Source organism: Pecten maximus, chromosome 9, assembly GCF_902652985.1.
Source record: "Pecten maximus chromosome 9, xPecMax1.1, whole genome shotgun sequence".
NCBI classification, from domain to species: domain Eukaryota; kingdom Metazoa; phylum Mollusca; class Bivalvia; order Pectinida; family Pectinidae; genus Pecten; species Pecten maximus.
In genome coordinates this window covers 10,172,527-10,316,705 of record NC_047023.1, presented here as the reverse complement: position 1 = coordinate 10,316,705, position 144,179 = coordinate 10,172,527, and the positions used below count along the sequence as shown (strand labels likewise).

The 144,179-nt window shown below is 36.3% G+C and overlaps 4 protein-coding genes across 6 annotated transcripts in view; 1 reads left to right on the top strand and 3 right to left on the bottom strand.

Moving 5' to 3' along the window:
- Positions 1-30,506: 30,506 nt before the first annotated feature.
- Positions 30,507-34,156, bottom strand: LOC117335183 (phosphopantothenoylcysteine decarboxylase-like). Its single transcript, XM_033895165.1, has 5 exons — positions 33,746-34,156; positions 33,491-33,586; positions 32,118-32,246; positions 31,661-31,829; positions 30,507-30,700 (listed from the first exon to the last, which is right to left on the bottom strand). The coding sequence occupies exons 1-5, from the start codon at positions 33,920-33,922 to the stop codon at positions 30,621-30,623; spliced, it is 651 nt and encodes a 216-aa protein (XP_033751056.1). The 5' UTR covers positions 33,923-34,156; the 3' UTR covers positions 30,507-30,620.
- Positions 34,157-41,491: 7,335 nt separating this feature from the next.
- LOC117334906 (neuroblastoma-amplified sequence-like) lies at positions 41,492-109,945 on the top strand. The gene is made up of 63 exons (XM_033894750.1): positions 41,492-41,618; positions 50,941-51,004; positions 51,776-51,818; positions 52,575-52,655; positions 53,288-53,335; positions 53,644-53,821; positions 54,326-54,414; positions 54,613-54,904; positions 55,345-55,413; positions 56,088-56,216; positions 58,237-58,300; positions 58,800-58,849; positions 59,321-59,464; positions 59,844-60,007; positions 60,922-61,090; positions 61,481-61,644; positions 64,153-64,222; positions 64,490-64,615; positions 64,997-65,148; positions 65,680-65,817; positions 66,518-66,596; positions 67,181-67,285; positions 67,657-67,721; positions 68,451-68,522; positions 69,061-69,135; positions 69,801-69,875; positions 71,004-71,133; positions 71,321-71,455; positions 71,605-71,778; positions 72,334-72,407; positions 72,557-72,625; positions 73,165-73,227; positions 74,120-74,183; positions 74,544-74,602; positions 74,817-74,919; positions 77,804-77,949; positions 78,829-78,886; positions 79,400-79,432; positions 82,449-82,791; positions 83,455-83,534; positions 84,019-84,114; positions 84,879-85,000; positions 85,559-85,646; positions 85,877-86,197; positions 86,541-86,664; positions 87,310-87,386; positions 87,786-88,086; positions 88,359-88,425; positions 89,432-89,542; positions 90,368-90,612; positions 90,967-91,085; positions 92,189-92,278; positions 92,657-92,770; positions 93,047-93,138; positions 94,003-94,165; positions 95,119-95,261; positions 95,511-95,600; positions 97,079-97,187; positions 97,327-97,413; positions 97,898-98,040; positions 106,072-106,198; positions 106,399-106,527; positions 107,617-109,945. Exons 1-63 carry the CDS (start codon positions 41,523-41,525, stop codon positions 107,896-107,898), a joined length of 7,572 nt encoding a protein of 2,523 aa, XP_033750641.1. The 5' UTR covers positions 41,492-41,522; the 3' UTR covers positions 107,899-109,945.
- Positions 109,946-113,395: 3,450 nt separating this feature from the next.
- LOC117334067 (adenosine kinase-like) lies at positions 113,396-118,068 on the bottom strand. The gene is made up of 2 exons (XM_033893506.1): positions 117,812-118,068; positions 113,396-115,861 (listed from the first exon to the last, which is right to left on the bottom strand). The coding sequence occupies exon 2, from the start codon at positions 115,859-115,861 to the stop codon at positions 114,824-114,826; it is 1,038 nt and encodes a 345-aa protein (XP_033749397.1). The 5' UTR covers positions 117,812-118,068; the 3' UTR covers positions 113,396-114,823.
- Positions 118,069-138,237: 20,169 nt separating this feature from the next.
- LOC117334718 overlaps positions 138,238-144,179 on the bottom strand; it is a 6,105-nt gene continuing 163 nt past the window's right edge. Inside the window, exons 1-2 of one of the 3 annotated variants that reach the window (XM_033894507.1) lie at positions 141,357-144,179; positions 138,238-141,150 (exon numbers count right to left, since the gene is read on the bottom strand). The exon at positions 141,357-144,179 is cut by the window's right edge and continues 163 nt beyond it. In XM_033894507.1, the coding sequence (XP_033750398.1) occupies positions 140,306-141,150; positions 141,357-141,474 (963 nt within the window). In that variant the 5' untranslated portion in view covers positions 141,475-144,179 and the 3' untranslated portion in view covers positions 138,238-140,305. Of the gene's footprint in view, positions 141,193-141,356 lie in introns of all 3 variants that reach the window. The other 2 variants (XM_033894508.1, XM_033894509.1) reach the window with 2 other exon arrangements.

Genomic DNA, 144,179 nt, shown 5'->3' with positions numbered 1-144,179 from the left:
CTAAAATCACGTTACAGAGGTGATTGTGAACAACTCCTTTTATGGTAGGAAAGCCAGATGTGTATCTGATCGTGAAAAGTTAGAGTTCCGGGAAAATTGGTGTACTTGAAAGGCGCTGTTCCCGTATTGCTGGTGTCGGGAGTGTAGACAGAATGGAAGCATCAGAGGACGACTCCATTTTTGTAACTTTGATGAACTGTGACTAATTCTAGATATGTTTTAGACAATTTTTAATAACTGGATTAGTTAAATGGACTTCCTATTGTTAAAAAAGGAATGTATTTTATTTCGTTTCAACTTTGCTTGGAGATTTTCGTAAGACCTATTTGTTCTTCACCTAGACCCCAGGTAGTAAACGCATTGGATAACGTACTGTAGCTGAAGGTAGATGCTTGGAATAACGCTTATAGCAAGTTGAACTACGTTAACTTGTAAGAGTAACATCCCTTATTTTTCAAAGTAAATCTAGTTGGTTATCAATGATTTTTAATTAGCAGGTTGGTTAATAGTGTATATAGTTTATGAGTATAAAGTTATTGGTAAGAATATATTTTACCAGTATTTGTGATTATTTTTGGTAGAATCAAATGATTAATATACACATTTTTTGTACACCCAATACGCGATTTGTATGCCTCTAAATAATGGACTAAGCATACATTCTGATAACTTGCACGATAAAGATCCCTCTGCGGTTTTTCCATGAAGAGTAGGTAAGATTACACCAGCCCAGAGGATAGGGTATATTTAGGCCAATATCTAATATTTATTAAGTGTTTAGATGAACGTCAAAACCTGGATAAACCAAATTCACAGGGTGAGGTCTTTTATCCCTTCATATTCGCTAGGGTAGGCGTAGCTGCTACTAAACAGTGCTAGGTTAGGACCCATTCGAATCTGGGGGTCGCTTTCAAAGATTAATCACACCATCAATTAGACAAGCGACTCTCTTCCATCCCACTTTCCACTTTCATTCCATACTGTTCCCATTCTTCTCAATTTCCTATCTGTTCTCGTCCGCTGAACAGCCGTAAGGCCATAATAGCGTTTTAGTAGATAAATAAATATATTCTAAATAAAGTTATTTTATATTAAAAAACCTTAACGAATATTGCGATACTTTTTTCAGGTTCAACATTATTTTATTATCATTTTCGAAGAGATAAAGATACAAGAATGTCCCCATACAGGAGGGCTAGCATTCACCATACTTCTTTCTTCCTATTGCGACAAATGTATTCATATTTGTTGTTTTTACACCGATTGGAATGGAATACTGAAGCCTTTGTAAGGTCAAATATTTTCAATTTATTTATCTATTTATCTTTTTTAATGTTCATTTTTCCTTACGTTTCGTTTTGTGTTCCTTTCGCACTTTACATGTACACATGTTACATCAATAGGATGGAGAAACCAATTATCATATCTACGGGCACTGGTGTTCGCTATCTCAGCGAACCACTGTCTTTAGGCCGAGGCAAATTTTTTCCAGCTAAAGCATGCATTACAATCTGTGAGCTAAACTTTTACATTGAAAATTCAATAAAGCTAGACAATCGTCGGTAATGATTTCAGTATGTGTTGTCATAGTGATAAATAGCTATTTTTAATCAGAGTTTTTAGTATCATATTTCCGTTTATGACACATGTCTCTTTAAACCATCTTTGTAATGGGATTATATGCTAAACCTGTGTAAAATGGGATATTGTGAATGTGTTTTCTTTCCCAAATAGTTTTAATTGAAATGTTTCATCTCCCATATCACTATAAAGTCTCTTAATGAAAACATTGCTATTTAGTTTTTAAAGTTGTAAATGATCATTCTACAATACTCCGTTCCGTCATGCTGTAGTGTGTTATTGTAGGTTTTTTTAAGTTTTTTATTACAAGTTACATCATACAAACCTTTCGTGCATGTCTGTCGACATCTTGCTGCGTACGCAATGCTTGCATATATGAGTCGATCTCGAAAGGTTCTTTGACGTCATCATCCATCTCCGCTGTCCAGTTTGAGTACCACTTACTTACGTATCTTCTCCGTTTGTCGTTAGACTGTTATAAAAAAAAAGAATAGTCTATAATATATTAAAGCGCCATACATTCTATTACATCAGAATAACTTCCCTTCGTTTTACTCTGTCAGTGTGGTATAGTGATTACTTGACAGAGGCTGGGGTTCCGAGAATGACCGGGATGCTAGCTACCAAGTTAATTAAAAACCAATGCACTCTGTGAACCCACCACCCACTCCCACTCTCAGCCAAAATGCACTGCAGACCCATTTATGAACTCTGGAGAAGGTTCCAATCTGTGCAGTATAGATTCCTACAAAGTACCGTCAGATTTGAAATAGTTTATAAGTTGAGTGATGTGGAAATGCACTCTGTAACCCCGCCAACTCCCCTCGGCCAGAAGTGTGATATATCCAGCAGGTGTGTTTTTGTTTCCAACTTTACGTTTCACTTCGTTTGAGTCGACATCTCGAATGCTTAGCCACAACATCAACGCTCTAGCTTTAAACACCTCGGGTCGGTCAGAGTCATCAAGGTCGCCGGTCAAGTAGGTTATAAGGTTAGTACAGCTATCATCAGGTGCCCATTGAAATATATTCGCGTGTTATGTAACCCAACAATGGAAAAGACTTTATCAACGTAAGGTCAATGGAGATATCATTTACCTCTGGATTTTCTCCGGTGATTTAAATTCAGTAAAAGAAACAAAGATGAGTGAATTCAGCGAACCATTCACAATTAATGGCATTTCTCCGATCAATAAATTCAATCAATCTCTTCTATTATATAATTCGGGTTTTCACAAATCCAACTATTTGTAAAAGGAGAATTTTCCCGTTTCAATCACACTGTGTGCAGTTGTAACTTCACAATCGCTGCAATTTGAACCACCTTGTATTCATATTGTCATGTTCACGATTAAATTTATGAATCAGTGTTTGATGTAATGATACTGGAAACATGACAGTTGATTAAAAATGCATTTATTGTCCACAATTACGAAACACTAATGGAAGAAAGGCATGTGTGTTTCAGTTGTATATATTCATATGTTACCTCAATAGGAAGGAAAAACCAATTATCATATCCACGAGTTCGAAAGAGCGACATGTAGCTCTCTAAGCGAACCACTGTCCTTAGGCTGAGGCAAATTTCCTCCAGCTAAAACATGCAATACAATCTGTATGCTCCAATTTTTACATTGAAAATTCAATAAAGCTGGATAATAGTCGGTAATGATTTCAGTATGTGTTGTCATAGTGATAAATGGCGATTTTAAATCAGATGTTTTAGTATCGGATTTCCTTTATGACGCATGTCTCTTTGAACCATCTTTAATTTGCAATGGGGTTATATGTTAAACCTGTGTAAAATGGGATATTGTGAATGTGTTTTCTTTCCCAAATAGTATTAATTGGAATGCTTGCATTCTCAGCAATTCATCTCCTATATCATTATAAAGTCTCTTAATGAAACCATCGCTATTGAGTTTTTAAAGTCGTAAAGCTCATTCTACAACACTCCGTTCCGTAGAGTAGTCATGCTAGGGTGTGTTTGTGTTTTAGGGTGTGTGTGTGTGTGTGTTGTTTTTTGATTTTGTTTTAGTTTTACAAGTTACAACATACACACCTGCCGAGCACACCCAACGACGTCTTGTTCCGTACGTATTTCTGGCATATCGAAATTATCGTCCATCTGTGCTGTCCAGTTTGAGAACCACTGTACATCTGTGCCCTGTTTGCCCTTAGATGGATAGCTAATTGGAGCATTTTCCGAGCGTGAGTTATAGGCATTCACTTGAAACTGTGATAAGATAATAATAGTCCATATCACCTTAAAGCGCCATACATTCTTTTACATCAGAATAACTTCCCTTCGTTTTACTCTGTCAGTGTGGTATGGTGATTAATTGACAGAGGCTGGGGTTCCGAGAATGACGGGGATGGTAGTTACCAAGTTAATCAAGATTATTTACATGGGGAAAGGTTTTGGAAATGGACTCTGTGAACCCATCACCCACTTCCACTCCCAGCCAAAATGCACCGCAGACCCATTTGTGAACTCTGAAGAAGGTGTCCAATCTGTGCAGTATAGATTGCTGCAAATTATCGTCAGAATTAAAGTAAGTTGAGTGATGTGGAAATTTACTCTGTTACCCCGCCAACTCCCCTGGGTCAGAAGTGTGATATATCCCGCAGGTGTGTTTTCACATTTCACTTCCTTTGAGTCGACATCTTGAATCCTTAGCTACACCACCAACGCTCTAGCTTTATACACCTCAGGCCAACCGGAGTTTCCGAGATTGCTCGTCAAGTAGGCTATAAGGTTAGCAAAGCTAGCATCAGGTGCCCATTGAAAGATATACGAGTGTTATGTAAACCAACATTGGAAAAAACTTTATCCACGTAAAGTCAATGGAGATATCATTTACTTCTGGATTTTCTCCGGTGGTTTCAATTCATTCAGTAAAAGAAACAAAGATGAGTGAATTCAGCGTACCACAATTAATGGCGCAACTCCTATCAATATATTTAATGAATCTCTTCGGAACGAATATGTGGTTCAGGTTATCGCATATCCATCTATTTGTGAAGGGAAAATCCCCCCTTTTCAATGAGAACGCCATGTGCAGTTTTAGCATCACAATCTTTGCAGTTCAAACCACCTGATGTAAAACTTGTATTCATACCTTCATGTATACGACTAAATTTATGAATCAGTGTTTGATATAATGACACTGGAAACATCGTAGCTGTATAAATATAATTTATCATTAACAATTACGAAACACTGATGGTAGAAAGGCATGTGTGTTTGATAACTGTTTCATTTCGTTAGGAAACGTTTTGGATGTTTTATTTAATATGCAATATTAATGATTGATAGCATCGCCTTAATATTACCGTACCATATCATTGTCGGCGTTTTCCGAAGGAAACCGAAAATCTGAGTAATTTTTGTTCATCATCCTTGCACACTGGTTCTGGTTCTGAGGGATCTATCGACAGCGCATTATACAGATGATTGTAGACATGAATGAGTAAATAAACACATAAAACAAACGTATATTAGAAAGAATCGGCCTGTTTTGGAAAGGAATTAATTTCAGTACATATTTATATATGCACGTGGATTATTGTTCAATTCCAAATTTCATTTATCTCCATATATTGACAAAATACAGATATCTAGTGAAATAAATTATTAAGAATATAAATTATGTGTTTTATTGAAGCTAATGGGCATAAACCCCAATGGATCATGAGACGATGTTAATGTATTGTAAAACTTGTCTAAGACCCATTGAAGTTTATATCTTCAAATTTTATCTTTATAAAAGAAAACAAAACTTCCTTTTGCATCCCTACGCAAATATCAAAATTCCTATGTCAAAATACATACACGCCTATTCACCAAGTATGCACAAGTAAGTGTACAATAAAGTATGTAATGTAAACAGATTTTAAACTCCGTAGATTAAGTGGGAGAGGAAAGGAAGTACACATCACTGCAGACGACCGATGCGTTTGACAGTTGCGTGTATTACTGAATAAAAGCAATTATTTGATAAGTAGTTTTTGGAATAACTTATATGTTAAAAACCATGAAATAAACATTCAAGTCTTATATTATAGGAATTTTAATAGCCGCAACACGTAAAACTTTATACAAATCAATGGTATCGATGTATTTTAGAGTGACTAGGTCCTACCAAAGTCCATTTCTATTCCTAGTAAAACAAACTCAAGCGGATTTAGACCATTTATACAAATGTAGGCATACATTGAATCACTCTGTAGTGGTACGATGGAGCTGGTCTGAATGAGTGTGAAGTTTTGAATGAATTACCTACATGCAATCTTCGCTGAAGTTGTGGAAGTAAATGAGTGTGTTTGATAATCATTAAAAAAGATTTAATGAATGGTGGTCTATGCAAAAATAAAGTGAACATTTCTTTCAAAAAATACCTGATACAAATACAGAATTTATCTATGTAATAAAAAGAATCATAGTGACTCTGTATAAAACCTTTTAGGTATTCTTAATGATATCATTATATGACCATAACATTTGTGTTTATCATTGCCATATAAGAATGCATTATTGTTATTTCCTTTTATAATCTATAACATTTTTCATATTTTTTTTATAGATAAACACAGATTTTGTCCAAAGATTGTGCTAAATCCTACTAAACTATAATGGTAACGACTTTATAATGGCAACAGTGTCTGATTTGGCTATGGTTATATGAAGATAGGTCTGATACTTGGATATTTTATTTTGAGAAAGAATCAGCCGATTTTATTTGTTACCTTTGCTTTTCTGCAACAGCTGGTGATAGAAATTTGCACGACAATGAATGTAACACAAGCCACCAGAAAGAAAATTTACAGTTTGCTCTAGCGGTGTATTTTAATTCTAATGCTTTCTCCCCATAAACATTTTTGTGATAACCATTTTTGAGGTTGAAGCCGAGAATGTAGCACAACAAATGATGAGCTTTTCATTTTGTAAAGTTGTTCTTGACTTGACTGCAAAATATAGTGAACCGTGTAATGTATGACATGTTGAATTTTAGTCAAAACATTGACACATTTGAAAATCATTGTGTTTGTTTTATTCTGCACACAGGCTACAGATTGTGAGGCATGACCCAAACCAACACAATTAATAACATCTTCATGGAGAAACAACTGGTATAGGAACTGTTCCAATCGGTACAGTAAAGACGGGAAAACCTCGCCAGAAGTCACTGTAGAGGCTACGAGTTCGTGTCAATTTCAAGTGAAAAGGTGAAAAAATTGACCTGACGTTCACGTTAAAATAAATTCATGTTGAACTCAGGTCAATTTCAAATTTCTTTAAGTAAATAGACTGTTCTTCTCAATTTTGACCTGAACATTTTCACATGAAATTGACCTGAATTGGACATTTGCATGTATATTTAAATAGCTGCATTTCTTTAACTCGATACACGCCTTCCTTTAATGAAAAACTTTGAACATAATTATTTGATGAAGAAGGGTGCCTGTTGATCTCGGACCTGGTATGAAGTAACAACAAAACAGCGACCTCGGTTAAAAGTTAACGATAACTGGTCGATGTGTTAGGTAATGGTAAGTTTGGATTTTTATGAATCAAATATGATGCCTATTTAACATTTTTGATAACATCATGTATTTTTCATTTGTTAAAAATCTAATAAATACTACCTCATCCTTTTCCGCGTTTTCCGATAGCAATAGAATATCAGAGCTCTTTGCATCTTTATCTTTTGGCTCCGGTTTTGGTTCCTGTTGGGGCTCCGGTTTTGGTTCCTGTTGGGGCTCCGGTTTCGGTTCCTGTTGGGGCTCCGGTTTCGGTTCCTGTTGGGGCTCCGGTTTTGGTTCCTGTTGGGGCTCCGGTTTCGGTTCCTGTTGGGGCTCCGGTTTTGGTTCCTGTTGGTTCTCCGGTTTCGGTTCCTGATGGGGCTCCGGTTTTGGTTCCTGTTGGGGCTCCGGTTTTGGTTCCTGTTGGGGCTCCGGTTTTGGTTCCTGTTGGGGCTCCGGTTTTGGTTCCTGTTGGTGCTCCGGTTTCGGTTCCTGTTGGGGCTCCGGTTTTGGTTCTGGTTGTGGTGCTACTGGTGGTGTTGTATTATTTCCTTTTACTTCAGAACATTTTGACGGAACGCCGCCCATCTGTATGGGTGAGGTGTGAGTATATGATAAAGAACGGTTAGAGGGAAACTAAATACATTGTAAATTAAGTCACAGTCTAAATTAAATTATTATCGACCGGTTATATTTACAATGTAAATGTAAACATTCTAATCTGAACAAATATACCAAGTGGGTGATTAGAAATCTAAGGTTCGGTGTGTTGAAGAATATATCACAAGTAGTTAGCACAAAAATCACACTGCAAAGGAGTACAGGAAACTAATTATACTAACATTGAACTCTGTATGTATTGTTACCAGCCAGAATTGCCAATTGAACTGATACTGTTTCTTACAATTAATCCCTTTGGAAAGGGTTGGATACTACTAGAAATGATACATCTAAACTTGTCACAAATTTTCATATTTGGAACGAACTACATTCACTTCCTACGCTTGTTTTCCTGAGGTCCACTCATAAAGATCGAATGCATATAAATACCATTGGGATCACAGAAATATATAAAAGTTTAAGTCGATTACCCACATGTCTTGCTTTTTTTCTTGTCAAATTTTGGTCAATATCAGGTCAAATTCAGGTAAATTTCTTGACATTAATTGCCTATTTTGCTCTTTTCGGGTTAATTTGACCTGAACATTTTCACATGGAATTGACCTGAATTTGACGTGAAGACATTTTGCCTGTTCATGTAAGTAACCGCATTTATTTTGTAACTCGATACACGCCTTCCTTTAATGACAAACTTTGAACTCGGATAATTACTTAATGAAGTAGGCGGCCTGCTGGTCTCGGACCTAGTGTCCAGTTACATCAAAACACTGATCTCAGTTAAAAGTTTAACGATAACGGATGTGTTTGGTAACCGTATGCTTGGATATTGATTAATCAAATATGATTTTTTTTTTTTTTCATTTTTGATAACATTGGGTATTATTCATTTGCTGGTAATTTGATACATACTACCTCAACCTTGTCCACGTTGTTCGATGGAAGTTTATCCTGTTTTTCTGGTTCTGGTTCCTGTTCTGGTTCCGTTTCCGCTTCTGGTTTTACAGGTGATGTCTTATTATTTCTTTTCATTTCAAGACATTTTGACAAATGGCCGCCCATCTGTGTAAGTGAGGAGTGAGTATATGATAAAGAACGGTTTATAGGGACTCCAGAAAATAAATACATTGCAAAGTCACAGCATATATTCAATTATCAAAAAGGTACTTATTATAACAGTATTGTATTAACGGTATAGATGAAGAACGAAAGCTATCACAAATATTGATATTTAGAACGAACTACATCCACTTCCTACGCTTGTTTTCCTGGGACCCACTCACAAAGATCGAAAGCATTTAAATACCATAGGGACGGTATCGACACAAATACATAAACATTATAGTCGTTTACCTTTATAACAAGAAGCCAATGGCCATGTACCTCCCTAGACAGTGTCTTACGACGACAAAGCTATAATATTTTGATAAACAAATTTTGATGGACAGTTTGATACAGACTGATAATAATATATTACCTGTCGAAGGCAGACATATAAAAGCATAAGAGGGGTTTGCTCAATTGTCAATGACGAGATACATGTACCTTAAATCATCTGAATTTTGCTGTTTCTTGCATTTCTTTGTCAATTGATTATTCATATAATGTGAATTTGATGTTGACTTAGTTAAGATAAGGAGAATCTAAGTTTTATCAGTATTTGACCCCTGTGATCTTGAAAATATGTCAAAGGTCATTGACCAGTGTGAGGGACATTAAGAATACGCTATAAAATCTATCTAATGGCAAATTATTACGCTGGTTCTTCTAGAACTTCAGAAGCTTTTTTCAAAGAACTTCTCGTTAAATAGATAGACTAATAAAAAATTTAAAAGTAACACCAAAAGTTGAAACATGTAATTACAGGCATGCTATGTGTATGGCTCCGCACTTGGTTCATTTCGTCACACAAAACTCTGCCAAAACTGGGGGAAGCTGGTAGCAATAACAATATCGATTGGCAATCAGTGTGATTAAAATTGTATATTCCAGACAAAAAAAAATAATGCTTTAACGTAAATTTAATAGATATCTAAGTAATACATAGTTATTTATATAGAAAAAAAACGTAGTTTTGACATTAACACTCAATAAAAAACGTTTTATTGTTTGGTCACGTTATTCTGGAAGACTCATCCGATATCGATTACATGTATTTGTACCCTCCAATAAGAAAACAGGTGTTGACTACGTAAAAGGGCGGTAGATTTGAAAGGGGTTACGTATATAAAATAGATGAAGAGATAAATAAATAGTTAAATGAGACAAAATTGTGGCAAATATTACTATGGCGGGATGTACTGACTAAGTACGCCTGACCTGCTCTTGCTGGCACAAGTGCTCATAGTTCAGCCAATCGGCTGCTGTCTCTCGCGAACCAAGTCCCTAAAAAGTGAGTTTCCGGAGTTTGTAGAGATTGCTCTGATCAATAAACATATGGAGTGAGTACTTCCTATATATGAGAATAATGAATAATGTTTTGAGGCCTGCCCTGCAGGTAGGGCGTAAGAATTGTACCTGCTGCCCCCATTGCATGATCGTAAGAGGCGACTAAACTTGGGATCTTATCTTTCCTCTTCTTTCTTAACAACTTTCTTTTTCCTAATGTCTCCCTTGACAATGCCTCACTTTTGGCCTTTAGTTGAGCGTTCGCCCCTTTGAGGAAGGCTTTGGGTTCTGTCCCCTGGCCGAGACATACCAGAGTCTGAAAAAATGGTAGTTGCTACTCCTGCTTAGCGCTCAGCATATTTGGAGTGGAACGACTGGTTCACCCGATGTCAGTATAATGTGACCGGGTGGGGTGTGCTGCTGGGTGTCTTCGGCAGTATGCTTCAGTGAGGTAGCACTATAAATCGGCAAAAGTTCCGGCCTATTACAAGGAGACTTAACACGAACATACCGCAGCCTCCCAAAACACACATACGCACTCACCACACGCATGCATGTCGCACGTACGGGAGGCCGTCCTTAAATGACCTTAGCTGTTAATAGGACGTTAAACAAAATAAACCAAACCAAACCAAACTTTCAAATCATTACACTCCTTCTAAAAATAGAATGGCGTATGACTACATGTGAAAAAGGCGGGACTTCTCAAGGTGTGGGTTCTCCTGTCCACTGCAAGTATCAGGGATATTGTCCTCCGAGTACCCATGTATGTGCTATTAACTTTAGAATTTAGTTCGCGTGAAATAACAGCTGGTTGGATGAACTTGTTGTGCAAGTGATATATTCTAAACCGTGTGGCAATACAAATAAATAATTACGTGACAAAAATTAAATGTGTGCATTTATAAACCATTAAACTGTTTTAGTAAAGCAAAATGTCTTAATAATTTGTTGTTATATTTTCCTCCGACGAGGATACGTATTATTGACTTTAATACGGTAGACTGAGTCTGTGTTATACTGTAAAAGTGGAAATGTTCGCGGCGTGGAAATTTTCGCTTATTTCGCGATCATTAAATCTCCGCGAAAATATCCACACGCGAATATAATAACACGTGAAAATACTGACACGTGAATATTTCCACCAAATAAACTAAATACACTAATATCCTAGACGCAAGTTCCTGGTAGTAAACCATGTCGTCCGTGATGTGTAACCGTTGTCATGGTCGGTCATTTGCCTGAGACATGACCATACAAATTTTAGTTATTAGTAAAATAATAGTATTTCATCTCATTTAATGTTGGTTGATTATTAAACTTTCTTCGTTTAATGATAATTACGATCGCTTCTACGTTACTGTTCATATCAATCCCAAAGCTGGTCCGTCATTGTGTAGCTATAGTCCCCAAAACAGCACACGTTTTATTTGTGACAAAATAGATAAACTTGCTTGTATTAGAAATGTTAATGTTGAGTCTCCGCGGGGTTATACGTTTTATTTAAATCAGACACTATCGATACTTAAATGTAATGAATGGTCCGTTTAATATATTGAAAATACGAAACAGATACTGTAGAAAAAATGTCTATATATGTTGGTAAAATTAGGTCAGAACATCAATATGTCTGCTTTTAAATGGCCAAGTCGTATTTAATTACTACCAAACTTATTTGATACCTGCAAAATTAGCTATCGCTAATTGAGACACCTGTGGTTGTTTTGACTAGACATGAATGCTTGTCACGTCACTCGGCATGACCGGACGTCCGATCCTTTCAACATGACCGCGAGTTCAAGTTCATTTATTACTTTAAGTCTTACGACTCATCAGTGTAAACATATGATATACAGGATATTTACATATATACAAAATGTTAAATTGGCCACAGGAGAATGAACAAAGCTATAATATAATATAATAGTAACATCAATCAATATTATTATTACAATATATATATACATGTATATATCATGCTTGTGATCGGCACTTATTTGCCGCTAACAGATATTTCCCAAGATTACACAAGTCTTTAATATTATTTGTATTAAGTAATTGAGTAAGCTTATATACACTTGGATTATTTCTATAATAATATTTTAAATACTTCTGTCTTAAATCAGAATACCTAGTACAAACTAAAACAAAATGAAATTCGTCTTCTATATCATTAAGATTCCATAGAGTACAAACTCTGTTACTTCTATCAATGCCAACATATCGCCCAGATTTAATATTCAACTTGTGAGCTGACAGTCTGAGCCGAGCAATTTCTTTCGTATAGCTGATATTAACTGATTTTGTTAGATACGATTGTAATAGAATTTTATCATTTAATTCCCTGTAAAGCAAACCTTTCGACATATATATAATAGCGCTATATCCATTTTGATTAAAAATGTCAAATAATCTTTCCTTAATTATTGCAAAAGTAAAATCGTTTCCATTCTGGGCGTCCCAAGAATGACGCCTCGCGTGGCCTGTCTACCTAGCTTGAGGGAGTAGGTTTACAGGTAAAAGTTTGATTGGAAATAATCAAGAGAAGTTCAGTCGCAATTAAATAATCAAAATACATGGTTAACACTGCATTCAACAGTACATGGATGATCTCTTAATTTACCATACAGTACGAATACCAATAACGCATGCTATGTGTATATTTTCGGGGCCTAAAGTTGCAATCAGGTGTCTCGTACATGGTGTATTTTTTCACCGCTAAAATATCTTATATATATTTTTTCTGACATACAGACGTAATGCAATGATCACACTTACAACCAATTGACCTAAACGTGTCTGTTGATCAAAGTTTGGTATATTTACTGGACTGATCGTCGCGAGCTTTCAATGGAGTTTGCCGAAAATGATCTTAGTTTATGTACATGGCCAATGACGTCGCAGCGTGAAAATGTATTTTCATCATGACTGACAGCGCGAAAATATCCACACCGCGAACAGTTTGGAGACTGACTCAGCGAAAATTTCAAAGCGCGAAAATATCCACTTTTACAGTATAGGGATGTATTATCAGGATCACACGTTGGTCATCCATTGTATAAATAAGTTTGCGAGTTGTTGAACAAATGGTCTGAGAAATTAATATAGGATATTATTACTTTTTCAGTGTTTTATCAGATGCTGATTGGTCGACATCCAATCACGTGTTATTCTATTAAACATCGAATTGCACATCCGTGTGTATTATGACGTTGCTTAATTCAGCCAGTCAGATTTGTCAGATGTATATCCGATTGGCATGGAATGATACCTTAAGCATAAGTATTCCGGTTTTGATACCGAAATGTAATAAAATACTTATGGCACTTTGTTTCAGACAACTCAGACAACCAATATCAAACTCGGCCTCTGGCCTCCGTTGATAATGGTCATCTTCGCTCCATAGATCATCATATCGATCTTAAACAAAGTGTCATAATTGTATAATTTCCCAATAAAAACACATATATAAAACGAATTTTTCATCAGAAATAAATCCCTTATCTAAGATACACATGAACCCCCCCCCCCCCCCCCCCCCCCCCCCCCCCCCAATTCGATTATTGTTTCGCAATGTAATAAGCAGACGTATAATGTAAAACTTTAAAACCAATATCATCAGCATACACGAATATGAAACCAGTTATTTGAAAGGCCATTTCAACAAGGATGCGCAGGTCAAAACCTGACTTTTGAGACAAGCGATAGGGACAGTTACTTTAAATTGCCGAGTTTTATCAAAAACCAGAAAAAAAAAAACAAAAAAAAAAAAAATATCATCTGGCTGAATGAGTGGCTGTGATGGAACGTAGGCAAATATTGATGCTACCCAATATAAGTTAATAACTAAAAAGAAACTTACCTTGTGTACATTTAAAGAAGTACATGTACATAAAGAACGAAAATGCTTCCCTCGCTCATGCGGCGCTGGAGTAAGAGTGTCACCCCAAAAAGATCGCGAATGACAAAAAGCGATAAATTAATTCCTAATAGAAAATTCATAAACACCGCTTCGTGTTGTAATCGATAATTGCTCAGACTAATCTACTTCTTTGACAACATGCATTATACAGACACTCCCTATACTGAATAAAATTTAGGTAAAATTACTGTAGAGTGTACGATTACACTTTGATAATTACACTCATAATTACTAAATCCTTCACCTAAGGAATAGTAATGGCATAACAACGTTATTCAATACCGTTGTATTTTGATGACTCATTTGTGAAAAAAATTACATTTAAATCAGATTATGTTGTTAGACTGAACTTAAAAAGATATCTTTACAGGACCGGGTTTTTAGTTAATGACAGACGACATAAAACCGACTTGACTCTTCAGTAAAAGTCCCTACATTTAATCAATCTTTTAAAATCACGAGATATATCACAATTATCAAGCTGCCGTGTAATCATTGTTTACCTTCATTCACTGTCATGACTACATACCCCCATTTACGTTTTCAAACTATCACATGTCACCAAGGCAGTTACATTTGTAAATGGGGTTTGAATATGAAATGTCAAGAGTACCGGACAGATATGAGACAATGAATCATTCGAACACCCAGGTATTCATAGTATGTACCAGGGCCAATAACAAATCAATTATATCAGGTCATGACATTCCAGACATATGGATACCTATGTACAACTTCACTAAAGTAACCTCGCACTGATCTTAAAATAGCTTAATGTGTATGCGTTCTGTAAAACTTTCGATCACACCTTTCTATATACAATCATCGAAAGACATTGATTGGTACGTATTTACGCTTTAAACGCATTCAAATACTTTTAAAGCGTTTGGCATGTGCGTGCGTCGTGCGTGTATATAAATCTTTGAAATAATCATGAAATAGTTCTTCATTTCTTTTATCTCAGAAACCTGTTAATCATTTATCGCCTAAATTTCCGAACCACGGTCTCACATGCTCTCCCATGATTTCAGGATTATCAATGATAACTGATCATTCAAATCAAGGATGATACAGCTACGTTATATTATAACTATGCATTGCCAGGTTGACATTTTCTAGTGTTATTTAACAGTTCAAGACATTAACTCATCCAGCAGTAATAACTACCCCAGCTAGACATCGTTAGAGGTCAAACGTCGTCGTTTCCTTTCTAACGTTTCTTCACGTTTCACAGCTTATCGGTCTCTTTCTTGTGACAAACTCCTCGATTTTCTTTCGAAATGGGATTGTTGCAGTCGTAAGACATAATCACTTCGATGAGGTTTGGGATATTTATGCGAGATTGAACCCAAATGTATTGAGTATTGTTAAATGTGGAAAGCGTGACAATTTTCAACAGCACTGTTAAGAATTGATCAATTTGTCATCGAAGTGTTCTTTGTTATATGTATTTGTTGCCTGACACAGTATTCATCAAAACCCATTGTCTTATAAATCAGTCAACACATAAGCTGAATATAGAACCTGAGAAATGTCATTGTAGTGTAACTAGCAACGATATTTTGACTCGTATCCGGTATCGCTTCGGCGACATAACAACGTCGGTACAGTAATGAATACAAGTTAATTTCTGGCTTTACGGGCATTCTAGCGATGCGTGGTAAGTTATGAATGTTAAAATATGTGCCACAGGGGGTATTGAGGCGCAGACCTACGTCACAAAAAAAATAATTGTCAGATAAAAAAAAATCGTCCCACGACTACATATCCTTGACATACGGGTCATACTCGGGTGGGGCTATTTTTTTACCTGACAATCATTATTTTTTGTGACGTAGGTCCGAGTCTACCCCCTGTGATACGTAGCACTAAGGCTTTACCGAGCCTTAACAGAGATGTTTTTCTTTTTTCCGATATTTCAGAAAATTGATTTGAATGTCAAACATGAACAGATAATACCACTTGAGCTTTGTTAGACTTCGATTTGCCGATTTGTTTGGGTTGAACTTCTACAGTGATTAAGTTTTTAAATCTTCATAAATTGCCCTTTCAGTTGATGTATAGTTTGATTATAATACGTTTTATTATGATAGAAATTTTCGCAAATTTATGTTCGATATCAAACCAGTATTGCAACGATTTTGATCTTGGTGTTGTGTACGTTTGTGATACAAACTACACTGAACCAAGTGTACGGTTTTGATCTTTTTTCAGATGTAATAATGGAAACATGAATCAGTTAATGCGTTATTATTGCAATTGTGGTATTGAAAAAATCGAAAATATCAACGGAACACCACGACGAAGTCCGTCTAGACCGGAAAATCTGGGTAGAGATCTCACAATTTCCTTGTTATGCCCAGCATCTTACACCAAAAAAAGACGACAACAACAACAACAACAACAACAACAACAAATACAACAAAAATAAAACAAAAAATGGAGGGCCTGGCAACTGTATTATCAGTATAAACGACTTCAACCATAGAGACAAATTGAATGAAACGCTATTCGAACTCCACTCGCTTAACGAGTACGGACAAATGTATCTAATGAGGAAGCTGAAGATGGAACATCTTATGATCAACGGGATAAGGGCACTACTCACAGCGGTAATATCGTCGTGTTCTTCAGTAATGACTACTGGGGAACACGACGATTTTACCGCTGAAATCATCTACTTAAAATCATGGTTGTGAAACGGATTAACATGCAGACGACGAAGCACATAACGAAGTATACAACAAAGACTACCTTGCCAAACTTATTCCGTCAGCTTTAAGAACGCTGAAGAAGCGGGATCAGGTAGAAATATGGACTAAGGTAAGGCAAGTTACCTACAAACAGCATTGCTTACCTGATCGTGCGACGGAATAGCAACAAAAGGTCCATGGGTAGGATGTACGATGACAATGTCCTAATGGAGAATAAGATTTCAAGCTATTTCATGACCGCTTCGCAAGATTCATGGGAAGTGCCCAACATAAATGACAGATACTTTTCGGAGATTAGTCAAAAGTTAATTTGTGACCTGTTGAGGCAAGGACACATTTTATCACACCCACACTGCCCAAGACATAGCTCCTGGTTTTATCCTCACAATGCTGAATATGTTTGCAAAACAGTCAAGATATGAGAAGACCTACAAAATATGTCTCGATGGAAAATAAACAAATGTCAGTAAATCAGCAATATAAGGACATGTGGACCTTTTTGGAATTGAGTCAGAATTAAGGCCGACAAAACTGCGAGACAGTGTTCCAATACCAAATTGAAAGACAGCAGGTGAGATTTTTGAAGAAATCAAACCTTTCTTATGCAATTAGTGCCATTAAAACACAAATGTATGACATTCTGGAGCATTTTCTTCGGGTTGGTAATGTAAATATGATAGAAGTTATATAACAAAATTTGAAAACCGTTTATAAAATATATTACCATAAAAAATAGCAATTTCTGTTTGTATTATATGTAATCATCTGTCAAGTATGTAACTGTAATAAAACAATGGAATTGAACTGCCAGAACCAATTGTCTCAAACGGACATGTTCAAGCATATTGAACGAAGCTAGCGATACAATCAGTGGGGTATAGCGTTGTACATTGTTATACTGTTATCTGAACTTGTGTCACACTTATATTTTCCTAAAGTTTCTGATGTTTTATCGGCCTTCTTACTGTAAAACAGTCGGCCCATATCAGATTTTCAAAAATGCCGATAAAATATCAGAAACTTTAGGAAAATATAAATGTGACACAAGTTCAGATAACAGTATAACAATGTACAACGCTATACCCCACTGATTGTATCGCTAGCTTCGTTCCATATGCTTGAACATGTCCGCATTAGGCAAAATGTAAAAATAAAAGATATTATTACTACATGTATTGGATATTTTTCAGTTTTTAATTATTTTGATTATTAGAATGTGAAGTGTATCCATACATCGTAACAACATTGTAGTAACATTATAGCGTTGTTACTGTTACTGAGTACGTATACTCCAGTAATGTTAGAGGATTACACGGCGAGAAAGTTGTGACAGGCGCCGTTGCGGTTGGCGTCAAAAAGAAAAAAAAAAATGGCTAGAGACCTTTAGATAGCTTAAGTTCGTACCCGTACATCCCACAACGTAGCTCGAGTTTCCTCTGGCCCTGACACCATGTCTTTGGTGTAAGCCTTCACCAGACATGGTGCCAGGGCCAGAGGAAACTTGGACTACCAGACATGGTGTCAGGGTCACAGGAACCTCGGGCTACCAGACATGGTGTCAGAGCCAGAAGAAACTCGGGCTACCAGACATGGTGTCGGGGCCAGAAGAAACTCGGGCTACCAGACATGGTGGCAGGGCCAGAGGAAACTCGGGCTACCAGACATGGTGTCAGGGCCAGAGGAAACTCGGGCTACCAGACATGGTGTCAGGGCCAGAGGAAACTCGGGCTACCAGACATGGTGTCAGGGCCAGAAGAAACTCGGGCTACCAGACATGGTGTCGGGGCCAGAAGAAACTCTGGCTATCAGACATGGTGTCAGGGCCAGAGGAAACTCGGGCTACCAGACATGGTGTCAGGGCCAGAGGAAACTCGGGCTATCAGACATGGTGTCAGGGCCAGATGAAACTCGGGCTACCAGACATGGTGTCAAGGCCAGATGAAACTCGGGCTACCAGACATGGTGTCAAGGCCAGAGGAAACTCGGGCTACCAGACATGGTGTCAGGGAAACTCGGGCTACATTGTACGTTGTGTGATGTACAGGGACGGGTATGCTGCAACTACAGACAAAAACTTACCTTTTCATTATCCGCTACACTGTAAGCCCCTCAATAATAAGTACCACCTCGATATAAAAACATTTTAATCTATACATGAATTTATTTGTTATTCACTTCTCGGAACTATCTGCGCGTTTGCAGTTCCTTGAAAAAAATATCTTGGCAACTACAACCCGGACGTTATGAATGACAATGGCCTTTAAAATTCTGGCTGTTTCAATTCTTTGATGATTGAGTTAACAATATAACACACACTATTTTACATTTGATACATTACTTTTGAATGGTTGGACTGATTCATGAAGGAGTTGTTGTAACTCTATACAGCTATCCAACAATTTAGTTTTACATTGTGTTGTCATTATGATGTCCGCCAAAAGTTGTCATTTTATTGTCCATAAAAAGCTGTAGTTCCATATCCCCAAAGGTTGTAATTGTGAACTCCCCTAAGGTTATAGCTGTGGTGCTCCGAAAGGTTACATAATGTATAATTATGATGTCCCACAGGTTATATTTATGATGCCGCAAAGGTTGTAATTATGATGCCCCAAAAGGTTATCACTATGACGTCCCCAAGATATGTCGCTATGATGTCCCCAAATGTTGTCACTGTGATGTCCCCGACGGTGGTAAATATGATGCCTCCAAATGTTGTCATTTTGATGACTCCGAAAGATGTAACAGTGATGTTTCCAAACGTTATCACTATGATGTCACCAAAGTATGTCACTGTGATGTCCCAAGGGTATAATTATGATGTCTCAAAAATTTGTAATTGTGATGTCCCAAAGTTGTCAATTTGATGTCTTCAAATGTTGTCACTGTGATATTCCCAAAAAGGGCAATCTAATTAAAATCAGACTTGTAATTTCCGCTCCTCTATGATACAATGCAATACAAGTATTGGCTGATGACGTCATTGACCAGTTATTTGAAGCTCAACGGTCATACTGAGATGACCTCCCACGGGGTGTTGTTAGATCTTGTATCTTGCAGTGTATCATAGTGGGGCGGAAATTACAAGTCTGATTTTAATTAGATTGCCAAAAGGTGGTAATTGTGATGCTCCCAAAGGTTGTTATTGTGATGCCCCACAAAGGTTGTTATTGTGATGTCCCAAGAAGGTTGTCACTGTGATGTCCCCAAATGTTGTCTTTGTGATGTCCCCCAAACGTGGTTATTGTGATGTCCCAAGAAGGTTGTTTTTGTGATGTCTCCCAAAGGTTGTTATTGTGATGTCCCCCAAAGGTTGTTATTGTGATGTCCCCCAAAGGTTATTGTGATGTCCCCCAAGGGTTGTTATTGTGATGTCCCCAAAGGTGGTTATTGTGATGTCTCACAAAGGTTGTTATTGTGATGTCCCCCAAAGGTTGTCACTGTGATGTCCCAAAGGTTGTCACGGTTATGTCCCCAAAGGTTGTTATAGTGATGTCCCCAAAGGTTGTCACTGTGATGTCTCCCAAAGGTTGTCATTTTGATGTCTCCCAAAGGTTGTTATTGTGATGTCCCACAAAGGTTGTCATTGTGATGTCTCCCAAAGGTTGTTATTATGATGTCCCACAAAGATTGTTATTGTGATGTCCCAAGAAGGTTGTCACTGTGATGTCCCAAAGGTTGTCTTTGTGATGTCCCCCAAAGGTGGTTATTGTGATGTCCCAAGAAGGTTGTTTTTGTGATGTCTCCCAAAGGTTGTCATTGTGATGTCCCCCAAAGGTGGTTATTGTGATGTCCCCCAAAGGTTGTTATTGTGATGTCCCCAGAAGGTTGTTATAATGATGTCCCACAAAGGTTGTTGTCCCAAGAAGGTTGTTATTGTGATGTCTCCCAAAGATTGTTATAATGATGTCCCACAATGGTTGTTATTGTGATGTCCTCCATAGGTTGTCACTGTGATGTCCCAAAGGTGGTTATTGTGATGTCCCAAGAAGGTTGTTATTGTGATGTCTCCCAAAGGTTGTTATTGTGATGTCCCCCAAAGGTGGTTATTGTGATGTCCCCCAAAGGTTGTTATTGTGATGTCCCCAGAAGGTTGTTATAATGATGTCCCACAAAGGTTGTTGTCCCAAGAAGGTTGTTATTGTGATGTCTCCCAAAGATTGTTATAATGATGTCCCACAATGGTTGTAATTGTGATGTCTCCCCAAAGGTTGTTATTGTGATGTCCTCCATAGGTTGTCACCGTGATGTCCCCAAAGGTGGTTATTGTGATGTCCCAAGAAGGTTGTTACTGTGATGTCCCACAAAGGTTGTTATTGTGATGTCCCCCAAAGGTTGTCACTGTGATGTCCCCAAAGGTTGTTATTGTGATGTCCCCAAAGGTTGTTATTGTGATGTCCCCCAAAGGTTGTCACTGTGATGTCCCCAAAGGTTGTCACTGTGATGTCCCCAAAGGTTGTCATTGTGATGTCCCCAAAGGTTGTCACTGTGATGTCCCCAAAGGTTGTTATTGTGATGTCTCCCAAAGGTTGCTATTGTGATGTCCCCAAAGGTTGCTATTGTGATGTCCCCAAAGGTGGTTATTGTGATGTCTCCAAAGGTTGTTATTTTGATGTCCCAAGAAGGTTGTTATTGTGATGTCTCCAAAGGTTGTTATTGTGATGTCCCCAAAGGTTGCTATTGTGATGTCCCCAAAGGTTGTTATTGTGATGTCCCCAAAGGTGGTTATTGTGATGTCTCCCAAAGGTTGCTATTGTGATGTCCCCAAAGGTTGTTATTGTGATGTCTCCCAAAGGTTGCTATTGTGATGTCCCCAAAGGTTGTTATTGTGATGTCTCCCAAAGGTTGTTATTGTGATGTCCCCAAAGGTGGTTATTGTGATGTCCCCAAAGGGATGTCACTGTGATGTCTCCAAAGGTTGTCATTGTGATGTCCCCAAAGGTTGTCACTGTGATGTCCCCAAAGGTTGTTATTGTGATGTCCCCAAAGGTTGCTATTGTGATGTCCCCAAAGGTGGTTATTGTGATGTCTCCCAAAGGTTGCTATTGTGATGTCTCCCAAAGGTTGCTATTGTGATGTCCTCAAAGGTTGTTATTGTGATGTCTCCCAAAGGTTGCTATTGTGATGTCCCCAAAGGTTGTTATTGTGATGTCTCCCAAAGGTTGTTATTGTGATGTCCCCAAAGGTGGTTATTGTGATGTCTCCCAAAGGTTGCTATTGTGATGTCCCCAAAGGTTGTTATTGTGATGTCTCCCAAAGGTTGTTATTGTGATGTCCCCAAAGGTTGTTATTGTGATGTCCCCAAAGGTTGTCACTGTGATGTCTCCAAAGGTTGTCACTGTGATGTCCCCAAAGGTTGTTATTGTGATGTCTCCCAAAGGTTGTTATTGTGATGTCCCCAAAGGTTGCTATTGTGATGTCCCCAAAGGTTGTTATTGTGATGTCCCCAAAGGTTGTTATTGTGATGTCCCAAAGGTTGTTATTGTGATGTCCCCAAAGGTTGTTATTGTGATGTCCCCAAAGGTTGCTATTGTGATGTCCCCAAAGGTTGTTATTGTGATGTCTCCCAAAGGTTGTTATTGTGATGTCTCCAAAGGTTGTTATTGTGATGTCCCCAAAGGTTGTCTATTGTGATGTCCCCAAAGGTTGTTATTGTGATGTCCCCAAAGGTTGTTATTGTGATGTCTCCCAAAGGTTGTTATTGTGATGTCCCCAAAGGTTGTCATTGTGATGTCCCCAAAGGTTGTCACTGTGATGTCCCCAAAGGTGGTTATTGTGATGTCTCCCAAAGGTTGTTATTGTATGTCCCCAAATGTTGTCTTCCCAAAGGTTGTTATGTGATGTCTCCAAAGGTTGTTCACTTGTGATGTCCCCAAAGGTTGTCACTTGTGATGTCCCCAAGGTTGTTATTGTGATGTCCCCAAAGGTTGCTCATTGTGATGTCCCCAAAAGGTGGTTATTGTGATGTCTCCCAAAGGTTGTTATTGTGATGTCTCCAAAGGTTGTTATTGTGATGTCCCCAAAGGTTGTTCACTGTGATGTCCCCAAAGGTTGTCTACTTGTGATGTCCCCAAAGGGTTGTTCACTTGTGATGTCCCCAAAGGTTGTTATTGTGATGTCCCCAAAGGTTGTCATTGTGATGTCCCCAAAGGTTGTCATTGTGATGTCTCACAAAGGTTGTCATTGTGATGTCCCCAAAGGTTGTCATTGTGATGTCCCCAAAGGTTGTATTGTGATGTCCCCAAAAGGTTGCATTTTCATTGTGATGTCCCCAAAGGTTGTTATTGTGATGTCCCCAAAGGTTGTTATTGTGATGTCCCCAAAGGTTGTCATTGTGATGTCCCCAAAGGTTGTCATTGTGATGTCCCCAAAGGTTGTCATTGTGATGTCCCCAAAGGTTGTATGTGATGTCCCCAAAGGTTGTCTATTGTGATGTCCCCAAAGGTTGTTATTGTGATGTCCCCAAAGGTTGTCATTGTGATGTCCCCAAAGGTTGTTATTGTGATGTCCCCAAAGGTTGTCATTGTGATGTCCCCAAAGGTTGTTATTGTGATGTCCCCAAAGGTTGTCATTGTGATGTCCCCAAAGGTTGTTATTGTGATGTCCCCAAAGGTTGTCATTGTGATGTCCCCAAAGGTTGTTATTGTGATGTCTCCCAAAGGTTGTCATTGTGATGTCCCCAAAGGTTGTCATTGTGATGTCCCCAAAGGTTGTTATTGTGATGTCCCCCAAAGGTTGCTATTGTGATGTCCCCAAAGGTTGTCATTGTGATGTCCCCAAAGGTTGTTATTGTGATGTCCCCAAAGGTTGTTATTGTGATGTCCCCAAAGGTTGCTATTGTGATGTCCCCAAAGGTTGTTATTGTGATGTCCCACAAAGGTTGTTATTGTGATGTCCCCAAAGGTTGTTATTGTGATGTCCCCAAAGGTTGTCATTGTGATGTCCCCAAAGGTTGTCATTGTGATGTCCCCAAAGGTTGTTATTGTGATGTCCCCAAAGGTTGTTATTGTGATGTCCCCAAAGGTTGCTATTGTGATGTCCCCCAAAGGTTGTTATTGTGATGTCCCACAAAGGTTGTTATTGTGATGTCCCCAAAGGTTGTTATTGTGATGTCCCCAAAGGTTGTCACTGTGATGTCCCCAAAAGGTTGTTATTGTGATGTCCCCAAAGGTTGTCACTGTGATGTCCCCCAAAGGTTGTTATTGTGATGTCTCCCAAAGGTTGTTACTGTGATGTCCCCAAAGGTTGTTATTGTGATGTCCCCAAAGGTTGTCACTGTGATGTCCCCAAAGGTTGTTATTGGGGTTTCCCCCCAAAAGGTTGTCACTGTGATGTCCCCCAAAAGGTTGTTTTTGTGTTTCCCCCAAAAGGGTGCCCCCAAACTTGTGATTCCCCCAAAGTTTGTTTTTTAAATTTGTTTCCCCAAAAGGTTGTATGTGTGTCCCCAAAGGTTGTTATTGTATGCCCCCAAAGGTTTTTATTGTGATGCCCCCCCAAGGTTGTTTTGGGATTCCCCAAAGGTTTTTTAGTATGCCCCCAAAAAGGGGTTTTATTGTGATGTCCCCAAATTTTGTTTTGGTGTCCCCAAAGGTTGTATTTGACCCCCCAAAGTTGTATTGGATGCCCCCAAAGGTTGTCATTGGATGCCCCCCAAGGTTTGTTATTGTGATGTCCCCCAAAAGGTTTTTATGTTTTCCCCCAAAGTTTTTTATTGTGGGCCCCCAAAGGTTTTGTGATGCCCCCCAAAGGTTGTTATTTGATGCCCCCAAAGGTTTTGGGAGTGATGCCCCCCCAAGGTTTGTTATTGTGATTTCCCAAGGTTTCATTGTGTCCCCAAAGGTTTTTATTGTATGCCCCAAAAAGGGTTGTTATTGATTTCCCCAAAGGTTTTGGATTCCCCAAGGTTGTCCTGGATGTCCCCCAAAGGTTTTTAGTGATGTCCCCAATTTGTAGGTTTTCCCAAAAAGGGTTGTCCTGTAAGTCCCCAAAGGTTTTTTATTGTATGTCCCCAAAAGGTTGTTATTTATGTCCCCAAGGTTTTTATTGTGTTTCCCCCAAAAGGGGTTGTCACTTGATGTCCCCAAAAGGTTTTTATTGTGTGTCTCCCAAAGGTTGTATGTGTTCCCCCCAAAGGTTTTGTTTTGTGATGTCCCAAAAGGTGGTTATTGGTGATTTCCCCAAAAGGTTTGTTTTTTGATTCCCCAAAAGGGGGGTTTATTGTGAGTTCCCAAAGGGGTTATTGTGATGTCCCCAAAAGGGTTTTTTGATGCCCCCCAAAGGTTTATTGTGAGTCCCAAATTTTGTTATTTTATGCCCCCCAAAGGTTGTTTTTGGGTGATTTCCCCAAAGGTTTTATGTATGCCCCAAAAGGTTTGTCACTGTATGTCCCCAAAAGGGGTTTTTATTGTGATTTTCCCCCCCCCAAAGGTTTTATTTGATGTCCCCAAAAGGTTTTGTTATTTTATGTCCCCCAAAAGGTTGTTATTGTGATGTCCCAAAGGTTGTATTGTGAAATTTGAATGCCCCCCAAGGTTGTTATTGAGCCCCCAAAAAGGGTGGTTTTTGTATGTCCCCAAGGTGTTATTGTGATGCCCCCCAAGGGTTTTGTTTTTTTGATGTCCCAAAAAGGGGGTTTTTTATTGTATTCCCCAAAGGTGGGGATTTTTTTTTTTTCCCCCAAAGGTTTTTTTATTTTTGATGTCCCCCAAAGGTTTTATTGTGATGTCCCAAATTTTTTTTGGGGGAATGTCCCCCAAAAGGGTTGCTATTGTGATGCCCCCCCCAAAGGTTGTTATTGGATGTCCCCAAAGGTTGTTATTGTGATGTCCCCAAAGGTTGTTATTGTGATGTCCCCAAAGGTTGTTATATTGTGATGTCCCCAAAGGTTGTTATTGTGATGTCTCCAAAGGTTGTTATTGTGATGTCCCCAAAGGTTGCTATTGTGATGTCCCCAAAGGTGGTTATTGTGATGTCTCCCAAAGGTTGTTATTGTGATGTCTCCCAAAGGTTGTTATTGTGATGTCTCCAAAGGTTGTCACTGTGATGTCCCCAAAGGTTGTCACTGTGATGTCCCCAAAGGTGGTTATTGTGATGTCTCCCAAAGGTTGTTATTGTGATGTCCCCAAATGTTGTCACTGTGATGTCCCCAAAGGTTGTTATTGTGATGTCTCCAAAGGTTGTCACTGTGATGTCCCCAAAGGTTGTCACTGTGATGTCCCCAAAGGTTGTTATTGTGATGTCTCCCAAAGGTTGCTATTGTGATGTCCCCAAAGGTGGTTATTGTGATGTCTCCCAAAGGTTGTTATTGTGATGTCCCCAAAGGTTGTCACTGTGATGTCCCCAAAGGTTGTCACTGTGATGTCCCCAAAGGTTGTCACTGTGATGTCCCCAAAGGTTGTTATTGTGATGTCCCCAAAGGTTGTCATTGTGATGTCCCCAAAGGTTGTCATTGTGATGTCTCACAAAGGTTGTCATTGTGATGTCCCCAAAGGTTGTCATTGTGATGTCCCCAAAGGTTGTCATTGTGATGTCCCCAAAGGTTGTATTGTGATGTCCCCAAAGGTTGTCATTGTGATGTCCCCAAAGGTTGTTATTGTGATGTCCCCAAAGGTTGTTATTGTGATGTCCCCCAAAGGTTGTTATTGTGATGTCCCCAAAGGTTGTTATTGTGATGTCCCCAAAGGTTGTTATTGTGATGTCCCCAAAGGTTGTCATTGTGATGTCCCCAAAGGTTGTTATTGTGATGTCCCCAAAGGTTGTCATTGTGATGTCCCCAAAGGTTGTCATTGTGATGTCCCCAAAGGTTGTCATTGTGATGTCCCCAAAGGTTGTTATTGTGATGTCTCCCAAAGGTTGTTAATGTGATGTCCCCCAAAGGTTGCTATTGTGATGTCCCCAAAGGTTGTCATTGTGATGTCCCCAAAGGTTGTTATTGTGATGTCCCACAAAGGTTGTCACTGTGATGTCCCCAAAGGTTGTTATTGTGATGTCTCCCAAAGGTTGTCACTGTGATGTCTCCCCAAAGGTTGTTATTGTGATGTCCCCAAAGGTTGTCACTGTGATGTCCCCCAAAGGTTGTTATTGTGATGTCCCCAAAGGTTGTCACTGTGATGTCCCCAAAGGTTGTTATTGTGATGTCCCCAAAGGTTGTCACTGTGATGTCCCCCAAAGGTTGTTATTGTGATGTCCCCAAAGGTTGTCACGGTTATGTCCCCAAAGGTTGTCACTGTGATGTCCCCAAAGGTTGTTATTGTGATGTCTCCCAAAGGTTGTTATTGTGATGTCCCACAATGGTTGTTATTGTGATGTCCCCAAAGGTTGTCACTGTGATGTCCCCAAAGGTTGTTATTGTGATGTCTCCCAAAGGTTGTCACTGTGATGTCTCCCCAAAGGTTGTTATTGTGATGTCTCCAAAGGTGGTTATTGTGATGTCCCCAAAGGTTGTTATTTTGATGTCTCCAAAGGTTGTTATTGTGATGTCTCCCAAAGGTGGTTATTGTGATGTCTCCCAAAGGTTGTCATTGTGATGTCCCCAAAGGTTGTCATTGTGATGTCCCCAAAGGTTGTTATTATGATGTCTCCCAAAGGTTGTTATTGTGATGTCCCCAAAGGTTGTCACTGTGATGTCTCCCAAAGGTTGTCACTGTGATGTCTCCCAAAGGTTGTTATTGTGATGTCCCCAAAGGTTGTCATTGTGATGTCCCCAAAGGTTGTCATTGTGATGTCCCCAAAGGTTGTTATTATGATGTCTCCCAAAGGTTGTTATTGTGATGTCCCCAAAGGTTGTCACTGTGATGTCTCCCAAAGGTTGTTATTGTGATGTCTCCCAAAGGTTGTTATTGTGATGTCCCACAAAGGTGGTTATTGTGATGTCTCCAAAGGTGGTTATTGTGATGTCCCCAAAGGTTGTTATTTTGATGTCTCCAAAGGTGGTTATTGTGATGTCTCCCAAAGGTGGTTATTGTGATGTCTCCAAAGGTGGTTATTGTGATGTCCCCAAAGGTTGTTATTTTGATGTCCCCCAAAGGTTGTTATTGTGATGTCCCAAGAAGGTTGTTATTGTGATGTCTCCCGAAGGTTGCTATTGTGATGTCCCCCAAAGGTTGTCACTGTGATGTCCCCCAAAGGTTGTCATTGTGATGTCCCCAAAGGTTGTTATTTTGATGTCTCCCAAAGGTTGTTATTGTGATGTCCCAAGAAGGTTGTTATTGTGATGTCTCCAAAGGTTGTTATTGTGATGTCTCCAAAGGTTGTTATTTTGATGTCTCCAAAGGTTGTTATTGTGATGTCCCAAGAAGGTTGTCATTGTGATGTCCCCAAAGGTTGTTATTGTGATGTCCCAAGAAGGTTGTCATTGTGATGTCCCCAAAGGTTGTTATTGTGATGTCCCCCAAAGGTTGTTATTGTGATGTCCCCCAAAGGTTGTTATTGTGATGTCCCAAAAGGTTGTTATTGTGATGTCCCCAAAGGTTGTTATTGTGATGTCCCCCAAAGGTTGTTATTGTGATGTCCCCAAAGGTTGTTATTGTGATGTCCCCCAAAGGTTGTTATTGTGATGTCCCCCAAAGGTTGTTATTGTGATGTCCCCAAAGGTTGTTATTTTGATGTCTCCAAAGGTTGTTATTGTGATGTCCCCCAAAGGTTGTTATTGTGATGTCTCCCAAAGGTTGTTATTGTGATGTCCCCCAAAGGTTGTTATTGTGATGTCTCCCAAAGGTTGTTATTGTGATGTCCCCAAAGGTTGTTATTGTGATGTCTCCAAAGGTTGTTATTTTGATGTCCCAAGAAGGTTGTTATTGTGATGTCTCCCAAAGGTTGTTATTGTGATGTCCCCCAAAGGTTGTTATTGTGATGTCCCAAGAAGGTTGTTATTGTGATGTCTCCCAAAGGTTGCTATTGTGATGTCCCCCAAAGGTTGTCACTGTGATGTCCCCCAAAGGTTGTTATTGTGATGTCTCCAAAGGTTGTTATTTTGATGTCTCCAAAGGTTGTTATTTTGATGTCCCCCAAAGGTTGTTATTGTGATGTCCCAAGAAGGTTGTTATTGTGATGTCTCCCAAAGGTTGCTATTGTGATGTCCCCCAAAGGTTGTCACTGTGATGTCCCCAAAGGTTGTTATTGTGATGTCCCCAAAGGTTGTTATTGTGATGTCTCCCAAAGGTTGTCACGGTTATGTCCCCCAAAGGTTGTTATTGTGATGTCCCAAGAAGGTTGTTATTGTGATGTCTCCCAAAGGTTGTCATTGTGATGTCCCCAAAGGTTGTTATTGTGATGTCTCCCAAAGGTTGTCACGGTTATGTCCCCCAAAGGTTGTTATTGTGATGTCCCAAGAAGGTTGTTATTGTGATGTCTCCCAAAGGTTGTCCTTGTGATGTCCCCAAGGGTTGTCACTGTGATGTCCCCAAAGGTTGTCACTGTGATGTCCCCAAAGGTTGTTATTGTGATGTCCCAAGAAGGTTGTTATTGTGATGTCTCCCAAAGGTTGTTATTGTGATGCCCCACAAAGGTTGTTATTGTGATGTCTCCCAAAGGTTGTTATTGTGATGTCTCCCAAAGGTTGTTATTGTGATGTCCCCCAAAGGTTGTTAATGTGAAGTCTCCCAAAGGTTGTTATTGTGATGTCCCAAGAAGGTTGTTATTGTGATGTCTCCCAAAGGTTGTTATTGTGATGTCCCAAGAAGGTTGTTATTGTGATGTCTCCCAAAGGTTGTTATTATGATGTCTCCCAAAGGCTGTTATTGTGATGGCCCAAGAAGGTTGTTATTGTGATGTCTCCCAAAGGTTGTTATTATGATGTCCCCCAAAGGTTGTTATTGTGATGTCCCCCAAAGGTTGTAATTGTGATGTCCCCCAAAGGTTGTAATTGTGATGTCCCCCAAAAGTTGTAATTGTGATGTCCCCCAAATGTTGCCACTGTGATATCCACAAAGGTAGTTGACAAGTTGACTTCACAATTGCATAACGTAATCATTTAACAATCCAGTAACATCTTACTAAGCTGGTGTTTTGGGCTTCAAAGTGTTTGATAAAATAGAGAACATCTTACCCATTTATGACGATCAGTCTCTCGGAAAGCATTGTGGCCCTAGCCTTTATAACACCCTCTCTGGGAGAGACAGAATGATTATTAAAAAGCGTAGGTTGCGAATGAAATTCAAATTAAACGTTTAGATGCCAGAATAGCAATGATGTTATCTACTCTCTCATCAAATTCAACAAACTTGGACAATACTAAATATTTTCCATAACCCTTCATGAATTTTTGCAAGAACAGGGAAATGAATACACATTTCTGAAATCTCAACTGAGATTCAATACAATCACCATAATATTTTGTTGGGTGCCAATGTGGATGAACAGGGAAAATACAGGAGTTGAAGGCAAGTCTCCAGTGTGATAATCTGCGACTCTACCAATTGAGCCAAAGAAGCATGCTTTGCCAGCTGAGTGACAGAGACTGTATAAACACACAGGTGCCTGACTCGTTTTATAAAATAATAACATATCAGAATACATATAAATGAGATTTAGGTACAGTTATATGTTATTATTTTATAAAACGTCAGTCAGGCACCTGTGATTAACACTGTGTATAAGACACACTGACCCTCTCCTTTGATTTATATATCATTACTGGCTTCATATATACATATATGTTGTCTTAATAATAGCTTGTTGAAGACATACAATTGCACAGAGCTGTGAAAATGACATTAATGTCATGTACAGTATTCTGAGATCAGCAATAATCATGGACTAGTGTTTATGTTGGCAAAATCTCCATTTTAATATAATAAAAGTTCTTATTTTCTTTTGACTTAGATGAAATATTTCTGACCAGGAATAAAACTCATCACATCACTTATATTGTGTTGATCAGGTGACTGAAGATTTGGAATTTAATGTTTCAATCACTTGTGAAACAATGGTGGACACCTCTGCCATGGCCCCATATCCTGTAAGATAACATAGATTAGTTTTAATACACTTTCCTCAGTCTAAACTTTACATAAATATATTTTCATTAACTACAGATCGATAAGTTTGAATTGAGGAAGTCCTGAGACCTGTTCGTTTACTGTAAATCACTAAGATTTCACGAATACTTTATTTCGCAAACTTAACTCTTCAGACATATTCACGGATATATGATTTCATGAACGCTGATCTAGAAATGACTTTAATTTCGCAAATGATGACCTGTTATAGTCATAGACTCTGCAAGATTCCTTCATTGGTAACCGACGGTAACCGACAGCTTGGTCGCCATCCCAAGGTGTTATTTTCATGCAAATAACCGCAAAGGATTTTAATTTGCGATTGACTCTCCTCACATGTTTACGCAAAAATAAATCCCACACGAAACAGGCCTATAAATGATTTACAGTATGTGGACAAACTGGTTCGTCAGTTTTTCAAATGTAATATATCAGACATAATCTTGATGGACCTGCAGATGTTGATACAGGCTCGTCTGAATCAATATGAAATCACCGGGTCCATCTTTATTTCATAAACAAACAACTTTGGTCCAACAGGTCAAACCATATGGACAACAAAAACAAAAATTGCCCTGAACTTTAAATTGGAAAAATTGTCAGGCTAAAACAAAAAATAATTCCAGCGATATTCATCTGTGTACAACTAGGGCTGATCCACTCTCAATTTATCTAGTAATAAGAACCTGTTCACATTTAATGGGTGTAGTGTTTCTCTACTTATTGTCACTTATTGACACTGTCAACATGTTGATCATCTTATTCATGAATCGTGCAGATGGCAAATATCACAATATTTTGAGGTAAATTTGCAACATTCTGGACAAGAAAGAAATTATTGGAAAAATGTCAGCCATAATTTTTTTCGATGAAGTTGCAAATATCAAAGTCAATAACAAAGTTGCAACATCCCTTTACCTGTGTCGCCACACGCCAGAGTCTTTTTTATACAAGATATCTCTCTATAGCCAAAGTTCCGCAGCTCTGAGGTATGCTTGCCACTAAGTGGGTGATTCCACATGTGTGTATTCATGGCTGGGGCAAACAAAAGGGGGCGCTGCAAGTCCCAGGCTCTAACAGTACATGTCTGTTAATAAAAAAATAAGACAAAAATTCAATATTTCATTTTCTTTATGTTCATTTCATTTTCTAAGGTATATAATATCTTCAGGCACATTGATTTTTTTTTCTGTAAAGTACATGTATATTTAATATACCTATATGTACATGTAGCTATATTTATGCATATGAAGCACATGAAAATCTCAATTTTTAAATATTTCCTTAAATAATTACATATGAATTTTTGAAACATGTAACTTGTAAATAGAGATTTACATTTCACTGCTTTTTCTCAAAAACTTGAAATTCTTACCAGTAAATTGTCACAAATTCCACTAGCAATTTTTGCTAGTGTGTTTGCATCTAATGGAGCAATAACCATCAGATCAGCCCAGCGCCTTAACTCTATGTGTAACACAGGGTCCTTCATTGTCTTCCAACCCTACAAAAGTAATGCTACTACTTAATATTTTATCTCCATGTGTAACACAGCTGTTCTTTGTTTGTCTTTTAGCCAGTAAACTAAATTGTTTCTTTATTTCATTTTTTTTTTTTTTGACAAATCAATAGAAAATATCTGTCAATGACAGATCTAATAGATATTTTCTATTGATTTGTCTGTGTATTATAAAAAAAAAATTAAAATTTTAAATTACAAGTTGAATATCTAGAATAACTTCTGGTACATTTAATAGGATATGTAAGACAGCCGCTGTTTCATTTTCGTATCAACACCATACATTCGTGAAGTAGGAAGTTAACTAAGCCTTTTGGATAGCAAGAAATACCAATTAGAATTTGGTCAATTATCATGCTTCAAACAAAACATATCACCACAAGTTAAAGTTGTTTAATATATTATTGACAGTAATTGAATTATTACATATTTCATGTACTACATTGTAGTCACATCAAAAGCAAGATGAATTGAATATATTTGGAATGTACATGTAGTAGAAGCTTGCTTTTAAAATTACCAATATCATATTTCATATGCAATACTAAATATCTGTTTGTTTTTGAGAAAGCTAAAACTGATAAGTGGTCGTAAGAATCTAAGCACTAAAAGATGATCAATTTTTTTAATTGATATTATACTGTATACAAAATTAAAACTGACAACATTGCAGTTTGTAGCTGTATCAAGAATTGTATCATTTATTACTAATCAATATATCTACATGTATTTGATGAGTATATTATTAAAATTTGTAATACAATTATACAAACACAATGTACAATTTCATGCATACCGATATCCACATGTACTACATGTACATCAACGTTTAATAAAACATATTCTCTTACAAATGTACATTCATTTGGGACATAGTACACCCTATGGTGATAGATTCTGTGGATGTATTCTCTGTATTCTTTGCAAATTTAATATTAGGACTGTCATGGGGACTGGGAAGGCCAAGTCTACATGTAAGTATATATTAGGCCAATTACAAGTCTAGCTAAAGAAACAATCTGCTTTTTGTCTAGTATTGAGGAAGACTTCCAAATATCTATGAGCCATTGATTAAGAATTCATTTTTGTCTTTGGCCCTGGGGCTTCTCTCCTCTCCAATCCTGCTGTAAGATTGTCTAATTATTACATCAAAAATGATATAAAAAATGTTGTCCTGCAACCATGTACACTGGAGAACCATCGACAAAAATCTGCAGTCATGTCTTTACCTGCCATTCATCAGCATCTCGGAGAACTGGGACTTGTAGACATGAGTGGTCAAAGAAATGGAGGGCATTTTCAGTGGTCACTACTTTGATTTCCAACTGAAATTGTGCAAAGTAGGAAGTATAAGTTCAATTTAAACAGTAATTGTAAATACAAAGACTGGAAACAAGGATATGAGATAATATGACACAATTCGTAAATACATCATTATTTAGATATTTAATCAACACATTAGGCAGAATGCACAATTGTTGTACCTGATCATCTATGTTCATCAACTCCTGTACAAGTATTGGCACCTTGACCGATGCCACACTTCCAGTGCACCCAATCAGAACGTTTCTTGTTTGTCTTTTCCCTACTGAATCATCCATCTCAGGAACATGCTCAGTGTAAATGTCCCTTTCCATTTCACAAATTGATGATTGGTTCATAATGTATATATAAATATTACGAAGTATAGATTCAAACCCTGTATAATATAGGCAAAATGAAAGTAAAGTTCTGTAAACCAGTTATATCATTATGTAAGTTATGTATTGAGAGACATTATTGCAGCTAAGAAATATGTATGAAACACCTATTTTAAGAAGTTCCGAAAGGAGAAGAAAAGCATGTCAAATAATAAAAGTAACACCAAAATCGAGAACGCCACAGCCAATGTAGAATCTAGTCGTTATCGCTCTATAGAAAACGAAATGGTGGTAGAGAATTTGTGTATCCCGAGCCGAGCCCGAGCTTTAGACCCGAGCCCGAGCTTTGGATATTTTCGTTTTTCTCCTTCATTACTGAATGGATTAAGGTGATTTTTTCTACAAAGATTTAATTTCAGGTTTTAAATCAATCCGTGTAAGTGGATTTTCTTAAAATGTATTTTAACGTCCTAAATCGACGATTTTCATTTTTTAGGGGGAGAATTTGTGTAGCCCGCAATCAAGCGTGACTATTCATGTTTTTTGCTAATTATTTCCGATACATGCTATTATTGAGAAATATTACTAGATACAAACAACAAGTAAATATAGCTGATTCTAAAAATATAAATTTCAACATATATCTAATGTGACTTGATGTCAAATTTTGACATGTTTGTAACCGCGCCGACGATCAATGAACTCGTCGTGTTTACCGAGCTTTCACCGAGCCCGTGCTAAGGGCAGATAACTCTATCGATCCCGAGCTTTGTAGAACTTTTAGCCATTCTTGTATAAGAATGTTTCCGGGCTCCGCGACGAGGACGCAGTTCTACAAAGAGCCCATATCATTTTATTTTAATGATTTTATATATATTTACCCATCTTTTCATTATTGTTTATCACATTAAAATATGTTTATCACCATATGTACGCCATATGGCGTGAAAAGTTAGCACCTCGCCAACCGGTGTCTTCCTTCAGTGATATAAATGTTGCATCGCATGATTAACATTTTGCCTGTGTTTCCTTTTTGGTTCACCATGTCGCTATCAGTGTTTTCCTGGAACGTCAGAGGAATAATCTCGTCTTCGCTATGTATAAATAAACTTCTATCAAACAACGCGTATGACGTAGGCCTCCTGTGCGAACTACGATTACCGACTAGATGTGCAGACTTTCCGTGTAGCATTCACGAAAGCTATAACACTTACCCTTCACCTACTGACACTAATTATAATTCCATATGTTGTGGTAGTGGTGGACTTGTATTTCTAGTTCATAAGAACCTCTGTTACTCTGTAGAGGGAATAGATATTAGTCAATCAAATCGTATAATCGGAATTAGTATACACCGTGTTGATTCCACACCGCTTTTTCTGTTTGGTGTATACATGCCAAGCGATTCTAGTTTAACAGAATTTACAGAACTCATTGACTCACTCGCAGACATCATTAAGTTCTACGCTGAAAATGGTGACGTAGTAGTAGTTGGTGATTTCAACGCTCAATATGATACATTTCCGGCGTCATACTCAGCTCGACGGAAGAAGCATCTACTCCATGAACTTATCTCTTCCAATAATCTTATCGCCATTAATAAATCAAATGTGTGCGATGGTCTCTCTCACACCTTCACCCCAACTGAAACTACCATTGACTACATTCTGACGAAAGACACTATGACCGATTGTGTTGAATCAGCAAGAGTTTTTTCCACTCCTGACACAGATATAGCATCTGACCATGCAGTATTGGAATGTTCCTTAAGATCGCCACCCATAGTACACTCCTCATGTCTCAAACCATCAGTCCATCTGAAATGGAAATCGTGTAATGTTGACCATCTGATACAATACCAGTTGGCGGTTGACAGTGTTTTGGTACAATACACCGAATTTGATATTAAGGGCCCAGCAGACATCGATCTATTCAATGAGATCGTTACGGATACTCTAATTACCTGTGCACAGTCTTGTATCCCAGTATCGCGATATAACCCTCGTTTGAAACCTTATTGGAATAATGATGTGAAGGCAGCTCATAAGACTGCTCGTGACAGGCGAAATGGGTGGATCGTTGACGGGAAACCGCGTGGGTTTCAACATTCATCTTACCGACTGTACAAAAACGCAAAACGCGCTTTCAAGAATGTCCAGCGCTCTGCGTATGACGAATATTTACGTTCCCTGCAGCAAAATTTGAATGATGCTGCGGACTGTGACAGTAAAATATTCTGGCGGGCTCTGAAGCAACTTAAAGGCCCCACTCGTTGTAATTATTCACCGTTAAAAGTGGGTAATGAAACTTTAAGGTCTCCAGTTGAGATAACGGAGGCTTTCGGTAAATATTTTCAAACAATTTACATGGCTAATTCAAAACGAGCGGTTCCGATTGAGGTTGAAATATCAGACGGTCCTACTGATGTTCTTGATACAGAAGAACTCAACAGAAAACCAGTGTTTTCTGAAATCGAACGGACAATTAGAAGTCTAAAGCTAGGAAAAGCCCCGGGTGTAGACAGTATACAGAATGAACATTTAAGGTATGGAGGCCGAACTCTAATACTGTGTATACTGAAGCTTTTCACAAAGTGCATGGAGTTAGAACACGTCCCAACTATCTGGAAAAAGGCCATTATTCTTCCAATATTTAAAGGTGGTACTAAGTCCCGTGGTGATCCGGCAAGTTATAGGCCCATTTCCCTTCTTTGTTGCATCTATAAGCTATTTGAAAAAGTCATCAGTGTTCGCATACAGGATTCATTAGTCACTTCAGATACCGTATTTCCGAACGCACAACAAAACGGCTTCAGAAAATCCCTAGGATGTTCATCTGCTACATATGCCCTGCAAGAAACTATCCATCATAATCTTGAACTGAATAGTAAAGTTTTTATAGCATTTTTGGATATCAAAAAGGCTTTTGACACTGTTTGGCACGCTGGACTTCTCCACAAAATTCACGTTCTCGGAATCACTGGTAATCTCTTTAACACCATACGAGACTCCTACACGGACATGATGAGTGCTGTGACGTGGCATGGCATGACGTCACAGTGGTTTTATGTTGGATCTGGTGTTAGGCAAGGCGGTGTATTATCTACGTTTTTATACCAGTCATTCATAGACAATCTTCTTGATCTTCTAGAAAATAGTCAAAACGGTGCGAATGTTGCGATTCTCAATACTGGTAATCCGACTCTTGCCGACGACATTACGTTGATAAGTACGTCACCTCTAGCTCTTCAAAGACTCCTGGATATATGTCAGACTTATAGTGAAAAGTGGAAATTCGAATTTAATAACTCGAAATGTAAAATTGTTGTAGTTGGTAACTTTATTCCGATCCGCCCGAACTTTGCCTGGAGGCTTGGTTCTGACAGCATAGAGACAGCTGTATCCCAGGTTCACCTTGGGACAATAATCTCATCTACGATGTCCAACATGGAAAGAGTACAAACTGCGTGTGACAAAGGAAGAAGAACACTCCACTCGATAATTGGCATTTGCCCATCTACCGCCATTAATCCTCTTATCAAGGCCAGCTTATATAAGAAAGTCGTTTTGCCGTCTATTCTTTACGGATGTGAACATTGGTTAAACCTTACCGTAAGTGATATTACCAAGCTAACACGCTTCCAGCACTACGCTGCCAAACTTATTCTCTGTGTTCATCGGCGGGCCAGATCGGATATGGTAGAACCAATGCTTGGTTTATTTAGAATATCTGCGGAAATTGACAGGAGAAAGCTGTGCTTCTTACAGAAAGTTATCTCCCTTGACTGCTCTTTTCTGGTTAAAAGGATTTTCTTAGCGCGACTATATTCGTTTCTGAGTGCGCATGCCTTCAAACCTGGATGCCCTCGCGCCAACGGGTACTTCCCAGATATAACCAATGTGCTCCAGAGATATAAACTATTTCCGTACCTTGTTACATATACTCAAACCTACGTCTTTCCTCCGAAACGGCAATGGAAACGTCTAGTAAAGGCGGCTATATCTAGTACCGAAAACAAAGCCTTACAGGATCGCATGGCATCTGATCGCGATTTTGAGTTGTTTCGTGCGTGCCACTGCTCATATGGACCTTACGTTATGTGGCAAGTCGCGGAATCTCTACCAGACACCCAGATAATTCAATCGTTATGTGCAACATTGACCTCAAGCCATGTTAGTGCAGTGTGTGTCTTGTGCAACCAGCCCTTCAGCGATGTCATCGTGCATAGCAGCTCCATCTGCCCCCACTTCAGGGAATCACGTGAACGTTTCCTACAAGATATTCTGAACGATTTTGGCCCACGTGTTTTCAACATCGTGACATGCGAGAACAACGCATCATTTGTTCAAGTCCTACTAGGCGCTAGTAAGAACATTCCATTTGATGATGATATTTGCAGGAATCGCTTCCTTATGAAGGCGGCTCGATTCGTTGTTAGCGTCACGCGCTTATTCTCGCCCTGATTCTGATGCAAGTACGCGATAGTGAGTAAGCTACATAGTAGCTACTCATGGAAAGCGCGCTAAATGAACTCTTCACTTATTTTGATATTACTTTTTTTTTCTGTCGATTTTGTTGTATTCCACTTATCTCCTTTGGGAGGAAATAAAGTTTGATGATGATGTATAAGAATGTTTCCGGGCTCCGCGACGAGGACGCAGTTCTACAAAGAGCCCATATCATTTTATTTTAATGATTTTATATATATTTACCCATCTTTTCATTATTGTTTATCACATTAAAATATGTTTATCACCATATGTACTTTTGTATTTTTTTACGTAGAAAATAAGGTTTTCATTTGTGTTATAAACCAATTCACTCGTTTACTTTTTATCTGTTACTAAAGCTATTTCTTTTAGTAAAAAAATATTTTCATCAATGCATGATTTTAATACAACTACAGTACTATTTTCCTATTGTATTCTAGTTTGAATTTTCGAACATTTAGTACAATGCCAAACGAAACTGTCTCTTGAAAAATGAAAATCTGACTGATCACAAACACATCTATTGTGAAACCACCTATCGCAACCAGCGTCACAACTTACCATATCATCAAAAACATTAGAAATATGACATCCATCTGACTCACAATCGATAAAAATATCATAAGTTAAGGCTTGAGAAACTTTCTTTTTTCTGTATTTACTAAGTTTTTTCTTTGGAAATTTAGAAACCTACAATTTGAAATACAATTTACTAGATGCTGTCTCATATAATCTATGTCGAATTCTATTTCTTCACTACCTTTAAACCCATTAAAACAAAACTCTACTAAATTAGCGATGACAAAAACCCCAGTCAACCCAATTTGTTTGCTGTTGTATGCTAAGTAAAATTATTTTTAAGATTTTCCTATTTCCCCCGTATGATGAACTTACCTGCATTTCTAAGGACGCTGACAAATGATCTTTCTGCTTAGTTATACCTATCTTGATTTCGTTACAATAGTAATTCTGGAGATAATAAAAAGACAAAACTGTACTATCTAACGGTAATTCTTTCCAATTATTTAAAGATTTAATTAAGCTATTAGTCCCCTCCACAATGTTATTTGTAATACCCATATACTTGTTACCTACACCTAGCTCCGATAGTACCCACCAACCTGAATCGTCACTATCCATCACAGGGCACTGTGTTAATAAAACGAACATCATGGCCCTATCATTAAAGGCTTTACTAATGTCATAGACATATATACAGAGAGATTGGTAGCTCTCTATTTGCCCTTGTGTTTACATAGTGGCCCCTGACCTTCCCACAATCCTTTGCGGTCACTCGGTTCAGTCTTCACTAGACGCCATATTGGAGAAAACTTGAAAACCAGACACATAATTATCGATAATTTCTATTTGAAATCATCACCAAGATCCAATTATGTGCTTTAATTTTATTAATATCAAAGTGCAGAAGTGTCATCAATATGAAATATATCACAATTTGCTGTCCAAGTGTTTGTATTTTGAGTATGAAAGTCAAGCACAACGCAGGAAAGATCGGCGGGAATCTCCAATTTTCGAAAAGTCCCTATGGGGTTTTCGAGAATACGGATAAATAACAACAATGTGCATGATAATCAAGACCACATTCCATAAGTATGATAGTTTTTGGTTAATGTGGTAACTTTTGTAGTGGCCTAGATAAAACAATGTGCTTTTTGTGTGCGTTTAAAATTGACGATGTTTTGGTCGGACGTAATGGCTGCTTAATTACAAAACTTGGACATGTCGAATAGGACCCAATGGATTTTCGAAAATACGGATAAATGACAACAATATGCATGATCAATAAGACTGTATCCCATAAGTTTGATAGTTTTTGGTTAATGTGTTAACTTTTGTAGTGGCCAAAATAAAACGATGTGCTTTCTGTGTGTATTTAAAATGACGATGTTTTGGTCTGACGTAATGGCGGATTAACCAGAACATGTCGAATAAGTTCCAATACTACGATACACACATGCGCATAGCCCGATTTACCTGCGCTCGCGTGTGTTTGATAGGAGACAGGACGCTCTCGATAAGGGATATGCGTGAGTGGTCACGAATAAAGGGAGCCACTATCTGTACGGGGAAATAGCGATGTTACTAATCTCTCTGTATATATGTCTCTGCTAATGTACAGTCACAAAGCTCGGGATCGATAGAGTTATCTGCCCTTAGCACGGGCTCGGTGAAAGCTCGGTAAACACGGCGAGTTCATTGATCGTCGGCGCGGTTACAAACATGTCAAAATTTGACATCAAGTCACATTAGATATATGTTGAAATTTATATTTTTAGAATCAGCTATATTTACTTGCTGTTTGTATCTAGTAATATTTCTCAATAATAGCATGTATCGGAAATAATTAGCAAAAAACATGAATAGTCACGCTTGATTGCGGGCTACACAAATTCTCCCCCTAAAAAATGAAAATCGTCGATTTAGGACGTTAAAATACATTTTAAGAAAATCCACTTACACGGATTGATTTAAAACCTGAAATCAAATCTTTGTAGAAAAAATCAATTTAATCCATGCAGTAATGAAGGAGAAAAACGGAAATATCCAAAGCTCGGGCTCGGGTCTTCGGCTCGGGCTCGGCTCGGGATACACAAATTCTCTACCACCAAACGAAATGCGTAAACTGTTTTTGTTATAAAGGAGAAGGCTACAATCAGGATAAAATTGCACGGATGTCTAATCTACATTTACAATAGAGGGAATTATTATCAAATTGACTGATTTTAGCAGTGTCAACAGATTAGTTTGAAGACAAATACAAAATACCTACAAACTGATATCCACGAGCAATACAAGGAAGAGCTCTGTTACTATTATTGTCTTACATTTTCCCTGGTCAATGTGTCAGTATTGCACAGAACAGTAAGCTTACACTATAAAATCAAATAATGTCATGCCAAAAATCAAAAACTAAATTACAATAAATTGGTATCTTCAAGACCGTAAAGGTTGGTAAAATAATTGTCTATGTATCATAATTACAAATTATGTTCATTCCTGGTCAATTTATCTAACAGTTACGCCTAGACAAAATTACACATTTCAGAGGTTTCCGAATTACTACTCAATGGAATAATAAATTCCGAGAGGTTCCGAGTTCGGTTAAGACGATGGAGTCGAATGATGACGACGTGGGTTCCAGCGAAGACAATATTCTGTACGATTTCACCATCCAGGCGGAATGGCAGCAGGAGCCAGAAGTGTTTGTTAGTTTCTGTTTGATATATATATATATGCATCAGATGTATCACAATCTTAACAAAAACTGACGTAACGTCTGTTCAACTTCTGTTCTGTGTCGGCCCACTTCCTTTCACTTTCAACTACATAACTTTAAGCTGATAGCATCATTCATATAATGAATGTCATCAGCTGATCCATTATTTTTGCTTGACACCTGCTTATTTGTCTCCCTCTATCAAGTAGCCAATTTCTCCCCTCTTCCATTGAGAAAAAAATAAGTTATCGAGCAAGGCTTTTTCTGATGGCTTTTTGGGGCCGATAATGGGCCAAATCCCGGCTTGACTTTTTACTCAAATACACTCAAATATACTCAAATACACTCAAATATACTCAAATACACATAAAATATACTCAAATACACAAAAATATACTCAAATACAAATGTATTTCACACATATAACCTTATTTTGTGCGTAACATGGTCGTTAATAAGCGATCAGGCTACGATCTTGCGAACTATGATACCCGGATCGGTTGGGATATTTAGGCTTTACTGAAATTGACTTGGAATTATCAAAACGTTGGGAAATGGGGCTTAAATTAGCATTATTTTCAGAGAACAGAGCCAAATATTTGTTCTGAAATGCTCAACTGTATCATATGCAAAACATTAGTGGTTTATTTGACCGAGAAGTAGTTTAAATCAATGTTTTAATCATTCGCGATTCACGGTCCGATTGTCGTCCGAGTTGAATTACAGAAATGGCCGATAATGGACCCGAAATCGATATTTTCATAAGAGAATGGACTCAATATGGTATTCTTTGGTGTCTGTAGAGGTCATATGTCAAATATCTTAAATTAATTTTCACTAGAAGTATTTTGAAATAATTGTCAAAATATCCGATTTACGACCCCATTGCCGTCAGAGTTGAATTGTCGAAATGGTCGATAACGGACCTGAAATGAATATTTTTATGATATAATGGACCCAAAATAATATTCTTTTGTATATATAGAAGTCACATGTAAAATATTTTTTATTTATTTTCTCAAGAAGTATTTTAAAATGATAATCAAAATAGGCCTACCCCATTCACGACCCAATTTTTGTTTACGCATTGGGCGCGAATAAAATAAAAAGGAGCAGGAAAACTGAAATCCGGATTATCTACTCACAAATGCAAAAATACTCATACTAGATAGCTATAATTAATATTTAATACAAGAATTTCTATACTGTATTTGATTCTCTGTATAAAATTGTTGTCAAATTTGTGGTATTATGTAAAATAATTCATTTTTATTGATTTTTTTCCCCCTCACAAATCCATATTTCAATCTTTGAGTAATTAATTCATTGAAAATTGAAGTCAAGGCAATGAATTAATATTTTCCGTAATAATTTTTCGATAAACTGTTAAAAAGTTTCCAGATGATATTTTGTGCCATGCTGTCATAAAATTTCAGTTATAACTTTAAAATTAAATTACATGTAGTATGTTAATATGATAACCAAGTTGTCAATATCCACAAAGCGAGTGTAGTCTACTGTAATCTCAATCACTGAGTGGATAGCATTACATATGAATATAATTATTACTGTAAAATACCTGTAGTATAAAGAGATATGTGACCAACTTTAGAATGAATGATATCAAATTTAGATTATATCTCAAGAGCAATAGGTGGATTATTAGAATTAACTTCCAAATGAAATCAACATATCCGTGTAACTTTAGCAGGATTTCATCATTGTTTAAGATCAGACTGATGAATAATATCCATTCTAAAAAAAATCATCAGAAATAATCATAAACCATCAGCTGTATAGCAAGAGTTTCCAGGGGATCTTGGTGTCTGCCATTGAGATTGATCTCTTTTCTACTTTTCCCTTCTTTTCCCTATTACTTATTATTCATTTGATTATATTGGAAACCTAAATTTGAAGTCTAAGATCTTAAGAAAAACTTTTGGAAATGTATCAATAACAGATTAAACTGTTGAAACTGATGGTGGGCTGGCTGGCTGGCTTAAAGCCATTTTGTTTTCCTGATCAGACTAAAAGATAAATAGGAATTGTTGATGTACTTCCATCTGATGATGGCAAAAAATCTTCATTCCATAATATAGATTTTCATTTTTTATATAAATAAATACTTAAAACATACAACAACTATTATATGTAAGAATGTTGAAAGTCATATTAGTTGTGTTGTATAACTTCAATTTATGTTATTACCTTAACTTGGTGATGAGTAATTAGATTATGAGCATTATAATATGGCCATGGTTTACTACTTAATAAGATCAAGTTTCTGTGTGATATATTGTTTGGTTTTATTTACTGGACAATATTAATTTACCATATTTTAGTTAAATTTTATAAATTACTCCACCCCCCTCATTACTTTCACAGATATGGATGTTATTTCTACAATATTTGTAGAGCAATTTTTCACACCTGGGGACATGATTGACACGCCTGTGTAACTTACACTAATTGACCAGTGTATTGAAAGAGTCCCCCTAAGGCTATAACTGAACTGTCCAGGTAATGAAAGGGTGTCACACCTGTGTTAGCAGGTGGAGAGAGATGGGTGAGGGGGAGGGGGGTCCTATAACCTCCAATTTTTACCTGTGAGATATACTGAAGATTTAATTTCCTAAGACCTAATTAAACCAGATATAAAATGAACTATCTTAAACTGGTCATTTAACAGCAGTATAAAAACTCAAGTTTAAAGATGAGTATGAATTAAAAATATTGTATCAGGGACTCAGCTTGTTACTCTTCTTTTGCACCTCGCGCAATTAATATTAAGTACATCAAATATATCATAATTACATTAAAATATAACATGAGCAATGTTAAGAACATATGCTCTCTACAATTATAGCACATTTTGCCAAAATAAGAATATATGTGATAAACTCATAATAATTTAAACCTTAATTTATATATAGTATACCACAATATCCCAAAATTTGTTAACATAAAAAAGAAACAAAAACAACATTAAACTGATAAAAGAGGCATAATACAAGCAAAATATTTCATATAGATTCTATGGAGACCCTTAAACAGTTCAAGGAGAAATAAGTTAAGACCATCAGGTGTTGATTCATATGGGCTTCAAAATTTCAAAATTTACTCTGTGATGATATGATTGAATAGTATGGTCCATAAGATGGTTTTACTTCTTATAAGTAAACTTCAAGGATTCTACTTCAAGTGCACTAAACATGTATGTTTAACGTTTTCCATAATTAGGTAAAGGCTTAACGCATATCTTTGTTTTAACTTTTAATTTCCTATCAAAAACAGAAATACACCAGGATTGTATATTAATATATATGTGTACATTTATATATTTAGATGATTTTTTTTCTGTGTGAAGTAGGCATATCATCTAAAAACAAACTAAAAGCAAAAAAAAACAAAAAATGCAATACATGAATTTTATTCAATTTTATTTGAGAGGTTGCATTTTGCCTCAATATACTTATAACATGTATACACATGTATATATATTTGCAAAAATCATCTGTTCATAAAGTTGTTAAATCATCTGTTCATAAAGTTGTTAAATCATCTTTTTATTACTTTACCAAATCCTGGTGATATTCATTAAGAGACTGAATTCAGAAATTTATTATTTCTTATGGAAAAGTTCATCAGACAAGATAAAAAGAGATGTAATTATTAAGAATTGTAGTGAAAGCGATCTGAAAATGAAACATTTACAATCTTTTATTTTAGTAACAATAAAAATAAGAGCATTTTTTATATAGATTGGTATAGAAAAGGATTTATATAAAACAAATTATAGTCAAAGAAAATAGCAATGGTAGATTTTACAGCTATACAGAATTAATGGAGAAATTCAATATTCATACTAACTTTCTCACTTATCAAAGTGTCAAAAGTGCTATAAAAAAGAATTTTTCCAAAGAAGATATCTCCACTGAATTCATAAAACTATCTTACATACCTGCCAACTTAGATTTTTTTTTCAAACAGAAAAGAGGAGCAAGTTAATTTTATAACTGTCTGTGTAAAAATAATATAGAATCTACTGGAAAAGGAAAATGGGAAGTATTGTTTGATTTTGATGAAAATACATATATAACACAAGATGCCACAACATTTTAATCAAATAAAGTTCTACAAGATTTCCACTAGTCCGTTTGGCTACCGGAATTTCAAACCACTAGCCCGGGTAGAAAATCTACTAGTCCCAGACTATCGGGCTACCTTTAAGTTCGAGCCCTGTGCCAGGAAAAGAGTCTGTCTTTATCAGCTTTGAAAAATTACATCAAAGAAACATACCACACTCCAAGATATTGCAACCAGTAAAAGGGGAAATCATCTGAACTTCTTTAATAAGGACTGGAAAATATGGGAAAGACTACTGGTCTCTACAAAAATTATAAAAATGTTTAAAGGTTTCATTCTATTTTTGGAATTTCATATTTTATATGAAACTATACATTTGAAGAACGTGTAGCCTATACTCAACTTAGGCTTTAGAAAATGCTGACCTGCTTTAGATTTGACTGGAAGGACTTTAAAGTATTCATTTTATCAGTTATAATCACAGTTTTCTGTGCTAATGGAAATATAAATACAGTATACTATAAAACACACGTTAGCTTTTTCCTTCCCACAAACAGACAGAATTATTGTCAAAGATCTACATTGTCCTTCACCTTTTGATCCAAATGACCCTGACCTCTCACCCAAAGTGACCTAGCTTTGTCTTGGTCAGGAGTTGGCCATGATCAATAAGTATGAAAGTTAAGGAACTATTGTGGATGGGCAGACAAACAAACAAACAGACAGAGTGATTACTATAGGGCACCTGTATGGACCTGATTAAGAAAAACCATGTCATTCCTACATTAAAGGAAAATCTTAAGGATTTTTTCCTATTGGGCTCAACACTAAGGGCTCCATAGGTCACAGAACACATTATATGAAGTCATAATTAATTTCCTTAAATTGGCGGCTTTACATGGCTCAAAGACAGCTCAGACCAAAGTTGGACAAAAACCTATAACTAATTTGAAATAGAAGAAGGAAATTTGCCCATCAGATCTGAAGAAAATTTCAATCTAAATAATTTACAGAGGAAAATTGTGCTACAATATGCCATGAAAATAGATGAGACTGGACAAATGTTTTCGTTCATTCTAATAAAAATCTTGTCATTAATGCAAGAGAAAATGATAAAACACATTTTGATTTAAACATATTTTATTGTATCTTAATTTATACATGGGAATTGGGCACAAGTTATCAAACTTATATTAAACACTTTCCCTATATAATTTTACATACATATAATACATTTATTTTTACAAGATGACATATATTTACATATTAGAGAGAGAGAAAGAGAGAGAGAGAGAGAGAGACGAAGTTCAAACTTTTCACTTATCAAAACACTCTGCTGTTTCTAAAGTTCATCACATCCTGTGCCATGGTTAGCTCTCTCCGTTCGCTTCTGATGCCTCCTGGAAATTTGATTATCTTTTGCCATCGGCATCGGAATAGATATGATAAGCACAAATAAATTTACACAGATATATATAGAGAGATAAGGGGAATTAAAATCTATACAATAAAACACGTGAACAATAGTGCATTGAACACAGTCATTAGTACATGTATTGTTATATTTTGAGTATAGTGACACGGACAAGGACGAACGGAAACTTTTCCTTTAATCCATGATGATTCTGTTTAATGCTGAAAGTGACTATAACCTGACAAAAAGTCTATTTACTCAACTAAAAAAAATATTTGTGCATGAGTAAATTATTCTTTGCATACATAGCATTTTATGGTTTATGTATTGAAATCTAGAGTATTTTGATTGAGTAACAATAATACATGTTATATTTTATATATTTAGTAGAAAGAGACAGGCAGACTAAGATCCTTAAAAAATAATAATAATCAAATATATTTGTAGGAAAGAGTCAGGCCTTAAAAAACATTAAAGAAAACCAGACTGATGTTTTCAATAGGTATGGTAGGTTGTATAGGAAAAGGAGTTACCTCCCTTGCAAAGTTGTTGGTTTGGTTTTGTTTTTTATCAGGCCTTATGTCGTAATATTTACAAATCAATAATCACATCACATACAAATTGATGTTATAGAAGTGAATTTTATTTGTATTTGAGTATTTTTTTGTGTATTTGAGTGTATTTGAGTATATTTGAGTGTATTTGAGTAAAAAGTCAAGCCCGCCAAATCCCAATTGAAATTATTCCCAAAATTGGCAGTTTGCTCCTGAAAAACTCTTTCCCAATTCACCATTTTCTTCCAAAAATGAGGCAAAAAGGCCCCATCCCAAAATTGGGAGAAAAAACCCTGTCTCGAGAGGACGGAAACATGAACTACAGTTGAGTGTAAGCTAACCTTTACACCCTTGTGTACTACGTTTAAACTAGTAGTGCACTACATTTAAGCTACAGGTAAACATGTAGTTACTATGTCCAGTCAGGTTTGACCACAAATCCCCCTATACAGGTAATGGACAGTGCCACTGGACACCTGTGTTAGATACCTGTAGTTGTTACATTTACAGACCTTTGTAAATTGACTGCCTTATATCTGTCATTCTGACTTTACCAGGTATATTTAAATGTTGATAAAATTTTATCTAATATAACCTCAAAATAAAATTGGCTGCGGTCCTTATATGATATATTGCAGTAGAGGAATTCAAACTCTATCAATTGGGTTTGTAGTGGGTTTTTTTATCATAATGTAACTGTTCTGTATTTTAAGATTTTTTTTTAAATATTTCATTATACTGATTATAGTGTAAAATTAAGGTTTATCTTCCTGATTTCAAAATTCACAAAGTTATTTGTATTTCATATATTTTTTTATATGTAATTAATATGTATTTTATATTAATGATTAATTCTACCTTAGGCCTTGATGACAGTTTGTAGATTTTTTTCTCAAGTACATTGTATATGTACATATATTTTAAGATTTATTATTTTATCAGACAAAAATATTTTTAAATTCAATGTATTGTAACTTCACTAATATATGTTAATTCAACTATGAAATCATTCATAGTACATGATCAAGAATCAAGAATCAGAAGTTTCGTATATTCTCATTTATGTTCTGTAAGAGATAATATCTACACAACAAGTTATGTACATGTACCTGTATGTATAATTGGTACTATCTGGACATGCCTGTTGTCATGGCCACCTGGACCCCAGGGCCCAAACCCCACCTTACCACCACCTAATGGACCTCCATAACACCCTACATGTACCTATATATATGTATCAGATGAGGATCAGTCTTTAAGGTGTGCCTGTTTTAACACCTGGCTATAGTTTTGTCAAGTCCCCCAGGGGTCCATTTATAGCCTGCTGTGCCAGGCACCTCTGCCTTACCTACATGTACCTGTAATTAGCATCTAACACTACCCATATACATATATGTATAATATCTACCTGTGGATGTTTTTCAAAAATTTATATTTTTTTTTACGATCATCAAAAAATAATTAATTTTTATATACATTTTTCTTCACAATAAAGATATTCAATAAATATAGTTTATATGCTCTTTAATTACAAGAAGAGGTAAAATCCCCATCAGTTATACATTTTAAGGTAAAGAACAATTAATCATTTTCTTAATGCAATAGGGAAACACTTCAATGCTGATCAAAATGTATCCCAAAATTTTGTTTTTAAACAATATTGCAAAAAACATGTTATTGTGAACTGTAAAAAAAACCTTTGGCTTAAGGTCCACATGATCCACATGTGTATATAATATATTTGTTAGCAGGTAACTTTATAGAAGAAAATTCTGAAATTACAAATACAAGTGTTGTATAATTCAAGTGTTGTATGACAAGTACAGCTCCAGATACATGAACATGTATGTGTGTTATATAAGCTTAAAACTGTTGCCCTCCCCCTCCCCATGTTTGCCAGTATATGTATTTCATAACAAAAAATGACATTAATTGTTAAAATTCCCTCAGGCCATTATCTCATTCTGTGTTACCTGTAACTGATACATGTACCTGGAATCAGATCCAATATGTTAGATCTTCAAAGTATTAGATACCTGCACACGGGTACATGTACAGAAATTTCAACTATTTCAGTAAAGGAAGATGAAAGGTATATTACATGTAACATATACCTTTTATAAACTTAAAATTTTGAAATATAGAACTGTTATGATCACTTATATTAATTACCAGTACATTCAAAGAATCTCTTTCTTTAAATGTTAAATCAATGTTTAATTAATTTCTTTATGTGTTCAGGTTTCTGACTTTAAGTATTGAATGTATACACATAGAATGTACAACATATATTATGGGCTGTCTAATCTATTATCTGTCTATTATATATTGATGTATTGACAGACGAGGCTAGGACCTGTGCTTGAACAATTTAACTTAGTTAAAGGATTTATAAAGTAGATCTGTCTTAAATTAGTTACAGTGTATAATAATTAACAGGAATAGAAAGGTTGAAACATATAACATCAAACTAAACTTCCAAAACCCTTTTAATAACTCTTTGAATATAACTGCTAGGTAGCCTTATATACATTACCTACATGTATATGGGGGTTTTGCTGTTCATCACCTCTTAAGTTAGGGTGTAGTGCACTAGTAGTTTACCTGTAGTTTAAATGTAGTGCACCACTAGCTAGTGTACTAGGTGTAAAGGTTAGCTTACACTCAACTGTATATTATGTAGCTGATTTCTTCACCCAAGGAAATTTTCATATTGGGAAGGAATGGACTATACAGTACTACTTCTTCAGGCGTACACCTAGAATTCTCCATTTTTGTGTGCCTGAAATTGTAACAAGATGCATATTTTTGTTTCACGAACCCATTGCTGACTTGTGACAAACGTGAATCTGCATGCTTTACATCAAAACATCATCACTTAATTCTGCTATGATGTCCTGACATTTAAAATTACATTAGTTTGCTATAATGACGAAAAAAAATTTCATTGCAACTTGTGCAGTCTCATAAGAAACAATAAGGTACATTGGAAGGTGTACAAGCCCTGTAAGTGTGTAGTCAATTAAAATAGTCTGAAACACAACTTTAGAATCATTTTTGTGAAAGTGGGGAGTATATGGTCATTGTCTATGGAGGTTCAGGTTTGAGTCCTGGTGTGGTTGTTGAATTTATGCTGTTCTATTAAACATTGATGGTAGCAGTATAAAAACAACAGGCAAAATCCAGCTAACTGGCCTTACAATCTCAATAAAAGTAATATAGATATGGTACAGAAATTGAGTTTTTCATGATTGCAGACCAAAGGCCCAAAAGACAAGAGCCAGGTATCTATGCTAGGGAGAGTTTCATCTGCAACTCAAAGTAAGTATAGTCTCAATGTCACAAACCTTTGTGTTACATTTTGAGAATTAATTTCTCCAAAAAGTCACTTTACATTGTTAATGTATCGTTAATGCCAATTTGAATTGATGATAATGATTGATATTTATGACAAGTTATGCATTAATCGTTTCCTTGTTTACAATTTTTGCTTTCTTTTATTTTAAATTTTTTAGAACAACAACACTTTATGAAAAAATTCTATATACAATATCATGTTTTGACATAAAATATTTCTCATAATTTCGTAATTATGCAATGTACCGTTAAGTAGATGTTTTTACTAGTTTTAGTGGTTTCATATTGGTTACTGTGTCCTCATTTGTGGAAGATAATCTTAATGGTTTTGACACCTGTAATAAAGTCCCTTAAAGTTTGTGCATTTTGTGAAGAAGGAGTTTCAATCCTTAGACTATATAGTATGGTGACAGTTATATATTTGTCCAGCAAGGTAATTCAAATAATATGTTGCAAATATTGATTCTGCAGATAGTATCTAGCATTTATCAAATTAAGGTACTTGACAATATTATAAAAATAGATATAAAATTTACATAGTTTACAAAAGGTTGTGCATGCATCTGTTCCGCTTTATGGAATTTTTTCTGACTCAAGACAGTCCAGGAAAAATTCCATTTTGGTCAGCTGAGGTGAAGCTGAAACAACACGTGCCAAAAAATCTGTGTATAATTTAACATAAATAAAGAATTACTTTGGCAAATCAAGTCAATAATTTTTCTTTTTTTTTCTCAGGAAGCCTATGGACATCATTGAGAATAGTGGGAGTGCCCATGCAGTAAGTTAATTCAATTATACAATTTTCTTTTGCAATTTAATTTCACATTTGACTTTCATATACATGTATATGTGAATGAGAAATTGTGGATTCAATGGTGAAACAGATAACTGTAAATTATTTTGATTCATGAATCAAATGCTGTATACTTCATTGATATGCTTACTGTGTTTGAATAATGAACTAGATCCAAATCTATCTGACGTAGATTCTGACATGTTTTCTGTGTTTGAATACTAGACTGAACTAGATCCAAATCTATCTGACGTAGATTCTGACATGTTTTCTGTGTTTGAATACTAGACTGAACTAGATCTGAATCTATCTGACGTAGATTCTGACATGTTTTCTGTGTTTGAATACTAGACTGAGCTAGATCTGAATCTATCTGACGTAGATTCTGACATGTTTTCTGTGTTTGAATACTAGACTGAACTAGATCCAAATCTATCTGACGTAGATTCTGACATGTTTTCTGTGTTTGAATACTAGACTGAACTAGATCCAAATCTATCTGACGTAGATTCTGACATGTTTTCTGTGTTTGAATACTAGACTGAACTAGATCCAAATCTATCCGACGTAGATTCTGACATGTTTTCTGTGTTTGAATACTAGACTGAACTAGATCCAAATCTATCTGACGTAGATTCTGACATGTTTTCTGTGTTTGAATATTAGACTGAATGACATCTAAATCTGACGTTTACTCTTGAATAATTTTCCTAGTTTATCACCCGGTTTATTGTGTTGTAGAAGTGCCAGTCCCTGTTCCTTACCAGCTGGACTGCTCAAACTCATCAACAGTGAAATAAACTGGCACATAGCAGTGGGCAGGTACGTGTAACTGATGTGTCATCTATATACTTTGGTTTGGTTAGTTTTTGTTTAACGTCCTATTAACAGCCAGGGTCATTTAAGAACATGTCAGGTTTGGATATGGAGGAAAGCTGGAGTACCTGGAGAAAAAACGCCGGCCTATAGTCAGTACCTGGCAACTGCCTCACATAGGTTTCGAACTCGCAACCCAGAGGTGGAGGGCTAGTGTTAACGTAACGTGTCGGGACACCTTAACCACTCGGCAATGCGGCCCCCATGCATCTACATGTATATACCCCCTGTAGTATAATTACAGTTTCACAATGTCCGTAGTGTCGCAGAAGGAAAACAGACATCTTATATTGACTTTGAATTAATAATTATGTTAATGCTCCTGTCCTAATTGTCTTGTTTCCATTTTGTTCTTAGACTAGTGGATTTATGTATCTTTCTTAATTGAATTACAATAAAAACAAAAAAGGTATTAACTTCTCCGTATGTTATACATTACACACAATAAGAAAAAATGTGAAAGAAAAATAACAAAAAAATATCAATGATTATTACTGAAGCTACCGGTATTTTCATGGTTGATGTTGGAAACATTTTGATAGTTGACTGAAAATTGTTTATTTCATGTACATTTTCAGGAATGCGGAGGTTGTGGCCATCCTTCAAGACCAGTGTGTCGAAATCAGGTACAGGAAATCAAAGTTGTATATACAAAATTATTTGGCATACTGCTACTCGGAGCAAGGTGGTTAATGTGAAATATATAAATTATAAAACACACATTATATGGTCTATTTTTTCTCTTCGTGAAAACAAAACGAAAAGCATTTGGTCTATGCTTATGTATTTCTCTTTGGAGATTTCAGAAGAATTTTAAGGATTTATGTCTGTAAATTATGCTTCGGTTCAATTAAAAATTTAAAGGTTAATTATATAATTTAGTTACACTGACAAAATAGTACATGTAGATGATATTGGTTCTTTATCTTCACAGATCAAATAATAATGCCTACGAAACGGTGGTGGGACGTGGGGCTGTGCCGCGGGATCCTTACCCACAGTGGCGCTGTCTGGCTTGGAGTGCTGACAACTCGATGGTAGCCTGTTCCCAGAGTGATGGCACCGTGGAGGTGTTTGATATATTTGGGACACGGCTGTTCACCATTCAAGGGGTTAGTTTTGAGATAATAGAATAACTGATCAAAATCTTTTTTTTTTTATTATCTCCCTTCTCAATCTGCAAGCAAGTGTCCCATACTAACACGTGAGCAGAGAGTGTACGTTACACATGTTTTGTTTCCTTAACTTTATCACAAGTTTTAAAAGTTACGGGTATTATGCGAGCTTTGAATAAAGCGTTTAAAAGACATAAGCTGTTTATACATTTTTCGGCCCACATGTCCAAAAACATTATACAGAACGAATAAAAAAAAATCATAATTTTGAGAAATTTTTTTTTTGAGTTGGCAGGATTTGTATGGGTCGGTCGGGGAAGGGGAAACAAAAAAGTATTTTTATATAGGCCTTACTGGGTATGTGCTTTCCAATAAGGTGGTTAATTAATATTTTTTACATACCCTCATTGTGACCCTGATTAATTAGTGACAATAACAGTTTATCAAAACTTGTAGCAAACATGATTTAGATTATGTACCTTTGGTACTTTGTATTTGAAGGAAGCACCAAATGAAAATGGCCAGCCATTGGAACTGAGTTGTGCTGTAGCAGGCATGGTTTTCACTGACACCATTCCAAACCCACCGTGGTAATTATTCATTTTACTGTCAAATTTCATCGGCTTTAATAATATTACCTTTAATTAATTTTATTTTTTATACCTATACACCATGAAGTGTTATTCAGTCTAAGAGTTGTTTATTTCTGGAGTCGGAATCTTCCAGATTTCTACCATTAAAAGTAAATAATTATGTCGTTGATGATTAATAATTATTTATTGTTGTAGGTCTGCAGAACTTCTGGTAGTGAACTACCATGGCAGTCTACATAAATATTTGGTTGGACGTGACAACGGATACGAGGCTCAGCACAGCTTCCTCTTTAACCAGCAGTATCCACTTGGCATAAGCTGTGTGGAATATCATGCTGGAGCTCAGCTTCTCCTTGTGGGTGGGACGGGCTGTGATGATAACCAATCTCCGTCCCAGTCCCGACAAGAGGGACTAACGGCCTGGAGAATCCTGTCAGGATCGCCACACTACAAGCTGGTGACCGATTACCAGGAAGACCTGCACCAGGTACAGTATAAAGTACCATTAAAAAATTACAAATTTCCTGTATTGGTAAGATTTCTTAAAAGGAGGGGTGTTTAATCAAGTCATTGGACAATTATTAATGGCCAGAATTTTGTAGGAAGATATAGTCTAGATAAGTTGTATATGGAAGGATATTTTAAACCTGAGATTTTGTGTGTATGGTCCATTTTGTGGTCAGAGGGGTGAATTGAAAATTTGATTGTTGATTATTGTATTATTATTGACAATAAAACTGTTGCTACTGTTACAATAAGTTTTTTACCAAACAATGAATTCAATATTGGAGTAAAACCTATTATTGTTAATAATAATTTTTTGTTACTATTCTAAATGTAAGTAATAAACCATGAGGTTATTGAAAAAATTGTATGCCAATCTAGGCCATTCTATACACTAAGGAAATTTTATTTGATTTATTGCAGTCGAAGCAAGGAAGGTCAATTTTTGGGAAGTTTAAGGCTAGTTTACGACTGAGCAGCAGCGGTAACCAGGTGAGATCACATCATCAGTCTGGGACTTCATCAGCTATCAAATTCCAAACGTAGAAAATGAAAAAATATTAAGAAGAAAACAATTCATATTCAGAAGTTTGTTGAACATTCCAGGGACCGCAGTGGCCGAGTGGTTAAGGTGTCCCGACACTTTATCACTAGCCCTCAACCTCTTGGTTGCGAGTTTGAAACCTACGTCGGGCAGTTGCCTGGTACTGACTGTAGCGAGTTTGAAACCTACGTCGGGCAGTTGCCTGGTACTGACTGTAGGCCGGTGGTTTTTCTCCGGGTACTCCGGCTTTTCTCCACCTAAAAAATCTGGCACGTCCTTAAATGACCCTGGCTGTTAATAGGATGTTAAACAAAATATAAACCAAATTGAACAGTCAAAAATGTTTAAGAGAAAAACTCATCTACTTAAAACAATCCCATGTCTTTAAGATTTTTGTCAACTGTAATATAAAAACAGTTAACTACATGTAGTTAAGAGAAAATCACGCAATACCATCTGTTGAAACATAATATTCTTTACACTCGTGTTTGCTAAAAGATATTTCAGTCAAGCTTTTTGAAAAATAATGGATAGACATGTATCTTTTTCTGATTTCTACAAAATGTGTTTCTTTGTTCATTACTTACTTCCACCATCTTACCATTCTTGTGTTTGTCTGCAGGATGGTATTTACAAAATGTGTCTCTCACCGGACTCTAAAATGCTGGCGGCGATTCATCACTCTGGGAAGCTGACTTTGTGGCATATCCCTTCACTGAAACAATACAGAACCTGGGCCCATGATGAGCAGGTATGGAAACTAAGACACCTTCAGTCCAATATATTAAACAATTCAGTGTTTTTGTCAGGAAAAAATAAATTGACGATGAATATCTTAAATTTTTAGCTCACCTGGACCGAAGGTCCGGTGAGCTTATGTCATGGCGCAGCGTCCGTCGTCCGTCCGTCGTCCGTCAACATTTGCTTCAAATCGCTACTAGTCAAAAAGTTCTTATTGGATTTTGACCAAATTTGGCCAGAAACATCCTTGGCAGAAGGGGAACAGATTTTGCATAAATGGTGACTCTGACCCCCGAGGGACCAAAGAGGCGGGGCCCAATAGGGGAAATAGAGGTAATTCCTTTGAATCGCTACTAGTCATAAAGTTATGAATGGATTTGAACCAAATTTAGTCAGAAACATCCTTGGGGGAAGGGGAACAGATTTTGCATAAATGGTGACTCTGACCCCCCGGGGGGCCAAAGGGGCTGGGCCCAATAGGGGAAATAGAGGTAATTCCTTTAAATCGCTACTAGTCGTTAAGTTATGAATGGATTTGAACCCAATTTGGTCAGAGACATCCTTGGGGGAAGGGGAACAGATTTTGCATAAATGGTGGCTCTGACCCCAAAGGGGCCAAAGGGATGGGGCCCAATAGCGGAAATAGAGGTAATTCCTTAAAATCACTACTTGTCATAAAGTTATGAATGGATTTGAACCAAATTTGGTCAGGAACATCCTTGGGGGAAGGGGAACAGATTTTGCATAAATGGTGACTCTGACCCCAAAGGGGCCAAAGGGGCGGGGCCCAATAGGGGAAATAGAGGTAATTCCTTTAAATCGCTACTAGTCATAAAGTTATGAATGGATTTGAACCCAATTTGGTCAGAAACATCCTCGGGGGAAGGGGAACAGATTTTGCATGAATGGTGGTTCTGACCCCAAAGGGGCCAAAAGGGCGGGGCCCAATAGGGGAAATAGAGGTAATTCCTTTAAATCGCTACTAGTCATAAAGTTATGAATGGATTTGAACCCAATTTGGTCAGAAACATCCTCGGGGGAAGGGGAACAGATTTTGCATAAATGGTGGCTCTGACCCCCGAGGGGCCAAAGGGGTGGGGCCCAATAGGGGAAATAGAGGTAATTCCTTTAAATCACTACTAGTCATAAAGTTATGAATGGATTTGAACCCAATTTAGTCAGAAACATCCCTGGGTGAAGGGGAACAGATTTTGCATAAATGGTGACTCTGACCCAAAGGGGCCAAAAGGGGCGGGGCCCAATAGGGGAAATAGAGGTAATTCCTTTAAATCGCTACTAGTCATAAAGTTATGAATGGATTTGAACCCAATTTGGTCAGAAACCTCCTTGGGGGAAGGCGAACAGATTTTGCATAATTGGTGACTCTGACCCCCGAGGGGCCAAAAGGGTGGGGCCCAATAGGGGAAATAGAGGTAATTCCTTTAAATCGCTACTAGTCATAAAGTGATGAATGCATGCATGTTCTAAAAACAATTCTTGAGGTCTTTCAGATTCCGGATTCCCACACTATAACCATATATAGCATTGTTAGATATTTACAAATAAAAGAAATTGAATATGAACATTATTTTGAATATGAACATTATTTTGACATTTGGTCTAATCCAACCAGGTGAGCGATACAGGCCCCATGGGCCTCTTGTTTAGATAATATTGTGTGAATAGACTTTGGTATACGTGTATGACAACTAGACTAGTATTATAATTTTTTTTTTGCTGTTGAACTCTTTCTATACCATTGTCAACTATAGTTGACAGACAAACGTACTCCCTTTTCACTGTTGTTGACTATAGTTGACAGGCAAAGCTGACGTAACATAAGTGTTGATTAATTTGTTGAAAACATGCAGCGACCAACATACAATTAAGCCGAACAAATATCATGTCCCATGCATGTTCGGTTTATAGAGGTTCCACTGTATAACTTTTATATACAAGGCCTGACAATAGTGATCATAACATGCCCCTGTGTTGTCTAAATTTTTGATATTTAATAATTGATATTTCAGCCCTATAGTGAAGAATATAGTCCTGACTTTACAGACAACCCACAGAAAAGGAAGATATTGAAAGGTAATCGTTGTAAATGTCTGTTTGTGTTCATACTGGTGTATGAAATGTATTAAAAAAATCAAAATTGGCATTTATGTCTAAACATTAAATTGTTACAATATCTCATTGAAAAGTCATAGGAATATATTTTTATTGGTTGAATAATTCTTTATTTCATTACTCATGCTTTCTGCAATATTACCTAACTTCACTGTGAAATTTTCTCAGGGTTTAATTGTTGAAGACAGAATCAAATTTAATATGGCATATTTACCTTGAAATGAATGAAAAGAGAATTCTATTGAAATTTGTTGAAAAAAGGCTTTCAAGTGTTTTAAATTCACAGCTGCATGCTGGCTGCCATGATTTTATATGCATGTAACTAATTGTATAAACCAGTCTAATTTGTAGTTTTGTTATCATAATGACTTGATTTCATCTTTATTTTGTGAAAGTTGCTTACATCAAAGACATGATACAGAATGCATGACGTTAATTTTAAAACATAATTTTTCAACAGATTTGGTGTCTTGTAAGAATTTGATCGATGTCAACTGGTGGAATAACGAGGTAAGTCATGTGACTTTGCTGTTCAATTTGAGAAATACTTGTCATTAATGTAGAGCAATATTCTTGTTACCAGGTAAATATGATATCACAAAGTTAAAGATTCAAACTGAAGGTTCCAAACTATGTGATACTATGTAGACCTATTTATTTGATTTATAGAACAAGAACTGTGTAATGAACAATGAGTAAATCAGTAGAATCTGTGGATGTTGTGCTCCACGGTGACTGTGGGGATCTCTGGGTAATTATAACTGTCTTCACATAACCATGGTTTTACAAGGTTAAGTCAGAATGCTTGTGACAAAAACATTGCTGTCGTCACTGGCATTTATATAAATACATGTACTCTATAAACACTAAACGGTCAGAAAATCAACAGTACATTGTACAGTAGCCGTTGTACATACACAGGAAAACACCCTAAATACACAGTATATTTCAATACAATGTTGTAACCATTATGTTGTTCAGGCAGTGACTTTGTCACGAGGCACAGGAGCCGTTACAGTGTCATCTTCTTCTACGCTGAAAAACCTACTGGGAACCTCTCCAGAGTGGTTTGAGCCTTCCTCCAGGGTAACTGCAGTACATGATGGCGGATTCCTGGGACTAGAGGTAAACTATAGGAAGTCTTAAAGGAAAAAACTTGGAATGCATCAAATATGTAATGTGTATCATGGAATGGAGCATATTCGAACTGCTTGGGAATACATGATTTTACCATTAAACTTGTTTGGTTTATCTCAAGTTAGGAAAATAAGAAGCTTGGAAGTGTGGCATAATACTGTCAGTATTATTATATAAAAATTTCTCAGTTTGACTTTTTTTCATGCAAACATATATGTGTGTATTTATTTTAAAATAACAATAACTATCATAATTCTTTGTTTTCCAAAAACATTAAGTACAAGATGTAAGCGAAAATATTATGTTAAAAAAATATCCTGAAATAAGATTATGAACACATACATTATTGGTTATTGTTTGTCTATAGGTTGAGAACAAGTTCCGACAGAAGCGCCGCCTGGTGAGTGAGGAAGAAAACGATGATAGTGATGAAGAAGAGGACTCGAGATGGGTCTCTACATTTCTTACCAAAAATGTCCTGTCCTATTTCAGGGACACTGAGAGGTTCCAGCCTCCAAGGAAACGTCCCAAGTAAGGAATTATATAATGATAAATTCAATAAGTTATATAATGATAAATTCAATAAGTTATATAATGATAAATTCAATAAGTTATATAATGATAAATAAATTCAGTATTTAGCCCATCATCATCAGAGGTTCATATATCTAAATTGTTCTTTGACCATGGTCTGTGGTCAATTGATAGTCCAACCATAAACAGTCCCTGCTTTAGCCTTTTTTTTTTCAAGAAGGCCTGGAAGGGTTTTTCTCAATCTCAATATGTATAGGTTCCCCTTGGTCCCTCTAGATGTGCCCATCTGATTTTGAGCCTGATCCAGAAAGAAAAATGGCAGACAGTTGAAGTTTGATATTGCAATTTCTAATTCACAGCCAGTTTTTCTTAGATCTCTCTTAGATTTATTAGTCCCCTGCCGTTTGAAAAACGGGGGGACTTTAGGTTTACCCTCCATCTGTCTGTCCGTCCGTCCGTCCGTCCGTCTGTCTGTCATGCAACAGTTGTCCGGACAACTCCTTCTAAAGTACTACTCCGATTTTAACCAATCTTGGTATACATGATCAGTATAACATGTAGTTGTGCATCCCACTTTTTTTTTCCGAAAAAACATTTTTCAAAATGGCCGCCGGCTTCTCATTGGTTGAGGCTTGTCCGGACAACTCCTCCTAAAGTACTACTCCGATTTTAACGAAACTTGGTATACATGATCAGTATAACAGTTAAAAAAATGGGAAATGAAGAGGTGCACTCCTAGGTCAGGCAGGGGACTTTGTATTGCTGTTGCAATACTATCCATCCTTGTTATATATGAAGGTTCCTCTTGTTATCAAATCAGGGGCCGCCGTGGCCAAGTGGTTAAGGTGTCTCGACACTTTATCACTAGCCCTCTACTTCTGGGTTGCGAGTTCGAAACCTACCTGGGGCAGTTGCCAGGTACTGACCATAGTTCAGGCAGTGACTTTGTCACGAGGCACAGGAGCCGTAACTGTGTCATCTTCTTCTACGCTGAAAAACCTACTGGGCACTTCTCCAGAGTGGTTTGAGCCGTCCTCCAGGGTAACTGCAGTACATGATGGCGGATTTCTGGGACTGGAGGTAAACTATAGGAAGCCTTAAAGGAAAAAACTTAGAATACATCAAATATGTAATGTGTATCATGGAATGGAGCATATTCGAACTGCTTGGGAATACATGATTTTACCATTAAACTTGTTTGGTTTATCTCAAGTTAGGAAAATAAGAAGCTTGGAAGTGTGGCATAATACTGTCAGTATTATTATATAAAAATTTCTCAGTTTGACTTTTTTTCATGCAAACATATATGTGTATATTTATTTTAAAATAACAATAACTATCATAATTCATTGTTTTCCAAAAACATTAAGTACAAGATGTAAGCGAAAATATTATGTTAAAAAAATATCCTGAAAAAAGATTATGAACACATAGTTTTTATTTACATTATTGGTTATTGTTTGTCTATAGGTTGAGAACAAGTTCCGACAGAAGCGCCGCCTGGTGAGTGAGGAAGAAAACGATGATAGTGATGAAGAAGAGGACTCAAGATGGGTCTCTACATTTCTTACCAAAAATGTCCTGTCCTATTTCAGGGACACTGAGAGGTTCCAGCCTCCAAGGAAACGTCCCAAGTAAGGAATTATATAATGATAAATTCAATAAGTTATATAATGATAAATTCAATAAGTTACAGTGGACCGCGATAATCCGGACGCCGATAGTCCGGAAAACTCACAGTCCGGACGGAAATGCACGGGAACGGATTTCTGTAATGTTATTTGTACTCACCAGCCTGGAAATTCGGATTCGGATTCCGGAACTCTATTTTGGGAACGGAACATACTTTTCATTAGTAAATTTCCCGCAATAATCCGGACAAATTTTTCACCTCGCGGAGAGAAAAATGTCGGGGCAAGTCACCCGTGTCGACAACTGTACCAGACTGTCGCTTGACACTGTGTGTAGTCATAGCGACCGCTGCCAGGTTACAATGTAGCTCCGTTTTTATAACGGTACATTGCTTTTCTTTACGAGTCTTTTATTTTAGGTTTTTAACTTACGTAAGAATCATAAAATCATGGACTGGTGGTAAGAACGTGTCATTTTATTTCAGGTTTTAAACTAATGTAAAAAAAACGCAAAAACACGGACTGTAAGTAAGTTGTAAAAACCAGGTCTTCTAATTTACGTAAAAAACGTACATTGTAAAATAGCGGGTCTTTCATCTCAGGGTTTTAACTTACGGTAAAAAAAACCCGTAAAAATATGGACTATTAATAAGTTGTACATATCGGGTGTTTTATTTCAGGTATTTAACGTTTGTAATTTCTACTCGTTTGTGAACCTCAGGGACGTGACATGTGTGTTGTTTGTAGGTCACATATGCCCGCTATCTGAGTGCTTGTTCTGATTGACTTACTCGATTCAGGCACAAATACAAGTACACGTACAGTTAAAACGCTTCATAAGGGCAGGGACATATATATATCTTATATCTTATTATATGTCCCTGATAAGGGTCACATTATACTGCACGGTGCTGCTCAGAAACATCGGTTTGAATAAAACAACTTTCACTTAATATGTTCTTTTAAAAACATTGTTTATTTTTTAGTTTCAATAAAATAAAACAAAACAAGAATCATATCAGAAACATAGGTATATTTATTCTAAAAAAGACTGACAATTAGACGTGTTTATGAAAGTAAGTCCCACAGTGTATATAGTAAAGGGAGATAACTCTAGTCTTACACAACCATTTTTTGACCTGGTAGACGAAACTCGGCAGTCCGGAAAACCCGTAATCCGGAGGGTTTGGACTGGGAACGAAGGTGTTCGGATTATCGAGGGTCCACTGTATATAATGATAAATTCAATAAGTTATATAATGATAAATTCAGTATTTAGCCCATCGTCATCAGAGGTTAATATATTTAAATTGTTCTTTGACCATGGTCTGTGGTCAATTGATAGTCCATCCATAAACAATCCTTGCTTTAGCTTTTTTTTTTCAAGAAGCCCTGGAAGGGTTTTTCTCAATCTCGATATGTATAGGTTCCCCTTGGTCCCTCTAGATGTGCCCATCTGATTTTGAGCCTGATCCAGAAAGAAAAATGGCAGACAGTTGAAGTTTGATATTGCAATTTCTAATTCACAGCCAGTTTTTCTTAGATCTCTCTTAGATTTATTAGTCCCCTGCCGTTTGAAAAACGGAGGGACTTTAGGTTTACCCTCCATCCGTCTGGCCGTCCGTCTGTCCGTCTGTCTGTCACGCAACAGTTGTCCGGACAACTCCTTCTAAAGTACTACTCCGATTTTAACCAAACTTGGTATACATAATCAGTATAACATGTAGTTGTGCATCCCACTTTTTTTTTTCGAAAAAACATTTTTCAAAATAACCGCCGGCTTCTCATTGGTTGAGGCTTGTCCGGACAACTCCTCCTAAAGTACTACTCCGATTTTAACGAAACTTGGTATACATGATCAGTATAACAGTTAAAAAATGGGAAATGAACAGGTGCACTCCTAGGTCAGGCAGGGGACTTTGTATTGATGTTGCAATACTATCCATCCTTGTTATATATGAAGGTTTCTCTTGTTATCAAATCAGGGGCCGCGGTGGCCAAGTGGTTAAGGTGTCTCGACACTTTATCACTAGCCCTCTACCTCTGGGTTGCGAGTTCAAAACCTACGTGGGGCAGTTGCCAGGTACTGACCGTAGGTCGGTGGTTTTTCTCCGGGTACTCTGGCTTTAATTTCCTCCACCTCCAAAACCTGGCACGTCCTTAAATGACCCTGGCTGTTAATAGGACATTAAGCAAAATAAACCAAACCAAATATCAAATCATTAAAATAGAGATAAGATCTGTTTATAGACCCAATCAAAATCTTTCAATGGAGGATGCCATATCTGGGATTTCTTGCATGTGTTTAGGAGATGGAAAACTCTATTAGGGAGAGCAAGGTTTCTGTAATAAGAGGAAAGCATGGACTTTTGAGAAAAGGAATGCTTAATTATGAGGGAATACAGAGTCAAAGACTTCTACTAAGAGAATCATAATTTATATAACTATGTTAATAGGAAAGGGAATTTAATTTACTGCTAACATAGTAATGATGTTATCTTTTTATTTTAGGATGGTGAACAGGACATACAGATTGGTTTGTCTCAAATCTACCACTCCTGAGGAGCTGTATACAAGAAAGGTGAGTATGTCTCAAATCTACCACTCCTGAGGAGCTGTATACAAGAAAGGTGAGTGTATGTCTCAAATCTACCACTCCTGAGGAGCTGTATACAAGAAAGGTGAGTATGTCTCAAATCTACCACTCCTGGGGAACTTGCACATGAAATATATTCACAATGGAGAGCAAACCATAATCCTGATCCAAGTTATAATTAACTCTTCTCTTAAGTCAAACATTTGTTTCATTGCAGTAAAATAAATTAAATAAATACTATTTTATGTGCAGATTGATTTAGAGGAGTATGGAGAGGCTTTGGGTCTTGCTAAAGCATATAACCTCGACTCAGACAAGGTGTACCAGCGCCAGTGGAGAAAGTCCGAAGTTTCCAAGGCGTCCATACAAGACTACCTGGTAGGTTCATTCTAATAAGTTCTCCGTGTGGTGAGTAAATTGAGAAATATTAACTTATCATACCATTTATTATCAAGACAAAATTGTAATGCTACTCAACAAAAATTTTTGTCCATAAGTAGTGTATAAAAAATCTTTTTATCATTAAAATTGAAAGTTTCTTTTTATCATAACTGCATAAAAAATTAAACTCCTCACTCTTACGGAATAAGATGAAAATAAAAGCAAGTTGTTATTATTAGTGTATTCATAATTTTGTATGGAACAGAATTATTGTAATCTATCTAGTATTTTTCAGTGATTGTTTGCACGGTTACTATGGTTACAAAATGTATTTTGTAATGATTAAGTGATTTAGTTAAAAAGTAATTCTTATTTCAGAGTAAGATCAAGAAGAGAGGTTGGGTCCTCCACGAATGTCTGGAGAGAATGCCGGAGAATATTGACGCTATGAAAGAACTGTTGGAATTTGGCTTACGAGGGACAGATCTCCAGGCTCTCATTGCTATAGGCAAAGGCGAAGATGGGGGCCGGTGAGTAAGGAATGTAGATCTGCAGGCTCTCATTGCTATAGGCAAGGGTGAGGATGGGGGTCGGTAATTAATGTGTAATTATTAATCCCCTCCTGGTGAAACCGGGGAGACTGTTGGGTTCCTCTCTGTCTGTCTGTCCGTCCACTCAGTTTTCCACACTTTTCTCAGCCATGCTTCAAGGTATATATGTTCAATGGTGAAAATTGTATGTAACTTCAGTATAAGTAGCTACAGATCTAGTTCAGGTTCAGGGTTCTTGTGTCAAGGTCACTGTTACTATTTTTAGCATGGGCTAGTAGGTGACATGTATAACATTAGCAATTCTCTCAGAATGCTTGTTAATAAGTAGAACAGTAATTGAAATTATTTTGAAATATTGTGATGCATAAAATAAAAATCATGTTTACTTTTATTACAATAGATCAATCACAAAGCTAGTGTTGGTAGTGAAATTCGGTAATTCAATTATATCATAAATATTTTGAAATGTGTAATTAAACAAAAAAAATCCTGATTTTTAAAATTTTTCAGGTTTATTCTTTGTGACCCAGAAGAAGGATTGTATGCAGACATGTCGCTGGATGAGTTTGATCCTGACACAGAACGTGTGAAGGAAGAAATGAAAGAGCAGAGGATGAAGGAATTCATGGAACAAGTGGATTTTTCAAAGTTCGTTGAGATTATTGCATTCAGGCATAAAATAATTCCGTGTATAACACTTAAGTTGTTTATTTTAAAATCAATGGATGCTTCATCAATTTATGGAAGACAATAAGTTAAATTTGAGGCGATAATTCTAGCAATTATCTACTGAATATGTTATAGAGACATGAAAAGTCTTTTTGAATTTTCTTTTTGAATTTTATGTTTAACATAATTTTTTTCTCTATGATTGCATAGTATCGTTCTTAAAACACAAGTGTTGAGGGAAAAAAGTGTATGTAACACATATATCATGAACTTAGCATAATAAATCAGCTTCTAATTAGAGGTGCAAGGATCAAATTTTGCATGATTGAAGATTTGTTTTTGGCAAAAAAAGTTATATTATCCACATACATTTTAATCTTATGCTATTAAGCATGGGCAGACAATTTGTGTCAACAATTAGAACCTTTTGTCATCTGTATAAGGCAACAGAGAGCTGAGGCACTTTATATATATTTTATTTGGTCAGTATAAAGACTTTGACCAAGCTTGTCAGATTATGAATTAATAAATTATCATTTCCTACTGTCAGATTGTACTCACAGAAAAGATATGCAAAAAGATGTACTTACACTAGTCTATCACACGGATGTCTCTTGTAGGTTTTGATTACAGCACAAACTCTTATTACTAATTACTATTATATACCGTTTTCTTTCAGTTTAAACTTGGAACAAAAAGAGTTGTGTAGAGTTCGCTTCAAGCTCCTTCAGTACCTTGATCGGCTGAGGACGTATGAAGTAAGTTATTAATCCACACTCCCTCCTAGATAGATCATCAGTACAAACTGTCTTGTGACTTTGAGGAATTTAGAATTTCGAGATAAAATAGTCATTTATCGTCATAGAACATTGATATGTTTCAAATTTTCTTGTGATTTATTAGAAATTTTACAGCCATCTACCTATCTACCTATCCTGATCTAGGAATATATTTTACAGCATTTGTAAATTCTTTTTCTTCATTTTTTTTTTTTGAAAATGAACCTCAAAAATGCAAAAATGTACCTGGACAATATAACGAGTGCCCACCATACACAAATAATTATGGTACTTATGTCAGCGATCTATTTTCCTCATATAGACGTGTTAAGAATAACCTGTCTCATAAAATTGATAAAGGAAACATGTTTATTAGTTATTGGAGGTACTTTGATAGTGAAAATATAACATGTTGCAGATGTAATGCTTGTGAAATGGAAAAGATTAAACAACAGTTGGGTAGTTTTGGGAAATTGTGAATGAAGGTCAGAATTATTTATCCTTGTGTTATGTCATGAACAAATTCAAAGTGATTTCTGTATACCTGATTTTTATATTTCCAGCTCATACTCGGAGGAGAAGTGGCTGCAGTCTCTAGGTTCAATGACAAATTCTTTGAGAAATTCCGTTCTCAAAATATCGTTGAGGCTGCAGTGAATTATGCTCGGGTAAAGCTGTTATAAAGTCCCACACTAAGCAAAAAATAGAATCTGATATATGGTGCATGATTTGAGACATATTACTTAATATTTAATGCAGAACATTTAACTGATTTTCTTGTCTTATTGTTTTTATATATAGTATACTTATAGACAAAGATACACATATTTTCCCGTGACTTTTAGGACTTGATATAGTCTGTACAAAAAATTAAGAAGACAATTTTTGTACATGTCAATAAAAACATTATTCGAAAATTCAGATTCTGCAAATTTAATTTAAAATTGATATGTATATTTATTTAATAATTCGTATTTAGATCTTCAAATATTTTAATGCTAAATGTTAATATTTTCATATTGTGTTTCATTTTCTGTAGCAAGGTGACTGGAAAGCACTAGAAAGCTTGTTCATCTACCATGGGGAGACCCTGAAACCTCACAGGTAATAAAGGCCCAGATTCTTTTATCATTATGATATTGCAGTGCTAAAACAAAGTTGTGGCCGACTGGCTGGCTGGCTGGTGAAATGATCAATTTTGATAAACGTCAACTTTGAAACTCAGTTAAACAACCAAATACTTTTGGCACAATTGTAGTTTGAAAAATACTTTATTTGATTTAAATATAAGTGATTATGATTATTAATCTTATGGGAATGGATATTCGCTGGACAGTGATTATATTTAATTCAAATATAAGTGATCATGGTTAATAATCTTATGGGGGAATGGATATTTACATTTGACAGTGAGGGTACTTATTATATAATAATATCCAGACTATGGGAAAACAAACTAGCTTATATGGTGGGTTTTGAATTCTAATTTAGTAGATAGAGATAACAAATATAATATTTTATCACATTGTTCATCTGCTAGATAGCAACCTGTTCCCACTGGCAACCTGCACATACTCAATAAGAAGAAAGATGTGCCATGGACTTAAGGGCATACACCAGATTGCTAGGGTGAATTGGCATACACTGGGTTATAACCTATAGTTGATCCAATTGAGTAACAAATCACCTACATGTTTAGCTAGCTAGCTCGCCAGTTACTGGTTGATGACGGTTTATGACTGTAGAAGATCCCTCTAAGAGCTGTTGGAACATTTTAGCCTAAAAGATGAATAGATTTATTTACAATATTGATTGCGGTATGTTGATTTTCAGACTGGCAGTTTTATCAAACTTCCCTGAAACAACTTGTCCAACAGAATACCGAGAAATATTACCAGAGATTGTGTGAGTACATAGCTAGATACTAACATCACAAAATCCTAATACATTGCTATATGTTTATTGATTATCAATTTTAATGTAATTATGATGATTATCAATTTGAAATGACTTTCATTTATACTGAAGTGTGATACATTAATTTCATATTAATATTAAAATTCATTAATGTCTTGTGACTTGTTTAAAATGAATAAATTGTATATATATACAGGCATTAAAAAATAAGTTAAAAATCTAACATATTAATTACGTTTTAATTTTTATCATCAAAAATATTTAAAATATGTTAATTAATATTAATACTGGGTAAGACTTTGCAATACAAGTGATGACCTGAAAACCACACTAAATCAACACTGACAAGGAACAGGTCAGAGTAAATGGTCTGTACAATACTTGGGAGATACTGCCAAAGATCACTGGTATTCCTTTGTTTATTTAACAGAGTGTACGTCCACTATTACGATCTTGCTGCCAACGAGATCACTGGTATAACTGTCAGTTATAATTATGTTATCAATCTACTTTATCTATCTGACAGAGATGACAGTGGGGTACTCCCTTTGGAGGAGAACAGTTGGCGCGACACAGACTGGTGCGAAACACCGCAGTGCAGGTATATATGTCTATCATGTGGAAAACATGGGGTATTGGGTCTTAATTTACATGGTTCTGATAACTTCATTAAGTGTTGGTGATAATTTATTTATCCCGTATTAAGTCTACACCTGATTTTAAATAAACCCACACATGTCTATTGTAGTTCACTAAAAATTCTAACAATTTTAGAACTAGAGATTAAATATCATTGTCCTGTTCTAAGCTAATATACCATATTTTCACTCGAAGCTAGTTTGTTGTTCCAAGGGCTCAATGCAGTATATTCAACATTTACCAGTTATACATAATGTATATACATTTCATGTATTCGTTTAGTTATAGATATTTTTTGCAGACCGTCTTATTAGTCATTAATTTGAAATTGTATCGATCCTTAAGAAAATGAACTGTTTTTGTAAGCTTGTTAACCCTAGCTAGTTGTGCTGTATTGTCCCTCTAAGAAGTTGCACTGAGGAAGAGCGGATTAGTGAACTATTTTAATTTAGGAGGCAGGAGTTTCAATCAGAATTAACCTATAGAGTAAGACATAAGTCAATTTATAAAAGGTTTTTATCAGTATTTTACATTTTAGTTACGAATAGCATTATTGTTATAGGGCTTACTTACTGCTAAATATTAACAAAACTCTCAAATTTTATCATATTCTGAATTTTTTTACAGGTGTGTTGTTGAACCTCTGCAGATAGATTTGGGAGAATTTTTGTATGAGGACCACCCAAAGCTGTCCCAATTTCGGTCAGTATATATATCAGATTTGGTGTTATAAACAAGCGAAAATGACTTTGTTTAATAGACTTAGTGTTCTTTCAATGGAATGACAAATACACATTTTTTGACAAGTTAATATGGCAATGATATTTAGTTATAACCCGAGGCAACAAAGTTGAAGGTTTACTGGAATCAGCTTGTCTGTCTGAAGACAGGATTTTATCTGGCTAGTATGCATTTTTTTTTTATTGTTCTGTGATTTTTTTTTTTTTCAATTCTTCATTTTCATGCACTTTTTATAGGAGTTATTTATCTTTGTTAAAAATATTATGTCTGCCTATGCTTAAGAGCTACATCTCTTACTAAGAAGGGGGGCGTGACAGCTCAGTCGATTAGAGTAACCTCAGGTGAAGTTCCGAAGTGTGTGGTTCGAGGCTCCCTACCAGTGTCAGGTTGTGTTTCTCAGGAAGCTTAGAAACTGGCCAGTCTGTGCTGTTGTGGTTGTGTCCTTAGGAATACCCATTTACCCCAATTGCTCTGGATGTCATGCGATGAGCCTCCTGTACGTTATTCAGTGAGATAGTCACCAACTACTACAAGGAGACCCCTCCTCAAAATTACATTGGCTATTCAACCCAGAAAACAAACAAACAAACTCTAAGAGGAATTATTATGACTGATTGAAAAAAAAATGTTCACTATTTTCAAACAATTCCAAAAGTGACATTATTTATTCTTGCTGATTACCCCCTCCAAATGATTGAGCCTCTAATTTCATTTAAATTACTGAATGTAATGTAAATAAATCATTAATACATCCTTAAAAAATATCATGCCCCGCCTCTATATTGTGTAATCTATGTAACCTTCTATCTAACATGTATGAGCAAACATCAGGAGAATGCTGTTCTTATTATTTTTCTCTTTTTTTTTTCATTACGCGGTATATCCAGGTGTGATGAGATACCAGCAGATATATATGTAAGGCCTATATCTAATATATTTCCAGCAGAGTTACCTGCAGAGTTACCTGCAGAGTTAAATCTAATGCCTATTTTTTTCCAGGTGTGATGAGATACCAGCAGATATATAATATATTTCCAGGTGTGATGAGATGTACCTGCAGAGTAAAAAGTAATACCAATATTTTTCCAGGTGTGACGAGATGCCTGCAGAGTTACTGACCAGGTGGTACAGGTACCGCGCTTTTGAGATAGAAGCCATGTCATTACAGGTAGAACATGCCATCAGCCTCGTCAAATTGGCAGTGGAGCGTGGCGTTCAGGTAAGAAATAACTTCTATTATTTTCCACTTTTTCATATATAAGGTATGACGCAGAAAAGAACACGAATATTTTCTGTTATAACATATTGCATCAACCGAAATTATGGCTATTTGCCAGTGATAAGAAAATTCTTAATTTGGATTTAAGTGTGATGTGGGTATATTGTATATTGTAATTTGTTGACAGGGCTTGACTGATCTCCTAGACAATTTGGTTACCATGGAAATGCTGGTATATGATTGCCACATAGAGGACACATTGACCTTTGAGGCGGTTACAAAAATGGCCGACTACGAGAAACTGGAACTGATCATGTCAAAGGTATGTAGAAGGTGTTTCTCAATAGCGTATAGAAATTACCTGTTTTGTTATGTTCTTGAATTTTGAGAATCTGATTCTGTAAATTCTGATGCATGTATACGATTTTTAAAAGAACTCTCAGACCGATACATGCCCTGTATAATCTACAGTCTACTGAGGAAATGTATGTAAAGAATTTACATCGCTGGCTGGTGCCGTTCTTGATGCAATGTGAGAGACAAAATGCTGGCTCCTACAACACTCTGCTGCGGGACTACATTGTTACTATGGCAAAGACTGACCTTAGCCTGGTTCTCAAGGTGTTTGAGTCCTCTAAAGCCAATGTAAGTGACTTTGGACAATTACTTTCCTTTTATATGCTGCTGATGATAAAAATTTGAAAAAAATCTAACAGTTTTACCAGTTTCCTGCCTGATGCAGCCATGACTGCTTCATCTTTAAAAATAAAACATCATATCAATTATGATCAAATTTGTTTTATCGAGGTCAAGTATGAAATTATAAATTAGTATTTTTAATAGTGTTTCATAAAAACAATTTGCATTGAATAAACGAACAATTAAGCCATGCAGACCCCATGAGTCTTTTATCAAAAGATAAAGACTAATTCTATATAGATGGTCAAGTGGTCATACACTTGCCTTTCATCGAGATGACCTCCAGCTACTCCAGTTTCCTCCCACAGTAAGACCCTTTGAGTAGTTCTGATCCATCTAGCTAGGCCAACAAGAGTGTTTAATATATTTTAAGTTCGTGTTACTTGTTTAATGTGTATTAAGTAATTGTTGTAAAATTAAAACTAAATCAAGTTAGTAAGACTAATTTGGTGTGATCATTGTTACTGTAGTAGTATTAATATTGTGTGCACTTATCCACAGTTACCAAATCCTGTCATCAAGTCTCAGGACGATGTCATGTCAATGGCCATGGAGGCTGTGTACAGTTGTGAGAGGTAGGTAATTCAAGATTTTAATCAAAAGCGACAGAAATATTAATCAAGTACTTCTCATTATTGATAATTAATAAATTAGTTAATAATTATAATAGCAATTTGTAAGACTGCTCGGCAACATTAAACATTCCGGTATGTTTATTTTTCAGAGAGGACCAGTTACATTTACATCTGGCCATTTTCCAATGTCTGCCCAGCAAACAAAAGACTGGTACTAGGTAAGTGTTATTATAGAACATTTTCCTGTCGGAATATTAATTTTGATTTGGTTCTAATCTTGATATCGTTTTACTGTGATGACCACAAAGAAACAGAAATGAGACTAAGATGTATAGTTTTCTGTTAGCATCAACACCAACCATATCAATTATCAATCTCATATACATATAGAGAGTGGAGCACTGCATTAGAGATTCTCTGTAATCAGTGGTTAGTATCCGTTTTAATTGCAATTATGAAGAATACCGGTATTGATTCTCATATTATTTTATCATTAGGTACATACTTTATCATTGAACATATTTTGGTAATTTTGTCATAATTTATATATTTTACGAAAAGGTAAAGAGGCTTTAAGATTGAAAAGAGTGTAAGCAGCTGCAAACTTGGATTAAAAATAACATATTCAGATGTAGGTCCAACTTGTGACACTACAGTTGCAGCTTTTAACTGTATATAAGCACTTGTCTTTATTACAAACATTGTTGGTTTCTGTGTTGGTGGAAGTAGATTGATGGACAGTCTTATTGATTTGTAGAACTCAGGGAAAGGAGGCTCAGAAACTCTACCACCAGGTGGACATGTTGAAGCAGCAGCTTAGGTAGGTTCAGGTATTCCCCAACAATAACTGTTGTTATCCTGTAAGTTCTATGTTCATGAGGAAAACAATAGCCATTATTGGATTAATTTCCAGATAAATACTACATATAGATATAGTTTTTTATTAAAAATATAGTGCAATGAGGTTATAAAAAAAAAATTCAAATATAATAATAATTCATTGAAATATAATTTTGCCCACCTGGACAAGTAGATATACCAGTGATACTATTTATTATTATACCTTATGTAAGATTCTCGCCTTATTATTGATCAATTCCTAATCACATGACCTGAAACAATATGCAGTGTCAGAAACAGCGGTCAACATTGCCGTGGGATATTGCAATGTTCCCCGCTCCGCCCGAAAACGCACAATTGTTTCTTACGGAAAATCCCGAACATTGAGAAGGGAGACAATTCTTACAAACGCAACAGTGACACAGACAACTTGTAAACATGGAGCAGACGTCCAAGAGGTTTGCCTCAATATTTGAGGAGGATATTGATAAATTGATATCTATTCGGTATAATAAAATAAATAATGCCCTTGTCTGAGGGGAATATGGAGGATTGTTTCCCCTGGAGAACATTATCTTCCCTCGCCTATCGGCTCGGGAAGATAATGTTCCCTCGGGGAAACAATCCTCCATATTCCCCTCAGACAAGGGCACTATTTATATAATGTATACTTCAAGAGATTTTTGATTTGATAAAACACTGATCGATGTTGATAATCGAAGAACCAATAGAATGACTAATTACATATTAAATTATTGTATTGGTTCTCCAACAAGAATTGTGTGTAGCTGATAATAAAGTTAGATAAATATTAAACGATGGTTTTATATGTTATGATAAATTCCATAAACTTTTATGTGTTCTTTGATCAGTGCGGCTAAGATTCTGGAAAGTCATGGTGTGACAAAGCCTCTGCATTATTTGAAGGAAACAGAGGTAAGACAACAAACCAAGTAATTATAGACTCGTTAATTTTGGTTAATTTAATTAACATAATTAATGTCGGACAAGATGAAAAAAAACCCAAAAACGGAAGAATATTTTCAATTTGGAACTGACTTTGGGCTGACTGTATGTCGCAACTTCTCTCAAAATACGCAGTTTCAATTAACTGTTATAGCGATGTTCTGTACTTTGCATCAGGTGATGACATGTTCAGCTTTGTATCTTTATTCGTCATACGTACTTTATAGAGTTTTTTCATCCGAGACTTCCATTTTATCCTAGATATGAGATGTGCAGGTGTCTGTATATGGTCAGTACTCCAGTAATATATTTTCATCCTTTCCTTTTCAGGCAGATGCTGAAGAGGCCAAGAACTTGATGGTCAGACTGACAAGAAATGCTGGAAAGAGGTAAGTAAATATTTCTCTTGGTGAATTAGGAACAGTTTGTATGTAGCTATTCTGAAAATTCTCCTTTAATTATGGAAGATGATATATGTTAGAATAAAAGTTGGAATACCAGTTGATTTGTCAGAGTCAATATATTTTTTGATAATGTTTATTTATACAAATTAAGAAAGTCAATCTTCAAACCTTATTACAAAACAATCACTTTTTTGTTCAGAGAGAAGCCCCTTGACCAGAAGGAGTGGCGAAGTCTACACGAGGATGTGTTGAATCTACAGAACGAGGTCTACAAGTGTCTTTCTCCTGGTCTGTGTCATGAGGTATGTTAATAGGAGGTCTACAAGTGTCTGTCTGTTGGTCTGTGTCATGAGGTATGTAATAGGAGGTCTACAAGTGTCTGTCTGTTGGTCTGTGTCATGAGGTATGTAATAGGTCTACAAGTGTCTGTCTGTTGGTCTGTGTCACGAGGTATGTAATAGGTCTACAAGTGTCTGTCTGTTGGTCTGTGTCATGAGGTATGTAATAGGTCTACAAGTGTCTGTCTGTTGGTTTGTGTCGTGAGGTATGTAATAGGAGGTCTACAAGTGTCTGTCTGTATATATAATTAGTCTGTGTCATGAGGTATGTAATAGGTCTACAAGTGTCTGTCTGTTGGTCTGTGTCATGAGGTATGTAATAGGAGGTCTACAAGTGTCTGTCTGTTGGTCTGTGTCATGAGGTATGTAATAGGAGGTCTACAAGTGTCTGTCTGTTGGTCTGTGTCATGAGGTATGTAATAGGAGGTCTACAAGTGTCTGTCTGTTGGTCTGTGTCATGAGGTATGTAATAGGAGGTCTACAAGTGTCTGTCTGTTGGTCTGTGTCATGAGGTATGTAATAGAGGTCTACAAGTGTCTGTCTGTTGGTCTGTGTCATGAGGTATGTAATAGGAGGTCTACAAGTGTCTGTCTGTTGGTCTGTGTCATGAGGTATGTAATAGGAGGTCTACAAGTGTCTGTCTGTTGGTCTGTGTCATGAGGTATGTAATAGGAGGTCTACAAGTGTCTGTCTGTTGGTCTGTGTCATGAGGTATGTAATAGGAGGTCTACAAGTGTCTGTCTGTTAGTCTGTGTCATGAGGTATGTAATAGGTGGTCTACAAGTGTCTGTCTGTTGGTCTGTGTCATGAGGTATGTAATAGAAGGTCTACAAGTGTCTGTCTGTTGGTCTGTGTCATGAGGTATGTAATAGGAGGTCTACAAGTGTCTGTCTGTTGGTCTGTGTCATGAGGTATGTAATAGGAGGTCTACAAGTGTCTGTCTGCTGGTCTGTGTCATGAGGTATGTAATAGGAGGTCTACAAGTGTCTGTCTGTTGGTCTGTGTCATGAGGTATGTAATAGGAGGTCTACAAGTGTCTTTCTCCTGGTCTGTGTCATGAGGTATGTAATAGGAGGTCTACAAGTGTCTGTCTGTTGGTCTGTGTCATGAGGTATGTAATAGGAGGTCTACAAGTGTCTGTCTGTTGGTCTGTGTCATGAGGTATGTAATAGGAGGTCTACAAGTGTCTGTCTGTTGGTCTGTGTCATGAGGTATGTAATAGGAGGTCTACAAGTGTCTGTCTGTTGGTCTGTGTCATGAGGTATGTAATAGGAGGTCTACAAGTGTCTGTCTGTTGGTCTGTGTCATGAGGTATGTAATAGGAGGTCTACAAGTGTCTGTCTGTTGGTCTGTGTCATGAGGTATGTAATAGGAGGTCTACAAGTGTCTGTCTGTTGGTCTGTGTCATGAGGTATGTAATAGGAGGTCTACAAGTGTCTGTCTGTTGGTCTGTGTCATGAGGTATGTAATAGGAGGTCTACAAGTGTCTGTCTGTTGGTCTGTGTCATGAGGTATGTAATAGGAGGTCTACAAGTGTCTGTCTGTTGGTCTGTGTCATGAGGTATGTAATAGGAGGTCTACAAGTGTCTGTCTGTTGGTCTGTGTCATGAGGTATGTAATAGGAGGTCTACAAGTGTCTGTCTGTTGGTCTGTGTCATGAGGTATGTAATAGGAGGTCTACAAGTGTCTGTCTGTTGGTCTGTGTCATGAGGTATGTAATAGGAGGTCTACAAGTGTCTGTCTGTTGGTCTGTGTCATGAGGTATGTAATAGGAGGTCTACAAGTGTCTGTCTGTTGGTCTGTGTCATGAGGTATGTAATAGGAGGTCTACAAGTGTCTGTCTGTTGGTCTGTGTCATGAGGTATGTAATAGGAGGTCTACAAGTGTCTGTCTGTTGGTCTGTGTCATGAGGTATGTAATAGGAGGTCTACAAGTGTCTGTCTGTTGGTCTGTGTCATGAGGTATGTAATAGGAGGTCTACAAGTGTCTGTCTGTTGGTCTGTGTCATGAGGTATGTAATAGGAGGTCTACAAGTGTCTGTCTGTTGGTCTGTGTCATGAGGTATGTAATAGGAGGTCTACAAGTGTCTGTCTGTTGGTCTGTATCATGAGGTATGTAATAGGAGGTCTACAAGTGTCTGTCTGTTGGTCTGTGTCATGAGGTATGTAATAGGAGGTCTACAAGTGTCTGTCTGTTGGTCTGTGTCATGAGGTATGTAATAGGAGGTCTACAAGTGTCTGTCTGTTGGTCTGTGTCATGAGGTATGTAATAGGAGGTCTACAAGTGTCTGTCTGTTGGTCTGTATCATGAGGTATGTAATAGGAGGTCTACAAGTGTCTGTCTGTTGGTCTGTGTCATGAGGTATGTAATAGGAGGTCTACAAGTGTCTGTCTGTTGGTCTGTGTCATGAGGTATGTAATAGGAGGTCTACAAGTGTCTGTCTGTTGGTCTGTATCATGAGGTATGTAATAGGTCTACAAGTGTCTGTCTGTTGGTCTGTGTCATGAGGTATGTAATAGGAGGTCTACAAGTGTCTGTCTGTTGGTCTGTATCATGAGGTATGTAATAGGAGGTCTACAAGTGTCTGTCTGTTGGTCTGTGTCATGAGGCCTTCACCTCCTTACCGATTTGGTCCTTTAAATCAGTTTTAAAATGTGTACTTGGTGAACACATGTAATAATACTGTTTTGATTTGTGACCAAAAAATGAAACGAAATTTTAGTCTAATGTTGTTGATGCTAGCAGTCTGCTTTGGTTGTGTTTTGTTGTTAAGAAACATGAAATTGCTGTGATTATATGCCTGGACAATATCATGTAATCTATTTATATTTTAAAACTTTTTCACCAGATTTTCACCGAGAGCGTTCTGTGCTCAAGTAGTCGGGAGAATATAACAATGGCCGGTGGACCTCTTGGAGCGGGGAGAGTTCAGAAAGTGAACAGTTGGTTCGTCCTGGAATTCATCAACATCACAAAGTCCCTTACGAGCGAGCAGTTGAGCTAGTCATTTCTGCTGCAAGGGAGTACTTCAATTCATCATCCAACCTTATGGACCCATGCATGGATCTAGCTCGTGCTTGTCTTAACCTCATCCGGGAAACACCTCTTCCTTCCTCCATCCAAGAAGAGCTCGATCTGATTGGCTCATTGGCACTCCTGGATGATTTCAATGTGTCTGTTTTACCATTACAAGGTATTGCTGTGAAATTATTACATTTCAGCAGTTTTTGATTATAAGGCTAAGTGAAGAACTGTGGTGATTGCTATTACTGGAGCAGGGCATTTTCTGAGGGCTCTTTGGGGCCATTAATGGGCTCCATTTCTAATTGGAATTATTTCATTTTAAGGCCAAATTCCCCAAATTTGCAGTTTGCTCCTGAAAAATCTTTCCCAATTCACCAATTTTCTTACTAAAATGAGACAAAAAAAGCCCCATCCCAAACCAGTGAGAAAACCGGTGGGAAAGTTTCTTCATTTCTGTCAATTAGAAGAGAGTAAAATTCATTGATTGTATGACAGTTCAAGGACTTTTCCAACGTGACTATCTTATATATTGTGTATGATCAGGGCAAATTTGAAAGATTGAAATGCTCTAGATTATTTTCAAGGTAGTAATGGAGTTCCTAAAGAGAAAGTTTGCCAAGTGAAAAGGTCCCAAGTGTTTGTTGAATTTAATGTTTAGGATATATTGGACTCAAATGGTCTGCAGTTGTTGAAGTTTTCATGAGATGAATAGGTTAATAGATTTTCCTGAATTGACGTTTGTCAAGTGCAAGTTGTATTCCAAATCTTACAATTCATCTTAGTAATGATAGTTGTATTTCTGATATTATACAGTTAGCCTCAGTGAACCTACGTTGGATCTGTTCGCAGGCTTGTAGAGGTAACCAACTCTTTCTTCAAGACGAAAGCGACAAAGGTGTGTGTATGGGTTTGTATAGTAGCAAAAATAGATACTTCTGTTTTTGTTCATGAGTATGTTGGAGTTAATGTTGTACTGTTGTTTAGAGGTCATTATAAGGTTAAAGGTCTGTTATGTGATTCGTTTATGAGGTATGTAATATGAGTCTACAATGTTGTATGTGTGTAAATGTAATGGAGGTTACAAGTGTCTGTTGTTGGTTGTATCATGAGGGATGTAATAGGGGGTCTACAAGTTTTCTGTCTGTTTGGGCTGTATCATGAGGTATGTAATAGGAGGTCACAAGTGTCTGTTGTGGTCTGTATCATGAGGTATGTAATAGGGGTCTACAAGTGTCTGTCAGTTGGTCTGTGTCATGAGGATTGTAATAGGTTCTACAAGTGTCTGTCTGTGGTTTGTGTCATGAGTGTATGTAATAGGTCTACAAGTGTCTGTCTGTTGGTCTGTGTCATGAGGTATGTAATAGGAGGTCTACAAGTGTCTGTCTGTTGGTCTGTGTCATGAGGTATGTAATAGGAGGTCTACAAGTGTCTGTCTGTTGGTTTGTGTCATGAGGTATGTAATAGGAGGTCTACAAGTGTCTGTCTGTTGGTCTGTGTCATGAGGTATGTAATAGGAGGTCTACAAGTGTCTGTCTGTTGGTTTGTGTCATGAGGTATGTAATAGGAGGTCTACAAGTGTCTGTCTGTTGGTCTGTGTCATGAGGTATGTAATAGGTCTACAAGTGTCTGTCTGTTGGTCTGTGCCATGAGGTATGTAATAGGTCTACAAGTGTCTGTCTGTTGGTCTGTGTCATGAGGTATGTAATAGGAGGTCTACAAGTGTCTGTCTGTTGGTCTGTATCATGAGGTATGTAATAGGAGGTCTACAAGTGTCTGTCTGTTGGTCTGTGTCATGAGGTATGTAATAGGAGGTCTACAAGTGTCTGTCTGTTAGTCTGTGTCATGAGGTATGTAATAGGAGGTCTACAAGTGTCTGTCTGTTGGTCTGTGTCGTGAGGTATGTAATAGGAGGTCTACAAGTGTCTGTCTGTTGGTCTGTGTCATGAGGTATGTAATAGGAGGTCTACAAGTGTCTGTCTGTTGGTCTGTGTCATGAGGTATGTAATAGGAGGTCTACAAGTGTCTGTCTGTTGGTCTGTGTCATGAGGTATGTAATAGGAGGTCTACAAGTGTCTTTCTCCTGGTCTGTGTCATGTGGTATGTAATAGGAGGTCTACAAGTGTCTGTCTGTTGGTCTGTGTCATGAGGTATGTAATAGGAGGTCTACAAGTGTCTGTCTGTTGGTTTGTGTCATGAGGTATGTAATAGGAGGTCTACAAGTGTCTGTCTGTTGGTCTGTGTGATGAGGTATGTAATAGGAGGTCTACAAGTGTCTGTCTGTTGGTCTGTATCATGAGGTATGTAATATGAGGTCTACAAGTGTCTGTCTGTTGGTTTGTGTCATGAGGTATGTAATAGGAGGTCTACAAGTGTCTGTCTGTTGATCTGTGTCATGAGGTATGTAATAGGAGGTCTACAAGTGTCTGTCTGTTGGTCTGTGTCATGAGGTATGTAATAGGAGGTCTACAAGTGTCTGTCTGTTGGTCTGTGTCATGAGGTATGTAATAGGAGGTCTACAAGTGTCTGTCTGTTGGTCTGTGTCATGAGGTATGTAATAGGAGGTCTACAAGTGTCTGTCTGTTAGTCTGTGTCATGAGGTATGTAATAGGAGGTCTACAAGTGTCTGTCTGTTGGTTTGTGTTATGAGGTATGTAATAGGAGGTCTACAAGTGTCTGTCTGTTGGTCTGTGTCATGAGGTATGTAATAGGTGGTCTACAAGTGTCTGTCTGTTAGTCTGTGTCATGAGGTATGTAATAGGAGGTCTACAAGTGTCTGTCTGTTGGTTTGTGTCATGAGGTATGTAATAGGAGGTCTACAAGTGTCCGTCTGTTGGTCTGTGTCATGAGGTATGTAATAGGAGGTCTACAAGTGTCTGTCTGTTGGTTTGTGTCATGAGGTATGTAATAGGAGGTCTACAAGTGTCTGTCTGTTGGTCTGTGTCATGAGGTATGTAATAGGTCTACAAGTGTCTGTCTGTTGGTCTGTGTCATGAGGTATGTAATAGGAGGTCTACAAGTGTCTGTCTGTTGGTCTGTGTCATGAGGTATGTAATAGGAGGTCTACAAGTGTCTGTCTGTTGGTCTGTGTCATGAGGTATGTAATAGGAGGTCTACAAGTGTCTGTCTGTTGGCCTGTGTCATGAGGTATGTAATAGGTCTACAAGTGTCTGTCTGTTGGTCTGTGTCATGAGGTATGTAATATGAGGTCTACAAGTGTCTGTCTGTTGGTCTGTGTCATGAGGTATGTAATAGGTGGTCTACAAGTGTCTGTCTGTTGGTCTGTATCATGAGGTATGTAATAGGTCTACAAGTGTCTGTCTGTTGGTCTGTATCATGAGGTATGTAATAGGAGGTCTACAAGTGTCTGTCTGTTGGTCTGTATCATGAGGTATGTAATAGGAGGTCTACAAGTGTCTGTCTGTTGGTCTGTATCATGAGGTATGTAATAGGTCTACAAGTGTCTGTCTGTTGGTCTGGGTCATGAGGTATGTAATATGAGGTCTACAAGTGTCTGTCTGTTGGCCTGTGTCATGAGGTATGTAATAGGAGGTCTACAAGTGTCTGTCTGTTGGTCTGTATCATGAGGTATGTAATAGGTCTACAAGTGTCTGTCTGTTGGTCTGTATCATGAGGTATGTAATAGGAGGTCTACAAGTGTCTGTCTGTTGGTCTGTGTCATGAGGTATGTAATAGGAGGTCTACAAGTGTCTGTCTGTTGGTCTGGGTCATGAGGTATGTAATAGGAGGTCTACAAGTGTATGTCTGTTGGTCTGGGTCATGAGGTATGTAATAGGAGGTCTACAAGTGTCTGTCTGTTGGTCTGTGTCATGAGGTATGTAATAGGAGGTCTACAAGTGTCTGTCTGTTGGTCTGTATCATGAGGTATGTAATAGGAGGTCTACAAGTGTCTGTCTGTTGGTCTGTATCATGAGGTATGTAATAGGAGGTCTACAAGTGTCTGTCTGTTGGTCTGTGTCATGAGGTATGTAATAGGTGGTCTACAAGTGTCTGTCTGTTGGTCTGTATCATGAGGTATGTAATAGGAGGTCTACAAGTGTCTGTCTGTTGGTCTGTGTCATGAGGTATGTAATCAGAGGTCTACAAGTGTCTGTCTGTTGGTCTGTATCATGAGGTGTGTAATAGGTCTACAAGTGTCTGTCTGTTGGTCTGTATCATGAGGTATGTAATAGGTGGTCTACAAGTGTCTGTCTGTTGGTCTGTGTCATGAGGCCTTCACCTCCTTACTGATTTGGTCCTTTAAATCAGTTTAAAAATGTGTACTTGGTGAACACATGTTATAATACTGTTTTGATTTGTGACCAAAAAATGAAATGAAATTTTAGTCTAATGGTGTTGATGCTAGCAGTCTGCTTTGGTTGTGTTTTGTTGTTAAGAAACATGAAATTGCTGTGATTACATGCCTGTACAATATCATGTAATTTATTTATATTTTAAAACTTTTTCACCAGATTTTCACCGAGAGCGTTCTGTGCTCAAGTAGTCGGGAGAATATAACAATGGCCGGTGACCTCTTGGAGCGGGAGAGTTCAGAAAGTGAACAGTTGGTTCGTCCTGGAATTCATCAACATCACAAAGTCCCTTACGAGCGAGCAGTTGAGCTAGTCATTTCTGCTGCAAGGGAGTACTTCAATTCATCATCCAACCTTATGGACCCATGCATGGATCTAGCTCGTGCTTGTCTTAACCTCATCCGGGAAACACCTCTTCCTTCCTCCATCCAAGAAGAGCTCGATCTGATTGGCTCATTGGCACTCCTGGATGATTTCAATGTGTCTGTTTTACCATTACAAGGTATTGCTGTGAAATTATTACATTTCAGCAGTTTTTGATTATAAGGCTAAGTGAAGAACTGTGGTGATTGCTATTACTGGGGCAAGGCTTTTTTCAAAGGGCTTTTTGGGGCCATTAATGGGCTCCATTTCTAATTGGAATTATTTCATTTTAAGGCCAAATTCCCCAAATTTGCAGTTTGCTCCTGAAAAATCTTTCCCAATTCACCAATTTTCTTACTAAAATGAGACAAAAAAGCCCCATCCCAAACCAGTGAGAAAAAGCCCTGTGGGAAAGTTTCTTCATTTTCTGTCAATTAGAAGAGAGTAAATTCATTGATGTAGTGACAGATTCAGGACTTCCAACGATGAACCTATCTTATATATTGTGTATGATCAGGGCAAATTTGAAACAGATTGAAAGCATATATTATTTTCAAAGGAGTGGAAGTTTCCTAAAGAGAAAGTTTGCCCAAGTGAAAGTGTCCCAAGTGTATTGTATGAATTAAATTGTTTAGGAATATATCTTACTCAGAAATGGTCTGCAAGATTATTTGAAGTTTTCATGAGAGAATCTTAATAGATTTTATGCCTGAATATTACAGTTTGTCAAAGTGACAACATCTGTATTCCAAATCATTACAATTCATCTTAGTAATGATATTTGTATTTCTGAATATTACAGTTCGCCTCAGTGACAACCGACTGGATCTTGTTCGGCAGGCTGTGAGGAGTAAACCAACATCCTTCAGACAGCGACAAAAGGTGTGTTATGGGTTTTATCAGTAGCAAAAATAGATAACTTCTATTTTCTGTTTTGAATTACTTACATGCATTATATTGAAGATGTTAATTTTGTATAAACAGTAACTGTTTCTAAAGGTCATTATAAATTAAAAGGTACCTGTTAATGAGTTATATACATTTCTATTTGGTTTGAGGTTATAAATATTCATAGAATGATATACCAAAATGTTTAAGAAATGTTTTGAGATGTTGGCATTAAAATGATGAGAAATGCAATAAGCATTATTCATTATATTTTCAATGAAATTTCAGACAAATTTAATAAATACAAAAATGTAGTAAGTGGGGAATAAACCTTTTATAAAGGCTTTTAGAAACCAAATTCAGGTTTAAACACATAAATCATTTAATATATCTTTTCGGTATAAAAGTTACTTAAGATATTACAATACTACAAAGTGATCTGCCTTAAACTCCGGTGTGTAATTTGTGTTGTTGACAGCTACTGAGGTTAGGTCACCTACTGCGAGTTAGTGGAGATGAACGATTACTTCGGGAAGGCCAGGTTTTACATCTCATAGCAGAGGCTGCTGTAAAGGTAAAATATTCATTTGTTAGATCACACTTCTAGATAGAATTAGTAATTCTGTAATTTTATTACACATGTACACCTACTTTGTACAGTAAATGTAGGGTTATAATTAGGAATATTTTCGTCTCTGGGTCCGTACATGATAACTTTCCCTATGCACACAATATTTCATGAACCCCTGGACAGATTTTGGTTCATATTCACACCATAGCATCACGCCATCCATGTCTACATCCAATGACATCCTGGTGGTCATCAATTAAGGTTAAAGGTCAAAGGATACGCTTGACCACTTCTAAAAATAAAATGCTTAACGTGTGCATGATAACTGCTCAACCTGTAAACATATTTAGTTCATATTTGCACTTTACATGACATCATCAAATTCTACAACTGATGCGTATTTTGTGGTCATTGTTCGAAGGTCAAACTTGACCACTTTTGAAATAAAAAAGTCTGTGTACAAGATATATCTTGACCTCCTGAAGAGATTTATTTTATTGATGAGGGGATGGGGTACATATCTAGGTGAGCCCCTGATGACTTGAAGTTAATTAATTTGAGAGCTCTTATTTCAATAAACAAGAAGAAATTATGTTCAATTTGCCTGAGTGGTGAAGATTCAAAATAAGTCTTAACTAATAATAAGATGCTTTAAAAACAAATTCAAGAAAACTTTACACCCCATATTCTATTATTTAAGCCAAAAAATAACAATTTAAATGTTACACTTGTTGTACTGTGTACATGGTTTACCTTCGTTATTACAGGGCGAAGACTTCCTGTTTGCGTTTGAGGTGTGTGAGGACTTGATGAGTCAGTGTTATGGGAATGCTTGGAACACTTGTGTCGACCTCGCATGGCAAGAGAAGTTCACTGACATGGCTGCTAAGTATGTTCGATCAAGGTCAACTTATACCTTATACTGACACAGATATCGTGTTTTTAAATTAATTCTACAGTCTTCATTTCAAAAAAACTACCAGAAATAACTAAGGCCTGCATTGTTTGAGATGCAATGCCCTGTAATCAGGTTGTCCCTCTATCTTAGTAATGTAAAATTATAGAACTTGTTGACAAATTATACCAACAGTTAGTCTAAAGAAATGATTGTATTTTAAAAATGAAAATTATGTCCATGATTCTTTTAATGAAATGTGTAATAAGCTAGCTAAATTGAAATGGCAGTATTTCTTTAATAAAAGGATAAATATCATTCAGTAACAATTTAAGACTTTGACTTCTATTGAAATTAAGGAGAAAAAAATCTTAATTTCTTGTCAAGAGGAATTTTAGAAATAATTCCTTTATACTGACATTCTCAGTCTAAATTTGATGACTTATATCTACACTCAGGGCCATGTATTCCAGTCTTTATTATTGATTAAGATATCAGAAAGTTTATAAAAGGTTGAATATAATAATTATTATTGGTTTTGATTTATTTCAGGGCTAAGTTGCTGTCCTTCTCTGTGACATACTGTACCCCGGATATGATAGAACCAATATTGCAGGCTAAAGCTTTACTTGAAACTCAGGTATTATTAATATATCATTAATTATATCTTGTGAAATTGCGAAAAAATCAGGATCAAACACGATATTTTGAATTTTTCAGTAGATTGTATTGACTGTCATTGTATCCAATATAAAGTGTCCATTTTAAAAAAATAAAAAAATATTTTAAATGGAGTGGAGGTGTGATTATAACAAAATAACTCCCTTTCATTTTTGAGCATTAATTTTATTTCTTTTCTGTCTCGTACAGATACTGCATCGTTCCTTGAATACTGATGTTCAAGGAGAAATGGATGAAGGTTCTTCGACAGTGGAGGTACCCCTGTCAGCCCGAGCTGCACTTAAACAAACGAAAAACATTCTGACTTCAACAACAAAATCAACCAAAGCATTATTGTCAACAATGGCTGATAAAAACTGGTGGCATGGAACAATGGATTACCTCACAAAGTCCTCAAAACAGTCCACCTCCATGTCCGACCGGAGCCATCAGGATGAGAACCAGAATTTTGAGAGACAAGGGTGTCATCCATTTTATTGTGATGCAGTTGAGAATGCATACCTAGATCTGGTAAGTTTTTACAGTTGATTGTCTACAAATATTAAAAAATTGAAAAGAATATTTATTTAGGTAATACAATTTGATAATTATAGTTATTATTTATCAAGTTAGAATTTGATGATGGAAGCAAAAAAAAAACCCATTAATTTTGTATTGTGGTAGTATAAGAAAAGGTGAAAGAATTGAGTTTATTAACTTTCTGATGATTAAATCGGTTGTTTAATAGAAAAATGAAAAAGATTATAAAATGTCTCTATCTAAATTACCAAAGCAGAAGTGGTAAAGTTTTTATACGAAATTCAGTGATTCTGAAGCAAAATTTTAAATGTGAAGTGTTTTTGATAAAATATAGAATGCAATTGACTACCAGAGATGTCAATCAGATGATGACCTCAGTACGGAGATGAGTCTACTGAGGGCGGTGTATTTAGAGGAAATGTTGACTGAGGGTGAAAAAACCCAATCCACTTCACAAGGTAATTATTAGTAAAATTGAGAAGTCCAGGTAGATGTTATTAGATATTTAGTTTTTGCTGAAATATTACTTTACAGTACATTAAAACATGACTATAAGGACACAGACAGCATATTTATACTTAATAGTGCAGAAATTAATTTGTTCCCTGGGTAGATGCCAATTCCGTTCATCCTGATCTGTTGTGTTAATAAAAATCTAGGATATAAAAAATATCCTTTTTATGAAAATAATTTTGATATCTGTTGTATTCTGAGGGACGAAATAACACAATGTGATGTCTTTTGAATAAAATTGGTACAAATTAACTCCATGTTTCTATTATATAATTGATCAATGTGTCAATTCAGATTATGCACAGTGTATCTCTATGTTGTATGCCTAAAGCTGTTTAATTATATCAGATTCAAATATTGAAATTTCATGTATTTTTATTATAATTACCTGTTGTTAATTTGGCCCAAGTTGAGCTATCAAAAAAATTAAACCAACTCTCAGCCTATATTTAAGCATGTACCTGATAAAGAAAAACCAAACATCTAGCTCGAAGTCTTACAACTTTAGGGAGAATATAATTTTGCAAAAAAATTGTTATATTTTTTTTCCAATGAATGTATTTCAATAAATGTTCTTTTGTCTTCCACAGTGTTACTGAAGATAGCCTATGCTAAAATGACTGCTGATAGTACATTGGGGCTAGCATTTCTTCTGGCTCTTCCTCAAGTAAGTTTCGTATTAGTACATTTTTAGTATATTCTTTGATTTGAAGAATAGTGTGGAGAAGCAATTAAATGTTCATTTAAAAGATATTTATCAACATTGTATCAGCCTGTTATAATTGGGGGCCGCGGTGGCCGAGTGGTTAAGGTGTCCCGACACTTTATCACTAGCCCTCCACCACTGGGTTTCGAGTTCGAAACCTATGTGAGGCAGTTGCCAGGTACTGACCATAGGCCGGTGTTTTTTTTCTCCGGATACTCTGGCTTTCCTCTACCTCCAAAACCTGGCACGTCCTTAAATGACCCTGGCTGTTAACTAGGACGTTAAACAAAATAAACCAAACTAAACTGTTATAATTGTACACTGTTGTTTCTCAGACACTGTCGACTTTTTCTCTGACAGGAGGTGACAGATCATGACCACTTTGCTGACTTTCCATTCACGACAATGTCCCTACAGATGGCACTCTACTACTTTGCCCTACAAATCTACTCGTCTATAAAGCCGACCTTTGACCCCGAGCTAAGTCTGCTGTACAAATATCCACCATTCAAATTGATAGAAAAAGTCAGATTCTACATCAGCAGGACCAAAGATGCTCAGCGTCCAAGGGAGATAATTCAGCTAGTCAAAAACTTCAAACAATATCAGGAATTTCTGGAAGACTCCATACAAGCTAAACAGCTGAAGAAGTTGGACAGAGGTCAGTAATGGTCAAATAATTCTGGACATTTCAGTTTCTAGATCTTAATTGAATTATTTCAAATTCATGAATATTTAAACATAAATGCTGTCAGAAGGATTCTAGCTAATTATTGATACATTTAACTCCATTGTGATGTTTATCTACACTGTATAAGGTTTGAACTGGTAAGCAGAAAATGCCTACAAGAAATCTCTCCTTACATAAGATGTTCAATTCATGCTCTCCTGTTTTGCTGTGTGAACTTTTGATTGTGATTTGTTTCCCAACAGGCATCGATACTGGACGTTTTACAAAGGACAGTCAGTACCGAGTGGAGACTATCTGTGGACTAGCCATGTAAGCATATATATATATCATGCAAATTAGAAATTTATAAAAAACAAATGTTGTGTCACCAAGTATACTGTTCAGTGTCAACTATACACTTATATTAAATGTCTATAGTACCGGGCTGTCCAGTGACATTGTGGTTATGTCCTTGGTCAAGGTACTTGATTGCATTTGTTCAGAATAGGCTCAATAGCATGCAAGGAACTGATTGTATGTTGTTTAGTGTGGTAGCCATCAGCTACTACAATGAGACTTTGCCTCAAAATGACTCTGGCTTTTACAAGTTGATTACTAAATGAAGCAAATAAACAAAAGTGTATTGATGTATGTAAAAAGACAGGGATCTGTGCTCTAACATGCGAGCCCTTTGTTACATTCATATTTATGACTTTTGGCCTATGATATATACTACCAATCCTGGTAATGAGGTAGTTATGTGTACACTGTAAAATGTCAGTACCTTAACCTTAAAAAGTAAGAGAAGAAAAGCTGGTGTTTCTGAACCAGACTGGATCTTTGTCTTCAAGAATATAGAAGATTATGTTGTAGAAGCCTGTTCCTTAACCCTAACAAATGCTTTTTATCTATTTGAAAGTAACTCTAAGGTATACCAAAAAGTTACGACTACCCTTATTCTGTTGCAGTTTTGGACACTAAAATTATAATTTGCCTATAATCTCTAGCAGATCCAGTTTGTCTATTTGCTGAAGCAAATGAATTACGAGTAAATAAAATGACCTTGGCCAATTTTGAAGGTCAGGAGTACAATAACAATTCACTAAAAATATGGGGAGGAAAAAGGTTTACTTTTCAATTATATTTTGTGCTTATCAAAGTTGATGAGACCCCCTTAATTAATGTGCAATATGTTTTAATTAATGAGTTGTGAATTTGTAAAATCTGGTTAAAAAAACATCTGAATAGTTTAGATATGATTAGTTTGCACTACTTCTCTTGACCAGCTAGTCCGAAAAAAATCAGATTTCAATGTTTTGTTTCCATATGTTGACAGGACTTTGGAGGAGAATGTGTATAACATATCTTTGTCACTGGCGACGAGGTATGCCGTTAGTCTGTGGGATGTATACATGGCCCATCTGGAGTTCCTCTTCTCCGATAGCATGTGAGTAATGTTATATTACCTACCAGCAGATAGTCTGTAAATAAATATACCAGTCTGAGTATGTTATGGTATTTGGATATTAAGAAAACGATGAATTGACTATTTTTAGATCACCTGAGCCAAAGGCCTATGTGATTAATTGATATGTGACATCATCGATTTGTAGTCTGTCGTCCATTGTCCGTAAACATTTCGAATTTGATTTGTGGAATATTTTTATTCTCTTCTGTTTTAAAGGGGGTTTAAACATCTGCTAGTTTGTAACTGATAGATATTATCACTCTACTCAGTCTTTTATTTTAATCTGATTGTCATGAAACTTTTCTTAATGTACTTGTCCATAATCATCACAGTGACCATTTCTTAAAGTTTGCATATTATCAACCCCTGGAGTAAAACATTAGGTCATTATTACTGCACAAATGAAATGTTTTATATCCTTGTTCAACCAACTTTATCCTTTATCTTATTCTCATACTGTTATAAAATTAATGTGGAATTATTGAGGAGGGGCAAATTTATGGTAAATGTGCAAAGACCATTCAATTTGACCTCAAAAATAATCCACACTCAGTCTTGTATTGTTTTGTGAGGTACATGTACATATGTGGTATTTCTAGAACATGTGCAAAAGAAATAACAGTGCATTGATCATGGAAATTATCCACAGAGGTATAGTTTACCGGTCAAAATTGTAAAATTACAGAAGTGACCACAATTACAGAAAATCGATACACCCGTTACATTTCAGTTCTTTACACAAGTGGATCAGTATCATTTTTGATGCCTTGTTTCTATTTACTTTAAATTGTTTTTGTTTTCAAGGCTAACGACGGAGGAAATAGAAGATCGTGTTGGAAGGATGGGTATCCTGGCTGTACTGAAGGAACGAGGCGGAGACTTTGTAGGGAAGATGTCCACCTACGTGTACCCATCTGTGGAGGGCACAGACCATGCCCGCCTCTTGTATTACTACACACTTATGTCTGGGATAGATACCCCCCTAGCTGGCACCCTCACGGCTGACACCCACGTCAAACTCTTAAAGAAAATCAAATTTTCCTCTGAAGGTATAGCCATTAGCTTAATATCTAATTTGATATTATTGGATATATAATCTTATCCTTGTTTTCAGACATTGATACATCCAAAAAATTGTCGTTATTCCTATTTTTAAAACATTTTTTAAAGGAATTAATGGTTGTTTAATTATCAGAAAAATATATTCCGTTTTCCAGAAATATTTTAATCTTCCAATAAGAAACTGTGTATGATTAGCAGCTTTCCTGGCAAAAAACCAAGAAAGATTCAGGCATAGTATGTCAAATGTCATGCACCAATCTAGTTTTCTGATAAAATACATGTTCAGAATGGCTTAAGAAGTATTGACTGAACGGAGGTATAAGATTCTATTTCTCGTGTAGGTTTGGACTACAAGAGACTGGTGGAAGGGAAACACAATCCTGTGGATGTCCTTGTTCCTATTCTGACTACTAGTAACATTAACGTGATAGCTAAACTGGCAAACAAGATCCCTGATGGAGTGAGTGTGATTTATATAATATCAATATGATAGTTACACTCGCAAACAAGGTCCCTGATGGAGTGAGTGGGATTTATATAATATCAATATGATGGCTAAACTTGCCAATAAGATCTGTGATGGAGTCAGTGGGGTTTATATAATATCAATATGATGGCTAAACTGGCCAATAAGATCTGTGATGGTGTCGGTGTGATTTATATAATATCAATATGATAGTTAAACTGGCCAATAAGATCGGTGATGGAGTCAGTGTGATTTATATAATATCAATATGATGGCTAACCTGGCAAACAAGGTCCCTGATGGAGTGAGTGTGATTTATATAATATCAATATGATAGTTAAACTGGCAAACAAGGTCCCTGATGGAGTGAGTGTGATTTATATAATATCAATATGATGGCTAACCTGGCCAATAAGATCTGTGATGGAGTGAGTGTGATTTATATAATATCAATATGATGGCTAAACTGGCCAATAAGATCTGTGATGGAGTGAGTGTGATTTATATAATATCAATATGATGGCTAAACTGGCCAATAAGATCTGTGATGGAGTGAGTGTGATTTATATAATATCAATATGATGGCTAAACTGGCCAATAAGATCTGTGATGGAGTGAGTGTGATTTATATAATATCAATATGATGGTTAAACTGGCCAATAAGATCTGTGATGGAGTGAGTGTGATTTATATAATATCAATATGATGGCTAACCTGGCCAATAAGATCTGTGATGGAGTGAGTGTGATTTATATAATATCAATATATATGATGGCTAAACTTGCCAATAAGATCTGTGATGGAGTGAGTGGGATTTATATAATATCAATATGATGGCTAAACTGGCCAATAAGATCTGTGATGGAGTGATATAATATCAATATGATGGCTAAATTGGCCAATGAGTGATTGTGATTTATTCTCTCTAAAAATACTGAATCAATCTTTTATCTACTGAAGGTATGATATATTCTATAGCAGAAAATTATATTAAGAAAAAATTAAATTTAAAGATAGATTTGAAAAAATGACTTACCAGTAAATCATAATCATGGCAATTAAAATATTCTTAAAGCATTTTGTATTTAAATCTACAGAAGGGAGGATTTTTGATGCCAAGTGCTGTATATTGTGCCTGGGCCATCAAGATGTTCTGGGACACGTCCAAGAAAGTGCCAGATTCGGGGGTATGTCAGATTACATATTATACAAATCCTATGATTTTGTTTTAGACTAAACAGTATTGTTATCCAACAGGTTTGATATTTTGTACATTTTTCACTCTGATGTCTGTACACCAAGGATATACAGGGTTACATTTCCTGTTGTAGGAGGGGAGGTGGTTTATTTCAACGAAATATATTGTAGGATCAAATGTTGAATAATTTTTGCTCAGGGAAAAACCTAGGCAAGACATCATAAATATCAAATTCAGCATTTATTAATTTTAACAGGAACATAATGATGTCATGAGAAGAGATGTTTTATCCATGAGAAAATTAGTGTTTTAAATTTATTCCCATTACTGTAACTGAAATAACACTGTTTATATTCTGTGTTAACAGCTGGGCTGGGTACATCGTTATGAGAGCTGTCAGGAAACTCTGCAGAAACTCCTTCCTCAGGACCTGATCCAATTCGTTGACTCTGTTGTCTTTGTTCCACAATCAAGAGAAATGGTAAAAAACCCAACAGTTTTCCAATTATATGGTGTAACTAACTTGACAGATTAGCACACTGACATTACTGACATATTTAAAAAGGTCAATCAGTGGAGCAGAGAAAATTGTCCTTTATATACAGGTGGTCTTTCTATAAAGGTTAATTTAATGTGAACTGAATAGGTTGTTCTTTATAGACAGGTATTCTCATGTGTATGACAGGTTTAACTAGATATTTTAACAGAAAATGTAAACCAATGTTTGCCAATGTTAGTAGTAACTGCTGTTATACAGGTGGGGTCTGAGAGCCGACAGCAGATTTTGAATCGTTGTCTGAAGTTTGCCCGACAGCAAGGCAGCAAGAAGAAAAAGCAGGAAGAACTTGGGTATGTATAAATAAGTCATAATAATAAACTGATTCAAGTATATGTGCCAGCTAGTCTAAAGGAAATACTCTCTGTATAAGACTTAAGATAAAACTGTACTTGCTGTATAATTAGTCTTAAGATAAAACTATACCCTCTGTATAAGTCTTAAAATAAATCTATACTCTCTGTATAAGTCTTAAGATAAATCTATACTCTCTGTATAAGTCTTAAGATAAATCTATACTCTCTGTATAAGACTTAAGATAAAACTGTACTTGCTGTATAATTAGTCTTAAGATAAATCTATACTCTCTGTATAAGTCTTAAGATAAAACTATACTCTCTGTATAAGTCTTAAGATAAAACTATACCCTCTGTATAAGTCTTAAGATAAAACTATACCCTCTGTATAAGTCTTAAGATAAATTTATACTCTCTGTATAAGTCTTAAGATAAAACTATACCCTCTGTATAAGTCTTAAGATAAAACTATACCCTCTGTATAAGTCTTAAGATAAAACTATACTCTCTGTATAAGTCTTAAGATAAAACTATACCCTCTGTATAAGTCTTAAGATAAAACTATACCCTCTGTATAAGTCTTAAGATAAATCTATACTCTCTGTATTAGTCTTTAGATGAATCTATGCTCTCCATTTAAGTCTTACTATAACTATACTCTCTGTATAAGTCTTTGAAGACATCAAGATGAGGTCGTTTGCATGTAGAATGAAAGGTCAGGTTAATCCAAGTTCAAATAAGAATTTGCTTTTAATAAAACAAGTCAGTGTGATAAAAGTAAGTTAAAGTTGACATCATTAATTAGAGAGGTTGATTTTGAGGTGTTGATTAATTAATAGATAATATTTGTTTATCATTAAGTGACCAGATGAATTGGGAGGAGGCAGCTTCCGTATTAAAGGGCTACCAGTCACATCTCACAGTGATGCAACACCCAGCATTACAGAGCCTGGTGGAGTCCGAGGCAGACAACCTCCGACAGTACTCTTTAGAACTTGACATGAGTAAGGGAAAGTCTGACAAAGTGAGTAACTATAGTCAATGGGCAGTGTGCTTTGTCTAGATAATTTGATATTAAGAATTTGTGGATCACAAATTTACAGGAACATTTTACATTATTGCATAAAACCCTGCTTTTATTAGCTCACTGGGACATTGTCCAAGGGAGCTATTGCTATACCCAGAGCCCCACTCGATTTGCAATCTTCTCCTTCTAGAATATATCTTCCGGTCACTCGATTTGTAGCTCTTCTGCTTCTGGAAGATCTTCTACCTCTTCCGTCTCGAAGCTGGAAGATTTATCTTCCAAGATGGCGGCGAACATGTTTTAAGTGTGCGAGTGACGAGTTTCACTAGAGAAGGATTTATGACACATACATGCACGTGTTTGTGTCATAGTCTTTGAGAAAACTTGAAAAATTGTTTATTTTGGGTTATATTCTCTCGGTTTACTCGATTTACATATAACGGAATGCGATCTTCTTAGAAAGCTTCTTTTCTGAGAAGAGTGCAAATCGAGTGGGGCTCTGGCATTGGCTTCGGCAGTGTCCATAGACAGCTAGGTTAATGTTTTAATAAAACAATGTTGTGTCAATACTAATGAGGATACCACTTAGGTATCTCACCTGTGTATTCCTAGTGACAGAATCTTTCCATTGGTACTACATTTGTGGACCTACTAACCTTGACCATGACCTTTGACCTACTATTAAAAAGCTTCAACCTTCGCAACAGTGTGTTAAGTGTATTAGATGGGGCTTTTATATTTGACATATGACCTTAAGACCTTTCTATTGGTACTTCATCTCTTGTTCAGCTTTCAAATACTTTTATACAATAACTTGACTCAGAGACAGAAAGTCCTGAATTATTCATACATTAGATAGATGTCATACGTACACAAAGTGAAAATTGTTAAAATGATTATGTTCTCGTGAATTATAATTTATCAACGAAGATCTCGTTCTATGATTTCAGCTGGAGGAAATATTTGTGAAGATGACTTGCGAAGGCTTAGCTATAGATATGATTGAGAAGCTGTTGTCGTCCATACCCACACTGTCATGGAAATCTATAACCGCTGTAAGACAGTCGATCACCGTCATTATCTCTCACCTGAGGTAAGTTACCTTTACGATCAAAAGATGAGATACATACTGTAGATTACTTCTTTTTAGTACTCGCCTATCTTAATTTGACAAAAAATAAGAACAGTCTCATTTTTTTGGCTGATCTCATTTTATCATATAGGCGATAAAGACAAGACAAGTCTATGCAGCCTTTCTAGGTAAGACTAAAAATCAGGAATGTGATCAACGATTTTTTGTAATGAAATGAAAATTGGATTTTTCTTTTTTTTTCATTGGTAGTGATGAGAGCTCCAGTTCTGAGTGTATGGAGGAAAATCTGGCCTCCTTCCAGAGAATAGTCAACAATGTCTTCTCACATGGACAGGAAGGGTAGGTAACTCCCATGGACAAGGGGCCACATTAGCTCAGTCGATTAAAGCACCGGCCACGTAACCTCGGGTGAAGATCTGAAGTGTGTGGTTTGACGCTCCCTACCCGTGTCAGTTTGTGTGTCTCGGAAAGCTTAGAAATGAGCCGGTCTGTGCTGTCGTAGTTGTGTCCTTGGGCAAGACACTTTATCCTAATTGCTCTGGATGGCATGTTACTGGCCTCCTATGTGTTGTTCAGTGAGGTAGTCACCAACTACTACAAGGAGACCTTCCTCAAAATGATTGGCTATTCATGGGGTGATAAGCCCAGCAAACAAAGAAACAAAGATTCCCCATGAAGATGAGGGGTTTTTTACTTTGTAACATCTTACAAGGACAAAAAGTTGATGTAGCATCTGCTCACATGGACAATAAGGATAAATGTAACATCTGTTCACATGAACTTGATGGGTAGTAATGCTTTAACATCTTGTTTGGACAGAAACGGTAGGTAACTTTGTAACATCTTAGGCCTACCACATGGACAGTAAGGGTAGGTAACTCTGTAACACAGGACAGAAAAGGTAGGTAACTCTGTAACACAGGACAGAAAGGGTAGGTAACTCTGTAACACAGGACAGAAAGGGTAGGTAACTCTGTAACACAGGACAGAAAAGGTAGGTAACTCTGTAACACTGGACAGAAAGAGTAGGTAACTCTGTAACACAGGACAGAAAGGGTAGGTAACCCTTTAACACAGGACAGAAAGGGTAGGTAACCCTTTAATACAGGACAGAAAGGGTAGGTAACTCTGTAACACAGGACAGAAAGGGTAGGTAACTCTTTAATACAGGACAGAAAGGGTAGGTAACTCTGTAACATCTTAGGCCTACCACATAGACATTAAGGGTAGGTAACTCTGTAACACAGGACAGAAAAGGTAGGTAACTCTTTAATACAGGACAGAAAGGGTAGGTAACTCTTTAATACAGGACAGAAAGGGTAGGTAACTCTGTAACACAGGACAGAAAGGGTAGGTAACTCTTTAATACAGGACAGAAAGGGTAGGTAACTCTTTAATACAGGACAGAAAGGGTAGGTAACTCTTTAATACAGGACAGAAAGGGTAGGTAACTCTTTAATACAGGACATTAAGGGTAGGTAACTCTGTAAAACAGGACAGAAAGGGTAGGTAACTCTGTAACATAGGACAGAAAGGGTAGGTAACTCTGTAAAACAGGACAGAAAGGGTAGGTAACTCTTTAATACAGGACAGAAAGGGTAGGTAACTCTGTAAAACAGGACAGAAAGGGTAGGTAACTCTTTAATACAGGACAGAAAGGGTAGGTAACTCTGTAAGTGAGTAAACAATATCACATATGTTAAAATATTTATCAAATGTTACAGTTAAAAATATTTTTGAGGAAATGTGCAATAATATATTGAAAGTAATAACCAAACCATGGTTATTTCTATACATACAACATAACTGTGTTTTAGGGGAGATCGTGTGACAGCTGAGGATGTGATGACATTGGTGCGACCATTTTGTTCTGACGATACGGTAGCAGTGAAGCCACGTCTTGACCTTCTTCATATTTTAGAAAAGGTATGCTAAATTAAAATTAAAAAAAAAATAATAATTCCGTGATACCAGATTTAAATGGTACTAGGTACTAATGCAGATACAAAAGAATCTGCTGAAACTCTCATTGAAATATTATAAAGCATAAATATATTATTTTCAGAGTTTTGACTTGTCGCCCGAGGATATGGTGTTACTAACGCTGTACAGGTCAGAGGCTGTCATCAACAAAGCCTGGCAAGCCATCACAGTACGTACAAGAATTTATCTTATAGTTGTTGGAATGTAAAATTTAAGTATAAAATTGAATGTACACATCATATATATTTCCATAATATAAAAGATATATTCAAATTATTCCTTGTAATTAATCTACTGTACACAATTCCTATGGAAATCTAATTTAACTCATTTACTCTTTTCTCTTAGAATTAATTACACTGCTGCATCAGCCAATCAAAAACAACTTTACAAACGGCGATGTCATTTTCTATATTTATTTTACTATGGGCTGATAACACAGTTGTTTAAGCCAATGAAAATGCTTATTACAAGCAGGAGTAGATTATAAATGGATACACACAAGAATAAGTGAATGTTTTCAGTTAGAGTCACATACATGTACCAACTATCACCAGATTGACATATCTCAATACATGTTGTATGTCCATTTTCAGAACTTATATAGTTGTTTAGATATCAGAATGACATTTGTAAATTTACATCTTATACAGGTACAGGAGACTGATATCAACACAGACCAAGCCAGGTTTGCCCTCTTTACACGTCTGTTGTCATTGACAACATCCTTCGAGCAGACTCAAGCTCTTTATAAACTTCTTCATCTCTGGCCACCACTGACGGCATCAAATTCCAGGTATGTACCGATCAGGAAAGCTTATGTGCTGTTAATTCCCTACCATTGAAACCAGGGCCGGGAGGCCTATCTTTCCTCTCTGTTCTTTGAGCTTGTACATATGTATGTATGTACGTACATAACACCAAAGATTGTTATCTCTCTAGTGGCTTCATTCCTCAAGGGATTTTAATTTTGAACACGATGATAAAAGACCATAACATCTCGGACAAGTTCAAGTTTTAGGGTTTTTGGATCAAGGTAAATGTCACTGTTACTATTTTAGCAGGGCTGATGATAGGGGACATATATTGGTTTAAATTTCCATTTAGTACTTTCTAGCTCCAGCTACAGGAAAACATTTTATTAGTACATTTTGTATACATTTATGGTAAAATGTCTTCAATAATGGCCTGTCATCCATCTTGTCTGTTATCTCAAGGTTGCTCCATTTGAATGGATAGCAGTACACTTACACACACAACCACCACCAAATGGTAATAAGTAATAAATAATTTGTCAGTATGTGCATGCATCAGAATCTGTGAGTGCTTTTGTTGCAAAAATTGTTCTCAAGTCATCTCATGAACCCTGGGACAGATTTAGTTCCTTGACACAATAATATTATACCAAGTTCTACATCTCACAAGTGCAACATTCAAAATGGCTGCCATTTTGAAAATTTTGTTATTTTTACTTTTTCTGAACTTAAATAATCTAGACATTCACAAATTAATTGTGTACACTGTTCAAATATGTTCATTGCAAAATAGCCACCATAGCTGCCATCCTAAAAAAATGTTATCAATACTTCTCCTAATTTCATGATGTTACCAAATCAGGAAACATTTGGTCCTTATTTTGGTCAACTGATATTCAGGCACATTTAACATTCAAAATGGCCACCATGCTGAAATTTAGACCTTCAACATCATATGTGTCAAACTATGATATGTGTTCTAAATTACAATGACTATAGGGTTGAGATTTTGCCTGATCAAAGGAATGACCTTCATCTGCTTTCAAGGTCCTATAGGCATCAGATTTGTTAAAACATTTACCAGGTAAATAAATTCTTCAAAATAAGCAAAAGACATGTCGTCCTGATATTGGGCCTGTAGAATACTTGGCTGATGAGCATTCAAGTTTGTTAAAATGGAGGAACAAGTTTAGTTTTTAATATCTTATCTACAGTCAAAGTCATTCAAGGACAGTTCCGAAACAAATGAATTGCCTGAATCTTCCTTAATTCCAAGAATCCAAAATATAGCAGAAATGTTTATTAAAATGGAGGATTAAGTTTAGTTAGATAGTAATATCTTATCAACAGCCATTCAAGGACGGTTCCGAATTACCTAAATCTTCTTAATTCCAAGAATCCAGAAATAAACAATTTCTATACATGATGGGTGCTGGTGAAAATGCAGCCAATCATAAAGTACTGTTTGAATTAATAGCTTCTATATGTGTGGTCCCTGTTTGACAAACCTGGAGACTTCCCGTTGGGTAGATATTTTACTGGAATAGCTAAAACCTCTGATATCTGGTCAGTATCAATATATACAAGAATAACGGGATATGGGAACATGAATCACCTTGGCCATAATATACTCTAAAAGCCAAATGTCAAAAGTCATTTGACAAAGTCTTCTCTTCATGAGGTATAAAGTAATGACTACTTCTCAGAAAGGTCTTACAGAAGTTGGATAGGTTATGAGTGAGGACAGGCTCATTGGGCCTTTTGTTTGTTTTCAAATTTTATTCAGTTAAAGAAGTTAATAAGGATTACAGATTTCGGAAGTAATCATTCTAACATATGATTCTGTATGATAATGTGATTTGTGTATATGTTAAAAAATTCTCCATCTGAGGAATATATCATACTGCAAAATGTCATTTTTGATGTTAATAATGACAAGAACTGTCTATGCATCATTAATCAGTATCATACTTGAGGAGTTTGAATCCCCGTTCTCCAGTATCTAGCACTAACCGTAACCACAACACATCATCCTTCTGTATACCTACTATTCCCAGTTTGCCTTTGCTTGTGTGAAGTGTTTTTATGTACTTTCCTGCTACACATACCAGGTCTATTGTTTTCCTTTTCCAGTCAGCAATAACAATATTACCCTTACTGTCATATACAAGTGTTTCTGGATCAAATTTGTCTGGTGTGACGGACTCTGATGACTGTATTCCTTCTCCATGGTAGTGGACCAGAGGTTCGAGTGTCTGGTTGTACACAATGATATGACGCTGGTAGCTTCCTAGATTATTGTGGTTTCCACCGATTAGTTGACTACTAACTACAGCTATGTCACCTGTGACGGCACACTGTGTGATGGACGGTACCAACCCTGACCCAGACTCCTCTACCGTGGCTGTATGTAACACTCGGCCGTCGCCTGTGTACATCACCACCTTGTACCCCTGTCTACCCCCTGTACCCACCACTACCTGACCCTTGCTGGTCACACACAGACTGTATGGGACACTCTCGGTAATAAACCTTAGCGCTGGTGTAGACAATACAGGTACTTCATAGATAGCCCTCTCTTCACTACAACAGAACCACAGACAATCGGTGTTAGGATCCAGGCTAATATGTTCTATGTTTTTGCTGTGTTGTATCGTCTGTAGGACTTCACCCTTGCTGTTGATAAGCTTTACTCTGGTGGTTTTGCTATAACACAGCCAGGCATGTCCATCAGGCGTAGGACAGATTGACGATATGCTATCTGGGTATGAGAACTGAGTTATGACAGGTGCTTGGTCGTGATCTGTGGACTGTTGCAGTGTCTCTTCTTCACCTTGGTTGGATTGTCCACCAATTGGTGATTCCAGGAGAATGGGAATTTTCAGGTCCCCCATGGCCTGCTTCAGGTGACTTTGTCTGTCCCCATCTGAATCAAATTCTGTAATGTCTATGCTAGGTGTCGGCGGCATGTCCAAGTCCTTACCTTTTATTTCTGTCACCGAGTCAAAGACAAGTATAGCCGTCCCTGTCTGGAGCGTCTCTTTCCACTCCAGAGTGAGTTTCATCAAAGTGTCCAGTCTGTCCTCGAGGTTAGTGATATGGGTCTGACTGAAGTCCGTGGCTGCACTCTCCATTTTGTCACATTTTTCAATATAATCCTCAGCTATTTCATCTAATTCCTGTTTGCATTGCTCTCTTTTTTCTTTAATTCTTTCACGAATATCTTCATGTTTTGGTTTAAATGTTTCGAGCTCTTCCTTTGCTGACTTAATTTCTTGATAAAGTTTCGGAATTTTTTCATTTTCTGCTCGGTTTATGATGTCCTGAAGGATGTTCTTGTGTTCTTTGTCAGCTTTAGATATTTCAATGAAACTGTTCATGTGGGTTTTATGTGTGGTGATGGAACAGATAGGACAAATCAGGACATTACAGTCCCCACACAGAAATACAACAGTGTGTTCTCTATGGCTCGGACACTTGTCATGGCCTTTAGCTCTCACAGCAATTTGTCCTTGTACACTGGAGGGCTGGTCCTTCGAGGGTGTATTGCCCATGTTTGTGTCCTTACTGGTAGTATCTGCTGAAGGATCCTATCTAGTTTATATCTGTAACAATGAAATAACCAATTAGTAAACAATAGGACAGGTGTGGCAGAGTAAAAATTTACAACAATGGTAATACAGTACAGGTGATTGTAACCACGGTGATACTGTACCAGTGATTGTAACCATGGTAATACTGTACCAGTGATTGTAACCATGGTGATACTGTACAGGTGATTGTAACCACGGTAATACAGTACAGGTGATTGTAACCATGGTGATACTGTACAGGTGATTGTAACCATGGTGGTACTGTACAGGTGATTGTAACCATGGTGATACTGTACAGGTGATTGTAACTATTGTGATACTGTACAGGTGATTGTAACCATGGTAATACTATACAGGTGATTGTAACCATGGTGATACTATACAGGTAATTGTAACCATGGTAATATTGTACCAGTGATTGTAACCATGGTGATAATGTACAGGTGATTGTAACCATGGTAATACTCTACATGTGATTGTAACCATGGTGATACTGTACCAGTGATTGTAACCATGGTGATAATGTACAGGTGATTGTAACCATGGTAATACTGTACAGGTGATTGTAACCATGGTAATACTGTACAGGTGATTGTAACCATGGTGATACTGTACAGGTGATTGTAACCATGGTAATACTGTACAGGTGATTGTAACCATGGTGATACTCTACAGGTGATTGTAACCATGGTGATACTGTACAGGTGATAGGTGATTGTAACCATGGTGATACTATACAGGTGATTGTAACCATGGTGATACTCTACAGGTGATTGTAACCATGGTGATAATGTACAGGTGATTGTTACCATGGTGATTGTGTAAAAAATTTGTTTGTACAGATGATTTTTGTTTGTTTGCTTGGTTTATCGCCCCATGACAGCCAGGGTTATTTTGAGGTGGGTTCTCCTTGTAGTAGTTGGTGACTACCTCACTGAACAACATAGGGGAGGCCAGTTGCATACTATCCAGAGCAATTAGGGTAAAATGTCTTGCCCAAGGACACAACCACAACAGCACAGATCAGCCTGTTTCCCAGCTTCCCAAGGGATGTATGACCCCCGATTTGAGGTGCTATGATTGTACTGTTTCGCGAATAAGAAACAATCTTTAAGGTGTTATTATTTTATTACATGTATTTTATACAATTAGTAATATTAATCTGACAATTTGACATCGGTAAAAGCACAAACAAAAACACCGTTTATTAACAATAATAACGCAAATATTCTCTTCCAAAATCGACCCAAGTCTGACAACCATTACGGACCAAATCCAAGATGGCGACGTGCATTTCGGCTTATTGCATAAGTCGGTTAATCGGGTAAAAAGTCCCAGCATATAGGCAACCCGATTAAGCGAAATGCACTGTACTCAATCTGGAAAGCCTGAACAGATGATACATTACAGAATGATGAGAACATACGCCTGTGTGCAGGCGATTCCCGGTAAATAAGCACTCAGGACTTATAATTCCCTTAGAAATTTATCAAATTTTCAAGCCTAAATACATGAACTTTTTTCAATATAATTACTGTAAACCATTAATTTTAAGCTGTTCTGTCATCTAGACTAATTATTTTTTTAAGACTGTGAACAATTATAAAGGAAGTTTTTTCAGATAATGTAATATAGGAAGTGTTGGCAAGTATGAGTTCAGAACATCAACACACATGTGAACCTTTCAGATTAAGCACTGAAATCTAATGTTTAGTGAGAAGTTTGATACAGGTAGATACACAGAATGCTAAAGGTATGATGCCATGCCATTTAAGCTGCATCTTATGTCATAAATATTCACCCAGCATCATGAATACCGCATCTTTGTTAATAAAACATTGGGTTGCACTCTGGCATAACTTGATGAAATGTGCCTGACAAATCTGAAATTATGTGACATCACAGATCACTCACACGAGCTTGTGATACAAAGTTTTATCACTGTTGCAGCATTGAGTGCAGTTTGTTGTTACATGGAAAAACACTTGTGTGTAGACTTATCAGCAACTGATGCAGAACTTAAAATGTAGTGATACCAGCTGTTACCTGTTTTTTCCAGTTAATGATAGATGTTCGTGCCTGGTGTTTGACTGTTTATCATACACTTCTACACAGAGCAAAGGGTATCATGTCCCTTCTGTCCGTCTGTTTGACCAGCCATCTGTCTGTCCAGGGTATTATGCCCCGTCTGTCTGTCTGTTTGACCAGTCATCTGTCTGTCTGTCTGTCTGTCCAGGGTATCATGTCCCTTCTGTCCGTCTGTTTGACCACCCATCTGTCTGTCCAGGGTATTATGCCCTGTCTGTATGTCTGTTTGACCAGCCATCTGTCTGTCTGTCTGTCTGTCTGTCTGTCCAGGGTATTATGCCCCGTCTGTCCGTCTGTTTGACCAGTCATCTGTCTGTCCAGGGTATTATGCCCCGTCTGTCTGTCTGTTTGACCAGCCATCTGTCTGTCTGTCTGTCTGTCTGTCCAGGGTATTATGTCCAGTCTGTCTGTCTATTTGACCAGCCATCTGTCTGTCTGTTTGACCAGTCATCTGTCTGTCCAGGGTATTATGCCCTGTCTGTCTGTCTGTGATGACCAGCCATCTGTCTGTCCAGGGTATTATGGCCTGTCTGTCCGTCTGTTTGACCAGTCATCTGTCTGTCCAGGATATTATGCCCCATCTGTCCAGGACCCTAAATACCGGTAAACACAAAGGGTAAAATTATGTATCCATTTCATGACAACCTCAATATATATTTTCTACACATATTTCATCAGAAAATAAAATCGCTGTACCAATAGAATTCAGGTACAATAAGCCTCATCAAAACAATTCGTTCAACAGAAAATGCAAACTTACCAATTTGTAAGTCATGCTCGGAATATGTGTGGGATAATAGTCATATATCTCGAAGCTGGCGTTTTGGTGAAACCTTTCCGGCCAAAGTCTCTTAATCAAATGTTACACTAGAGGTTTTGATACATAGTGTATCATGGTAGATTATATAATATCTGTTATCTCTTAAACTATCTGTTCACAGTGTGATAGTGTAATCTATATCTTCCTGTTTATTGCATAGATAATGGCACAATAACATAACCAAAGGTTAAAAAAGAAGTTTGGTGAAATATCAGTGTAGCCCATTAGTGATAAACAGAGTTATCTCCCTTATACAGGACAGTTAAGCCAAAGACGATTACCTCCATTACTGTTATTGCATATATATATTCTTTGATCTCCCTTTCTATGATTATTGTCTACATTCCTAAACACAGGTCTGTGATCATATGAGTTTAGCTCAACAAATTATTTCCCTTTCTCTGATTGTTTTCTACAAAAAGTACATTCCTATGGCAGGTCTGTACTTGAATGAGTGTAGCCCAACAAATGATCTCCCCTTCTCTAATCATTGTCTGCATTCCTTTAGGCAGGTCTTATATACTCGTATGAGTGTAGCCCAACAGGTTATCTCCCCTTCTCTGATTATTGACTACATGTTTGAGCTTAGCTCAACAAACTATCTCCCATTCTTGTACAAGCTCGATCAGCTTGCATAGAATTGGTCCAGGTGCTACACAGTTTCTTTAACATTTCACGAAATAGCGAAGCCAAATAACACATAATTATAATCCTTTATTAAAGTCAGTAACAACAAGAGGCCCATGGGGCCTGTATCGCCCACCTGGTTGGATTAGACCAAATGTCAAAATAATATTCATATTCAATTTGTTTTATTTGTAAATCTCAAACAATGCTATATATGGTTATAGTGTGGGAATCCGAACTGCTTTAAAGATTAATGAAGTCCAAACTATCTAAGGTCTGAAAGACCTCAAGAATTGTTTTAAGAACATGCATTCATCACTTTATGACTAGTAGCGATTTAAAGGAATTACCTCTATTTCCCCTATTGGGCCCCGCCCCTTTGGCCCCTCAGGGGTCAGAGTCACCATTTATGCAAAATCTGTTCCCCTTTTGCCAAGGATGTTTCTGGCCAAATTTGGTCAAAATCCAATAGGAACTTTTTGACTAGTAGCGATTTGAAGCAAATGTTGACGGACGGACGGACGGACGGACGGACAACGGACGACGGACGCTGCGCCATGACATAACCTTCGGTCCAGGTGAGCTAAAAATGAAACATCAGCACATGTGCAAAATGTCATACATTATACATTGGACATCAAAATGACTTTACATAAAAGACACAATACTTATCATGGTTACAATTAACATTATGAACTTATTTCAATATGTTTTTCAAAAACTTATGCATGATAAATATTTTGCATATCAACTTTGATAAAAAAAACATTTTTAGTACATAGTTTTATGTAGATGTTTTTGTACAATTTTGATAAAAAGCATCACATGAAATTTTAACTTGTGTGGAATACACCTTTATTTTCGGAATACTTTTACTTTTACTGAATCACCGCTGATGGTCTTGGTTTATGTAAAGTATACAAAAATTGTGTTGCTGTTTGCAGGGTGGCTTTGGAGAACCCCTGGGTGAATATCTTCGATATGATGGTCCAGAAGAGTAACAAGACCGATCAAACACTTGTATGTCCCTGTCTGAGGGAAGTGTTATCCGTTTGTCCACTCAGTAAGGAGGTACGGGTTAAAATTACGAACCAGGACATAATGTTATTAGTGGGAGATTTGTATAAAGTAACAATAATTACCTGGGAAGTGTTCATAGCATGGATAAGTCCAGTACAATAATACAATGAGCATGTATTTGTTATCTGAGTATAAAACCACTATTTGACAAAAAACAATAAGAAAATCTAATTTCTATGACTTCGTTTCAGTGTGTACAGCATATATATGATAGTCTGGTTGCTACGGCTAGTCACATGGAGGCTGTAAGGTGTGCTCTGATTGGTCAATATAAGGACCTAATGGATACTGCCATAGAACACCTTGCCTCACAACCTCAGGTAAATAATTGATCTTCTAAATAATAGAAGCTTTGCTCATGTCACATTTATTAATAGGCCCTACTCTTGAAACTAGGGATACTACATCTTCGCTAGCCAAGGCTTCTGTTTACGTTACACTACACGAACCCTTGGCAGATATATAGTCGTGTTCAAACCGTCGCGCCCTGGAATCCCAGGGCACCCAATCAAATCGCGTTTTACATCCAGGCTTGGTTTCACAGTAAACAAAAATTGCGGCGCCCAGTGCAGAGCTACGTCGTTGACTATGTCATGACATTTTACCTAAAAACAGAGACGTACAATCAATGAGAAACATTCGCAGTGATTGATCAATTAATAGAAGTCGTTAATCACATATCTCATCAAAATGACACAAACCTCCATGTGCGTTTGTAAACATCACTGATGAAGTAAATCGGTAACGTTCGTTTTGACTGGTCGAAAATTTCATGTGTAAAGGGTGGTAATTTCGAATCTCCGCTAGAGGGCCAGAACTGACGCCTATATCTGCCAAGGGTTCGTGGAGTGTAACGTAATCAGAAGCCTTGGCTAGCGAAGATGGGGATACTATGGGTTTCCACTTTCGTGCTCTTTCACGTTTGTATCTATATGTCAAATTTTGTCAGTGCTCTACTGTAAGTGTCTTCGTTCTTTGAGGGATTTTTATCAAACTTCACACAATGATAAAGGGCCATAATATCTCCGGCAGGTTGAGTATCAGGGATTTTTGGTCAAGGAAACTTACTACTTTAGCAGGGGCCGGTAAGGGATATGTATGTACTTGTTGCACTGGCAATACCAAGTTTGCTTGTTTTCATGATAAAATTTAGGTGCTTGTTTTCATGATGAAACTTGGGAAAGATTTGGCCAATTGATTTCTGGTTACCAAGCATCGATCATCAAAAACCCACAAGACTCTGCTCTGTAGAGAGCAGATTCTCGTGGGTTTCCGACGATGATTACCAAGAAACTTTTCAACAGCGCATTCAAATATCTATCCTGATGTAAGGCAAAATAATGATAATACAAAACACTTAATGAATTAATACACAATTATGTTTTAATACTTGTAATAATGTTTTTCAGGTTGTGGCAGATGACGAACTTCTTGACTTAATAGTGCGTAATAATCTAGTCAACAGGGTTGTGCTCACCCATATATATCCAGCAATTACAGACTATATTCTGGCCAATCAGAACACTCATGATGAATCACATGACTACCTCTCTGTGGAGGTTGTGTGTCGGAGATTACGAGAGGAAGGGTTTGAGGCGGAGGCTGGATCTCTCCTGATGAAGAGTCATACATCTCACCCACTCCTCCAGACTTTCAGTGCTTCTCTGCAGTCTCTCAAGAAGTGGTTTTAACATCGACAAAACATTCGTAAAAATTAAATTATTACATAAAAGAATGTAACTTATCTATTGGGATGGAGTTACACGTTTGTCTCTGAAACTCTTTAAAGCGGTTGTTATACTTTCATAATTGCAGACTTTGCTTGTAATTATCATATTTCAAGGTGTAAAATTTTATGGAAACGTCATAAATGGCTCTTCCTGAACCAATTAGTGCTACTGACATTTAGTGACAGAATGATTTACTTGTTATATTTTGTGTTATTGTATAGTGGAACAAGTTTTGAATTAACGTCAATCGATATAAGCAGCTTCTGTCCGACACGTGTGTAAAATAAATGTAAATCTGTAAATCTAGATGATAAATTATCATAATAGACATATGTGTAATAAAATGGTTTTGATAGTGTTAAATCTAAATCATTGATGTATTATCTTGAATGGAATGAAGTGGATTACTGTAACTGAACGAATTTGTGGACAGTATAAAATAATTGTAAATTGACATTACCTGATCATTTTGTATGAAGTGGACTTTTACGATTTCAAGCCTGTCTCCAATATTTGTCTTATTTCAATTAATCTAGACTTACTGAACTTTATGTATGAAACAAAATGAATAATTTTGAATACCAAACTTTAAAATTTTCCTTGATTAAAACACTTTTAAGCTGTGTACATGTATGATCATAAATTACAGCAGTCTTAACATTCTTGTTTGTTGCTGGGTTTATCACCCCATGAACTGCCAGGGTCATATTGAACCGGGATCCTTTGTAGTAGTTGGTGCCTACTTCAGTGAACAACATACGCATGCCATCCAGAGCAATTTGAGTAAAGTGTAGTGCCCAAGGACACAACTACAACAGCACAGACCGGCCAATTTCTCAGCTTCCCAAGAAACTCAAACCGACAATCAAAGGGTACGAAGGGAGTGTCGTACGTTGAACAACACACCTCGATTCTTCACCCGAGATTACATGGCCAGCTCTCTAAATGACTAGAGCTATCGTGTCACCCCTATCAATCGAAAAATGGTAATATAATTCCTATAAAAATAATTCCCTGGTATATTAACACAGGGATCTGTTTCTTTCCTAGTGTTTTTATTATAGTATTCTTTGTATGTGGTATTCTCTTCAGGAATTACAATAATATTATTATTAGAACATCAGATTGCTGTGCATGCTTTCAACTGTTACTCTGAAGCGATCATCTGATGCAGTAAATAAATTTGATATAACAGTTGTAACTACAGTTTTCAGAGAGATCAATTCTATAGTCATGATTGCTTGCTTATTTCCCGTTATAAACAGCTGATCGACACAAAGCAACTACAGAGGCACAAAAGTAACATATAATTACCTCAGACATGAAAAATTAAGATATTTCGTTGATTGTTGCTATAGTACCTGGGGTATATCTAGTTACAGTAATCCCTATACTTAACACTGATCTGACTAGCAGGAATCAATGATTTTAATTAATTTTTGTAACATATTTCTCAAGACTGAGGAACAATTTAGCAAACTCGAGACTTAAAACCACATATTAGATTACTAAGTTTGATGTGCAATAAGTATTTTGTAAATCTATCTATACAATGAATTTATACTACAAAACAGTATGATTTTTAGTCTCGGCATGTATAATGCTTGATTTACCTGGACATAAAGCATTGTTGATTTATGGCCGCCACACGACGTATTATACTTGGAAATGGGGGAAATACCAGTGATGCTTTGCTGTATGTACCAGGCAACGTTATAACTGATTTGATCAGTACACACTGTGTCAAGAGGTCTCGTACATGCTTCACCATACTACCTGTATGCTGAAGCCCCATCATGTCATGCCTATTTAGGGGAGAGGAGGTGGGGGGATGTCATTGTGACATTTTTTTCTTGATGCCATACACATGTTTGAGAATATTTTAATTGTTTATCACAATACTTAATATTGAATTTCGGTAATGTATTAATTAGATCTGTATTTATTACCAATAGATAATTCAATTGTGTCCTGTTATTGCTCAATTAAAATATGTATGAAAGATTTATTTCAAGTTTTGTTTGGTTTTTAGGTCACCTGAGCAAAGCTCAGTGACCTTTTCCAATCCGCCTTTGTCCTGCATCATGCATCGTCCGTAGTTAGTTAGCATTTCACATTTTCGACTTCTCCTCAAAAACTTCGGAATTATTTTTGATGAAATTTTGCAGAAACCTTCCTTGGCTAAAGGTCTACCAAAATCGTAAATGATATGGTCCCAACCCCCTAGGGGCCTAAGGGGTACGTGGGGCCTATAGTGTGGTCAAATTGACTGATATTTCAAAAATCTTCTTTTCAAGACCTAGATATGGAAGCATGGTATACTCTTCATGGATGGAAGGTTCTTAGGTGCTTTATCAAAATTGTAAATTTCATGGCCCCTGGGTGTCACATTTCCCCTGGTGAGGGGGTAAATTTGATTATACATGTACCGTTAGCATATCTAAGTTTTCTCAGTGACATGTTTTCAGAGAATGTAAAGGTCAAGGCCTTGTCATGGGGGTCAAAAGTAGGTCAAAAATAAAAATCCTAGAAAGATGGAAAGAACATGATCCACTGAAACAGAATGTGTAAGTTTTATGATCATCAGATGAAAAAATGACAGAGATATGGCACTTTGAAAAATTAAAGCAAATTTTTTCCTGCAAAAACTCAAAAATCATCCAAAATTGCAGATGTTTCTGCTCTCTTATTTATACACATGAAGGCTTAATGTTTGGCACATTGATAGCATGTATGGCTGGCTACAAATGTTATGTTATTCTCATTTTTGACCTTGACCTTCATTCATGATCACAGGGGTCAAATGATGAAAAAAAAAATCAAAATTATTTATTTGGGTCACATTTAAATGAACCTGCTCTTATGAATGTGTATGCAATGTTTCAGGTTCAGTAATCAAAATTGAGGCAGATATGGCACTTTGAAAAAAAAAACCACCAAAAATCAACCAAAATTGCACATAAAAGGTTTCTGCTCTTTTTATACATGAAGGCTGAATATTTGGCACACAGATAGCATGTGTGACTGACTACAAATATAATGCTTATCTTTGACCTTGACCTTCATTCAATGTCACTGGGAGAATTTTTTTTTTTTTAATTCTAAACTCTTTCAAAAAGATTTGTTCGGGTCACATTTCAAAGAACCTGCTCTTATGATGGTATGCGCAAGGTTTCTAGGTCAAATCATCAAAATGTGGCAGATATGGCACATTGAAGAATGTTTTCCCGCCAAAATTCAAAATTATCTATCAATTGCAATTCAAATATTTTTTTTCATTACTGTGTAACATATACACTTGATAATTAGCACAGCACAAGTTGCTGGCTGCAATAGTTATGCAAATAGTTGACCTCGACCAACAAAGTTCAAGGTCTTGATAGAGGAAATTTACCGTTAAACATTGTCACATCATAATTATCATAAATAAACGCAGTATTAATTCTGTGTTTCTGAAAATGGAAACATCAGGTCAATATCTCAAAATATTATCTTCAATAAGACCATATTTTAAATCAATGGGAATTAAAAAAAAATAATATTGTACTTTGTATAAAAAGATTTTGAACTACTTCTGCATTCTTTAATGTTCAAGAAACAGGTGTTTTTGGTACAAAATACTAAAATAATGGTATCATATTGATATTTGATAACCTACTGTGGTGAGCTAAGTATCCTTAGGCATTAATTGTGTGCTTAAAAATTTATATTGTCACAATGGAAATATCAGCTACATGTACTGGAACACTAACTGTGGAGGTGTATTCCGGAGTTAAGATGTTATCTCTCCTAGAAAAATCATCTACAGAGATACTGCAATTTTATATCTCCTTGAAAAATCATCTACAGAGATACTGCAATTTTATATCTCCTTGAAAAATCATCTACAGAGATACTGCAATTTTATATCTCCTTGAAAAATCATCTACAGAGATACTGTAGTTTTCAACTTATTCATGAAAATTAATGTTCAATGTAGAAGTGTTTAGAGGTTTTTACTGTTGTGAAGTTGTGGGTACTAACATATGCTGTATGTCCTGGTAGTGGTACATGTGTTGAGGTGCTCTAGGATGGGAAGATTTGTCAGCTTAATCCTGGGGTAAAATCCGGATGCACCTGAAGCTCCCAGTGAGCATGTGTATTCTGGATTATTATTATGGTGACCGAGATGTTATTTCTGGACACAGCTAGGTATTTAGTGTTGAACTCTAGCTTAGCTGCCAGTTATATGTCTGTAGAGACTGCAGAGTATGCATTAGTCCTACCACAGCAGTGCTGTAATCTATCAGCCATTCTATTCTGTAACACATGACATTACATCATACAGCCTTTGGTATTTGCCCTGCATTATTATCATAACGGTGCCTACCTGCAATTACATCAGTTAAACTCATACACAGTACACGTGGGTCATTTAGGACAAAATCTACATAGCCATGTAGCTGTGTCGAGCATCTGATCATGATGAATAAAATTCAATTAACAGATATATTTGTTTAAAGCACACAAATATTCATGACCTTTCAGTTTATATATATACATATGCTTGTCAGGACTAACTTCTAAGGTAATGAAGATTTATTCAAAGTGCTACAACTAACAGTCAAGTTCATTTAGGATGACTTACAGGCAAGTCCCAACAGTCAAGGTCTTTCAGGATATTACAGGTAACTCCCAACAGTCAAGGTCATTCAGGATATTACAGGTAACTCCCAACAGCCAAGGTCATTCGGGATATTACAGGTAACTCCCAACAGTCAAGGTCATTCTGGTTTTAACCTCAACACCCAAGGTCATTTAAGGCTTTAACCTCAACAGTCAAGATCATGCAGGTTTTTAACCCAAGCAACCAAGGTCATTAGGGGTTTCAACACTTAAAGCTAAGCTCATTCAGGGTTTTACCCCAAAAGCCAAGATCATTCATTGTTTTGACCTCAACAGTCAAGGTCATTCAGGGTTAAACCCCAGTAGCCAATGTGATTCAGGGTTAAACCCCAACAGTCAATGTCATTCAGGGTAAAACCTCAACAGTCAAGGTCATTTTGGGTTAAACCCCAGTAGTCAAGGTCATTCAGGGTTAAACCAAAACAGTCAAGGCCATTCTGGGTTAAACCCCAGTAGTCAATGTCATTCAGGGTTAAACCCAACAATCAAGGTCATTTTGGGTTAAACCCCAGTAGTCAAGGTCATTCAGGGTTAAACCCTAACAGTCAAGGTCATTCAGGGGTTAAACCCCAGTAACCAAGGATGCTCACAATTTAATTATGATTTTGAGTTAGAATTATACTTCATAAGGAATCTATTTTTTTCCTTAATTTTTCATAAGCTTCAAATGCCAAAATGGGTATTTTTTGCAATTTATATTTAAATTTTACACAAGATCATTACTGCGTTATGTAAATTTTAAAAGAGTTGATCAAAAATAACAAGAACCAGATAAGTTCAAAAACAAACAAAATGTCAATAAAAATTGTTTTATTCATGTAAAGAAATGTAATAAAGAAGTCAATTTATTCCGTAGCTACTACTACAATATATCACATACCCGTTATCCTTCCACCTACACGTAAATAAGAACAACATGGCATATTAAAAGACTAATTTGTTTCATGCTATATAGGGTTAACTAGCTAACCTAACGGGGCCCAGTTGTTCAAAAGGTGATTAGGCTTGTCACAGTTTAACTACAATATTAAAATCCTGATAAAATGATTTCTGGTAAAAATTATTTGAGAAAATTTTCTTAAACTATAACACCTACCAGTCTCTTCATACCTGCTTATTTTTAGGATATACACACATAGGATTTGAAGTAAAGGTGAAATGAGATTTTCACTATAAGTGATTAAGCTAATCAACTTTTGAACAACTGGGCCCTGATCTACCTATGAGTGATGACTCTGCATAGGTAGTAAGTGATAAGTGTTTTATCACAGTGGCAGTATAGAAAACTACTGTATATACAATGTACCTTAAGGAGGTATAAAAACTAGAGTATTATTAATGATGAGCAATTGAGCATCAACATTTCAAGCTTTCAAAATCATGATCATTCCAGAGCAGGTACTTTAAAAAGCTTGCATCCGCTAATCAACACAACAATAAGAAAAATAAATTGTACATGATAACAATTAAGTATCCTTTGTTAGAATAAACTATTGTACATACAGTACCCTATACAGGTACACATTCAGTAGCTCAATCTAGAGTCACTGGCTGGGTATGTACAGTACATGTATTGTTTTTTTCCCCTTTATTTATTAATGTCATTTCAATAGTAGTAATAAAATAAAAACGTTAAGAAACTTAACATCTTTACTTCATGTTCTAGTCTTTATCCAGTTTAATTTCTTTATTTTAATTTTGCACCATTTTTTTTTTTTTTTTTGAGATAATGAAATTACTTGGATACTTCTTCATTCTAATACTCGTGGCAAGAAATTGATACAGAACATTCATGAAGTAAATTATATATAAAAATATTACAGTATACATGTATATAGTCAGCAAAGAAAGCTCTGACTTTAAAGTACACGTATAGCTATTTATTTACATGCTAGAACCTGTTCTCTCTAAAACAAAAAAAAACTTTCTCAGTATGAATATGTAGCATGATTAATTGTATGGTATAACAATTTTAAAGGGTAGGAAACTGATCTTGATATTTTTTTTTTTTTTCAAAAGTGTCATCATGTTACAAATGTAATGAAATAAAAATTAATAATAGATTTGAATTTAACTTACTTTTTTTTTAGAATTTGATAGAGATATTTAAAATAAAGTTGAACCATACCAACCATGTTTTGAAGTTTACAATACAACCTAAAAGTACTTTGTAAAATATCATATTGGCGTTGAGTGTAAATGTTACAAATTATATAAGTCATCATTGGAAGTCAGGTTTTTCTGGATAGTTACAACCAAAATGTTGAATTACAACTTTAGCAGCATAAGCACCACATCGCATGCATTCCTCTAGAGATTTATTCTTCACCAATTGAGATAGAAATCCTCCCACAAAGGCATCACCACAGCCGTTGGTGTCTTTTATAAGGCTACGTTCTGCAGGTACCACCGGAAACACAGTTATCTCCCCTTTATGGCATGTAACAGTTGACGCCTTTCCTTGTGTAAATACAATTGTGCGTTGTTTGTTCTTGTTTGCTTTGGGTAGATTTGCCGTTAACTTTGCAATGTCCTTCAAGTCTGACGACTCGAATCCTTGACACTTGGCAAATTCTGCCGCTTCATCTGAATTCCCAAAAAGTACATCGACATACTGCATCAGATTAAGTTCTGGATCGGCAAAATACTTGCAAAGGAAAGTGGCGTGAAGATTCATTACGACTGTTTTTCCATTTTCAGCAGCATGTTTTGCTACAGCCAAAACAGCCTCTGAGCTGACAGGAACTATGAACCCTCCAATGTAATATATTTGAGCATTTTCAACTAAATTCCAATTTTCTTTTTCTTTGACAAAATCGGCCGTAAACAACTCAGCGGCTCCTAGATCGGTTATAAGAGATCTGTCTTCCCCAGTGATCACCGCTGCACATTTACCTGTTGCTTTCTCGGGATGAACTTCATATTGAACACTCACACCAACTTCTTCAGCTTTCTTCGCTAAGATATCTTTAAACACATCATTCCCCACTCCGCCGAAAAAGGTCGTGGCATTAGGAACTTGCAGTAGCCACTGAGCAACACGGATACTATTTTGTGTGGCACCTCCCGCTAAATAGATTGGCGTGAAATTTTTGACGAGATCATCAAATAGAGGCATGTGTTGAGGTTCAGCGATGATGGCATTGTTGGCTAGTAGTTTGTACTTGTCCAGTAAAACCTGGTCAGCCTCGACAGTGATGTCCAGCAGAGGATTCCCGATCCCCAACAAAACATCCTCAGGGCAATCATCGGATGACATCTGAAATATTGAAATACAGAGACTGAAATACATATAGTCAAAAACATTTCTCTAACCTATATACTGTATAACTGTTGTTTTCACGGGAATGATATTTTTGCCATTTTGTGGGCCATTCGTGCGCATCCGAATTTGATCTGTGTTAATAACACATTGGCAATCAATATTTCAGATGTCATTTGTCACAGAATTTGATCTGTGTTAATAACACATTGGTAAATGTTTTAGTGTAAACTTGATCTAATTAACAACAATAGTGAAACAAATTTAAGCACAGGTTAATTACAATACTCCATGAAATAAACAGTGATTAAGACCGTCGTCATATTGTATTATCAATAGCGTACCTGACTGCCTCCAATCACCCAAGGTAATTTTGACAATTATTATTGTTCAGAAAAGATTATATGCTTACCAATATAGGTATATGTTTTGACTTCAGATCAACAATCGCATCAAAATGAAACACATTGATCTGAATTTCATATCATTTTTATATACAATATTGTGTGTCAACAATGACATGTTAAGCAGTTAGGAATTCAACAGGAGCAATATTCGCGAAAATTAGATATCTTGTTTAAACCAGATCAAAGTCCTAGAACTAGAAGGACAAAGCAGCTGTATGATATGACCCTACCATCAGTGATGGGTTGTGACATCCCTGTCCATGTTAGATTATTTTTGCTGGTCATATACATAAAAACAAACAAAAAAAAAAGAGGTCTGATGGGCCTGTATCATCACCTGGATCTACAGCAACTTTGAAGTAACCAAGTTGATCTAGGTCATTTCTGCAGATACTATGCTGATTACCACTTTATTCAAATATCAGATTAGGCTAGATTTATTCATGTCAATTAATTTTCTATACTTTCATTCCAGCATACTATTGGCCTAATAACAGGTCTCTTGGCTGTCAAATATTTTGCGACACCTATTTCTGGTACCATCATTAATGTCTATGTGGATAATAAAAATCAATCTTATTAAGATAATCTCCCTGACTCTGTAAACCCCATTCTGCTACACCAAATAATGGAGTGTAGCTTACGAAACAGGAGTGCACTCAGTGCAGATCAACATATTATTTTAACCAGATTGTACAATTTGAGTATGATAGAAGTTATATAGCACAACCAATATGATATTTAAGAGTGTGATGTTTCAATGACTTTGACTAACGACCAATATGAAGCGTACTAGCACTGATGTATGATAGTGTCTGAGATTTTTTTTTCTTGACTCGATTGACTGTTTAGGATGTTTTGTCTCTAAGTCAACAAAAGAAAATCCCTGTCTAGGGTAAGAGAACGAGTTATAAATCACTACCTAGCAACCACAGTGAATTATGTGAAAATCAAAAGTTCTCTCTAGCTGAGCATGTATATTGAAGCTAGTTACTGACCTGGGATATATAAGGTCACAAATTTCAATTGAATCATTTATTTAGCCACCATTGTAACAATTAAGTGAGGAGAAATTAAACACACTGTCTGATTAATCATGCAGACTCAAATCTTGAATCTATAGGACATGTAAAGGAGCCATATGCCAATCCATAGCACAGCCAATATGTAATTTTATGAACACAAAAATTCTCAATTGTGCATAAAAATGAAATCTAATCAGAGGAACAAATATGACATTTTTTTAAGAATCATAAGGAATCGAAGTGATAAATAACCCATTCAGCCATCCCTGCAAACTCCTGACCCGACAAACACTCAAACCAACTAATCATAAACTACCTTGACGTCTCTCATTCCTATTTATATACAATCCAGTCATCCATGTCGAATTTGGTCAAAATCTCTTCAGCCATTCTCAATAAGAAGTATTTTAATGTACACAAGTATATAAAAGTGAATGTAGTGAATTACAACCACTGATGGTCTCAAAAATCACCAACAATAATATGTTTACTATGTCATTCTGGGCCTACAGTACCTTTCGCACGGCCAACTGATCACCTGCAGGCTTTCGAGATCGCCGATGGAGGATCGAACGTCCGGCCGAGTTATATTGAAGTGTAACCGCAGTGGGCCGACGGACTAGTGTGTGAAGGCTGTTGTTTATCTGCTGGTAGATTACATAAGTAAACAGAGGCAATCAAGCCAGTTCGCTTCCGACACACTGATTTCACGTTAGTCCACACCAGACGACTCGCAACAGCCATGCCTTATATGTCGGGATTGCGGGCCAAAATCTCGGGGCACACCCGTAAAGTATGCAAAACATGTAAAAGTGTAAAAAGAATTAAAACGATTGCGACAGGTTTTATTTCGTAGGCATACAGACATGTCGATTTTGAACCAAAACATCGTGTTTGTACCGAATTAACACTTTCATTTGTTTTTATCAAATATTAGAGGTTGGTATGCGACTGGTATGCGACTTGTATTTGCACGGTGCATACACAAATACTTACCTAACAAAACAAATCCGCCTTACTAATATCGGACTTTACTGGAGAAATAGAGATAACTCGGTTAAAAAGATGGATTTGAAATTTTCAATGGGTTTTTATGACACATATTTGAATGGATTTTCTGTGAATTCTATAACTAGTTGATATATATTTATTTCACCAGATATGATTTTACATATTTTCAAAAACTAATCATGGATATAAAATGACAAAAAAGATGCATTTCAAATTTTCAGTGGGGTTTTTATGACTTATTCTTTGATGGATTTAAACGCTGTCAGACAAGTACGCTTTAACTCATTTTTAAATAAAACATCATTAAAGATGATTCTTTTATAATTATTCCAGATGGAAAGAAAGTTTTGATTATTGTAATAAAATATATCACCACGATATATCAATTAAAATATTAAATGTAAACGTGGATACATGTACTTCTCTGGTAACAACATACAGTATGTTTTTCACTTTGATAGCCAAAGTAATTAATCGTAGTTTTATAGACATTTGCAATAATAATAATTAGTTACACAACTCATCCCATCCCATAAAAAAGATTTGTATATGTATTGATTATCTTGATTAATGAATAAAAATATTGTTTAAACTAACCAGAGACCTATATACATTGTAGGTATCCGTAGGGATCCGATTCTCTGAGTTTATAGTTCAGAACTGACTAGCTCATATAGGGTGCCTTTGTTAGGCACTGACATTAGGTCGTGGTTTTTGCTGGTGCTCTGGATTTTCTTCTACAATGCCTGGCAAGTTCTTAAATGACCATGGCACTTAATAAGACTTTAGAGGGACATTCCTTCTTTCGGATATCAGAACCATGCACAATTTTTACTGATGAAATCTACTTTTGAACAGGGAAATGAATCAACGCCAAAATGTACAGAAAAATGATGAATCCTACAAAAATACTGACTGGCTTTCCAGTAAAAAGTGATATTTGGGTAGGAATGAAGATTTTTTAGAACTTAGAACTTGGAGAATTAATTACCATACAAGTTAAACTGTCGTATTTGATTTATGTAAACTAAAGATTCCAAAATTTACTACTTGGGAAAAAATCATATTTTCCAATAAATTAATTTTGATGACCTAACCTTTGAATTTATACTAATGAAGGAATGACCCTTTAAATGAAGTAAACCAAACCAAATGTATTACTATGCTTATGAACACATGAACAGTGTATATGGTTTAAACCTTATACACTGGCCACTGCTGTTAATTCCCAAAGCCTGGAAGATTATAGAATTTCTATAATTATTTTGTAATTAATCATAATTACAAAAGGAGAGTAATTGTATATGGTGTTGACTCTTAGCAGGTTTAATTTAAATTTGCTACAATTCTGTTTTAGTGGAGACAAGACGAGAGAATACATGTACTTACAATCAAAATTAATTAACTCGAACTATGATAACTCAAAAACACTGATTATAAATTGAAGTATCTCACTGGTCCAAGTCTAAATATTTATTTTTACAGTAATGAAATATATATCAAATAATTCAAACGTAAGTCTATATTAATATATATATCTGGCATCTTTTTTTATTTGACAGCTAATTTTGAAATTATTTGGATTTATTTTCATTTTCCCATATTTTGTGTAAACCGTTGGATGTCAAAACTAAGTTTTGTGAGCTATTTAGAATTTGCTTCAACCTCTAATATATACATATATCTTGCAAATTTTGTATATAAAATGCATAAATTTGGCATTGATTTATGTCCTGAATGCTCTATAATGTTAGCGTAAACATTTTGCAATTTCTGACACCCACCAGGGAGCTTTGTTACATCAGGTGTACCATTTTGACTTGATTCTGATGGGTCCTGCGGGGCGAGCTGAAATTTCTTCTAAAGAAACAGGTCTTCGGATTTTTCTTTGTCCCACTTTAACCGACCGATTTATTGCGTTCCCTACCACGTAATGACTAGTTATATCAATTAGTGGGTTTATATACTATATACTATACAATGACCTGCGTAATAATCTTTTTAACTTTCTTGATAACTGTGCTGCTAACCATAATCATACTTCTATGCAAACCCTAGTAAATGGATGCTCGAGCTGTGATGGTAATACAAATAAACTGATGCTACACCAGATTCATTATTATATAGGTAAATCAAATCGTTTCAACTTTTACAAAATATAAAATTACATGATGCCATTATATCAAATATATTTGGAAATTGATTATGTTATACATATTAAATGGACAGTCTAGTAATCAAACTATTATAACCCCTGTTAGAGTCTGAATTCAGTTGAACACTGCTGTGAATGTATATGTATTTTCACTTAAATAAAATTTAACCTGCTATCACTTCATATTATTTTAATTTTCCTCTATGTACATTTCAATGTATCATTCATTCCCTATTTCTTTTATGATTACAGGTACATGTATGATTTAGTGAAATTTTTACTCTCAAAAAACACAGCTTGGTAGATATGACTTATGCAAAATCTTGCATACGGACAATTGGTCCATCTACCAAACTGTTAACTGAATAACTATGCTACTATTACATACATATAATTATGTTGATATGTGCTAATTAAATCTGTCATACCTTATAAATTCAAATGTATGTTTTGTTTGTATGTGTGTCTGTATGTGTATCTGTATGTGTATGTCCAAAATTAATTAGATATATGTATAAGAGTTATCTCCCTTTCAATATGTGTATTGCTGTATGTTAATTGTAAGTATATATAATTCCATTTCAATTATCTGAATTAAATTTTCTACTTTTTCACTATTTGTCCACCTATAATATGGAGAGAATTTATTTAGGCCCTGCCTGTTATTCAATCCAACTGACTTTGTAAATAACACCTGTACATATATGTCAATAAAATTTGTTGAAATGAAATGAAATTAGTGGGTTTGACTAGAACCATCATCTAGGGACAGCATTCATAATTTGTGTGATAAGCTCAAATAAATAACAGTGTTTTTTTCTTTCTTTGTTTTTTTGTTTGCTTGTTTGTTTGTTTTTTTGTTTGTTTTTGTTTTGTTTTGTGTGTATGTTTTGTTGTTGTTGTTGTTGTTGTTGTTGGTGTTGTTGTTGTTGTTGTTGAAAACTGATGTGTACGCAACTGCGTATTTGCGTATAGGCAGGTACGCGCCTGAATACGACTGCATTTCAATCAGGAATATAATTTTATTAATGTGTCAATCTCAACTTAGTTCCGTTTTTTACCGCATATCTGCATTTTGCATTTACCGCTACATTGACCAACCATATTCTTCATCTTGACCAGTAACGCCACCTGTCGCGTCATTTCCGGGGACAAAAGAATATTATACGTTTTTTATGCCGAATAGAACACTGAAAGTATTTCATTTACTTCATTTCGGAGAGCGTATAATCTAATCTGAACAAGAGTTATTCCCCTTCGTACATGATATTTTAACAAACTTGCCTGTCTCGACTCTCTAGAATATATAAATTGTTTATCTTTTATCAAGATATCTGTCTGATTTCAAACTAGTGGGACAGGTAATATTACCAGCTAATATTAGAGACTGCATGGTAGCTAGTCTATTCTCTTCATGTAATACACGCTTAGTAAACAAGCAAACTTACATTACCGCTACTGCATAGTGGACCGTATTTACTATCAAGCAATTATTTTTTGCGTAAAAATAGTCTTCTCCTTTTCAGACCTAATTGACATTAACCGCTACTGCATAGTGGACCGTATTTACTATCAAGCAATTATTTTTTGCGTAAAAATAGTCTTTCTCCTTTTCAGACCTAAATATCAAAATACTATATATGGTGTCCAATAGTTTGCAAGAAATATAATTCTTACAATTCATGAACACGCGTCTTAGCGCCCATTCAATCTGATGGTCTTAATTCATGACAACACGTGATTCGTATCTACATTTGTATATATAAAATGGAAACAATGCGTATGTTTGGCATGATCAAATCCTTGGGGTAAATCCTACACATGCATTCTGATCTAAACTAAATAGTTGTACTTTATATATGCATACCATAGATAGATAGAACGTCATTCGACAACAACAGATACTTACAATGCGGGTGTACATATGTAATTCATTACGAATAATGCAATGGACATCTGCCCGAATTGTACCTGTGTTAAACAGTTTGTGTATGCCTAAAGTAAATACGAAAAAAAACCGCATTTTATCTTAAAATTTTCTGGTTTACTTTTCCCCACTAGAGAACGTAAGCCCGCCTCTTAATTATGTAGGTGAAGTGTGTAATTTAAGTTATCAGCCATTAACAATTGATTTCACTGTCAGAAAAAAATGCCATTCAAAATCAAAACGGTATATTTTCATGTTAATAGATGACTATTTACTTTCAGGCGACAATAAACCACCACCTCACGATATCGATAACAGTACCGATATGTGGGTAAACACATTGGGCGACATCTTCGCTAACCAAGGATTCTGATAGCGCTGTACTCCAAGAGCGACAGTAGGGAGACACTTTCTCATACCACACACATCCTTACATCTCTCACACATCTCTACATATTACACATCCTTACATCTCTCACACATCTTTACATATCACACACACATCCTTACATCTCTCACGCATCTCTCACACATCTCTACATATTACACATCCTTACATCTCTCACATATCTTTACATATCACACACACACATCCTTACATCTCTCACGCATCTCTCACACATCTCTACATATTACACATCCTTACATCTCTCACACATCATTACATATTACACATCCTTACATATCACACATCCTTACATATCACACACAACATTACATATCACACACACATCCTTACATATCACACATCCTTACATATCACACATCCTTACATATAACACATCCTAACATATCACACATCCTTACATATAACACATCCTAACATATCACACATCATTACATATCACACATCCTTACATCTCTCACACATCTCTACATATTACACATCCGTACATATCACACATCCTTACATCTCACACACATCCTTACATATCACACATCCTTACATATCACACATCCTTACATATCACACACAACATTACATATCACACACACATCCTTACATCTCACACATCCTTACATATCACACATCCTTACATAACACACATCCTTACATATCACACACCCTTACATATCACACATCCTTACATATCACACATCTTTGACAATCACACATTTTGACAAGTCACAATTACATATCACACATCCTTACATATCACACATCATTGAAAATCACACATTTTGACAAGTCACAAAAATTCTTACATATCACACCCATCTTTACATATCACACCCATCTTTACATATCACACATCCTTACATATCACACATCCTTACATATCACACATCCTTACATATCACACATCCTTACATATCACACATCCTTACATATCACACATCCTTACATATCTCACATCCTTACATATCACACATCCTTACATATCACACATCATTACATATCACACATCCTTACATATCTCACATCCTTACATATCACACATCCTTACATATCACACATCCTTACATATCTCACACCCTTACATATCACACATCCTTACATATCACACACCCTTACATATCACACATCCTTACATATCACACATCCTTACATATCACACATCCTTACATATCACACATCATTACATATCACACATCCTTACATATCACACACATTTTGACAAGTCACACACATCCTTACATATCACACATCCTTACATATCACACACCCTTACATATCACACATCCTTACATATCACACATCATTACATATCACACATCCTTACCTATCACACACATTTTGACAAGTCACACATCCTTACATATCACACATTCTTACATATCACACACCCTTACATATCACACATCATTACATATCACACATCCTTACATATCTCACATCCTTACATATCACACATCCTTACATATCACACATCCTTACATATCACACACCCTTACATATCACACATCATTACATATCACACACCCTTACATATCACACATCCTTACATATCACACATCCTTACATATCACACACCCTTACATATCACACATCCTTACATATCACACATCCTTACATATCACACACCCTTACATATCACACATACTTACATATCACACATCCTTACATATCACACATCCTTACATATCACACATCCTTACATATCACACATCATTACATATCACACATCCTTACATATCACACACATTTTGACAAGTCACACACATCCTTACATATCACACATCCTTACATATCACACACCCTTACATATCACACATCATTACATATCACACATCATTACATATCACACATCATTACATATCACACATCCTTACATATCACACATCCTTACATATCACACACCCTTACATATCACACATACTTACATATCACACATCCTTACATATCACACATCCTTACATATCACACATCCTTACATATCACACATCATTACATATCACACATCCTTACATATCACACACATTTTGACAAGTCACACACATCCTTACATATCACACATCCTTACATATCACACACCCTTACATATCACACATCATTACATATCACACATCATTACATATCACACATCATTACATATCACACATCCTTACATATCACACATCCTTACATATCACACATCCTTACATATCACACACCCTTACATATCACACATCATTACATATCACACATCTTTGAAAATCACACATTTTGACAAGTCACAAAAATTCTTAAACATAGTTCACACCAACGGCGCTTTGATGGCGCTTTAAAGCGGCGTGTAAAGCGGCACCAAAGCGTAACAAAGCTTGATTAAAGCGTCAGGGTCGTAATAGATCGTGGGAAAGCTTGGAGTAAAGTTGGACATTCGGCTAGAGCGCCAAAAATTTTTAAACTGTTAAAAAAAATTGCGCGCTCTGTGACGAATTGATAAAAGCGCCGAGAGCGTATCAAAGCTTAACAAAGCATAACAAAGCTCAGCAAAGCTTGACTCAAAGCGTAGGAAAGCTTAACAGAGCTTGGTTCAAAGATGCAATGATTTTGTGGATCTGCAGCATCTTTATATAGGCTTTTGATGAAAAGCCGCATGAAATCGGCGATCTCGACATTTTCCAATGCGTAACAGAGCTTAACAAAGCGTAACAATGCATAACAGAGCTTGAAAACCGTATCAGAGCCTGATTTAAAGCGTCATAATCGCATAAAAGCGTAATAAAGCTTATCAAAGCGTGATTTCAAGCGTGAGGAACCGTTACAAGTCGGGAAATAATTCGTCCCCAAAGCGGCAACCAATTCGTATCGGAGCGTATCAGAGCGTAAGAGATCGTGATATTGTTTGAAAAGAAAACAAAAATGACGGCGCTTTGCTCGCTAATTTAAAGCGCTGCATTCGCCGTTGGTGTGAACTAAGCATAACATATCACACCCATCTTTACATATCACACATCCTTACATATCACACACCCTTACATATAACATATCCTTACATATCACACACCCTTACATATCTCACACATCCTTACATAACATAAACATCCTTACATATCACACATCCTTACATATCACACATCCTTACATATCACACATCCTTACATATCACACATCCTTACATATCACACACCCTTACATATCACACACCCTTACATATCACACATCATTACATATCACACACCCTTACATATCACACATCCTTACATATCACACATCCTTACATATCACACACCCTTACATATCACACATCCTTACATATCAGACATCCTTACATATCACACACCCTTACATATCACACATCATTACATATCACACATCCTTACATATCACACATCCTTACATATCACACATCCTTACATATCACACATCATTACATATAACATATCCTTACATATCACACACCCTTACATATCTCACACATCCTTACATAACATAAACATCCTTACATATCACACATCCTTACATATCACACATCCTTACATATCACACATCCTTACATATCACACATCCTTACATATCACACACCCTTACATATCACACACCCTTACATATCACACATCATTACATATCACACACCCTTACATATCACACATCCTTACATATCACACATCCTTACATATCACACACCCTTACATATCACACATCCTTACATATCAGACATCCTTACATATCACACACCCTTACATATCACACATCATTACATATCACACATCCTTACATATCACACATCCTTACATATCACACATCCTTACATATCACACATCATTACATATCACACATCATTACATATCACACACATTTTGACAAGTCACACACATCCTTACATATCACACATCCTTACATATCACACACCCTTACATATCACACATCCTTACATATCACACATCATTACATATCACACATCCTTACCTATCACACACATTTTGACAAGTCACACACATCCTTACATATCACACATTCTTACATATCACACACCCTTACATATCACACATCCTTACATATCACACATCCTTACATATCACACATCCTTACATATCACACACCCTTACATATCACACACCCTTACATATCACACATCCTTACATATCACACACCCTTACATATCACACATCCTTACATATCACACATCCTTACATATCACACATCCTTACATATCACACACCCTTACATATCACACATCCTTACATATCACACATCCTTACATATCACACACCCTTACATATCACACATCATCACACATCCTTACATATCACACATCCTTACATATCACACATCCTTACATATCACACATCATTACATATCACACATCCTTACATATCACACACATTTGACAAGTCACACACATCCTTACATATCACACATCCTTACATATCACACACCCTTACATATCACACATCCTTACATATCACACATCATTACATATCACACATCCTTACCTATCACACACATTTTGACAAGTCACACACATCCTTACATATCACACATCCTTACATATCACACACCCTTACATATCACACATCATTACATATCACACATCTTTGACAATCACACATTTTGACAAGTCACAATTACATATCACACACCCTTACATATAACATATCCTTACATATCACACACCCTTACATATCTCACACATCCTTACATAACATAAACATCCTTACATATCACACATCCTTACATAACATAAACATCCTTACTTATCACACATCGCTATATATAACATATCCTTACATATCACACTCGTCTGTCTGCGTATAGACAATATTTATAAAGGAAAAAGATTTTAGATAGAACAGTCTTTAGTTTTATTCCCCAACACGAATTTTATAACATTAGATCGTGCACACAAATTATTTAAACACTATTTTAGCGTCATATGGCATCACCTGTTGTCATAGGCCGGAATTAATGTCAAGAACATTGAATTAAATCGAACTGGCCTGACCTGGATACATGTACGTACGCAAAACGACTTGCTCGCCACTTCACCCTGAATATTTGAACGGACGAACTTATGGTTTAGCCAAAAGCTGTTTTACAAGCTGATGTGATACATCCATTTGCACTAGTATCCCCCCCCCCCCCCCCCCCCCCCCCCCCCCCCCCCCCGTGTAATTTACATTCAATTTAATGTTTTTTCTAAATCCGTGTGATTTTAATTGAATTCAATTGATCTTCAAAATGCTTGATTTTTATGTTCATTAAGAGGAAAAATGATGCAAATACTTAACAACGGTTAATGCTAATAAACGTCTATCAGACAAAATTACCTATTAATATATACCAAGGACATTTTTTTTTTCAAATAAGAGTTTTCATTAACTCTCGAATTAATTCTAGAATTAATAAAGACTTGCTGATCGCTGAGATCGCACGTACTGTATAAATTAAATAATCGATAAATATAGGTTGTTACTATCTGTACAGAAACATATCTATATATGACGGATATGTAGATTAGCTAAGTAATGATCAGTTTTGAAGATTTAATGCAAAAATATGTAAAACATTGATGTATCTAATCATCCTCATCAATACCACGTGGTGGTAGCTTTTAGATGACTGATTTATCTGTTTATTAAAATGTATCTATACACATCATTTGTATTTTAAATGTGTCCCGGAATCACAAGGACACCAGGAGGCGAACGGAACATCACCTGGTAACACACAAATGACCCTGAGATCTATTCAAGGTCTTCAAATCTGACTGTGTGAGATTGGCGATTCACTGTATCGTATGGTAGCTTGATAGGGCCAAATATAAAATCTTGCAATCTCGCCGTCGCGTTTTCGCATTATCGCGTTTTCGCTCCCTCGCCTTCGCGTTTACGCAATCTCGCGTTTTCGCACTTTCACGTTCTGGCGTTCTTGCGTTTCCCCTCCCTCGCCTTCGCGTTTACCTAATCTCGCGTTTTCGACCTAAGGTAACTTCGTGTACTCTGTAAGTAGGCGATTGGTAAAAAAGACCCGTGTTTTAATCGTTATGAAATCTTGTTATGTTATCCAGGATGTGTGATATGTAATGATGTGTGGTAAGTAATGGGGTCAAAGGGGTGACGAATGAGGGACGAAACAATTATTTTAAGAGTCAGGGGTCAAAGGTCAATGTCACTTTGGATAAAATAACAAGATTTCATAACGATTAAAACATTGGTCTTTTTTACCAATCGCCTACTTACAGAATAAGACTTCAAAGGTTCATATCGTGATTTTAAACGTTTATCATCGGATGTTTACATTTTTGTAATTTGTCGAACCACGAAGTTCTTAAGGAGGCTGTTATCGTTGTCTGTCATAACAACAAAGTCACAAGTGTCCAACTAAATGGTTATAGGAATAACGGTAACACGTGAGAAACCTTTACGTGCGAGTGTCCACCATGTTTGAACTGAATGATATTCGTCTCCGTATTATGATCATCGCTGAAAGGATGAAACTGGTCCTGGTGACATTTTGAAACTGAATAGGAAACCCCACATATGTCATTTCAATATAATTCGTCCCCAGAAAATAATATGGCATTTGATAATTACACTGCTAGTCTTTCAAAGCTAGCAAGTTCAATCATACCATCGTTACAAATTACAAACCCATTTATTTCTTGTATTTCGATCAACGAAAACATTTAGAACGCTGTGACGATTGTATTTATATGATCCGCAAATAAACCTTTCCTCATCGTCGGTACCCACGTGATCTGCCTTCGTATATCTCCGTGCGATCATACGAACTTTATTATTCCGCGGAGACATTTAAACTGTGCTATATTTGAGTGAAACGGGAAGGTCACACAAATGTATCACAACACACACGAGAGGGTTTTTTTTACAATTAGTATAATCATCTCTACCAAGCATCCGGAACTCCTCGTTTTTTTTTGTTTTTTTTTTTGTTGTTGGTTTTTTTGTTGTTGTTGTTTTTGCTGTTGTTGTTGTTAGTTATTTATTTTTTAAATAAACCGATCGGAACCACTCGTCATTTTCGCCGAAACTAGACGGAGGCGAGATGTTCCGATTGAAAAAATACACGTGTATTTTTGAGAGAAAAAACGAGGAGTTCCGGATACTCTACCCAGGTGTATTGACTGGATTACCTGCCGTAATTTTTCTACATTCGGCTAGGCTTCGATTCGAAAATGCAACGACAGGTCAGGGCTATAGATCCTGTCATTTTGATTGGCCGATATAAATAAAACCGGAAAGACATCCCCAAAGACATCCCCAAAGACATCCCCACAGCGGATGTCGTCTGCATCAATGTTGAATTTGTAAACACTTGGTAGGAACTTCGACATTTTGCAACCTTAGTTTTTAATTAAATGTTATCCCACAACAATTTTAAAGTGGGTTGGAGGTCGAGATGTTTGACATTTCATTGTTTTATTCTTTGTGTGCAGTGCTCGGTCGTTTAACCATGTGTGAACCATGTTATTACTGGTTATTGTTCCTAATATAAACATATTTGGGGAATTCCAACGTTCAACTGATTCGTCAATTGAACTGTCCAATCAGAGTTCACTTGGTCAAGATCCTGACCAAGATGGCGGCCCTGACCTGTCTTCGTATTCATGAGCGCAGCCTAGCGGAGATAAATGGTACTAAAACAGGTAATCCAGTCTACCCAGGTGTACTGCATACAACCCAGTGGTGTACATCGCATTCTCGACTTCAAAATAAATTTGTTGAAAGAAACTTATTTTTCAACCTATTTCATCGCACATCGCATCTCTAAATATAACTATAGAAAACTTCTGTCAAAGACAGCTACTTCTATTGGGTCACATTTGTCTGATCAATGATTTTAGATGATCGATACGTAAGATGGAACTTAAGAGATAAATTTAGTGCTTGTTGAAATTGACATCGCTGAAGAAACAGAACGCTAGAAGGAAAATACTTAAGCTTATCATCTTCTGTGGAATGTCAGTCTGCTATTTCACCAAGTTCGTCTGGTACGCACGCTTCTTATACTGCATTAAAAAAATTTGTAACGTATTGTTCTCATTCGTAACATGCGTATTGTGATTTATTTCAGCAGGTCAGGATACTTGCATGTTCACGTATCCCGGATGTTAGACCACAAACACTTATGTTCTGCAATGTAATGGCGTTGATATGTTGACCCGGCTTCACAGAAAGTTATAAATCATCACGATTATTCTATCGCATCGAGCTATTCTTAAATTAAGCTTTTTCGGCATTCTTTTGGTCCCGGATATGACGCGACATGTGGCGTTACTCGTCAAGATGAAGTATGTGATTGGTCAATGTAGCGGTAAATGCAATATGCAGATATGCAGTTTAAAACGAAACAAAGTTAAGATTGAATGCAAGCTGAATAAGTGGATGTTTATTTTCATATACTACATTGATAAAATTATATTCCTGATTCAAATGTAGTCTTATTATCACCAAAAATGATTCAAACTGATATAATTTTGTTGTCCGTGTTGAAACGCATTAGTTCGTTGATTTATTTACGTTATAACCACCAGCATTTAAACTATGCCGTTTATCTTTTTTAAAGATATTTCTTGTTAATGTTGCTTTCGATGTATATGGATATTGATTTAATTCATTTTCGTCTCTACTCTATCATTCGCTAAATTTGATCGAAAGTTGCTCCTAATATCGCGTGTCTATTGATCAGGCAAGCCGGAAAGGCCCGGAAAGGCCCGGACAATTAAACACAGAGAAGCCCGAAACTGTCCGATTGGTACATACATTATTCTAGATTTATCATTCTTCTCTACGAAATAACGTTATCTTAAGAAAGATACTTATAATATTGGAAACAAGCCCTTGAATATCCCGTATATGGGATGAGGGTGCGCAGAAATATTAATATTACTATTGAGAAATAGAGCAAATTTGACATTCATAAGGACTATCTCACTGTAAAACATACGGGATTCCCGTCGCATGCCATCCAGACCATTAAGTGTATTTCCCAAGGACACAACCACCATCGAAGCAGCTTCACGAGAAACCATCCGCCACGAGCATGGAGCGTCGAACCAAGCAAGTCGGGAGAGGGGGTAGGGGATAAGTGGTAGGTTGGGGTGGGGGTACTCAGTCGGTAGAGCGCCGGCCACGTTACTTCAGGTGAAGGTTCGTGGGACTTGGTTCACCGCTTCCTACTCGTTTCAGTTCGTGTTTTTCGGTTTGTGGCTGTGTCCTTTGGCAACACACTTTAGTCCTATAGCTCTGGCATGTGACGGATATCCCGTATGTTGTTCATTGAGGTAGTCACCAACTACTACAAGGATACATGACCTCAAAATGAACCTGGTTGTTCACGGGGCGATAAAACCAGCAAAGAAATTAACAAAGTCCTATCTGTTAACCATCAAACTCAAGTCCTACAATGCTTTAGGATAATCAGTGATTTTTTTGCAATCTAAAAATTTCAAAATGTGCTTTATACATTGTGTAGCTCAAGAAATGTAAAAATTGGAGTTCTCCAAACTTCAATATTAGGACCAATAGTCATAATCATGCTTCATATGAATGATTAACCTTATTTTTTTAAGAGATCATCAGTTAAATGTATGCTGACGAGAGTTAATCATGTGACCTTATGACATTCAATACACTGTCACGTCACTGCATACCTTTGAAAGGTAGTGAAGTTTTAAGTTGAAACACAGAATGCGTTATTGGTATTTCGGTGTACACAGAAAAAGAAAGTCAGTTCGAAACTACATTATGCGAGGACCTATAGCTATTGTGCATGATCCCCCCCCCCCCCCCCCCCCCCCCCAAAAAAAAGAAAGAAAAAAAGAAAGAAAAAAAAACCCCAAAAAACACGAATCTTAAAAAAAAGAAAGAAGAGATATATATATGTACACTGTATATGCCTATCAGTCCCTCCATAAAGCTGTCAAACAAGGTAAATGTACGGTAAAGTAGGCAAAGTTATTACTATTTATTACTCTTAAGGTACTTGGAGTTTTATTGACATTTGTTAATTCTGAAACAGCCATTATTGATTTTGTTTGTATGAAGTTGCCGCTGAATACATAGGTTTCAAAAACATAAAAATCATGTCGAAAGAGGTGTCCAAATGTGTACACGGCTATATCCGGTTACCATACTTCATTTTCATCATATTGATCGATTCTTAAAATCACTGACTGACTGAGAGACTTTTTAAAATTAAACATAAAAGTTTATGTTTTAGGAAATGTGTTACTGTATCAGTATAGCCTGCAAAATTCTCAACGATGCAGCTCAAGAATTACTCCAAAGTTATATATCTGCTTCTGTGAGGAAGGTTATATCCAAGATAACTCGTTATTAGATACATTGGTTTCAGATTTTTAAGCTTGGTTTTGATTTTGACATTGAGGAAAAGAAATGCAGACATGAACTTGATTTGTAACTTGGGTTGCTAGATTTAAGTTTGTTTAAATGATATACGTCTTGTGGGTTTATTCTTCTCTGACAACGTATCGTATCACACATTCCTCTCACTCTCTGTCGTAATTTCCCACGGATTCCATTGTTATCTCACATTACACGCAATCGAAGAAGTCCATATACTTACTGTAAATCACTCAGATTTCGCAAATACTTTATTTCGCGCACTAACCTCTTCAGGCATATTTACGAATAAATGATTTCGCGTATGCGATTTAGAAATGACTTTAAATTTGCGAATGATGAGATATTAAAGTCATGGAGCCGGCACGATTTCAATATCGGTAAGCGATGGCTTGATCGCCATCCCAATTCGCGATTGACTCTGGTGGCATATTAACGCGAAAATAAATCCCACGCGAAATATAATTGATTTACAGTATATGATTGGAAATAATCCTTAAAGAAACATGTTTACATTTTGGATAATATATTAAACATTGGACATTACATGTCCTGCTGGACCACAGAACAGGAGCTAGCTGAAGACGTTGCTCTGCGGTCAGCTTATTTTCCACCTACTAGTCTTCTCACGCGCATGCTTGTAATTGAGAGGATGGAATAAAATAAGAAAAGTGAGGATATTTTAATGATATTGTATGTTAACGTTCGTTTGATTATTTAGCATTTCTGTATGAGTTGCAATCACATTCATCGGTACAAAAAATTAAAAGGAAGAATTTGAGTAGAAACATTGATTGACGATTTCGAAAACAGGTTTCCTTTATCGATTGCCTTATACAATATCGAATCAATATCTACAATATATTTGGGTTAAGCCGACCGATGTTAATGAATTTAGGAATATGCCTTTATGTATTTTCCATATATAGATATCCCCATATAGGAAGGTGTCATCCTGTTTCTATAGGAACATGCTAAACATAAATGTATGATGCATGTATAGGACAAGTCTGCCCAGCAGAAATAATGGTACCAGTTGGCCTTAGAACTCTATGCATCTCACCAATTGCTGGCTTGGTTTGACAAGATTAACTCAGCTACCATGGAGCATCACAACAATTAACACCATGCAATGTCCGAAAGTCCCGTAATGTTGACTTTCTTTTTGACACAAGAAGGTTGAAATGCAACATTTTGTGAAAATTTAAAGAAAAGAAGTCGGTAGATCTATGACGCAAACATTTTGTTCAGAACAAGTTGTTTTTACCTTCAGAAGGTTGAAAGTCAGTCATATACGGGATGTTATGTTTTTTTCGGTATAGCAGCATAATTTTCTTTTGGCTCCGGATATGACGCGACAGGTGGCGTTACTGGTCATAATGAAGTATGTGATTGGTCAATGTAGCGGTAAATGCAAAATGCAGATATGCAGTTAAAGACGAAACAAAATTAAGATTGAATGTAAGCTGAATAGGTGGATGTACACTTTGTATCTATTCAAATGACACATTAATAAATTATATTCCTAATTCAAATGCAGACTTCTTATCATCAAAGATGATGCAAACTGATATGATTTTGTTATCCGTGCTGAAACGTATTTATAGATTAGTTCGTTTATTTATTTCACCAGCAGTTTTACATTATAACATCCAGCATTAAAGCTATGCCGTTTATCTTTTTTAAAGATATTTCTTGTTAATATATACACAAGGTGAAGTCAATAAGGTCTGATGAGCCAGATAAACCCTTGAAAACTCGTCGCTATGGAACGCAAGACGTGAATTTCTGCGTCAACAGTGTTATCTGAATACGGTCACATAGGAAGCCGGTTAACTAGGTCAAGGGTCGACCAAGCCTCTTAGGTCACTCGTAAATCACGTTGACCGATATTTGCAGAAATGGGACGTAGAGGTTAATATCTGTTACACAAGACGACAGGCTGATAAATCCATCTCATGAATTGACAATTGAGTCTGTTAGTAATGAAAAATAACCACACCAGCCATTGTCTTAAATGTGATAATAAGTTATTGTCTTAAATGTGATAATAAGTTGTCTTTAATATGATAAAACGTTATTGTCTTTAATGTGATAAAAAGTCATTGTCCTCAATGTGCTAAAAAGTTATTGTCCTTAATGTGATAAAAAGTCATTGTCCTTAATTTGATAAAAAGTCATTGTCCTTAATGTGATAAAAAGTCATTGTCCTTAATGTGATAAAAAGTCATTGTCCTTAATGTGATAAAAAGTTATTGTCCTTAATTTGATAAAAAGTCATTGTCCTTAATGTGATAAAAAGTCATTGTCCTTAATGTGATAAAAAGTTATTGTCCTTAATGTGATACTATTTTACAATTGTTTCGTTATCAGACAATCTCCTTTGCATTTTTACCTTTTAGTTCTTCAACTGCTTTATATCATTTACTTGGAGAACCTATCAACTACAAGTTAGAATTGGTATGATTAATATCGGGGATTATCAGTATAAATAATTCATCTTATAATTATTGGTTTGAAATATGTTTTGCCTGAAATGTCTCATAAGAGAAACACATTGATGTTTGTCTAAGTTGTGATATTTTTGTGACTGTTGTTTAGAACATTGTGTGGTAGTTCTTGGTACTCTGGCCCGCGTGCCATAAAGTGACAATACAATCAGTTCATGGATTTATTAGCACGTGTAGGTAAACAGATATGCGGTAAAAGTACTTATCTTATATATATTTATGACCACACGTAACAAAAGTGTGTTACGTTTGTATATATTCGAGTTTTTATTTCTTGACCCATTGGGGGGAGGGGGGGGGGGGGGGGGGGGGGGAGAGGGAGGGGAGCTTATTGAACCCTTCCTATCCCCCGGATAAGATTTATTTTTAGATAAATATTCCTTGGGTAACTAGGTCATTATGAAACCGTTCCCGGGTTTATGAGATAAAAAAATCTAGGGGTGGGGGATTTAATCCATAAATGACATGAATTGACAAAATTTTATATTATTTCAGGATTTTTTCTACATACTTTTTGTATATTGTTCAGCACTAAATCTAGGTATTATAAAAAGCAGAGGTTACCATTAATACATGTATACAACCTATTCAAAACGAGCGTATGATTGTTAAGACAAGTTTTATTTAGAAATATCGATGATTTTTTACCGACCGCGTATCTCATCTCTCATTCTCGGTTAATGATACCGCGTACGACTATTTCTTAAACCAATTCTATGTCGGTCAGGTTACTGCCAGTTTTGATAACTCCTTGTGCTCGATCTTTTATTTGATATTATCTGTACATGGCACTTCATCTAAATTTGAAAATAGACGTATGCTGGCCCTGTCCTCTTCTTGATAACAAATACGAGAACATGACAACTTCTGTTGCAAACAGTCCGATCTACCAGTACACTTGTATCCATAAATTAAGCTAGTGACCCGTTAGCTGGAAAGTCGCAACCTCAGCCAAGTGGTCACTATTTTGTTTGGGTCAACACTGGCTCGGCTGCTCTGCCCGAGACGGGGCGGTAGGACCACATTTTGGATATCAACTCCCCAGCAGACACTATCAACAGGACAATCATGGCCTCCATGCAGGTCATTGGCTATTTAAATGTCCGTGTCAGAAAAACTCATAGTACTTGAATATCTGCCAAACATTGGAAGGAAAAGTACAAACATATATATTCAATATACTTAACATACCTGTATAGATACCAGGTTGTTTAACAGATATGTAATAGAAAAAAAGTCATAGTTTCCAGCGAAACATGTCAAAATAAACTCAAACATCAAGTAGATTTAAGCTTTTCATTTACCACATGAATAAGTAGTGTTAAGGTCTTTATACTAATATCCAACACGTATGGAACTTTTATTGACCAGGTTCTGTTAGGATTCAAATTAGCTAAACCAGCCACACTAAAACAAACATGAAGTGAAGCACGAGCGCGTTAGAAAGACAATATGCTGGCAGATCTGTGAACGTTTAGGTCGCCCGCCATGTTTAGCGTTGCCGTGTCAATATTTGTGTTACGATTTGAATACAGTGGTTTCGTGTCTGAACGTCACGTAATGACGTGGCGCTTACGCACGAGATTTTGGACATGCCTTGTGCAATTTTTATATTGGATTGCGACCGGCATTTAGATTGCTTTCAACTCATATGAATCGGACATATGAGATTTTCATTCTTATTTAATGTACAAAAGACACACAAAACTATATATACTTTTCAATAAAAAATGATAATTAGATAAATTATAGTGCGAATGATGCATTAATTGTGTTATACAGCTGTTTCGTCATTCTTAAAGCCGTCGGTGGTGATAGGGACGTCCTGAACTAGGGCTTTTTCATGCGAAAGATAAAATAAACATTTCTTGAGCCCGGGATATGAAGCATATAAATATGGTTGTTATATTTATCGAATCGATGTGTTTAACAGTAGCCATGGGTATCTTGGTCCGTGATATTGATTATAAATATACGGGTTGTTTGCTCTTAAGATAATCACTGAGGCACCATTACCATATGTATGACATGGAGACACGAGTCATCAGGACCTTTCTCCCATGCCTTATCTTTGATATTGCTCTATCAGTCGAAAGTAATATAAAACTCTACCAGCTGACTCAATTGTTTACAATTCACTTTCAGACCGATTTAACATGCTATTACAACACTACCATATCATTTATGAGAAGGCTTCAAATAACACATTGTTTGTAATGTCTTATAATTTTATTGAACAAAGAAAATAAAGGTATGTTCATAATCTAATGATTTATAATAAAATGTTGTCACACATAATAGTATAGATTATTGGATTATATACATCTCTTCATCTATTTGTTCAACAAACTAATAAGATTGTATAAATAATATGTTTCATTTGAAGCATTCTCGTATAATTTATCATAACGTATTTAGCTATCATGTCTTATAAGAAATATAAACAAGATTATTATACTTGAACATTTTCTTAATGTTGCTCAGGTAATATGATAGAAGTTATTTAACACAACCAATATGATATTTAAGAGTTTCTCTCCTATCTATGACCAAGTGTTAAACAGAGCGGAGCCGATTCGACTACACTACATCATATCATCTATTACATTTGTTTGATTCTATTTCATTTTTACCATCTCGTCACACTATTTTCTAATTTGGTGTGAAACGGACGAAACATCCTAAACAGTCGATCGAGTCTTTTACTCGGACACTGTATATGTCAGTGTTAATACGCTTCACATTGGTCATTAGTCTGATGGAGGTGACAGTGTCGTCATCGAAACGTCACACTCCTAAATATCATATTGGTTGGGTTATAAAACTTCTACCATATAAGATTATTTTACTAATAGCCAAGTAGATATACATTTCTATCAACGATAGGTAAACATTATATACAAAAATATCTTCACATATGCATTACTATAAATGATTTAAAGATTTCTCTATATTGAATCATCTTGATTAGATAAGGGATCCCAAAATTAATTTAGTATCATACATAATATTTCACCTATCATATTTTATTCTGGTTGATGGATACTTAAGACTGTAAAATATCGTGAGTGTAAAATATATCTATCGAACATTCTCACGAGGCATAAACCAGAAATTTGAATATTCCATTGCGTAAAGTGGATAATACAAGTGCATCGTTTGATAAAAAAATATGTTGGAAATAATGACATCTGTCGTCAGTCTGCTAAAAATAGATCCCCATTTATATTCCTTTCATCGATAAATACTTTTCAAATAGTCAAAATCATTTCTAGTATTTATTTTCATCTTTTGTATTATAAGTCAATGTTCTTTGAATTGTTTACAAATCACCATGATCTGTAAATACATTTATACATAAATACTTTAAATACAATGGATTTATAGTTTACACAAACATCCCTACAAAATGTGGCGGGATCTTCCACATTTAGTACCGCCAAAATACCTGACCCACTATCAACAATATATATTAAACTGATTACAGTAATTTATTCAAAATCATGGAGTACAAAGCTTCCGTTGCACTCACACGTTTAAATCGTATTCTAGCTTTACTGTATGTAAACCTAGTTTACAATGGCCAAGTTTAGCTCACAATCAAGACTAGGAATAAATAAAATAAATAAATAAATATAAAAATAAATAGACACGCAACAAACATTTTCTATTGAAATAGTTTAGAATCTGTGATAAGCGTAGTTATACTTTAATGATTCCAGCAAAAAGGCATGCGAATAAAATTGCAAATTAAATATGTATATGTATATTGAAATACAAAAAAAAGGATTTACACAAATTAATACCTATACGTGTTCTCAAAGTAAGAATATACAATCAAAATCTTTAGATATAGTTGATACTTAGTTTTATTAACACGAGCAAAAAAATCGACCGAGGACAAAGTCCACCGTTGATATTTGTCAGGTCAATAAAACCAGGTATCGACTTTTAATTATTTATTCAATATTTTTCACATGCGTCCACTTTCTACACCATAGAATATTGCTTCAGATGACGGCATAAATCATACTTTTACTTACTTTTTACACTGTATTTATAAAACAATGATACTTTATGGTCGCTAACGTGGTGGCGTGAAAAACATTAAGTGCGTTATTTGAAATTTAATTAGGCATACTGAGTTAATCTTCACAATTATATAACCAATTCGAATGATTTTTGCGCGGTTTTTTAATTTTTACCTTTAAATTCACCTAGCTAATTAATGTATAATAGGTGATTAGGTATACCTATATATAGACTTTACGCTAGAAATAAAACTAGGTAAGGTAAGTAATGTGTATATAATACTTGAAACATGAGACCTGTTACTGAAATGTAAATGTTTCCATTAACATGCTTTATTTGGTTACTAAACAAAGTAGAATCAATAGGGTCCAGGCGCTATTCTGTACGAGGATTGTCTGCTGAACTCATACTTTTAGATCAAACTTGTGTGACCTGTATTCATTGATTGAACGATGAAACGTTTGAGTTAGGGCATGTCTCGTGTTTAAATACGACCAGTGTAGTTTTGAAATGAACTCTATGAATGGGCGTTCTATTTTAGTTTTCACAATCATACCTCTTTATAACATATTTGATTTGAACACATTTAAATTATATTAGTAATATATCTAATTTTGTATTACGTACATGTATAATAGTTTGATATTACACCTAACTTTGTATCACGTATGTAACAGTTTGACGTCGCATCTAACTTTGTATTACTTATATAACAGTCTGACATTACATCTAACTTTTTATTACGTATATAACAGCAGTTTGACGTCACATCTAACTTTGTATTACGTATATAACAGCAGTTTGACGTCACATCTAACTTTGTATTACGTATATAAAAGCAGTTTGACGTCACATCTAACTTTGTATTACGTATATAACAGCAGTTTGACGTCACATCTAACTTTGTATTACGTATATAAAAGCAGTTTGACGTCACATCTAACTTTGTATTACGTATATAACAGCAGTTTGACGTCACATCTAACTTTGTATTACGTATATAACAGCACTTTGACGTCACACCTAACTTTGTATTACGTATATAACAGCACTTTGACGTCACACCTAACTTTGTATTACGTATATAACAGTCTGACGTCACATCTAACTTTGCATTACGTATATAACAGTCTGACGTCATATCTAACTTTGTATTACGTATATAACATTTTGGCGTCACATCTAACTTTGTATTACGTATATAACAGTCTGACGTCACATCTAACTTTGTATTACGTATATAACAGTCTGACGTCACATCTAACTTTGTATTACTTATATAACAGCAGTTTGACGTCACATCTAACTTTGTATTACGTATATAACAGTCTGACGTCACATCTAACTTTGTATTACTTATATAACAGCAGTTTGACGTCACATCTAACTTTGTATTACGTATATAACAGTTTGACGTCACATCTAACTTTGTATTACTTATATAACAGCAGTTTGACGTCACATCTAACTTTGTATTACGTATATAACAGCACTTTGACGTCACACCTAACTTTGTATTACATTTGTACGTATATAACAGTCTGACGTCATATCCAACTTTGTATTACGTATATAACATTTTGACGTCACATCTAACTTTGTATTACGTATATAACAGTCTGACGTCACATCTAACTTTGTATTACGTATATAACAGCTTGACGTCACACCTAACTTTGTATTACGTATATAACAGCAGTTTGACGTCACACCTAACTTTGTATTACGTATATAACAGTCTGACGTCACATCTAACTTTGTATTACGTATATAACAGTCTGACGTCATATCTAACTTTGTATTACGTATATAACAGTTTGACGTCACATCTAACTTTGTATTACGTATATAACAGTTTGAGGTCACATCTAACTTTGTATTACGTATATAACAGCAGTTTGACGTCACATCTAACTTTGTATTACGTATATACCAGTTTGACGTCACATCTAACTTTGTATTACGTATATAACAGTCTGACGTCACATCTAACTTTGTATTACGTATATAACATCAGTTTGACGTCACATCTAACTTTGTATTACGTATATAACAGCAGTTTGACGTCACACCTAACTTTGTATTACGTATAATAATATAACAGTTTAACGTCACACCTAACTTTGTATTACGTATATAACAGTCTGACGTCATATCTAACTTTGTTAAATGCAGTTGACGTTAGTTCTAGCTTTTTATTAACAATTACACGCTTGCTATATTGTATCTATTATCAATATAAATGCAATCTGGGTGGCAGATAAATAGAATTTTGAACTGTGTTACAGTGCTATTACCCTTGAATATTACATTTTACTATTCACACTGTATTGCATTGAACATGATTTATACATTTCGATTCAATTGTTTTATCTTAGATTTAAATTGTATTAACATTTTATCATATTAAATATGTATTACTCATTAATACCTATAAATAAACTAAGATCAATATGTGTTTACCATCTGATAAAACAAATACTCCATTAACGTCATCGTCTACTTGGTTTTCTCTTGGAATGCGACCATTGGGACAAAATATTAAAGGTTTTGATGCCTCCATTAAGTCCTATTGTGAATTAAGTTAATGCTTAAAAATCACGAACAATTATATAACAAAAACATATTATTATTCTTAACCAAAATAACAAACATCTCTACAATTGCACTTTAATGTTACATCCTCCATACAGCTTTACACTTTCAGGAATTTAACATAAAATATAGCACCAGCCATTCCATTCATGTCCTTCTACTACGAGCAAACACGTTATGACAAAAACGTACTTCACAAATAGGGAATGTAAGCAAAAAGTTTCATTATTGTGATGGTTTATTGTCGTAAACATAAGTATATAATATTTTAAATTTTGGGTGTGGGGCGGATCAGAAAGTAGTTGATGTCCGTATCTAAGATGAATGGGATTGCGTACACATCAACTTGGCGCTGGTGACAAACCGTTGATGACATGTTTGTCACAGTAGTAAGCCAACACAATTCGGTATGTAAACAATCCCGCCGTTCACATACTTGAAAATACCGTGCCCATTTCTAAATCTGGTGGTAAGCCACTATGGCTGACATTGGAATCGGGAGGCGTATGATCACTCTTATCAACATTACGGCTAACTTCACTCAATAAGAGGGACTTAAAAATCTAATACAAAGTCAATGACGGACTGATTTTCATAATAGGTAAAAATGAAGGAAAGAAACTTAATCAGATTCGATTCATGTTCATTAGATTTGATTTAGCGTTTCCTAACTGTAACAGAGTTTCATATCTCAGAGTTAACAACAATGACTTTTAGAATACGATTGGGAACAATGGCAATTGTCATAACAATAACAATGATAAATCGTTATAGAACCAAATAGTATATAATATTTTGGCAACGTTCTCTTATCACTGTTTTTACACAACAAAGGGGTGTTCGACTCCTCTACAAGGCAACTGATTATGGAACCGCAATGGTGTACTGCTAAACAATTGGGTAAAATCAGTCCACTCACATTGAAGATTCATTGTTTAGAGCAAACATAAATTACGAATAATCCACTCAATACATAAACATAATAAATTAGAGCACCATCTAAAATTCTGATGAAAAATGGCAATTTTTCAATAACGAAAATAAATAAATTATTGATATAAATATTATCTATCTAAACATCTGTTTCATCAAACAACACTTTTTTCACACTCTGGCAAGGTTTCCTTACTGCTTTCGAAATACTCTGACAAATAGTCCACGCATTTCCATGGAAACGAACTGGTGCGCTCCTGGACAATACAACAATGATATGTGGTGAAAATCTGATAGGACAAGTAAAACGCTAGCAGGACATCAATTGTGTAGTGCCCTCTGCACAAAAGGATAAAAACAATCCCGCTTATGTTTAATGCCCAGGTGATACCACGGATGAAGCAACGAGATCTTGGCGCGTACTCGTTTACGAAAAGATTCAAAATGGTGAGAAGGGTTGTATGTCCACTAAATATATAGTCTCCACAGGTCTCAGCACCAACCACTTTCAGTCCAAATCGAGTGTATAAATCGAAAGCACGTTTTAGTTTGTTCCATGTATCCGCTTCTGGTACTGGGTAGCACTTTTTGTTGACGTCCGGAACCGGAAGTGAGGTGACGAGAACACACATACACCTTAGCCAGTACATTGTACCGGCTACTAAACACAGCCTATGGATGATCTGTAGCCGATGTTTATTGAGACTGACGATACCTATCCAGATCACCATTTCCAAAGCCAGACAATATTCCGAAGCTTGTCCTGCCCATTGGACGTAGGGTAGATTATCCAAAATTAGATCTGGGAGTGGTGGGTGTTTATTTCTATCCGGTAGACGATCATTAACGTAAATTATCGCAACACATGAAGTAATATGAGCTGATAATAAGTAGATAAAGCCTACTATTACTTTTCGTAGAGCTTCTGTATTTTGCGAAACATATTTTGTCGCAATTGATGTGTA

What these genes read in the sequence shown, in the direction of transcription:
- LOC117335183 (XM_033895165.1), bottom strand. Translation starts at nt 33,922, where the DNA reads ATGAACCAATCATCAATTTGTGAAATGGAAAGGGACATTTACACTGAG. An exon ending in GAGATGCTGATGAATGGCAG is followed by an intron (nt 32,247 to 33,490) that starts GTAAAGACATGA and finishes TTACTTTTGTAG; the next exon opens with GGTTGGAAGACAATGAAGGA. An exon ending in TCTGGCGTGTGGCGACACAG is followed by an intron (nt 30,701 to 31,660) that starts GTAAAGGGATGT and finishes GTTATCTTACAG; the next exon opens with GATATGGGGCCATGGCAGAG.
- LOC117334906 (XM_033894750.1), top strand. Translation starts at nt 41,523, where the DNA reads ATGGAGTCGAATGATGACGACGTGGGTTCCAGCGAAGACAATATTCTG. An exon ending in GACCAGTGTGTCGAAATCAG is followed by an intron (nt 53,336 to 53,643) that starts GTACAGGAAATC and finishes TTATCTTCACAG; the next exon opens with ATCAAATAATAATGCCTACG. An exon ending in GAAAAGGAAGATATTGAAAG is followed by an intron (nt 58,301 to 58,799) that starts GTAATCGTTGTA and finishes ATTTTTCAACAG; the next exon opens with ATTTGGTGTCTTGTAAGAAT.
- LOC117334067 (XM_033893506.1), bottom strand. Translation starts at nt 115,861, where the DNA reads ATGTCATCCGATGATTGCCCTGAGGATGTTTTGTTGGGGATCGGGAAT.